Source organism: Pipistrellus hanaki (genome assembly GCF_964339955.1).
Source record: "Pipistrellus hanaki genome assembly, chromosome: 11".
Classification (NCBI taxonomy): Eukaryota; Metazoa; Chordata; class Mammalia; order Chiroptera; family Vespertilionidae; genus Pipistrellus; species Pipistrellus hanaki.
Window position 1 is genome coordinate 18,482,788 of NC_140513.1, and position 134,696 is coordinate 18,617,483.

General features: G+C 41.9%; 2 protein-coding genes and 2 pseudogenes across 6 annotated transcripts; 1 reads left to right on the forward strand and 3 right to left on the reverse strand.

Annotated features, from left to right (window-relative positions):
• Nucleotides 1–11,925: 11,925 nt before the first annotated feature.
• On the reverse strand, nt 11,926–44,765 carry RAD23B (RAD23 homolog B, nucleotide excision repair protein). Its single transcript, XM_084899736.1, has 10 exons — nt 44,306–44,765; nt 31,938–32,019; nt 30,432–30,511; nt 28,343–28,698; nt 24,533–24,585; nt 20,242–20,369; nt 19,766–19,898; nt 17,805–17,932; nt 16,939–17,124; nt 11,926–13,732 (listed from the first exon to the last, which is right to left on the reverse strand). Exons 1-10 carry the CDS (start codon nt 44,369–44,371, stop codon nt 13,619–13,621), a joined length of 1,326 nt encoding a protein of 441 aa, XP_084755862.1. The 5' UTR covers nt 44,372–44,765; the 3' UTR covers nt 11,926–13,618.
• A 171-nt stretch (nt 44,766–44,936) lies between these two features.
• LOC311630570 (U3 small nucleolar RNA-associated protein 14 homolog A-like) lies at nt 44,937–120,090 on the forward strand. 3 transcript variants are annotated; one of them, XM_084899734.1, is made up of 4 exons: nt 44,937–45,120; nt 55,565–55,677; nt 62,507–62,630; nt 115,035–120,090. In XM_084899734.1, the coding sequence occupies exon 4, from the start codon at nt 115,130–115,132 to the stop codon at nt 117,470–117,472; it is 2,343 nt and encodes a 780-aa protein (XP_084755860.1). In that variant the 5' UTR covers nt 44,937–45,120; nt 55,565–55,677; nt 62,507–62,630; nt 115,035–115,129; the 3' UTR covers nt 117,473–120,090. The 3 variants fall into 3 exon arrangements, with proteins under 3 accessions (XP_084755860.1, XP_084755859.1, XP_084755861.1); XM_084899733.1 differs by lacking the exon at nt 62,507–62,630; XM_084899735.1 differs by lacking the exons at nt 44,937–45,120; nt 62,507–62,630 and adding an exon at nt 45,857–45,899.
• On the reverse strand, nt 79,117–84,168 carry LOC311630274 (ras-related protein R-Ras2-like; annotated as a pseudogene). The gene is made up of 2 exons: nt 84,151–84,168; nt 79,117–79,719 (listed from the first exon to the last, which is right to left on the reverse strand). The product of its transcript is annotated as a ras-related protein R-Ras2-like (transcript).
• Nucleotides 88,091–94,040, reverse strand: LOC311630276 (ferritin light chain-like; annotated as a pseudogene). Its single transcript has 2 exons — nt 93,358–94,040; nt 88,091–88,258 (listed from the first exon to the last, which is right to left on the reverse strand). The product of its transcript is annotated as a ferritin light chain-like (transcript).
• Nucleotides 120,091–134,696: the final 14,606 nt, after the last annotated feature.

Below are 134,696 nucleotides of genomic sequence, written 5' to 3' on the forward strand. Positions count from 1 at the left end.
TTATGAGGAAATGTCCATCTTTTACCAAGGGAAGGGGGAATGAACTCAGAACAAGCCCAAGAGGTAATAGTCCAAAGTGACTATGCTTCAAAGTCCCTGAGGCCACGGTAAAGTCCCTGGGACCCTGACCAATGGGGTAGGGCCAACTGGGCAGATGCCTCGGAATGTTCAATACCCCGGACTCCTCTGCACCTTTGAGCAGTGGCACCGCCCAGCCCACCCCTCCCCAACAACAATTCAGAGTCCTCTTTCTGAAAGGGGCCTACCTACCTCTACCTCCTCTTCTGTATTTGGGATGTTCTTTAAGAAATCCTTTGCCTTTAGCCACAGCGTCCAGAACAGAAGAAGAAATAAAAGGCATCCAAATAGAAAAGGAAGAAGTAAAACTGTCATTATTTGGAGATGACATGATAGTGTATATAGAGAACCCTAAAGATTCCACTAAAAACTACCAGAACCGATCAATAAAATCAGTAAAGTAACAGAATACAAAGTTAATATCCAGAAATCAGTTGCATTTTTTTTACACCATAATGAACTATCACAAAGGAAAACTAAGAAAATATCCAATTTACAATTTTGCATTAAAAAAAACACACAAACCACCACCGCCCCAGCCAGTTTGGCTCAGTGGATAAAACATCGGCCTACAGACTGAAAGGTCCCAGGTTCGATTCTGGTCAAGGGCAACCAATCAATGATTCTCTCTCATCATTGATGTCTCTTCTCCTCTCCTCTCCTCTCCTCTCCTCTCCTCTCCTCTCCTCTCCTCTCCTCTCCTCTCCTCTCCTCTCCTCTCCTCTCCTCTCCTCTCCTCTCCTCTCCTCTCCTCTCCTCTCCTCTCCTCTCCTCTCCTCTCTCTCTCTCTCTCTCTCTCTCTCTCTCTCTCTCTCTCCCTCCCTTCCTCTCTGAAATCAATTTTTTAAAAAAACCACACACACACACAGTAACACCTACCGCCCTAGCTGGTTTGGCTCAGTAGATAGAGCAGTGGCCTGAAGGATCCTGATTTCGGTCAAGGGCACCTACTTTGGTTGCAGGCTTCTCCCTGGTCTGATCCCTTACAGAGCTTGTGCAGGAGGCAACCAATCGATGTTTCTCTCACATTGATGTTTCTCTCTGTCTTTCCCTTTCTCTTCCACTCTCCCTAAAAAAATTAGTGGAAAAATATCCTCAGGGGAGGATTATAAACAAACAAACAAGTAAACAAACAAACAAACCAACTAACAAAAAAAACACCTAGGGCCTAACCGGTTTGGCTCAGTGGAGAGCTCAAGGATCCCAGATTTGATTCAGGTCAAGGGCATGTACCTTGGTTGTAGGCACATCCCCAGTAGGGCGTGTGCAGGAGGCAGCTGATTGGTGTTTCTCTCTCATCAATGTTTCTAATGCTCTATCCCCCTCCCTCCCTCTCTGTAAAAATCAATTATTGTATATATATATATATATATATATATATATATATATATATACACACCACCTAGGAATAAAATTAGTCAAGGATATGCAAGACATGTACTCGAAAAATTATAAGACACTGAGGAAAGAAATTGAAGAAGATACAAATAAGTGGAAGCATATACCATGTTCATGGATAGGATGAATTAACATCATTAAAATGTCCATATTACCCAAAGCAATCTATAGATTCAGCAAAATTCCTATCAAGATACCAATAGCATATTTCACAGAATTAGAACAAATATTCCAAAAATTCATATGGAAACACAAAAGATCCCAAATAGCCACAGCCCAGGAAAGGGACTCATGAACCACCCCTGGAGCACAGACTGGGGGAAGGTGGAGTTGTTTTGTCTGGCCAGAAACCTGCAGAGCTTGATGGACAGCCTTCAGCCAATGTTCTGACTATTGGGCTCCTTGTGCTGAACCTTTCAGTCCTTGTGGCAGATGTGACTCCCATGATGGTGCCTCCTACTCAACCAGGTCTGTAAAGTCCTTTCACTAGTTTTTATAGTGCTACCTTCCACATTTAGGTCTTTAATTAACCAAACATACCTGAAGACATACACACACACTGACTTCATTTTTGTCCAATAGAAGCCAGTTTCCCCAACATTGTTTGCTAAATAGTCCATCCTTTATCCACAGGTCTTTTTTTTTTTTTTTTAAATATGTTTTTATTGATTTCAGAGAGGAAGGGAGGAGAAAGAGATGGAAACATCAATGATGAGAGAGAATCATTGATTGGCTGCCTTCTGCATGCCACACACTGGGGATGGAGCCTGCAGCCTGGGTATGAGTCCTTGACTTGAATTGAACTCAGGACCCTTCGGTCTGCATGCCAACGTTCTGTCCATTGAGCCAGACAGGCTAGGGCTGTCCACTGATTCTTGATGCCACTCCTCTCAGCTATTCCTATATCTGTTTCAGGATCTTCCCTTTTCTTCCATGTGCCGGCTTCATGCTGTGTGTCTTCTTTGGCTCTGGTTCTGTCATATCTTAACTGGAAAGTCAGGTAGGTGTAAATAATAATAATCTTCATTACAGATAAGGACGCTCAGGCCAGGAAAATATGAGTTGTCCAAAATCACATGGTTAATAAGTGGCCAAATCAGGCCAAACCATATTTGCATTATTTAAAAAACGGGGCTGTTTCTACTCCACCAGGCTGTCCTCTATGTTGTCTCTCTCCCAGGAAGGAATGGGGTTGGGATGATATTCTGATTGCTCTGGCTTCATGCTCTCAGCCTCAAAGGAGGTCTACTTCCTTCCAGAAGGAACAGACATTTCCTTTTGGCTCCTGGAGCCAGAGGGAGAAGCCTGGTTGTCTGCCACTCTCTTCTCCTGGGAGCATCCAGCGGGCTCAGAGAACCAGTCCTGAGCTCAGAGCCCAGAGAGCTCCCTTTAGCGGGCTTCCTGCTTCCTCTACTGTGACTGCAACAAAGTGCCAAGAAGCCACATAATTATCTTTATCTTTGGGAAAACAGATCTGACCACATCAGTCTCCCTTGTTGAAAACAAAACAAACAATGACACTACCAGCACCCCCCCACCACCACCCACCAAGAAAAACAAAATGTGCAGTGACTCCCGATGAAGCAATAGGCTGCAGATTTGTTTTTGTTGCTTTTTAGCCAATAACCCCTTTTCTTCCTATAACAGAATCATATGCAGAAGCCTGAAATAGAAAACATGAACATGTAGCTTTAAAGGCAGGTGGCCTGTTCAGCCCCCTCCTTGCGCCTGGCAAACAGTAGGTACTCACTAAACATTTATAGACGTGATGAAGCAGGCCTTGCAAGCTGTCCATGGGAGCCATTTGGCTGTCCACTGAGCTTGAGCTTAAGTGTGAGGCTTCAAAATGACATTCAAGCGCCTTATAAATTTGGCTTTCTCCTAACTGAACCTCCCACTTCTTAAAACCAATGCCTGAAGCCACACTAACAATTTCACCATTCCCAAATAATTTGCCTTTTTCCCTTGGATCTGTGGTATTGCAAAAGCTGTTCCTTCATCCCAGAACACCCTCCTCCCATTTTCCCTGCTGTGTACACTCCTACCAAACCTTCACTGCCTAGCTTCAGGAAGCCTTCCTGATTTTCTGCCAACTACTCTGTAGCCCCATCTTTGTGGTGATCATGCATCTGCTATCGTGTTTGTTATGGCAGAGCTGTCACGGAGCTCCTCAGGGCAGGGATTGGGCCCTTAGTCCACAACAAATGCTACATGAATGAATGAATGAACTCAATAGCACAATCTCAGCACATGAATATGAAGATACGAGTCAATCCATTGGAAGCCCGTCATTGGAGGAGTCAGTCCAGGACAGACCTCCCAAACAGAACAGTGATGGCAGACAACTGGCAATGTGGTCAACCCCCAAGAACACGCTGTCTCTGCAAGTCTGGGAAGGGTAGCTATCATCTCCAGCTAGCAGGTAGCAGCCAATCAAGTCAGCTTTTCCCACCACTGAACAGCCCTGGGAAAATCCCCTCTCACATTCTAATTCCTGCATTTCCTCTGGAATTTTGTAGCTGGCTGTTCCATAAGCAGATATCCACAGCCCCTTTGTCCCTGAGAACCTGCCCAGGTCCCCTTCCTAAATGGTGATCCTTTTGGAGGTCTGGGGCCCTGCCGCATTTATCATTTTCTCTGTTGGCCCAAGGGGGTGCCTAGTGCTGGGCTTTGCCTTCAGGCTCAATGAATATCCTTTCCCCTGCACAGCTCGGGCAATAGAGGACCAGGATGAGCTGGGTATATTTAGAGCAGCACCTTCCCTCCCTCCCCCTGGCCTGAGTCCCTATAGGTTGCTTCATCTGTTTCATATGCCAGGTGCTAGCTCTTCCTCACCTGCTTGGCTCTTCCCTACTTCATGCTCCCACCTGCAGCATGGCTCTCCCTCACCACAAGGGGGCGTGTCAAAGCATGGTGGAGAGCATTTTCCCTGCATCTTTCCAGTCTGTTAGCTAGGCAGCATGTCAAAGCAATTCCGTCCATAGCTGGTTAGCTGAGCTCCTACTGCTGCTGACTGATGTGGCAAGTTTTGCTTTTGGCTTTGACACATCCATGATACAAATGTGCAAATACATAATTATGGTCAGATATGCAGTTTATGCAGCATGAGTTCAGAGAGTAGCACAAGGGAGTCGTCTTCTGCTGGCTTGGGTGGGAAAACCTTCACGGAAGTGGGTTTTAAAGGTTGAAAAGGAGTTCAGATTAGGAGAGAGGGACATGGGAGAATTTCTTGGCAGATTGACCAGCCTTCCTACAGCTCCACACATTTACAGGAGGCAACCCCTCAGCACCCTAGTCACCTTCCCAGGCAGGGCTTTCTGGACCACTTCCCAAGTCTAAAGTTGAAAACCCATCATTAATGCAGCAGCTCCCAAATTTCTGTCTTAGGGCCTCCCCCCCCCCCCCCCTTAAAAACTGATAAACCAGTTTTTGTTCATGTGGTTTATATCCATCAATATTCACTTGATTAGAAACTAAAATGGAGAAATTTAAAGAATACCCTATTAATTCATTTAACCTGTAGTATTCCAGGACTACAGGTTAATTTTCATTTAATCTTTATGGTGGGGGGGAGGGGACCAGTGAAAGAATGGTGTTTGATTTTTGCACATCTCTTCGTTGTCTGGCTTACTAGAAGCCAGTGAATTTTCTCACACCTGCTCTTTCATTTAATCTGCTGTGATAGCAGGTCATGTAGCCGCTGGGAAACTCCACTCTACCTAACAGTCTTAGTGTTATGAAGATAGTGCTGACCTTATAGAACTGTCCCCCTCCACAAGTAGTCCCTAAGCCACATTTTAAGAACTGCAGGTCTAGTAATAGCCAGGCAGATCTGTCAAAACAGAAGGATTTAAAAAAAAAAAAAAAAAAAAAAAAAAAAACAGGAAGGAAAATACTTAACGCAGAGGTAGTGATGAGGCAGGGATGAGAGCGATGTAACTTCGGCCTGGTTGACCCCAGTTAATCCATAAGATGGCATAATGCTAGCATTTCACAGGGTGGGACACGTGGACTTGTAAAGGTTAGCTCCCTTCTCTTGCACCATTAGAGGATTTTGTAAAAACAGCATTACTCACAGCTGGGAGGTACATGTGAGTCTGGGTAGGCTGCTTTTGCTTCTGTACACTGATCAGATGTGAACTCCAAATGCACGGACACATAAAAACTCTGGTATATTAGCTCAGCTGCCCAATCCATAGCCACAGGGTAATGTGGCTGTCAAACCAGCAAGCTCAAATTTAGGCTGCATCAATAGAGGTATCAGGCACAGAACAGGGAAAGTGAGAGGTCCTATAGTTCATACTACTCAGACCCTCCCTTAAGTACCGTGTTTCCGTGTTCATCAGGATGGGGAAGGGACTTGACATAACTCATTCCAAGTAAGAGATTTCTTTTTAGTATTGCGAAGACTTGGCTGGGGGGGAAAGGGGAGATGGTCAGGGAGATATACAATCACTCTTCTTGAAGACCCAAAAGGTTGACAATTGGCTTAGACTGATCCCACAAAGGTCTGAAGATGGCCTATGGAGAGGCAGACAGGAGAACTTGACCATCACTGGAAATGGAAATATAAGTCTGAGCGGGCAGCAGTGAGTACATGTCACTAGAAGTGTTCAAAAGGGGCTAGAGATTGGGCATGAGAGGCGCTGTGCTCTGTCACTGAAAGGCACTCACAGCCCCTCCACAGCCGTGTTCCTGTGCCAGATGAGAAGGACTGTCAGCAGAAAGCAAAAGCAGACATCGGGAGTCCTGTGGGGTTGGGTGAAAGAAATAGTGGGCATGTTGTGCAGCAGGGCTGCTGGTTTCTGACAGGAGAAAATGCAACATTGCTCAGAAACCATTCACGGAAATGAAAACGGGTTACCTAAAATGCTGTGTTTGAGCTGTGCTGTCCAGCTGAGTGGGAGGCCCACCCATCTCTTGGGAACGCTGAGGTGGTGAGGCAGGGAGGACAAAGGCACTCAGAGATCAAGCAGGCAAACCCTGCCACCCCCAGTCCTCTAGCGGCAACCTTCTCATCCGTGGAGGGCAGAGCACTTCTGCGACGGACTTCCGGGCAGCAGTCAGCAGCTACAACCAAGCTGGCCTGGGCAGAGATGTTCTCCATGCCACACACCCAATTCCCATCAGCAGCCGAAGTTAAAGGCGGGCTCCACCTTACAGGGAGAAAACCAGATTGCTCACTACGTGCTGGATGTATGAACCAGGGAAGCAGCATGTGGATGGTTCCCTTCCAGTCTGCTCCTGCAAAACTCACCCAGCATTTTGACTCCATGTGCTGAGACTCTAAGGCATCTAGAGACCGATCTGGCGGCTCAGCAAGAGGGACAATAAGTAAGGCGTCACTCTCTCGTGTACAGAGGAGCTGTTCCTGGAGTACTAAATTCAGGTGAAATCTCCCCACATTTTCACCTACGTTTGAATCCATGAAAATAACATTTAAAACATCAACGCTCCAGCCGTGTGAAAAAAGTACGAGGATGGCAACTCTGCACTCAAACAGGATAGGCAGCCAAGTGCCCAAGATCAGTGACACATGGGGGAGGGGACAAGTAAGGAAACAGCACAATGGGAGCCAAGTTTCTCGCTACCCGGGAGAGGGGCTGGGAGCATGGTAAGGGGCAGCAAGCAGGCATGCTGGTGTTGGATCAAAATTAAAAGTGCCCGTGTGAACTTGTTTTCAACTATAGATACATAAATACAGATGTAAATGTGTGTGCATTAGATTCTATGAGCCTAGACAGATGGCTTGGGAGCAGTGAGACACCAGCAGCATGAGCACAAGTAGCACAAAGTTTGGTTTCCAAACACAATCTCCATGAAAGGGAACCAAGAGCCCCTTGAAGAAATGGTGACTTCCAGAGATGGGGCACAGAAAGTACAAGAGCCTATATATTATTGTGCCAGAAAGTAAGGAAGTACTCAGGGAGGGTGGAAACTGGCAGAACACGCCAAACACAGAACTGGCTTTAAGAATGCACACGTTGGCAAAACCTGGAACAATTGGAGCATCAAAATAATGGTCCTATCGGATTATGCAAGATTGAATAAAAGAGGAATCTGAAACCATAGAGAAGCAAATTGTAATTGGGCAAGGGGATGTCAGAATGCAGAACATGTGCTAATAAATGTAGAAGTGGAAATTACCGTATTTTTCGGACCATAAGACGCACTTTTTCCCCCCCAGAAGTGGGGGGGAAAGTCCCTGCGTCTTATGGTCCAAATATAGCCTACACATATACTGTAAAAAAAGCTTTTTTACTTGCCCGGCTCTGTGTGGTCTCTGTGTGCTTGCCCGGCTCTAAAATGGTTCTAAATTCTGCTGTTTACTTTACAGGGTTGATTACATGTGTTTATGACTGTGATGTTGGGTTTTATGCACATAAAATATTTTAGGACACTATTTGTTTCAGAATCTTTTTTTCTTCATTTCCCTTCTCTAAAAACTGGTGCGTCTTATGGTCCGAAAAATACGGTATGTAATCTGAAAATTACTGCTTGGCAACCATCTTCACCAGAACTCAGGCAAGAAATATTAGTGGATAGTAAAACTGATGGGAGCCATTTCGATGAGAAGATTTACAGTGTAAAAACATCTCTGCCGAGACCGGTTTGGCTCAATGGATAGAGCATCAGCTTGGGGACTGAAGGGTCCTGGGTTCGATTCCGGTCAAGGGCATGTACCTTGGTTGCCGGCATATCCCCAGTAAGGGGTGTGCAAGAGGCAGCTGATCGATGACTCTCATCAATGTTTCTAACTCTCTATCTCCCTCTCTGTACAAAATCAATAAAATATATTTTTTTAAAAAATCTCCCATAAAGTAGTATTACATACAAAGGGACAGAGTGACTGTTGAGTGAAGCTCAGCAGACACTGCCCCCTTCAACAATCGAAGTGAGCGTTGTCCCCCCGTCGGGATGCAGTGGAAGCACAGCAGCACTTTACGGCTAACTTGTCACGAGGAAACGCCCAGCAAACTGAGGGGCATCCCATAAAACAACTGTCCTGTAATCTTAGAAAAGCATTATTGTCGTCGCATGGAGGGACAGAGGAAGAGTATGGGTTGAAGGAGACTAATTAAATGCAGCATGATATTGGGTCCTTCTGCTATTAAGGGCATTACTGGGTCAACTGCAAAATTTAATTGGGCTTGGGGCAGGGGTGATGGTCAATGGGAGCTCTTTGTGCCGTTCCTGCTGTTTCTGTCAGCTTGACATTAAGAATGAAAAAGTTGTTAAATGCTCTTTGCAAAAATGTTTTAAAAATTATAACACCAAAGTTAAAGATATAAATATTTTACAATTAAAGCAGTAATGAATTTAAAATATTTAACTTTCCTTTAGATAATTTGCTGAGAACTGGAGATATAAGGATTAGTCAAAATGCTATCAACAAGCAGGAACAGGCCTAACTGACCAAAAAGAAATGTGAAAACAACCCAAAACAACAAAAAATCAAGTAGACTAAAATTCAAGGAAGTTGCAAAAACCACTCCAGGGTTCACAAAATCATTCAAAAGCAAGAACCCTAACCCCAAGCTGTTCTAAGGCATTGTGTCATCAGCCCCACACATTCTCATCCAATTTTTAACCTATTAATTTTGAATTAACATACTAGTGTTCTTCTAATCTGCTATTGCAGACAAATAAAACCCAGACTGGCTCCTATAATTTATAGCCAAATTTTAAGTAAATTTTGAAATCATTGTGGACTTTGTAATACGGAAATTGTCAAAAACCCAAACCCAGGATCCATACCAAACATCCTTTGTGCCTTAAAGTGGCTATTTTAGATGCATGCACCAATAGGCAGGAGGCCTATCTAGAGAGTTAGTATATGTGTAGCTTCTCAACATTCTAATCACAGCCAACATAGTACTTGTACAAAACACTGGGGGGGGTGGGGGGGAGAGAATATAATGCTGGTTGAGGCTAGGTTCCTCAGGTGCCCTGAAGACCATCTCATGAACTGGAGAGGACTGTTATCCCATTCATCCCGAGTCAGATGGAAAAAGTAGATGACAAGGACATAAGTTAACAAGAAGAGAAAACTGTGAGACATGAGGCTGGAGTCTAGGAGACTATTTTTCTAATTTGTACCAGTAAAAGACAAGTTACAGTTTCTCTTAAAGGATCCATTAGTATTCAATGGTATTTTCAAGCTCCCTAGCAGAGACCATGTTCCCATTCATTTTGGAATCTGCAGCAGGACACATAAGCAAGTTCATCATCACTTATTTCTTTGGTGCCCCAGTGTCCTCTGCCACAGTGAAAGCCCCACTCGAGGACCACAATTTCCCAAATCTAACCTCGTGACAGGGAGGGCCGTTCACAACCTATTATCACCATTGCTGTCCCCGTGGTTCCCAAATCATTATTGAGTGCTGGATCTTTTTCCTAGCAAGTCCAAGCCTTCCCTCTTGCCTACTCACCACTGCCCTTCCCAATACCTACACACAGTTCTGGCAAATAGGCTACCACCCAAACAGGTCCAACTGCTACACTTATCCCTCTAGTGCTCCACCCACTCTTTTTCCAGCGGTTCAACTGCCCCAACTCTGATCCAAGGCCCAAAGACTCATCTGGCTTTGATGTGTGTTCTGACTGGTTCATCACTCTGCCAGGTGCTTTCGACAGTCTGAATTTCATTATCTTCAGGCAAGAGCAAGAAACAGTGTGGTAACAGCAAATAATTTCAAGACACCACATACATGCTAGGCCAGTACACCAGGCACACAATGTTCCTTCCTTTGCCAGTGCAGATGTGGGGGTGGTACCACTCCTCTGGAAAGAACCTATGATAGTAACTATTGTATTATAACAAATCAAACTGAAGCTAAGACCGGAAGTCAAGAGGCCAAGAATGCCAAAAAGGATTAAAAAGCATGGCATAATTTAACATATGATGGGCTAGTTGCAGTTTAGAACAGGGATGGCAAGCTTTTCCTCTAAGGAACTGGGCAATAATTATTTAGGCTCTGTAGGCCTTAGCCTCTGTTGCCAATCATTCAACATCATACCTCTGTAGCACAAAAGTAGCTATTCAGGGGTCCTCAAACTTTTTAAAGTGGGGGCCAGATCACGGTTCCTCAGAGAGCTGGAGGGCCGGACTATATGAACTACTAATTCCTACTGTAACACCTCGGCTGCGCTCACTGTCCAAAAAACCTGGCGGGCCGGATCAGACTCCTCTGCGGGCTGCATGTGGCCCGCGGGCCGTAGTTTGAAGACCCCTGCGATAGATAATATATACAAATGAGCACGGTTGTGTTTCAACCCAACTATTTATGGACACGAAATATGAGTAATTTTTATACCAAAAAAACCTTTAAGCCAATTGAAAATGTAAGGACAGACCATTCTTAGCTTACAGAACATGCAACAGGCAGCGAGCCAGCCCCTGGCTTAGAACTAAGTGAAACAAAATGGACAGGGGAGGTCAACTGAAGAGACAATTGATCCTGGTGGTGGGGAACTCACCAAAGTACCGACTTGGTCAGGAAGCCCTTACTCCCTGTTGAAACTGCTGGCATTTGGTTGAATATTTGGTAGCAGTCTTGGGCTGGCTGCTCTACAGCATGAAGAATGGGGATACCGAAATCTCTCAAAGTCCTCATGAAACTTGACTGACACTCCATTTCTATAATATATTGATTTAGTTGAAAAAACAAATAGGAGACCCAATAAAACCGAGCTAGTGCCTGGCCTTCTACATGCTGCCTTCACCATTCACTGAAGAAAACAGGATCGGTGAGAGAGGCATTGGCAACTTTCAGTCTTAGATTTTATGGCAAAATCACTTAAAAAATGAGAAATGCAATATTGGATGTATTAAAAATATTTTATAATTGTCTAGAATCCTAGCCTTCTCGTACAGGAAAAAAAATTATTTGATGGAACACTTCAGTATTTTTTAAACAATGTAAAGACATGTTTGACTTGGGGATGGCAGTAAGATTTTAACAAATATAAACTTAAGCTTCCTCACATTTTCCACAGAGCAACTAAACAATAAAACATTTCAAGGAAGATGACATACCTCAAATGCAAAATTCCAAAGTCAAATAAGTCACTTACATTAAGAGAATTACCAAAACTGTTTGCAAATTAAAAGACAACAAAAGGTCTCAAAAAGCCTATTTCTTTCATAAAGTCTTGTCTGGTTCTTTAAGCAGATAAACAAGGAATGGTCAAAACTTGGCCTGAACTGTCCTCCGGTAATCATTAATCCCACTTATGTAGTTTTGCTGTCCAAGGACAAAAGCTCCATGCCACCAACTTCTGCTGTCACTTCCCAGAGTAAGGAAGAGGCTGCTGTTTTGTTTTGTTTTTTATCCTTTTTCTGTGAGCAATCAGGTAGCAGAAAAAATGTCATAAAATAAAATATTCCATGATCTAACCAGAAATACCATCCCTCTTCCCAACTCCTGTCTTGAAAGAGGGAACATATTTACAAATTCTCATTTTATTCTCCTGAGATATTTTGCATGATTCGTTATAAAACATACATGTAATACAAAGTCCAAAGGCCTGTTGAGTTTACTGAATAAACACATGAAGATTAAGTCACATGATTAACATTGTGGGGAGAAACCATGATTTCATTTATTTTCAAATGAGACAGGTTATGAGTGCATGATGTAAAAGCTTAAAAGTCATCACCAAACGATGCTAAGGATTATTGCAAGAGATTACGCAGGGAGAAATCTGTGCAAATTCATCTTCTTAATTCAGTATCAGATGGCGGGGGAAAAAAATTTCTTTAAAATCTTGTTTATAGTCAGGAAAAGATTTGGAAAACTGAAAACAAGTAGACATCTGCCCCCTCTTTATGATCAAATAACAATGCCAATAAAGAAGATTAAAAAAAAAAAAAAAAAAAAAAAAAAAAAAACCTGAGATGAAAAAATTCAGATAAAAGCCAACACTGCTATTAAGAGTTTTCTTTTAATATGCTATGAGATGTCTTGATTGTATATTTTCCGAAGTACTTTCCCAGCCTCATCTCCCAACCCATCCAAAAAATTTCCTTAGTCTTTCAAATAAAAGATGCTGGATTATAGTTCTGTCCACCTTCTCTTTTTGAAAGCAATTTAATGGCCATACATTCTTATCCAATAAGAGAAAACACTTACAAATATCAGAAACCCAGATTTGAAATTAATTTGCATTAATTTTGAACTGAATCAGCCTTGTTGGGCTTAAGAAAGGCAGCAGTTTGAATTCACAAGTTGGTGACAAGCACGGTTCTGCTGAGGCAAGGGACGAGGGAGCGTGAGCACTGCATTTCTCCATTGGGCCCGAAGTGCTAATTCCATAAAGGGATACATCAAAAGCAAACATGCAATGGTGGTTTTAAAACTTTTACTGCAATATAACAAGGAAGTAAACAGTAATTAGACACCTACCAATTTTCCCCCAAACAAACCAAAAAAAATGTAAACAGGAAAGTAAATCTGCCTATACTTGTACAGCTTCTCAAATCATATCAGAAGGGTCTCACATTCAACAATCAAGAGATTTTAAAATAGCAGTATTTTCACTTTAAGAAAAAGTTGACCTTCTTTTCCACCCAACCCAAGTATTTAACATGAAAGAATAGGCTTTCTTGACATTAATTTTATACTTATTTGAAGCAGCAACAATAACCATCAATTATTTGGCATTTCTTTGCAGTTGTTCCAAATTTGTTTCAATTTCATAAAGCCATTATCCAGTGTTGCCATGAAATAGAGACTGTAGATTCTAGGTAGCAAATATTCTTTCTGAAACCAATGTTAAGTCAAAGAAATATAAAGCAGGGCATTACACTAAATTTCTGGGTCTAGTACACTAAAAGAGTGAAACCTAGGAAGTTACCTACTGTTTTATACAAGATAGAGACCTGCAAAAGCTGCTTTTTTGGTTGTCTATTTTACACACTGTGTGGATCTGCAGCATCTGCTAATTGAAGCAGACATGCACTGTATTTATCCTAGATCCCTCCCTCCCACCCCCAATAATCTACTACCTTATACAGGTATTGTGGATATGAGCCCAAGTCATCCCAGACAATCCAGTGAACAAAGTTAGTGTAATGCACTGGTGTGAAGTGTGAGATTTAAAAAAAAAAAAAAAAAAAAAAAAAAAAAAAAAGTCCCTTTCAATCTTCATCAAAGTTTTGCTGTAGAAGAAAATTGGCAGCCAAGTTCTCATTCTTCTCACAAGCAAAGTATGCTTGTATCACAAGTCCTTCAGGAAATCCTAATGCCTTTAACTGTAAGAAAAGAAAGAAAATATATCAATTTTGAAAATTCCAAAATTCATGAAACAAAAACTGACAGAATTGAAGGGAGAAAGACAATTCAACAATAGTTGGAGACTTCAATATCCCTACGTTCAATAATGGATGCATCAACTAGAAAGAGGATTGAAAAGCTAATAAAGGACTTACCAACACAATAAACCAACAAGACTTAATGGACATTTACAAAACATTTAACACATCCTTTTTAAGTACACATGAATATTCTCCATAAAGACCATGTTAGGTCATAAAAGAAACCTCAATGAATTTAAAAGGATTAAAATCATACAAAATGTGCTCTCTGACCACAATGGAATAAACTTAAAAATCAATAATAGAAGGAAATTTGAAAAATTCATAAACATGTAGAAATTAAAATAAGTCCAAAATAACCAACGGATTAAAGAAGAAATCACAAAGGAAACTGGAAAATATGTTTAACTCTCCTTCCTCTCTCTGAAATGAATAAAAAAATTTATAAAAAGGGAAACATTAATTTCAAAGCAAGCAGAGGACAGAAAAAATAAAATCACTGAGAAAATAAATAAAATGGAAACTTACAACAAGAGACTTAGCAAATAAATCCAAAAGTTAGTGTGTTTTTTCTTTAGATCAATAATACCGACAAAAAGAAGAAGGGGGGAAGGGGGAGCTGAGGATTAAAATTACTAAAATCATAATGTGAAAACATTTATATTTTTATAGAAATAAAAACTATTAAGGAAATATTATGAACAAATTAGATAAAAGATTAAATAGACAATTTCTAGAATGACAGACACAAAAAAAACCCCAAAAAACAAAAACAACAACAAAAACATAACCACCAAAATTGGCTCAAGAAGAATCAGGAAATCTGAACAGAGAAGCTGGGCCCAGATTACTTTACTAGTGAATTCTAGCAACCATTTAGAGAAAAATTAACATGGATTTTTCACAAATTCTTCTACAGAGATGATAAGGGAACATTTCCCAAACTCATTCTATATGACTAGTATTATTACACTTATACCAAAACCAGACATACACACCACAAGAAAACAACAGACCTATATTTTGTATGTGGATCCAGAAATCCTCAACCAAGTACTACTAGCAGACCAAATCCAGTAACTTTTATAAAAAAAGATTGTACACCATAACTGAGTACTGGAGTTTATCCCAGAAATACAAGGTTGTTCCAACACACAAAAATCAACCAACATAATAAAGGATATTAATAGGAAAAAGAACAAAATTACATGATGATCTTAATAAACACACAAAAAGCCTTTGACAGAATCCAACACCATTTTGTGATAAAAATACACAACTAGAAGTAGAAGGAAACTTCCTCAACCCAATAAAAGGAATTTAATAAAACCTATAGCTAACAACCTAAATAATGAAAGACTGAAATATTTTCTTTGAAAATGCAGATTAAGACAAGCAATGTTAGCTCTTGTCACTTCTCTTCAACAATACAGAGGAGGCTGTAGATATAGCAATTAGTCACACAAAACAAACAAATAAATAATGCATCCATATTAGAAAAGAAGTAAAACCATGCCTACTTGCAAATGGTATCTTTCGCATAGATACCCAAGGAACACATCCAAATGATCAAAATCAATACATGAGGTTCAGGAAGGTTGGAAGATATAAAATCAAATAAATTATATTTTTATATAACTAGAACTGAACAATTTAAAAATGAAATTAAGAAAATAATTTCACTTATAATAGCATCACAAACAATAAAAATACTTAGGAATAAATTTAACACAAAAAATACAAACTGAAGACTATAGAGTATTTCTGAAAGATATTATAGAAAATCCTATATAATGAAGAGGCAATATGCAAATTGACCCTCATGCCCTCACAAGATGGCTGTCTACGACCAGGCTGGAAAAGGGGTTAGTGAGGGACAACTAAACAACTGAACAAGCAGGCCCTCTTGGGCAACCAGGCTGGCAGAGGGGTTGGTGAGGGATGACCAAACAACTAAACAGCAGACTGTGTGAGATGACCAGGCTGGTAGGGGAGGTGGGCAGTGAGGGACAATGAGGCTGGCAGAAGGGTGTATGTGTGAGGGGTGATCAGGCCGGCAGGGGTGGGGGAGGGCAGTTAGGGGCAACCAGGCCAGCAGTTAGGGGTGATCAGGAAGGCAGGCAGGTGAGCAATTAGAAGCCAGCGGCCCAGGATTGAGAGAGGGATGTCTGACTTCTGGTTTAGGACAGGACATCTCCCAAGGGGTCTCTGATTGGAGGGTGCAGGTTGGGCTGAGGCGATCCCCTCCACCCCGTGCACGAATTTCATGCACCAGGCTCTCTAGTATGAATTAAAAGCAAGCAATAAGAGAAAACTTCTCCAACACAGAAATCAAGAACTGATAACCCTAACTAACCTAAAACAAAAGGTTGCTATAGAACAATTGAAGAAAGTGTCATTTACTCAGAGGGGAATCTATTAAGAAATACCTAATTATAAACCTTAAACACTTGCTTTGATATGTTTATATCATAAACAAGGAAAATTATTGTCCAGATGATTTTCTAAGTTAAACTGCACTATACTGAATTTTCATTTCAGAACACTTTGTGAAACAGGCAAGTACTATGATTCCTTATTTATAAATGTTAACAATGGGTCCAGAGAATAAATGATTAGTCATAGTATCACAAAAACCAGGTTATTACAGTGCTATGACCTACACTGTCACCCTGGTAAGATGAGAAGAGATTCAGGATAGCAGGGTCTGATATTTACTGTATGTTATACACACTTTTGATTTTAGTGACAGTAGTAAAATTTAAAAATCTGAAATATAAATCTGAAAATGGATCATCTTAAATTGGGCACATTCCTAAAGATCATTTTCTGCCTGAATTTTAGAACATCAATGACATTTTTAGTTTTGTAATATATTTACAACTATTTCATGCTAGAATGGTATTCATTGCTGGTCCCTGGGCTTCACAAAGAACAAGATGGGAGAGCAGGCCTGAGAAGTCTGTCTTTCCAGCAATCCCCAGGGGCAACAACGCTCTATTCCGCCTAAAAGCACTCCACCTGTGATGGAAATGGATCAGTGCTATTCAATGCAGTGGCCACTAGCCCCCTGTGAACACTGAGCATTGGAAAGGTGACTGTTGTGTCTGAAGAACTGAAATGTTAGTTTTACTTAAACTCACCCTTTCTATAGCTTCTTTTTCCTGAGGCGTTACTTGAATGTAGTTCATGTGACCACTTCCAGCTTCTGCAATTCCTCCACTGCCTCCTCCACTCCCTCCTCCTCCTCCTCCTCCTCCTTGACCACCAGTTTCTTGAACTGGTTCATTTAACATTTGAATAAAATGCTCCTGGTGTTGGCTAATTTGCTGTGATTTGAAGGACAGAAAAAAATACATTGATATAAAGTATCTTCAGGAAAAAAGAATTCTAAATACAAATAAGAGAGAAACTATAACTTTTGCAAATATAATATTTTAGATTGATTCCAGATTATTAAGTTTTTATGGGGATAATTCTTTGCACATTATTAAAGAAGCTCGGTACTTTTGAGTGAGATAAACACTGAAGAATTAAGAGAATTCAAATTCTTTTTCATAAATGTACACTGTCAAAAAATAAAAGCAATACTAAAATACCACTTGATGACTGTAAGAGGAAAGAGAACTTACATATGTCTTCCACACTAGCAGGCAGTACAATGATGTACCAAACTCAAAATACTTTGTCACATAAGCATTAATTAAGCCCACAAGTATGTTTCCTAAGGGGCGAAGCTCTACTAATAAGCTTGGGAAAAAAGACAAGTTAAAAGTTTCTTTGCTGAAGAGTTTCTCAGATTCTTTAATAAGATGATTCCCAAATTTATGATATGAGCAACTAAAATTAATCCAACCTCCATCCCCAACTCTTTTACTAGTACATCTATCTATGAAGCATATTTTGGAAAGTAGCTTAGAATGGTTTAGAGTTGGTGGAGGGGAAAGGGGTCTTAAAATATGATGCACTCTAAACTCACTTCTGAAATTAACTATGGTTAAATAGTCACCTGCAGTAATTGAGGATTTTCTCGACCTATCTGTTGTAGCAATGCTGGAAGCAGGGAAGGATTCTGTTGAATAATCTGTCTCATCTGTTGAAACTGAGGCTGATTCCGTAAAAATTCAAGGGGATGTCCTAAAATATACATAAAACATTGTTAAAGAAAAGTATTAATTACATATACAAAGAATTGGTTCAATCATAATTTAGACAGAGACACTGAAAGTAACAAATACCGAGGTCTTGTGCTTTGCATGTTCCCTATCAAAAATAAAAAGCACTAAAAGTTGTTCCTGCTGCTCAAAAGTTATTAATAAAAATATATAGCAGGACTAAGAAAAAACAAACAAAAACCCAAAAACAATCTGAACTTGAATTCCTGGAAAATTTGTAACAGGGGTGAACAAAAGTAGGTTTATAGTTGTTTGTATGGAAAAATACAAATTAACAATAAAAGAATAAACTGTGGCCTAGATGGTTTGGCCCAGTATATAGAGAATCAGCCTGAAGGCTGAAGGATCCGATCCAAGGTTCGATTCCGGTCATGGGCACAAGCTCAGGTTGTTGGCTCAATCCCCAGTGGAGGGTATGCAGGAGGCAGCCGATTAATGATCATCTATCATCACTGATGTTTCTACCTCTTTCCCCCTCTTCCTTCCTCTCTGAAGTCAATAAAAATATATTTTTAAAAAGAATAAACTATATTTCACATACTCACACTGTAAACCTATTTTTGCCAACCCCTGTATTTAATAATTACAAGTTAAGAAAGAGTTTAGGTATACAAATCAAATGGAGTTTTTAACACAACTGAATTACTGTTGGAAAATTATTTTATTGCCATCAAATTTTAAATATTTATAATCTATAAAATCTTGAGATAAGCCACAAGACAATCTAGTAATAATATTTAGAACTCCTTCATCCAAGAACCCTTTATAATAATATTAATAATAATAATGCCAAATAAGGTATAAGATCTAGAACTTGTGACTTGTGTGTGTGTGTTTGGGGGGGGGGGGGGGGGGCGCGGCGGCGGTTGTATTTGGTTACGTTATACAAAATTAAAAAATTACATACAAAAGAATTGTTTGGAGGTTACTAATGAATAATGAGAATATTTTATATGTTTTTTCTTAAATTTTATTCTAAGACAATCATTGACATTAAAGTGGTCACATGACACAGATATTTATTCTTCCTCATGTAAGACCAGTTTTATAGGTAAAGAAAATGAGACTCAGAAACTAAGTTATTTAATAAGTGCTAGTGAATGGGGCAGCATCCTCAATCTGAATCAAAGCCGTGCCTCCTCTTTCCATTCCCATGCTAATTCTCCAGAAATGACAAGTCTCTCCTGTCCTCTGGGAGACTGTACACAAAGTGCTTAGAAATTTTTATCAATCAGAACTGACTGCTGTAATTAGAGCAAGAATATGCATTAATGAATGACCTCTTCAAAATTAACTGTTTGAATCCTTTCTCAATACACAGAAGAAAGAATGCAGGAGAATATTAATTCCTGGGCCTACCACAGGCTCCAGACTTTGCTTTGTAGTCAAACTTTTGGCAATGGAAATGTGGGTATTGGCCAGTAGACACTTGAATTCAAGTTTGCTTTCACCTCTAGACACAGATTTTAAACCTTTTGAGGTTTTAATTCCTTGGTTGTATAATAACCACTAAGATACTACTGGTTTTGGAATTATACATACTCAATGACATTTATAATGAGAGAAAGAGACAAGGTGAGTAAACCATTCAAAGTGGCTTCAGAATGTAACAAGGAAAACTGGGAAGTATCTCTTCCTTAGAATATGCTCTCTATCAAAACAACAGCAATGATGTGGTACACAAGCAAGAATATTTTAGGATTTATCCAAATGCTGTGGGAATAAACCTCACCTCAAAATACTTCAGATTAAATTATTTTACAGTACAAATTCAGGACAAAAGCTTACACTTTACCTCCAGAACTTGTTGTTGTAGTTGTTGCTGTTGTAGTTGCTGCAGCTGCAGCCACTGAAGACTGAGGAGGCCCAGTAGTAGCTACTGGAGGGGGATCAACCACAGCTTGAGTTTCTCTGTCTCCAGGAATTCCCTATAATACAATTCCCAAGCTTTAAAATATCCCATCATTAAAAATATTATACAGAGTAAAAGACTTACTAACATATTTAATATCCTTGTCTAATTTCCAAAAGCTTCAATTAAAAGTAAAGGCTCAAGCCCTAGCTAGGTTAGGTTAGACTAGCTAGTTGGTTAGACTGCAGTGGTCGCCAACCCGTGGTCCATTGGTCATCTGAGAGGTCCAAAAGGTTGGCGATCACTGGGTTAGAGCATCTGATATCCCAAGGTTGCAGGTTCAATCCCCAGTCAGGGCACATATAAGGAGCAATCAATGAATACATATATGAATGGAATGACAAATCAATGTCTCTTACCATTAAAAGATACTCCACCGCTCGATCAGGGTTGTTGAAACTGGCTCTCAGGGCTGCAATTACTTGCTCTCGTTCATAGCCCATTGACATGATCTCAGTTACCATATTCTCGTAAGACTGACCTGTCACTACAAAAAGTTGAGAGCAAGGAGGGAGGAGGAAAAGAAAGAGAACATTTAATGCCAAACACTCTCCATACTTCATGAATATATACAATGTTTTAGGCACTGAAGTGCTGGGAATACAAAGATGAATAACAGTAGGAACTACAATGTGCTAGGTGAATAATGCCTCTCCACCCATGCCAATGCCTGTAACCTATAAATATGTTGGATGACCTGGCAAATGGGAAGTAAGGTTGCTCATCAGGTAAATAGGGAAATTATCCTGGATTATGTGAGTGGGCCCAATACAAGGGTCCTTAAAAATAGGAGGGAAGCAGATAAGAGGATCAGAGAAACAGGTGTAAAGAAAAGGAGAGAAAAGCAGAGTTAAGAAATGCTATGCTGCCTCTAGAAGGTGAAAGGACATAGAATAAATTCCCCCCTAGAATCCCCAGAAAATAATGAATGCAGCCCTGATTTTAGCCCAGTAATTTAGTCCTATGATTTTTAGTCCATGTCAGACTTCTAACCAATAGAACTATAAATCTGTATTGTTTTATACCACTAAGTTTGTGGTAACTTATTGCAAGTAATAAGTAGCAATAGAAAACTAATATAGTATGTTTAATAAGTACAATAAAAATATAGGGTATAAATGTAACACAAATATAGGATAGAATTAGCAGATTGCCCAGGACAGCAACATGACTTTGAAAAAGGAGGACCATTTCAAGCAATCAGCTCTGCCATAAAAGTTGTTTTCTTTTGATACCTTTTATTATCGAAGTAGAAGAGGGGAAGGAGGTTAAAAGCTAGAAAGTTAGAATTTCAAGTACCACAGAAAGCTGGTACAATGAATCAAGCACTATCATTCAGTATGTCACTTTTACCTCACTTAAGCCACTTTTTTCCCTACTCCTGTTCTGGGCACCACTATTCCTTTTTTTGTCTCCTCAAAGAACTGGGTCTTTTGGTTATTTTCCTTGTCTATCTTCCACCTTTTCCTTTCCACTTTAATATCCTGATCAGAAGTTAACTATGTCCTTGAATGTCACTCTAAAAACAAAGACAGGCCTCCCTTCATCATATCCCAATTATTCTTTCAAGAACTGGTCCATTTGTTTACTCTCTCCCATTCATAGCGATAGCTTCTGCACATACTGTGTCCAGTTCCTCACATTCCACTCATTCCTAAACCAATACCAATACATGACTTTGGATCTCTAAAGATTTCCCCCTCAATATGTCCCATTATTATCTTCGATCTCCACTTCAATAAATAGCACCGCTATCCATCCAAATACTTGAATTAAAAACCTCAATGGTTTCAATTCCCTTTCCCGTTTTCACATCTAATCTATTAACACATCTGGTAGGTCCTATTGTGGCAGGATAGTAAGAAGCTAGGAAAATCCCAGGGCAACTGCAATGGGGAAACTGAGATAATAAAATTAAACAAGGCCAAACAGTTTGGGCAGCTTGCAGCCACCTTGTGAATTGCAAGACCTTATCTTACCTAACCAACGACACTAAAGAGCAAATGGTTTATATATTCCTTCCTAATTAGAAAATACATAGTTTAAATCATCCTGGCCTGGGAAAAAAAGAGAACAAAGACGCAATTAATGCCATTCTGGACAGCTGATAAGTCATGGTGCAGAGACACAAATACAGGCTGTCAGACTAGAGAGCCCCTACACCTAAGCATGCTGCGTCTCTTAAAATTATGCTTCCTAATTAATCAAGTTGCATTTTGATACTTTTTAGATATTAAAAATACAAAGGCTGCCCTAGCTGGTTTGGCTCAGTGGATAGAGCATTGGCCTGTAGATTGAAGGGTTCTGGGTTTGATTGTGGTCAAGGGCACATGCCTGTTTGCAGACCTGATCCCTGGTAGGGGCATGTAGGAGGCAGCTGATCAATGATTCTCTGTCATCATTAATTTTCTATTTCTCTCCCACTCCCTTCCTCTCTGAAATCAATGAAAGAAAAAAGGTACAAAGGCTAATGACTCAACAAAATTAGGGACAATGGATAACACAAGACAAAAGCTAAAATAGTAGTGATGGCCCAGTCAGAGTAGCTCAGCGGTTGGGCACATGCCCAGGGCCAGGTTGTGGGCTCGATTCCCAGTAGGGAATGTGCAGGAGGCAGCCAATCAACGATTCTCTCTCATTATTGATGTTTCTCTCTCTCTAAAATCAATACAAATATATTTAATTAAAAATAAAAAGAAGTAATGATGAAGAACCTTTGGACTTATCTTCTAGGCCACTATGAGCTGTGAAATGAACTAACAATGACATTACTAGATTTACCTTTTAGAAAGTTCACTATGACAGAGAATAGGCCAGTTATTAGCAGATAATTCAAGAATATCAGTGAGGAAAGGGCATAAACTACGGCAAATAAATGGCAGCAGAAACTTTGGGACAAAGACTCCTGGTCTCATTAGGCCAAAAGGCAGAGGGCCAAGGATGATGCCAAAGTTTTGGTAGAGGGTGGATGGTAATACAAGCAAAGAAGGGAACAAAGAGGAATCAGATGACAGAATAAAAGATGAGTCAACCGGAAACTAAGGAGTTGGTGGAGATTATAATTTTTCTAGGTGGCAGTTTAAAGAATGGAAAAATGACGGGAAAATAAAACTGATTTTGCTAGAATAGGTATGGAGACAAAATGGAAAGACATTATTCAGTATGTAAAATTGGAAGTTGGAATAAACTCCAAGTACAATATAAGCAACAAGGTATAAATGGGAACCTACAAGGTTATAAGCTGAAATAAAGGCTAGAGGTGAATAAAGATGAATTATAAGACAGATTTTAGTAACAGTTTATACCCATTTCAAAAACATTTTATAACACACAGGTCAAGCTTTGTTAAAATAACATTTAAAGTTCATTTGGAAAATAAAAATTATGTGCTTTAAGGAAAAAAGTACACTTGACTCTAACAGTACAATTTAAAGGATTCAATGTATTCTTCTGACAATATGAATGGATCTAGAATGTATGGTGATGAGTGAAATAGGTTGAACAGAAAAAGACAAATTCCATATGATTTCATTTAGATATGAAATCTGAAAAACAAAATAAAAGAACAAGCAAGACAAACAAGCTCCTAGATTGAGAGAATAAACAGATGGTTGCCAGATGGGATGGGAATTGAAGAGTTGGGTCAAAAGGTGAAGGGATTAAGTAGTATAATTCACAGTTACAAAATAGTTATGGGGATGTGAGTACAGCTTAGGGACATCCTATATAATTAAAGTGTAATATACTAAGTGTCTGACGGTTTCACCAGTTGCTATGACGTCCACTGACACCAGGGAGCAGGCCAAAACCAGCAGTCACAGACATCCCCAGAGGAATGTAGTAGTGTGTGAAGCGGGAGGTGGCCAGGAGGAGCCTGAGCTGAGCCTGGATGGCCACGCTGCTCCTGCTCACTGCCCCCCCCAACCCCCCACCAGCCCCGCTGTGTCTGGCACACATTGGTCAGCTGAACTGCGCACCTGTTGTGTGAGAGCACAGACCACACCAGGATGAAGCTCCTGTATTCAGCATCTGCCCCTGGTGGTCAGTCTGTGTCAATGCAAATTGTTAAAGGTCGACTGATCAGGAGACTGGTCGCTTAGGGTGAGAACAAGACTTATTGGGGGGATCACTTTGTAAGTTATATAAATGTCTAATGACCATGTGTGTACCTGAAACTAACATAATATTGAATGTCAAATCTAACTGAAAAATTTAAAACAAGCCATCTTGAAGAAAAAAAAAGGAATCACGTCGAAACCGGTTTGGCTCAGCGGTAGAGCGTCGGTCTGGGGACTGAAAGGTCCCCGGTTCGATTCCGGTCAAGGGCATGTACGTTGGTTGCGGGCACATCCCCAGTGGGGGGTGTGCAGGAGGCAGCTAGTCGATGTTTCTCTCTCATCGACATTTCTAACTCTCTATCTCTCTCCCTTCCTCTCTGTAAAAAAATCAATTAAAAAAAAAAGGGGGGGGGGAATCAATGTATGAAACATTAATTTACAAAGCTATTATTAATTAAATTATCAATTAAATTATCTAAATCAGCTTGGTTGATTATGAGCAACCATAACATACACATTATCATAATTCAGATAATTAAACTTAAACCTCTTCCCTATCTCTTATAAGGTTACTTACAATGTAGATACTTACCAAGTGCACTTGTTGCATCTTCAAAAAGATTTGACCGAGAAGAATCTGATGTACTGTAAAAGGTTTTAGAAAATATATCAGAAAGAATGTAAAATTTATATTAAAGTTTAGGAACTATCTAATTTGTAGAGATTCTTTGATTTTTTAAATTAAACTCAAGTCTGGCTAACCCCCAAAGCTTTTTTTATCTATAACTTCGGAGAACTTTCACCTTAATACTCATTCCATTCTGCAAATCCATCATTTTAAATGTCCAAAGATTTAAAAATAGCATCCTCATAGATTGCTTAGTATTTAAGGACTTTAATAAAGATAATGAACAACTATTCCCTGAAGTAATTTACATAAGAAGTTAAATAGTCTATAAGTCAAATCACAGTAGAAATACTAAAAGCAGTACATGATACCTAGTGCATATAGAAACTACATTAAGCTAGAAAGACCTGGAAAGTCTTTACAGAGTGGAATTTAGTTAGATCTTATAGGTAAGTTTTGAACACAAAAACTGGAAGAAGGAGGCATCTAAGTAAAGGAACACAACATAACCAAAAAGTGCAAAAGAGAGTTAAATCCAAGTTGTAACGGAAAGTAAACCAATTTAAAGGGACTAAGTTTCTGTTGGGCAATTGCTGATGAGGAGTCTGAAAAACAAAGTAGACAAAAACAAGATCATAAGAGACCACGAAGAGTAGGCCAAAGAAAAATAAACCTAAGTTTACAAAAGTGGTAAAGGTAGCAGTTAGCAGTTTAGATTAAAACATACACAATAAGACAGCACACACTTACACCTCTGTCCCAGTTTTAAAAACAAGCACAATATACTTCAGCTCTGTATGTAGCATAGCAAAAGGGAACTACTACTAAAGTTTGAAGTCAACTTTTAAGCCTTGGTTTATCAATACAATGAGGCCAACAATAGTATCTATATATCCCAAAATGTTGTGTGTAGGGCTATTGCTAGTAAAGTGTTTAGCAGAATGTCTGGTATGGTAATACCCAATAAGATTATTATAATTCTTTGGTATAATTTCTAAAGCACCTCCATTAACTAGACAGGGAAACTAACGTATAGAAGGCAAAACTTCCCAAAGAAATATGTACCCAGAAACTAATTCTTCTGCACAAGACCGCTGCCCAGAGACAACCACCACTACCAGTTTCTATATAACAATCACTTGTGTCCTCTTTTGTGTGTGTTTTCATTTAACTTAACAGTTATTCCATGTCAACACAACCATAACTATGGCAGGTTTTTCCAACAGATGCAGTATTCCATTTAACTGACCAAATCAAGCTTTTATTAAGGAATTTTTAGTTTGATTGCCAACATTTAAATTCTTTCTGTAGTCACATATATCAATCGCTCCCCTTTATGACTTTTTGATTAAGATTATTTTAGTTTTTCTATGTTCTCTTCTAGTTTATGATTTCACCTTTATATTCAATCTTTACTCATCTAGAATTTATTTTTTGTGAATGTAAGGCCTGTAATCCATCCTCTAGAAGACTAGGCATTTTTTCCAACAGTTGTCTGAAATTACATCTTTATGGTATATTAAGTCCCTATGTATTTTAGTCTGTTTCTAGACTACTGTCTACTTCATGAGCAATTTTTTAAAAGAGCCATTCTAAATTGTAATCGTTACTGTGCATAATACATTTTACTATCTAGTAGGGTTAGCCTCCTTCATTATTGTTCTTTTACAGAATAATGTGTGCTGCCCTGGCTGGTTGGCTCAATGGCTAGAGCGTTGGCGGCCAGTGGGTCCTGGGTTCAATTCTGATCAAGGGCACGTACCTAGGTTGCAGACGCCTCCCTGGCCTGGTTGAAGCTTGTGCAGGAGGCAACCAATTGATGTGTTTCTCTCTGTCTTCCCTCTCTCTAAAACTCAATAGAAAAATATCCTTGGGTGAAGATTTAAATAATCAATTTTTTAAAAAAGGAATAATGTGTGCTATTTTTTTGCACATTGTTCTATTTAAAAAAAAATGTTTATTGATTTCAGAGAAGGGAGAGATACAACTATCGATGAGAGAAAATCACTGATTGGCTGCCTCCCACAAGTCCACCTACCACTGGGGATCAAGCTGCTACCAGATCTTTAGTGCTGACCAGGAATCAAACTGTGACCTCCTGGTTCATAGGTCAACATCATTGAGCAACAACAGTTAGGCTGCACATTGTTTTAAAATTTATTTTTAAACATTACAGCTAAGATTGAGGTATCATTAACTACCATTCTTCATTCTTGATTTTGCCTCACCACTTCTTTCCTCCCTATCTGCAAGAGGAAACCATTTATCAGTCAGTCAACGTATTATTCCTTTGGTACTGTTTTTTTCTACACATTAATATGCATACTCATAGAAATACACAAAGTCGTTTGTGGCTTATGTTTGCTTTATGGCTACGATCTGTATTATTTTGTGATCTGCTTTTTATATTTAAAGCCATATTAATTTAATGCAAATATATACTGCATATTTTCACTGACCTGTGGTACTGGATTTCAGTTTCCCAAACTTTAGTAAGCCTAAGTTTTCACCAGGTTTGGTAAAATGCCAACTTCTGGGACCAATCCCCAGATAATTTTGATTTAGAGATCTGAGGTGAAGCTTAATTAACTTAAACTCCCAGGGATGCTGATGCTAACTCCTCATCACTGCATTTTGAGTAGTGCTGTGTTCTTTAATATGAACAGGTCACAAATCAAGTCATCTCCTTACTAATGAACATTTAGTGTGATCAAATTTGTCCTCAATTAAAGACAATACGGTTTTTAAAAAAATATATATTTTATTGATTTTTCTACAGAGAGGAAGGGAGAGGGATAGCGAGCCAGAGACATCGATGAGAGAAACATTGATTAGCTGCCTCCTGCACACCTCCCACTGGAGATGTGCCCGCAACCAAGGCACATGCCCTTGATCTGAATCGAACCCGGGACCTCTCAGTCCGCAGGCCAACACTCCACTGAGCCAAACCGGCTAGGGCAACAATACAGTTCTTGTGCACAAGTGCAGTTTCTCTAAGTCAGCTATCAAAAATTAGGAGTGGAATTTGCATTATAATAGTTTTTGAAGAACAAAACTGACCTAAGAAACAAATTCCTATTAATAAAATGTTAGGCCAGTGGTGATGAAACAAATTTCTTATGCCCTTCAAATTCATACCAGAATACCTCCAGAGAAGCATCTCACTAAGTTTTGTGCTTTACAGGCCCACTACATGTTTAAGGCACAAATGTAGGGATTAAAGCACAGCTAAGCAGCTTGTTTTCTGAGCTCCTCTCACCTTTCCCCTTCTTGTATTATCCTTCTCTGAGATGCGTAATTTGGGGAAATAAGAGTAAACTGCTGCAGTTTTCCATTGTGATTGGTCCTGATTCCAAGGACTCTTAACTACTGCCATTGGGGTCCTGAGTTGCACTAAAGCCACAAAATAGAAACAGCTCCAAAGACCACACTGGACATAATACTACTCATGCAAATTATTTATAATATGTCATGCTATAATATAGTATTATTTTATAGTTCTTCTTTTTGGTCATTTGTATTTCCAGACTTTTCTACACAAATTAATGACTTTGATCCTCTTTCCTTTTCCCTCTGGAAAAATAACGCAGAGCATACAAAAATCTGGATTATGGAAAGTTAAACAGACAGAATTGATACCGTTTTTTTGTGTTTATTTATTTATTTTTTTATCAAAGTTCAAAGTTAATTTGAACAGAATAAAAATAAACACATGCATGAAGACCGTGTTATGAACATATTTTAAGATACAATTTTCTAGCATCCAGTTCTTACCTATCAATTGATGTTGGGCTAGTAATAACCACTGGTGTTTCTGCTGGCTGTTCTGCAGGGTTCTCTTGTTTTGTGACACTAACAGGTGCAGGTTCAGAAGATGCTGTCGTTGACGCTGGAGTGACAGATGTAGGCGTGGGAGTAGGAGCGGGAGTAGAAGTAGGAGTAGGAGTAGGAGTAGGAGTAGGAATAGGAGTGGGAGTGGGAGTGGGAGTAGGAGTGGGAGTGGGAGCCAAGGCAGGGGTGGGGGTTGGAACCTGAGCCACAGCTGGTGCTGTGGAAGAACTAACTGTGGTAGTGGTGGTAGGAGTTGACTGCTGCGTCGTTGTTGGTGCTGGTGTTGTTACGGCTTTGGGCTAAACATATTAAAAAGCAAAAAAATGAAAGATGATAAAATACAACATTATTACCTGATCTCTAATTAGATTTTATTGTTACAAGATGCTACAAACCCAATACTATTAATAACAACATTAAGACTCTGAATCACTGTTACTCTTTCAAAGCTGATGGCAGCATATACATTATCTTAACTATCAATCTCAATTAGCTTAGCCAAACAATTTCAGCCTTCATATTAAGGTAATATGAAAAAAAAAAAAAAAAAGCCAGCATTAAAACAGATGCTGGCCGCCATCTTGGTTGTGTTAATTTGCATACTCACTCCTGATTGGCTGGTGATCATGGCTTGTGGGTATAACAGAGTGATGGTTAATTTGCATGTTTCTCTTTTATTAGTGTAGATAGTCAAGGTTACTAAATACTAACAGTAATAAGACCAATAACAAATACATATACAAATGTGTTGCCACCACATTTTCCATATGAACTATGTATGATAAAACTAGGTGAGATAATGAAATATTATTCAGCCCTAAAAAGGACAATAAAGCTATAACATAGACTGAAATAAGTCAGTCACAAAAAAACAAATACTGTATGATTCCACTTACGTATGTAGAGGTGTGGATGGAAGGTTACTGTTTAATGGGTACAGTTTCAGCTTGAGAAGATGAAAAAAGTTCTAGAAACTGATGGTGGTGATGGTTGCACAATATGAAAGTACTTAATGATACTGGATTGTACACTTAAAAATAGTTAAAGTGGAAAATTTTGGGCTATGTATATTTTATCATATTTTTTTAAACACTAAATGAGACAAAGTTTCCTCATTGATTTCTTTCTTTGTATTTAAAGTTTAACATTTAATGAATAAGTACTTGAACAATGTAAAATCAATATGGTTCTTAATGGATTAAAAAATTTTCAAGTCCAATCCAAATAAACTGTTACTTAGTACAAAGTATTTAGTTGTCAAATTTTATTTGAACTCTATTTCCTACTATATATCAATTATTTTGTGACTTAAAAACCCATATTTAGGCTTGGCTGGATGACTTAGTTGATTGGAATGTTATCTCATACACCAAAAAGATTGTGGGTTCAATCCCCAGCAGTGGCATGTCCAGGAGGCAACTGATCAATGTTCCTCTCTCATGATGATGTTTTTCCCCAACCCCCAATCTCCCTTCACTCTCTAAATTAGGAGAAAATATTCTTAGGTGAGAAATAAAAAATAATCCTATATAATCCAGAGGCAATCTGCAAATGGACCTTAACACCCTTGTACAAGATGGCTGCTCCCATGTAGTCAAAGATGGCTGGCAGGGGAGGTTAATTGGGGGGGAGGGGGGAAAGGGGAAGAGGACAAAGCCTGCAGGGGAGGGAAGTTGGGGGCAATTGGGCCAGCAGGGGAGCCATTTGGCATTGATCAGGCTGGCAGGGGAGTGGTTAAGGGATGATCAGGCTGGCAGGCAGGTGAGCTATTAGAAACCAGCAGTCCTGGACTGTGAGAGGGATGTCCGAAGGGTCCCAGATTGGAGAAGGTACAGGCTGGGCTGAGGGACCCCTCCCCTCCAGTGCATAAATTTCATGCACCGAGCCTCTAGTAAAGTTAAAAAAAATAGTTAAGTGCACACTGCTATGAATATGCATAACTGTATTCATTCAAAGGTGTAATGAGTGGACTTGGCATCATTATTTAAAAACTCACATACATGAAGATAAAAAGAACAAGGCTTAAACTTACTTTTGTCACCATAACAACCACAAAGTTTTTCTCATCAATTTTATATTCTTTTAGAGCAGTATCATCATTGAGAATTTTACCTAGTAAAATGAAGAAAAAAATTTTATTTAAGGCACAGTAACCTTTGTTATCAATATAACCGAAGTCAAAACAATCATCAGCATCAATTCTATCAATTAAAATACTTTCCCAAAAGAAAAACACTTACCAATCAGTCAAGATGAGGATAAATAAAATGGAAACACAATTTAACACAGTTAAGAAGGCATAAACATTTGACTAAGATCAAACAGTATATAGATATTCCAAGCAATTCTTAAAAATTACGTACTTATAATAAAAATAGTTGCTGGTTAAGGAAATATTAGCAAGGCCCTAAGAAAAAAAAAGTATAAAGACAAGTAAAATTTAATATTGAGAGTGCATAAGGATCCCTCCTGGGAAACAACTTATAATCCTTCTTCAAGGGGGAAGGAGAAAAAAAACAAACTTCTGCTCTCACAAATACCAGATACCTGGTAAGACAGAAATGTTCCAATGCTATAAAAATGATACTCAATAAAAAGTACTTCTGCTTTAGCTCGTTTGGCTCAGTGGACAGTGTTGGCCTGCGAATAGAAGGGTTCCAGGTTCGATTCCAGTCAAGGGTACATGCCTGGGTTGCAGGCTGGATCTGCAGTGGGGGACGTGTAGGAGGTAGCCAATCAATGATTCTCTCTCATCATTGATGTTTCTATCCCTCTCCCTTCCTCTATGAAATCAATAAAACTATATATATACACAAACACACACATATATATACACATATATATGTATATATTTTAAAATTTTAAAAGTACTTCAGAAAATAATTTAGTATATAGTAATGACAAGATGATATAGAGCTGCTGGGTAAGACACAAAGAAGTACATAAGACTTCGGTGGGCAGTTGAGAGCGTGAGTCAATCAGGGAAAAAGGAGACATAATATTTTAAGCAATAAAAAACATGACGAGTAATGCTAAAGGTCAAATGTGAGATAGGGATTCCTGCAGGTTTCCTTTTCCTTGAACTTATTTTCTATTTTAAGGAAGTTATTGAATAAAAGCTAAAGATATTAAAACAAAAAGAATAGTCTCTCCACTCTATGGAACTGAGAAAACAGTTCAAGATTAGGAACCAGAAATTATAGTTTTATATCTGCCACCAACAACCTGCCTCTTTAAGCTGCTGATTCCTAACTTTGGGGTGTTTTCTTTAAATTATCTAAGTTAAGAAAATACTATGAAATCCCTATCTAGGAAGAGATTAAGAATCCATGGGCATCCAACATCTACAATGATGATGTGTTGCTAATTTTAAAGAACAAGGAAAAGCATTTTCTCCACAAAAGTCAAATATCAAGTCTACTTTTAATTAACATTTTCCTGGTTACTATAAGGCTAGTAGTGCAATTTCTTTTCTAAAACTAAAAGAATATCACAGGAGAAAGAAAATGGCACATTAATTTCAATGTTCAATCCATACCTGCATAAATTAACTTCTGACCAGCTACAGGAAAGGCATCCTTTCCCTTTTCAGATTCAATCTTCTCTTTCAGTGCTTTCACCTGTAGGAAAAATAAAGATTTTTATTTTGGAAACCAGCCTGGCTTGTGCCCTCTCATAAGCTGGGATTTTTCAGGGATGTCGGAGAGCTGGTTTCGACCCAATCCCGTAAGCCAGGCTAAGGAACTCCACTGGTGCACAAATTTGTGCACTCAGCCTCTAGTCAATATATATAAAAAACTAATATGCTAGGTGTCCCTCCTACCATCTGACTGGTTGCTATGACACACACTGATCACCAAGGGACAGACACTCAATGCAGGTGCTGCCATGACGCGCACTGACCAGCACGATGGATCTGGCACCAACAAACCAACACTCGGCTTCCCCCAAGTGGGACACAGGTGCCGCCACCACTCTGGAGCAACGCCCCACCAAACTGCAGCCAACACTGCCAAGACCCAATGGCACAAAATGTGGCCCACAGCGCAGCCTGAAAATGGGTGTTGTGGGCTCCAGGTAATGACGTCATATCACGTAGCAATGCCCAGCTTTTTCTCCCTAGCAACTAGCCTCCACAGAAATGCAGGTGGAAACATTTTACACTTTAACAAAATATCTGTGAAGCATTTTCCCGTGCCTCATCTCATTTGATCCTTACAGAAGTCCTGGAATAGGTAGATAGGAGATTCAATGGAATCCCATTTTCTTTTCATTAGCTGGAAAATGGAGATTTAGAAAGCTTAGAAACTTGACCCAACTGAAAAGAAATGGTGGACCTTGAAAACAACTTCAGGTTTTTTCACTATGCAGAATAGAGTCAAACACTGCTGCAGTTAAATATTTTATCCTTTGTTCTTCCTGTGTAATCTATAAAAATCTGCTTCGTGTTGATATTTACTCCTGTGTTGCTGATAATTATCTGAAAGAGAAGTTGGGTCCTTCACTGGGCTGGAAAAAGTTTAGCTACATCAGAAAGCGGGTCTAATTAAGCAAATTTATTCTTTATCTATGAAAGGCTAAGTTGACTCACACATGTGTGATACATATAAAGCTCTCACCAGCACCAATCACATGCATGTGTTTCCATCTGTCATCATCTATCGTGAATTTGATTGACACTTCCATTATAGAGAAAGGGCGAATAGTAATATTAAGATATTTCTTCTTATTAATTTCCTTTCAACATGCATGAATTTGTGCACCAGACCACTAGTCCACAAAAAAAAGGAGACTAGCAGATAGGTAGCTCTGGTGGGCCCTTGTAAAAGATGTCTCAATTTTTCTATATTCTCAATCCTACCTAATAAAAGAGTAATATGCAAATTAATCATCACTCTGCTACAATTAGAGTATGAAAATAAACCCCACCAAGATGGCTACCAGAAGGGAGGCTTGGGTTTCCATGGCAACAGAGGAAGCCAAGCTTTCCACACACACTGGCGGGCCCAAGTCTCCACTCAAGGATATAGTTTCAATTATAGAAGGTAAACAGATCCAAACAGAAATGGTGGCAGCCACAGAGCAAGCAGGAGGCTTGGCTACGCTCCAGGCTACAAAGTTGCAATTGTAGAAGATAAATAAATTCCAGATACCAGGACCTCCTCTTGGGTTGCCAGGGGGCATTGCTGGCCTGCAAGCAATCACAGGCCCCTCAGGGAACCCCACCCTGATCTGGGACAGCCTTCAGGGCAAACCAGCTGGCCCCCATCCATGCACCAGGCCTCTATCCTATCTAATAAAAGAGTAATATGCAGACTGACCATCACTCCAACAGACAAGATCAAGATAGCTGCCCCTATGTGGTCAAAGATCCTGCCCCCATGTAGACACAAGATGGCCACCACAAGATGGCCAGCAGGGGAAGGCAGTTGGGAGGGACCAGGCCTGCAAGGGAGGGCAGTTGGGGGTGATCAACCCTGCAGGGGAGGGCAGTTAGGGGTGATCAGGACGGCAGAGGAGGAAAGTTAGGGACAAACAGGCTGGCAGAGGAGCAGTTAGATATCAATCAGGCTGGCATGGGAGTGGTTAGGGTGATCAGGATGGCAGGCAGAAGCGGTTAGGGGCAATCAGGAAGGCAGGCAGACTAGCAGTGGGAGCCAGCAGTCCTGGATTGTGAGAGGGATGTCCAACTGCTTGTTTAGACCATCCCTCGAGGGGTCTCAGATTGAAGAGGGTGCAAGCTGGGCTGAGGGACACACACCCCCTCTCCCATCCGCGTAGGGTTATCAGCTGAAAATAAGGATAGAAACATGAAATCTGCCTAGGGCAGTGGAAGTGAATGTAATGAGGAAACGTATGCCTATCAGACAATACATAGGGCCTAGTTAAGGCTGATGTTTATGAATTTATTTTTTATCATTTTATCATTGAGAAGTAGTATCTTTAATGAAGAAAATCTGGAGAGCATAGAAAAGTAAAAAGAAGAAAATAAAATTATCCCAATTTCCACCATCCAGAGATAGCTTTTGGCTGTGAAAATGGCACCAGGTGTTAGAGCGGTGGAGTCAAACTGGACATCTGTTCAACAACATTGGTACTTGAGTTTTGGCTAAGAAAGAATTTAGAATCAAGACTGGGCTATAAGAGAAAGTTTATTTAGAAAGTCACAGAGGTAGAAATGACCCAGCTGAGCTGCATGGGCTTAGGGAGCAAGTTACAAAGGCCAATATTCATGAATTAAGTGAGACAAGTCAATGTGGCTATGTGTTTATCTTCCAGTTGCACAGATGCAAGCACAGACATAGGGATGAATTTAATCACATCTGGAATTTTATAAGCAAGAACAATGGAGTGGGACCATATTGCCAAGTATTGTCACAGTTCTAAGCACTTTCTGTATATTATCTCAAACTCATACAACCTTCCAAACAACCCTATGAAATTAGTACTTCCAGTGGCAGTGCTCTCATTTTAGATATGAAAACAGGCACATAACTGAGTAACTTGCCCAAGGTCACATAGCAAATGCTACAATAGGACCAAAACTCTGGCAGCCTGGCTCAAGAGAGATGCTATGCTGACCCTTCATGTAGGTGACTTTAATCACCAGCCCTACTTGTAGCGGGGCATGGATGGAAGCAGTAATATGATGGAAGGAGTGAAAAGAAATATGGAAAGATGGATTATAGGTCTTACTAGAACTGGAATCTGAGAGAAGGTAAAGTGAGATACCAAAACCAGATAGTGGGGATGAGGAAAGCGTTATAGCTAACAATAATGGTGTTAGTTGCTAATCAACGGGATCGAAGTAGAGTAGAAGGAAAGATCACTGGATGAAAATTTAAGGAATAGAATAGGCCAGAGGATGGGCAGGATCATCTATCATGGGTATTGAAACTACATGCCAAGGTTATTGACTATGTGACCCCAGGCAAGTTACTAATCATGCTGGGCGTGATTACTTCTTTTTAAAGCATACACTATATATTTTTAATTATTCTCCTGTGGATTTCTTTTTAAAACAATGCCTACCATCAGCTGTGAAGCTCAGAATATTGTAATCAATTTCATGTTTTTAACCCACTGATGAAAACAGCTATACCAGGAAAAGGGGGGATGTCAAGGATAATTACCAATATATGTCCACATGTACTATATCCACTTCCTCATCTCTCAAACATTCCTCAATCCACTCAAATCTAACTCTGGCCCCACCATTCCATGGAGACTACTCATCAGGGTCAATGATGATCCTCAAGTTGCCAAAATCAAAGGTCATGTCGTTTTAAATCTTACTTTTGATTTCTCAATTATTAGACACATTTGACCTTTTCATTTATATATATATATATATATATATATATATATATATATATATATATATATATGTTTTTTAATTGATTTTTTTACAGAGAGGGAGAGGGACAGAGAGTCAGAAACACTGATCAGCCACATCCTGCACACCTACTGGGGGTGTGCCTGCAACCAAGGTCTACTATGCCCTTGACCAAAATCAAACTGGGACCTTTCAGTCCACAGGCTGACTCTCTATCCACTGAGCCAAACCAGTAAGGGCATTTCTCCTTCTTGAAACATTTTTATTCTCTTGGATTCTTCCTACCTTAAAGATTTGCTCTTTGACCTCATCACTATTCAATCTTCACATGTTAGATCATCCCAGAATTTAACTATAGGCCATCTTACCCAGCAATACTCTCATCAAGGTTCCTCAATTCTAATACCCTGTTTCCCCGAAAATAAGACAGTGTCTTATATTAACTTTTGCTCCCAAAGATGTGCTAGGTCTTATTTTCAGGGGATGTCTTATTTTTCCATGAAGAAGAATATGGTACACATTTATTGTTAAATGAAAATAAAGGAAATTTATTACCTGTATATGGCACGGAAGTACGGTAGTTGTCAACACAAACCAGACAAACTGTGAATCCTATAGTATCAAGAATTTACTCATTTATTCAATGACAATCATGTCATCATCTTCTGGAACATCATCATAACAATCCAATTCCTGAATTTCCCGGTGAATTTCTTGTGACTCCATTTCTTTCAGAATCAGTGAACCAAATCTCTCATGTTTAGCGATAGCATTCTGAGACAGGGTGTGGCGGGGGGGGGGGGGGGGGGCGGGGGGGGGGCGGGGGCTTATTTTTGGGGATGCCTTATATTTCACTCAGAAGGAAACCTGTAAGTAGGTCTTATTTTCGGAGGATGTCTTATTTTCGGGGAAACACGGTAGCATAGATGTTAAATTCATTAGATGAATACTTTAGGCATTAGGGCTCAAAAAAAGACTAGGCATTAAAAAATACTGGGTGATTCCTCATCTAGTCCCATTAACTGAAGTCAACCACCTATGCTGCCTGCCTATTGTCACTATCTATCTCCAGCCCAAACTCTTTGGAGTTGAGATTCATACCAAATCTCCTTATCATCCCCACTTAAATGTTTAATAGGCATCTTAAACTTAAGTCTTGAGGCCCCATACCAACTCCCAAACCAGCACTTCACATCTCAGGAAAAGAATTTAAGTATTCACATAATTTATACATCCAAAAATCTAGGTTTAATCTTTGATTTCTTATCTCCCCCCCCCCCCCCCCGCCCCAGGCCAGCCCATCAAAAAAGTCTCAACTCTACAATCCCAAGCTATTTCAATCCACCCCCCCATTTCTACTTCCTTGGTCAAAAAATTCACTGTTTAAGACAACTGTGCAAGCCTCTTAATTGGTCTCTCTGCTTTCACTCCTCCTTATTCTACTATCTATTCTCCATAGAGCAGTTCAAGTAACTCTTAAAAACCATACAAGAAATCATTTTCCACCTGTTTAAAATTCCCCAAAGGTTTCCTATTCTATCTCGAGAACCCCCAGTTGATTACAGAGTCCTACAGATTCTGGCCCCAAACTAACCCTCCATCCAATCTCTAATTTACCTGCCCTGCTCCCCACACCCCACCTACCAGATCAGCAATACAGACTTTTAATTTTTAATGCCTTTTTTAATTTTCTTTTTTTTGTTTTTGTTCATCCTCACTTGTGGATCTTTTCCCATTGATTGGAAGGAAGGAGGAAGAGGAGGTGGAGAAAGAAAACATGGAATGACTATCTTCTGAACACCCCCTATTGGGGATAGAGCAGGAAACCCAGGCATGTGTCCTGACAGAATTGAACCAGTGACCTCTTGGTCCACGGGACTACTCTCAACCCACTGAGCCACAATGGCTGGGCCATTGGTTGCTTCTAGTTTGTGCCCTGACTGTGGATCAAACCCACAACCTTGGCATATAGGGATGATGCTCTTTTTTAAAAAAAATAAATATATTTTATTGATTTTTGTACAGAGAGGAAGGGAAAGAGATAAGAGAGTTAGAAACATCAATGATAGAGAGTCATCGATCAGCTGCCTCTTGCACACCCCCTACTGGGGATATGCCCACAACCAAGGTACATGCCCTTGATCGGAATCGAACCCGGGGCCCTTCAGTCCCCAAGCCGACGCTCTATCCATTGAGCCAAACCGGTCCAGGCGGGATGATGCTCTTAACAATTAAACTCCCTCCAGGGCTTAAGGATCTTTACCTATAGAAAATACTCTCCCACCCTAACAGCTTTGGCTCAGTGGAAAGAGCGTCAACCTGTGGACTCAAGGGTCCCAGGTTCGATTCCAGTCAAGGGCATGTACCTTGGTTGTGGACACATCTCTAGAATGGGGTGTGCAGGAAGCAGCTGATCGATGTTTCTCTCTCATCAATGTTTCTAACTCTCTCTTCTTCCCCCTCCCCCTCTGGAATATATCAATAAAAAATATATATTTTTTAAAAGAAAATACTCTCCCTATGTAAGTGCTTATTATTGCTCAGATCTCAGTTTAAATGTCACCTTATTAAAAAAGGCTTTTTGTGATCAGTCAATTTAAAAGTAGCCACCCTGACATGCACTAACACATTACCTCACCCTATTTCAATTCTCTACATAACCATTATCTGGTTTTAAAATTTTGATTTTGGATTGATTTATTCCACTATAATGTATGTACCATATCAGCAGGTCATGACATTTAATAAGTACTCAACAGCCGAGACCGGTTTGGCTCAATGGATAGAGCGTCGGCTTGGGGACTGAAGGGGCCCAGGTTCGATTCCGGTCAAGGGCATGTGCCTTGGCTGCGGGCATATCCCCAGTAGGGGGTGTGCAAGAGGCAACTGATCGATGACTCTCTCTCATCGATGTTTCTAGCTCTCTATCTCTCTCCCTTCCTCTCTGTACAAAATCAATAAAATATATTTAAAAAAAAAATAATAAGTACTCAACAAATAGTAAATGAATGAATCGACATGCAAACATGAGGGTTCACTGATTTGACAAGTTCACCAAAGAATGCATCGAATTCATTCAAAAGATCTTTATAAAATGCTTACTGTGTGCCAGGTATAGAATGAGCAGAAGTCTGGCAGAAACCATACCAGATTTCCCAGGTACCCTCCATATTTTGTTTTACCAATATGCCAACAAGCCTTAGTTTCATTTCTGCTATTTAGATTTTAATGTATTTACTACTTGATGTTTTAATCATCTAAGAAATATCTACAATAAGGCACTATCTCCATGACAACTGTATTAAAATACAATAAACCACAATAGTAAAATTCATTAATAAAAAATGGCTGGCAAACACCACATACAAGTACTAGAGCAAGAGCATAATCAACATTATGGGGATGAAAGGGGCCACATGCTAACAAATAGTAAATGACAAGCTCAGGAAAGGCCTGCATGGCAGTCTTGCAAACTTAAGACCTAAAGGAACCACAAAGATGGTCTGAAATTAAAACATTAACTAAAAGCAGTTATGGTGGGTAGTCATGCCCTAGGCCAATCTTTACCTTAACTGAGCCTATTGTCTTTTTGTATCTATGCTAGCATATCTTTGAAATGTCAAGGTAACTTGTAACTTCCCTTTTTCTGGACTCCTCAGGACACAACCAAAGGCCCAGGCAGAAGACAGATACCACAAATTCCTTCATTATTGTTATGTTAATTGCTGACTTAAATATCCTGTATACACCTAAGTAAAAGAATTATGTGCCTATCATTTTACTTTTTATTCAATCCCAGAGGTTTCCCCTGCTTTGATTTCTTCTGCCTAATTTATCTCCAATAGATTTCATGTAACCAACCCACTTCTGCCTCCTCCTTTGATTGTAATGTATAAAAATAGGTGAAAAACCACCATTCTTTGTAGCATTATCCTAATTTGTTGAGATTCTGCTTTTAGCAATTGTTGAGTTTGGCTCAAGTAAACTCACAAAAATTCTTTACAGGTTTGAATGTTTCAACAACTAGAGGCCCAGTGCATGAAATTCGTACACTGGTAGGGTCCCTAGTGGCTGCCAGCCAGATACTCCCTCCCTTCCCCTGGCTGCCTACGGTCGAATTCCCAGACAACTCCTGGTCAAGGGGACCATTTGCATACTATGCTTTTATTATATAGGACTAGAGGTCCAGTGCAAGAAATTCGTGCACTTGGGGTGAGGGGGTGCAGGGTCCCTCAGCTCGGCCTGTTCCCTCTCACAGTGTGGGAGCCCTTGGGAGATATTTGACTGTTTCAGAGGAGGGAGAGGCTCCTGCCACTGCTCGTGAGCCTGTGGGGAGCGGGTCTAAGCTGCAGTCTGGCCTCCCTCTGCAGGAGGCCACTGGCGGCCGTGAGACCCGAGTCCTGGGCCTCGAAGCTGCTTTGGCTTTGTCCGGATGGATGTCTGGAAATTGCCCACCCTAATTAGCATGTTACCCTTTTATTAGTATAGATTATTACATTTCAGCTAGTGCATTTAAAGTCTCATCTCAGCTGGGTTGTTATTTTTTGTCAAGTTATTGAAAGCACACAATGGCAGGGGTTAGCAGATTGAAGGATTAAATCTATATGCTACATATTCTTTCTTGTCATTTTCATTGATGCAATAAGATCTGCACTGCATTAGAATATCAACTTTTCTTCTTTAATCCACCTGTTCCCCCTTAATGGGTTTAAATAATGGCAAACCAAAAAAATTAAGTGACTATGGATCCGAGCTTAAAAAAACTTTGTGTGCTCCATTTCCCTCTAAATATCATCACACCACCAACCTTTAGAATTTTGTATGAGTATCAGTCTATTAGATATTTCAGAATGCTTTATTATATAGCTTAAATTTTTTTTTACAGTGTCATCTATTTAAAATAGAGAACTCCACACAATGAAGACTGCTTTCTTCATTTTCTTTCTACATTGTTTGAATATTTTATAAGACAAAATGTATTACTTTTGTAATAAAAAAAGACGTTTGCAATGGTTCAAAATGGCTAATAAGTGTTTTGTCAGCCTGACCAGCATGGCTCAGTGGTTGAGCTGATCAGCCTGTGAACTGGGAAGTCATGATTTCCATTCCTGGTCAGGGCATAAGCCTGGGTTGTGGACTCAACCCCCAGTGGGGTGCATGTAGGAGACAGAACCAAATTCTCCTGCCTTTCCCTTTATAGCCCTAAGCCAGGACTAGGTCAATTAGGTTTCCAGAAGACCCAAACTAGGTCCTAAAAGTCCCTATACCGCTCCAGTCAAAGCTCACTCAACATTTGTTCCACAAATGAATCGCTCTCATAATTATTCTTCTCTCTCAATTCTTTCTTTCACTGGTTTTTGTTCCTGCTCGTCCCCCATAAGTTTATCTACTGGCAACTTCAAATTACTTATTTCCCTCAGTTCATTCTAATAAAAAAATTAAACAAGGACAAACCTTTGAGCTGCCAAAATAGGTCTCAAAGACCAAAATATGCTTATTTAATGTGGGTCTCCCTACAATTCTCACTATAATTAATTTTCATTATTATTTTAGACTAGAAGCTCAGTGCACGAATTCATGCACGAGTGAGATCCAGCTGGCCGTGGGGAGGGGCTGCAGACGGGGGCCAGTAGGGTGGGGGAGAGGCCATGCATGGTTGGCCAGCTGGCCCTGCCCCTCATTGGATTAGGGGGCTGATGGGGGTGGAGCTGGCTGGGGGAAGAGAAGGACTGCAGGACTCCCCATCCTCAATCAGGATGGGAGTGGATGACCAGGGGCAGGGCTGCTGGGAGTTGGGGCCGAGGACACATCTCTGGATCGGGCCAGTTCAGTGGCAGTCATAGCAATCGGTCATTCCAGGGATTACAGCATTCTGGTTGATGGAGATACACACACACACACACTAGAGGCCCGGTGCACAAAATCCCTCAGCCCAGCCTGCACCTTCTCCAATCTGGGATCCCTCTCCTGATCAAGGAGTGCTGGCTCCCAACTGCTCACCTGCCTGCCTTCCCGATTGCCTCTAACCACTTCTGCCTGCCAGCCTGATTGATGTCTAACTGCTCCCCTACCAGCCTGTTTGTCCCCAACTTCCCTCCTCTGCCGGCCTGGTCACCCCTAACTGCCCTCCCCTGCAGGGTTGATCATCCCAACTGTCCTCCCTTGCAGGCCTGGTCCCTCCCAAATGCCCTCCTCTGCTGGCCATATTGTGGTGGCCATCTTGTGTCCACATAGGGGCAGGATCTTTGACCACATGGGGGCAGCCATCTTGTGTGTTGGAGTGATGGTCAATCTGCATATTACTCTTTCATTAGATAGGGAAAAAAATATGCATACATAGATCTATCTCTAATATCCTTGATTACCTACTTTTCTCAACAGATTAGAAACAGGATACTTATTAGTCTCTCTATACCAGAGGTGGGGACAGTATAAGGCCAGATCAATAATTTGGTTATGGCCCTTACAAGGCATTAGGGGTGAGTTAATTAAATGTTTAAACAAATATAGCAAGCTCATTTTTAAGTTGATAATTTTGTATTGCCTTGGCAGAAAAAATATCAAAATGGCCCTTGGCAGAAAAAAGGTTCCCCATCCTTGATCTATACTCACATGGTCTTCACTACTTTTCTTATTTTTATTCTACATTCAAATTGTTTTGAAAATATTAACTAAAAACCACTCTAAAGATAAAATAGTTCTATTTTTTAAAATATTTAAAGTCATTAAATGAAAATCTACAATTCACTTTAATTAAAATGTCCCATATAGCAGGTTAAATGTTTTCATTTCTTGCCCCAGAGTGTTAGTTTTTACATTTCTACAAGTAGAACAAAAAAAGGTAGAGAAGCCACTTTGTAACAATGAGCTTTCCGAAAACATAATATTCTAGTTTATAATTCATATAAATACACTGCCTTGAACCAAAATCAGACATTTAATAAAGTTTTATCTGAAAACATTAAAAAGAGAGCTGCATTTTAACTTTCACCCTGTAACTTATTAGACACTAAGCAGTTATATTCAATATTCAAGAATCTGATTTCTATGAGTAGTATCAAATCCCAGGGTATTGTCAATTACTTCTGAGGACACTGAAGTTTCTCATCTATAACTGATTATCTTTTGCACCTTTGAAAGTTTAATCACAGCACATATCTTGAAATAAAATCATTTTGTAAAACAATTCCAAAAAGGTCGGAAACTATGCCTCTTAAATAATATTTCTTAAATAATTAAAGATGTAGAAAACTTTACATTAAACGAGACAGATAAACATACACTACTCTAATCTCACTCAAAGGTAGCCACCGATTAAAAATCAATTCCATTTAGTGACGACCAACTTAAATACCATTCAATTTTCACATCTCTGCAAAGCAGGTACGTAACATTTACTATTTTTAAAATATAGATGGACAGAAAGTTGCTGGTTTAAATTTAGCATTATGACAACCTCAACTGGTGCAGATAATGGCAAATCCAAAACATAAGCAGCAAATATAAGATTATGGCATTATTAGATTCTTGGTGTAAAGTTGTTCTGCAGTCACACACACAAGTCCGCATGATAATTTGCCATGTGGACCTCTGAAGTGTTCAAAGGTTTAACTGCAGAAGAGAGTCAAAGTTGTTTTGTTTTGTTTTTTTTTTCTCTCCCATAAAGTGCTATGATTGGGGTTGAGGGGGAGGCAGGGTTCTACCATTCCGAGGACCCGTTCGTTAACCTGGACTTGAGTTTGAGCCTGGATTTGAAGGGGGCCCTAAAGCAAAAATCTTCATCACCAGAGGGTCTCAAAGTGCACCTATGGGTGTGGATTCGGTGGCGGGGGAACTTGCAGCCAAAGGACTCAAGATGTATAGGCAAAAAAAAAAATAATAATAAAAAAAATAATAAAAAGTTACCAATTCTGGGGGGGCGGGGAGAGAAGGCACGGAATTCACTTTCTCCACCCCTCACCCTCACCCTGAGACAGACGGAACATGACACCCCTTTTTTAAAAAGCTCATTATCTCCGGTTACCATCTCCCTAGAGCTTAAGCGCCTAACCAGGGCCAAGCAGTGGTGGTAGTGGCGACGCCGGCATCTCCCTCCCCCACCTCAGCACCCACACCAGAGGGCCCGCCAAGGAAGCGCTGGCCCCACCCACCCACCCACCCCATCTCCACTGAGGACTCTCAGGCCAAGGCCTGCAGCACCCCGCGCGCGTGCTCCACGCCATTAGCCACCAAGGCCTCCGGCGCCCGGCCACTGACTGCTTCCTCTTACTCCTGCCACAAAGCCCTCCGAGGCCAAGGCCGAAGGGTCGGGTCCGCCGCACGCCACCAAGGCCGGGGCGCTGGGACCCCCGGGCCCGGCCAGCGCCCGGAGGAGCCCTCGGGCTTCATCCCAGCGCTCGGGGCCCGGGGCCCACGCACCCCGAGCTTCCCTGGTGCACCAGGGGCTGTCCCCGCTCGGGCGCGCCGCCCAGCCCCGCGCACTGCCGCGCCGGCACCGGCCCCGGCTCGGCCGACCCCCTCCTGCTCCCCGCGGCCCCAGCCCCAGCCCCCGCGCTCCCCTGCGCTCGCACCGTCTCCTCGGGGTCGATGTCGATCTTGAAGGTCTGCTGCTGGAGGGTCTTCAGGGTGACCTGCATGGTGCCGCCGCGCAGCTCTGCCGCCGCGCCTGCTCCTCCAGGTGCTGGCCGCTGGGCGGGGTCTGTGGCCTGGCGTGGCCCCGGGGTCGCCCGCGCTCCTCCTCGTGCGCTCGGAAGGAAGACGGTGGGGGTGGGGATTTGTCACATTCGCCCAGCGGGGCCGGCCTCTCTCCGCCGCCGTGGCCTCGGGCCGCGCGGCTGCCTGCGCCTGCGGCCTCTCCCGCGAGATCGGGCCCGCCTCGCTTCCTCAAAAGCACCAGCCCCCTGAGTGGTGCAGGAAGCTCGAGAAGCTCTTCCGAGACAAGCAAGAAAGTCCGCTAGCTCACCACGGGCTGGTGGCCGCCATCATCGTGACTCGCCGAGAGGTGCCCCTTCCCCCACCCGAAAAACCTGTGTGTGTGTGTGTGTGGGGGGATGGGGCCGGGCGGCGCAGCGCGCAGGCGCAGGTTGCGGCGAGGCTGTGCGCCGGCGCGGCCAGGAACTCCGCCCCGGAATTGGGGCGGGGCGAGCGCGGCTGCGGCACGCCCGCGGCGTGCGCAGGCGCAGCTAGTGCCCGGGTCTCGTGGGTTTCAGGGATGCCTCGTCGCGTCCGCCACCTGGGCGGTTCTGCCGCTCGCCGCCGCTCCGCCCACGCCCAGGCTCCGCCCCCGGCGGCCCGAGTTGCGCAACCCGTTGGCGTAACCGGGAGCGCGACGTGGAGACCCGACTCGGTGGATTCCCATGCTCTGCAGCTGGGGAACTAGAGGGCGGTAGGTCGGGGCCCTAGTTAAGTGAAAGGATCACGATTACCACCGACATGAGCCCGGCGCTTACCAGATGCTTGCAGTGTAGCTGAGCCTGTTTGGGGGTGACTGGTGCTCTAATTTTGAGAGCACGGACTAGTGGCCGACCCCCTGCGTTTACCTTGAGCCTAAAAAAAAGGGCCCATAATAAATAACGTGACCAGACGTCCTGCTTTGGGCCCCGATTTTTAAAATCGGGACTTTTTTTAAAACGCCGCGGGACGCGGGACAAATTGTTCAAAATCAGGACGCCTGGTCTCCTTACCATAACAGTCAAGCTCTTTCACCCCTTTGGGCAGAACTGTCCAGTGGTGTTCCTCATCTCACCCAGAGTGAAAAAGTTGTCAAAACTCGGCCCTTACTTAGCTCCTGCCTCTCGCCATGTCCCTCTCCCCGCTAGCTCTGGGTGGTGGGGATAGTGGGTGATAGCATCCGGCTGCCTTTGCACCAGCTGTTCCCGACCCGAGTCCCCTCTTCCCCAGACACCTGGGTGGCCCAGTCTCTCTCCTCCTTTGAATCTTTACTCATATGTCACCTTCTCAGGGAGATCTACCTTAGATACCCGACTGAAAGCCGCAATTTCCCTAGCTCCAGGAACCTGCTTTTATTTTATTTTCTATCTATAGCATTTATCATCTTACGTTTTTCACCTCCCTTCTCTAAACCCCAGACTGAAAGCGCACAAAGGCAAGGATCTTGTTTTGTTAACCGATACAGAAACATGCCTGGCACACAGACACACAAAGGTTTGTGGAATGGGTGAATGGGCTTCCGGTTCCTCGTCAATCAGATGAGGATGCTTGACGAGCATTCAACTCTATTGATTATTGGGGCGGAGGGAGGGTGTTGGATAATGTATGTAAAAATCGTAGTAACAAGGAACATAATAAGCAGTCCATAGTAGTTAGCTATGAATAGGATGCCCATTTACAGATAGGAAAACTGGGGTATAGAGACGTTGAGTAATGTTTCTGGAGACACCCTCCTAGTAAATGGTTAATCCAGAATTTGAACCCAATCGGAATGGCCCCAGAGCCTTTGCTCTTAGCTGCCTGGTTATTCTGTGTCTTAATAGGGGACATGAAGGTACTCCTTGTGGCACATTTGACTTTAAGTGGTTCAAGTAAAAAGCTGACATGATTAGATTACTAGTTATGAGACCCACAACGTATTTCTGTGGGACAGCAGCCCTCCCTGATACACTGTCACTGCTTGGTGTTCCATGGACACTAGGAGTTCAGATAGGACTTTGTGGAATTTCCCCTCACCTACCTCCCTCTTCACTAACTTAGTATTTCCCCTTCACAGCAAGTATTTACCCATTTTGTAATTAAATATCTAACCCTCTGCCTTCTGTTTTCCTGTATCTACTATTCGTTACCAGGTGGTCTCATCTTGTCCCTTGTTTTGAAACTTAGCAGAGCCCAATATTGATTTCCCTCCCTCAGAGCCTCTCTTCTTACCCAATTGGTCAGACCAAAAATCTAGTCATCTCTTAGAGGTCTTCTTCCTCCATTTCAACCACTACATCTAATCCATCATCCAGTCCTATCAACTTTATTCTCCAAACCGTATTTCAAGATTCAACCATTTCTCACCATTTCTCCTTTTATCGCCTAGGCCAGTGGTCGGCAAACTCATTAGTCAACAGAGCCAAATATCAACAGGACAACGATTGAAGTTTCTTTTGAGAGCCAAATTTTTAAAACTTCTTCTAACGCCACTTCTTCAAAATAGACTCAAGCAGGCCATGGTATTTTGTGGAAGAACCACACTCAAGGGGCCAAAGAGCCACAGGTGCCTCGAGAACTGCAGTTTGCTGACCACTAACCTAGGCTAATTCATCATCCTTCATCCACCTCCCACTGGTCTCTCCATTTCCATTCTTTTCCCCCAACAGCCTGCCCAGGAGTCAGTGATCTTTTTTCAACAATAAATCAAATCTTGTCACATATATTAATAACTAATTACACGTTAGGATAAGATTCAACCTCTTTACCTATCCTTGGACAACTTCCATGGTCTGACTCTTGCCGTATTATCTCTGGCCTCATCTTTTTCTCATTCACTGTCATCCTTCTGCACCACATTTCTTTCACCCCCCAGACAAGCTAAGCTGGTTCTGGCCTCAAGTCTTTGCAGTTGAGATTATTTAATTTTGAAACTGAATTCCTGTATCTTTAAATAGCTAACTCCTTTTTATCATTCAGGTTCCAAGTTAAATTTTACTTCCTTAGATAGGACTTCTCCAACAACTTTCATAACATACAATAAACATAACTAGGTGTACCGGTTAATAATTTGGATGTTGTGATCAAAGAAAACAGGATATTTCAAGAGAAACAGTAAAAGTGCTTTATTCAAAATAATATCCGTCGCTAGCTACACATTTCCCCCATCTTTTAGGTAGTTGTGGATATCTTCCCAATAGAACTTTTCTTGTTTTGAGGCAAACCATTCAGAGACCCAATTTTCCACTTCTTCATACGTTTTGAAGTGCTGCTCAGAAAGTGCATGTGCCATCGATTGGAACAAGTAGTAATCTGAAGAAGTAAGGTCTGGTGAATATGGTGGGTGGGTTAATACTTCCCAAGCAAGATCTTTTAATATGTCTTTAACTGGTTTTGAAGTATGTGGTGTTTAATTATCATGAAGCAAAATTACTTTGCCGTGTCTTCTAGCCCATTCTGGTCATTTTATGATGAAAGCGTGGTTCAAATTGACCTGGGCGTTCTTTATCTTTCACATTGAAATCATCGCTTTTAAAGCATTTAAATCAGTGTTCACAAGAATCTTGAGATGGATCATGTTCATCTTAAGCTTCCCGAAGTAAACCATAACTTTCAGCAGCACTTTTCTTCAAAATAAAGTAATGAATTAAAACTTCCTGCAAATGCTCTTTTTTTTTGGCATGGAATTCAACATTTTTAAGTGTAAAAATATCTATGATGTTAACACTTCAGAAAATTTGACATATGAAGTTTTGAAGCTTGTTGTCAATACAACAAAATAGCATACATATCAAATCGCATATATATCAAGATGTGCAACTCCATCTATTGAAAAAAAAATCCGCATTATTAACCAGTACACCTAGTATATTGCCCTTTACTCTAGGCAAAATTCTAGGCACTTTACAGGGAAACCTCATTTGAGCCTCACAAAATTCCATAAGATAGATGCAACACAACACTGATTTAAATTTTTTCATGACTCTACCTGAAGTTATTATTTTTAAACTTATTTATTATCTGTCTCACATGATTACCCCACTTCCCGTGTCTCTTCTTGGGAAGAGGAACTCACTGCCTTATTCACAGCTCTTTCCCCAGCTTATAGATGGGATCCTGGAATACAGCAGGTGCTAGTTGCAAATGTCGATTGCCTCTCAGCTGTAAACTTATCACCCCATACCAATTTTTTTAAAATATATTTTTATTGATTTTGTACAGAGAGGAAGGGAGAGAGAGATAGTTAGAAACATCAGTGAGAGAGAGTCATCGATCAGCTGCCTCTTGCACACCCCCTACTGGGGATATGCCCGCAACCAAGGTACATGCCCTTGACCGGAATCAAACCCGGGACCCTCAGTCCCCAAGCCGACGCTCTATCCACTGAGCCAAACCGGTCTCGGCCCCATACCTATTTTTTTGTAACATAGGCAAAAAATACATTTTTTTGGTGTGCTGCAGAATTGTAGTAATGAGTTTATGTGTGCCATGACATGACAAAGGTTGAAAAAATTGCCCTTTTAGTGGGATAATAAACACATAATCTAAAATTAAAGGTATTTACAATATATCTGTGATAATAAGTATTATTCTTTTAAAAGCACATGAAGAGGCCCAGCTGGTGTGGCTCAGTGTTTTAGCATTGACCTATGAACTAGGACGTTATAGGTCGATTCCTGGTCAGAGCACATGCCCGGGTTTCAGGGTCAATCCCCAGGGATGGGTGTGCAGGAGGTAGCTGATCAATGATTCTTTCTCATCAATGATGTTTTTATCTTTCTCCCTCTGCCTTCCTCTCTGAAATCAATTAAAAAATATTTTTAAAAGCACATGAAATGGGGGGAAAAGCACATTAAGAGGATCAATAGTGCTCAGAAAAAAAAATAGAGTTGCTACAGAGAATGTGCCAGATATCTTTCATTCTTCTTCCATCATTCTGTCTTTCCTCTTCTTCACCCAGCAATTGGCTCCAAGAAGGCTGACCTATATGGGTTACCAGAGTTGGTTTCCTGGGGAGTCCTAGCAGTAGATGGGAGGGAGGAGAGTGAAATTAGGCAATTTATTTCTCTTTATGGTTGGCTCTTGATACAAGGTCATTGCTTCTATAGGGCGGCCCTCCAGGTGACTTTCGTCTTGCAGGTAATTGTCCTTCCAGGTTCTAATAACTGCTCTCTATGTTGTTCTTTCAGGCCTAGAGAACCCTTATTTTTTACTCCAGGGTACTGCACTCTCCCTGTGGTTTCCCTGTCCTTTACTCTTCGCCTGCATCATTGTAGATTCCCCTTATTGAATCTTCCTGGTTTCCTAGGGCTGCCATCACCAAGTACCACAAACTGGGTGGCTTAAAATCATAAAAATGTATTGTCTTTCAGTTCTGGAGGCTAGAAGTCCAAAATTAAGGCATTGGCAGGGCTCCGCTCCCTTCGAAACCTGTCAAGGCGAATCCTTCCTTGCCTTTTTCTATTGTAGCTTCTGTTGGTTTGCTGGCAGTCATTGGCTTTCCTTGGCTTGCAGCTGCAGCACCTCAATCTCTGCTTCCATCATCATATGATGTTCTCCCTTTGTATGTCTGTCCCTCTGTGCCTCTTCCTATAAGGCTACCAATGGAATAAAGATCCTCTATTGTATCTCCTATTATACTCTCTACTCAGTTATTACTCTGAATACTTCCAGTCACCAAATGTGTGGGATTTCCTGCCCCCTCCTTTCCCCCCACACACACTGAGCATTCTTCCATTATCTACAGACCTCAACTAGGTGTCCTACAGTTGAACTAAATTATGACACTATCTACCTTTGAGATAGCATCAGACCCCACAGGCTAAGGGCTCAGTCCCACAAGACTGTCCCCACTTCAGATGCCAGTTACAAATGCCAGCTTGTGACTGGTACTTCAGCTGACTGGCTATAAACTAGAGTTCCTACAACCCCCTTCTTGAGTTTGATGATTTGCTAGAACTTGGGGAAACACATTTACGAGTTTATCCTCCTATATAATAAAAGGCTAATATGAAAATTGTCCCCTTGGCCGGGAATTCAACTGAGAGTTTGACTAGGGGGTGGGGCCAGCCAGCCACCTGCGGCCCCTCCCCCCATCTGACCTGCCCCCTATCAGCCCCTCCACCCCAGTTGGAGGCAGGATAGTTGGACACTACCTGTGTATGAATTCATGCTCTGGGCCTCTAGGTATATAATAAAGGATATGATACAATATACAGCTGAATAGCCAGATGAAATACATAGGGCAAGGTTTGGAATTGTCCTGAGTGCAGGAACTTCTGTCCCCAGGGAACAAGAAAGAACAACATAGAGAGCAGTTATTAGTATGGGAATGATGTTCTCATAGTTTGCTGGTGAGTTTACAATTTTTTTACAATCTTTTAAAAAGTCATTTACCATATTTTCCGGCGTATAAGACGACTTTTGAAACGAAAAAAAGCCTGCTCAGATTGGCCAGAGTCAGAGAGGCGGTCTATTAAAAAAAGAACTGGTGTTGCCTCGGAAGTTGGGGGTAGTCTTATACAGCAAATATAGGCCTAAACCTATGTTTTAACTGTAAAATTAGGGGGGTCATCTTATACGCCGGAAAATACGTAAACATACAGATGGTTTTTAATCTCTAGAATTTCAACTGTCGTACATACCACAGATACCCCTAAAAGTATTTTTTCTACTTAGCTATTACGATTTGAAAAGCTGGTTTTATGGTGCAGTCAGCCAGCCAGTGGGGCAAAGGCCTGACATTCACATGTTTTATGTTAAAACAGTATCATTTACACAACCCAACATTTCTTTTTCTCATTTGACCTGATTTTCTCATTAGTTTTGCAAGAGTAGAAAAATTGTTAGCAATATAAATTGGGAAATATATCTTTTGCTAAAGTTCAATGTGTTTAAATAGTTTTGTGATTGTTTTTCTTGTTTTGTTTTCTTTTTCCCCCAATTCATTCTTTTTCTCATTCAACAGGTTTTTCATTTCTGGCTAAAGCTGATTTTAATGCATTTATTTCAAGCAAGCGCCTTTTGGACTAAAAGTCATAGCTGACTTTTTGTTGATAGTCACGTTTATTTGTTAACTGGTTTATTATAATTTGTTCTCCATATTTATTGGGAAGTGACTATATTACTGTTCCTACCTATGTCAATGAGTCTCCAAATATTTGCCCTTAGTAGGTTACCAGGATGCAGAGAAATTGCAACCCTTGTGCAGTGCTGGTAGGAATGTAAATGGTATAGCCACCATGACTATTATTCAAAAAATATTAAGCATGAAAATAGCATTTGATCCAGGAATTTCACTATGGTTATATACCCAAAAAGATTCAAAGCAAATATTTGTACACCCATGTTCACACAGCGTAACTCATGTTAGTCAAAAGGTGAAACAACCCAAATATCTATAGGCAGATAAATGGGTAAACACAATATGGCATATACATACAATAGGATATTATCTAGCCTTAAAAATGAAGGAATTTTTAAAAATATATTTTTATTGATTTTAGAGAGGAAGGTAGATGGAGAGAGATAGAAACATCAATGATGAGAGAGAAACATGGATCAGCCACCTCCTGCACACCCCCTACTGGGGATGTGCCCGCAACCAAGGTACATGCCCTTGACCAGAATTGAACCTGGAACCCTTCAGTCTGCAGGCCGACACTCTGTCCACTGAGCCAAACCAGTCAGGGTGGCCTCCATCTCTTCGAATGTTCATCTTATACCCTTGCTTAAAGTGCCATGTGCCATCATGCTAACTTCTTTAAGAATCTTCTCACCTCTCTTCTTTTCATTGGAATTGCCCATAGTCATGTTTCTAAGCACCTTTCTGATACTGTCTCCTTTTGGAAACTTGTGGAATTAGGCTTATATTTTCTTAAAATATTTTGAAATCTAGCTTCCTAAAATCCTCTGTATACATTTTATCCAGCTCAACCTTTCCTTCCCTTGAAAGGTGCTCATCCCTTTCACTCCAACAAATTACTTTTTCCCATGGGTTGGAATCAGTCAGAGTACAGTTATTTTTATTTCTTCCTCTACCTTATAGGACATGAAATTGTTAGGAAGGCAAGTAAAAGAATCTACTTTTATCTGAATGAAGTTCCCAGAATGGTATCTCCATTGTGTGCGGTCTGCCAATTGTGTGGCTTTCCTCCAAGTGGCTCAGCTCTGCTTCCCTCACAACATTACTTCTGCTCCTCTCTCCTTTCATCTTCATCCAAGTGTTCAGGAATTCCTCTGACTCTATTGTTATCACAGCCTACAGGGCTGCTCCATCTCCTCCCAACAGGTCTTTTGCGCACAGCACACCCTTCTATCAGTATGTTCCCATGGATCCATTCCATCACGCCAACCCCCGGGGGTATCTCTGAGGTCCTGTTTGTCACCCTGTGCTATAATCTCAAGGTTACTATGTTGCTCATGTTCTGTGCATGATATCTGGATATCTGCTGTGTGTGTTTGTTTCCTGATGTCCTTTCCAATTGTTTTCTCACTAAATTACCCAGCATCTCCCTCCTGTTGAAATTCTTCCCAGCCCTCTTGAATGTCATCCATGGAAACCCATTTCCATTTTGTCTAGGTGTTTTTTTCTCCTTCCCATCTGTTTTCCATTTACAGCCCTTTTGGCCAGAGGAGTTGGTCTCTGACTAAACATTCTTTTCAGTCTTTGAAAAATGCTCTCCATTCTTAGTCAAATATCTGTCATTCCTACATTTGAAGCTATGGCCCTGAAATAAAAAATTACACCAATGTGTATCGAATAGTTCATATTTCATTTCATATTTTATTCTCAACATTTGTGCCCCTACGTCTTTTATTTTATTTTTTTGTTTTCTAAGTCTTTTATTTTATACCCCAGATTTCACAGTATCTCAGGATACTTCCGTACTGTTTTCTATTTTGATTGGTTTTCACTTCCCTGTAATTGGCAGTTAATAGCTTTGACCTTCCTCGGAAGTCTCTGCCATAGGCTAGATTCATACTCCATGAAAATAACACCCCTTTCTTGCATGCATTGATTGTGTCAATTCTCAGACATTACCGTTTCCCTCACAAGGGGAGTCCGCATGTCCCAGCATGTTATTTTTCCTCCATAGCTTTACCATTTCATGTGCCTTCCTTCTCTGTGGGAAAAGAATATTATGGGTGTAATATACTAGGAAGGAGGCTTGCTCTGCTGTTTATTACTAGGTAGGTAGAGAGGACAATAACTAAGTGAATTTGCCAAGCCTCAGCATCTTTATCCTTTATGTGGGGATGTCATACTGACCTTACAGGGTTATTATGATGATTTAGTAAGATACTATATATGAAACCACTTTGTATGCTAAAAGTTAACACAAACTTAGACTTTATTATTACTTTTTCAATCCTGACCCAAGGATGTATTTTTACTGATTTGAGAGAGAGAGAGAGAGAGAGAGAGAGAGAGAGAGAGAGAGGGAGAGAGAGAGAGAGAGAGATCAATGTGAAAAAAAAAACGATCAGTTTTCTCTCATCTAGGCCTGGACTTAGGTATGTGCCCTGACTAGGAACTGAACCCGAAACATTTTGGTGTACAGGATGACGCTCCAACCAACTGAGCCACCGAGCCACCCAGCCAGGGCCAAACTTAGATTTTTAAAGTAATCATTGGATTATTTTTCTTCCAACTAGCAGAGCACATGCCGCTTCATGAGAAGTTGCTTCTACCCCATATTAACTCATTTACTGAGTGCCTTCTAGAAGCCAGATCCTCTATAAGGAGAAGCAGAGGCGTGTGCAGGAAACTTGCTGGTGGACTTCTCAGGTGGGAGGAAAGTGAATTTGGGAGCATGTCCTTCCCCAGAGGATTAAAGTGGACATTGTGGTAGCCTGTGCACTGCCCACGCACATCTATGCTTTGCATGTTTTTTGGATTTTAATATGCCATGCACAAGTGTTCCTGGGCATCCCAGAGGTCATCCCAGCCATGTGTAAGAATCAGCTTATTTTTTAGAACTGTGGGGAGTTCTGACTCCTACAGGATCCACCATAAGCTAACTTCATCTGGGAACATGCCGCAGTACACCCTTCTCTACCCTAACCAGGATGGCATGGCATGGTTCTCTCTTTGGTTTGTAGGGCAGTAATATCAACTAACCATTTGAAATAGCAACTACAAATGTTATTGGGTATTGAATCCCTATTACGTGTCACATACTCCACTAAGCTCTTTCAGTCATTTAAAAAAATTACTGCTCCCCTAAGAAACCTTTTGAGACATGTTTTTCTTAATATTCCCTGCATGGAATTTTAACACCACACACATACCGTGTATTTGTTTAGGTACTATATGTACGTAGGTACTACCTGTGCTTTATATGTAAAAAGAGTGATATTTTTTTCACCCTCAGCCCCAAGAACCAATTTTCACATCTTTGGGGGCAATATTACCCCATTGAGAATTCATTACATATGATATAGAAATATATTATTATAGATATTAATCATATATAAGTGTGAGAACCCCTTTCACGTCCTGCGTGGTTCAGGGTTCGTTTGGATCCCGGAGAAGGCCGCACACAAATGAAGAGACTAGAAAAAATTAATTTGGCGATATGGGGGGCCAGGAGGTAGTCCAACTCTAGTGGGGGAACTGCTGCTAGCCTCTGGCCTTGCTGTTCCTTTTATTGAGATTATGGGATACACCCATTACCCTTAAGCAGGTTTGGGATGCACCCATAGCCCTTAGGCAGGTAATAAGCAGATTATCATATCAGTAAGGATTTACATGATTATTTGATGGGGAGTTGCCTCAGTTACCATTGTCTCAATTAGATAAGGAGTGGTTGGCTCTGACCTTTCAGCCTTTTACATCTTTCTATTAGTGAGATAATGATCCGTTTCCGGCATATAAGTATATTAAATATGTAATATATAAACAATATATAAACAATATATTAATTATATATATTTTATTCCCTCCTCAATCATTCCCCAAGTTATCTCTAAACTGTTTGCTCAATTCCTGAATATATTACACAACTATTGACACCAGCAAAGAAACCTTGATCCAGAGGTAACGGCAAACACTCCATTTGGGGAAAGGCTGCATTTTGCACGTAGAGCCCCAGGTCAAACCTAGACAGACTTCAGCTTGATGAAGTCCTGTGGCCTCCCTTGATGCATACTAGTTTCTTTGTGACCTCTTCCCCCAGGACCTTGAATGGATGCTGAACATTCCTTATGAGAAATCTGAGGTGCATACTATTCAGGAGCCACAATTTTCCTACTGCCTGCTGCCAAGTTTCTTGAGAGCCCAACTGTTGGGGTAAGATATACATATGTACTGTGATCTCTCAGGTCACAAATACTGTTTTCATTTTCTGATGTGTCAAAACCTAGAAAATGTGGAAATGAAGAAGGTCATGGCAGGACTGGTAAGAGGAGAGAAAGGAGAGAAGGGAAGACTGGACGGATGGGGTGGGAGGAAAGAGAAAGAAAAGGGGAAGGAGATAAAATGTAACAGAAAAAGCAAGGGCCTTGGAATCAGACAACTGGCTTGGTCACTTTGTGACCTTGGGAAAATTACTAAAACACTCTGGGTCAATAATGCTTGTTTTTCAAGGTCTGTGTTTGTATAATGTCTGGCACATGAGAGAAGCTAAATTGTGTAAGCATTATTATTATCAACACATGTTGGTAATAAGAAGAATTCTAAGCAAATAAATTTGCCATTAAAGTTTTCTTAACTTAGAAAAGGCTTGTGCATACCAATACATATAGGCATAGCCACAAGGCATTCTGGGACCCCAAGAACAAAGGCTGATGACAGAGGATCCTTTTGTAGTTTCTAGGGGGCCTAATAAATAGCACCCCTTTTCTCCATTCAGATTTGAACTAACTGAGAAATAAGACAAAGGAGTCAGCAGATGTAAGCCAATATATGGCCCTTATGTTAATAATGCTACTTCATAGAGTGTAGCTTTTATGTTGGAACAAGTGGAGTTCTTAATATGAACTCCAAAATTTGACCAACTTACATAGTAACCTCAGGCAACACCAGAACAGGGCAGGCTTCCCCATGTGGAGAAATATGCTCCCTGTGGGTAGCTCCTAAGAAAAGGAACAGAGGCAGGATTTAGGCCCGGCATGATTTTTCTCCTAAATACACCAACCAGGTAAGTCAGTTCACCTTCCTGGGGGAGGAATGTCTGAGGGAGCAGAAGAAGCCAGGTGTGTTATGCTAGTGGGTGTCCTTCCACCTGGGCAAGATAAATCAAGAGGGGGTTGGGTATGAGCTTCCAACTTCCAACAGGTCCAAAGTCAATAATGGGAGGTGACCAGAATCAGGAGAGTTTAATGAGATCATAGAACTGGGGCTGGAGTGAAAAGAAGGGATACTGTAGTCCAGTCAGCATGACTCAGTGGTTGAGCACTGACTTATGAACCAGGAGGTCAGGGTTTGGGCCACATGCCCGTGTTGTAGGCTAGAATGCCAGGGTGGGGCCTGCAGGAGGCAGCCAACCAATGATTCTTTCTCATCATTTGATATTTCTATCTCTCCCTCTCCCTTCCACTCTGAAATCAATAAAAATATATTTTTTTAAAAAAGGAAAGAAAGGATACTGTAGTGTGCTGCAAAGTTGTTTAACAATTAGCTCTCTGGGAAAAAAATGATATAAATTTATACACTTTACTGATACACACAATATATAAATGATAATAAAATATATGATACTTTTTCTTTTAAATTTCATATAGCCTGATTCTGACTGATTGCTTTCACCGAGTTTTGCTGAATTCATATCTATAGCCAACATAAGGGTTACAATTCAACCATGATTGACAAGTGGAGTAATTTCCACTATCCAGATAGCAATAGATGAAAATAACTCATGGGCCGAAACCAGTTTGGCTCAGTGGATAGAGTGTCAGCCTGTGGACTGAAGGGTCCCAGGTTCGATTCTGGTCAAGGGCATGTACCTTGGTTGCGGGCACATCCTCAGTGGGGGGTGTGCAAGAGGCAGCTGATTGATGTTTCTCTCTCATCGATGTTTCTAACTTTCTATCCCTCTCCCTTTATCTCTGTAAAAGAAAAAAAAATATATATATATATACACACACACACACACACACAAATATATATATATATATATATATATATATATATATATATATATATATATATATAAAAGAAAATAACTCATGGGCATAGACAGTAGTAAAATGTAGCAAGATTATTAAGAAGTGACAAATTTTGTGTACTTATGATCTTTGCTTTTAATATAAATAAACTATAAGTTATGTCATTTAAATTGGAATAATGACTGTGTTTAACATCCAACTTGTAAAAAGCCTGAACATATATTAGTCGGCACACTGCTGAGGGGTATTCCACAGTCCTAGTTATGTTTTTCACAGGAGTGGCAAATTACAGTTCAATCTCCACCTACAGAGAGATTTTGGTGGCACTTGTGAAGTGAGGGGTGGGCAGGCTGCAAGGATCTCCTGGCAGGAAGAATAGCCTCCACCAGGGGTCAGTGTGGTCCCAGATGTAGGGCCAGGCCTGTGGTTACTAGATGATTATGAATAAGGGCCACATCTGGGGGCAGAGGGCTGAGACTCAGGGCTTCTTTCTGGGTGTTGAGCAATCTGGAAACCAAAACAGAACTCCCGAGGTACTATTGGAGAAGTGGTTAGGGGAGAGGCCTCCTGCTCCCCATACCCATCTGGCTATGGACAGCGCAGCAAGATCCATTCTAAACACCCCTTCTGGTGGGGCGAGAACTCATTCTAGACAGAGGATGAACTTGGGCTCAGGAGCAAGGGTGGGACAGAAGTTTACTGGAAATGGGGCTCAGGCCTGTAGTTGAAAGGGCAAGGGAGGGGAGATTAACACTAGAAGCAAAGCAGGATTTTTTGCTCAGTTAAATAATTTGGAGCTTGAAGGACATAAGCAGAATCACAGAAATCCAATTTCCAAACACTTCTTTCCTGCACATAGGAATTATGGATGAGTTTTTAAACAGGAGTAGATTATATAGCACAACACACCCACTGTCAACACAGGTTCCCATATTTTAAATGCTCTAATTTATCCTAATTTCTTCTTTTTTCTTTTTTTTAATTAAATTATTATCTGTGTACATATTTTAACATTGCCCCCCCCCCATACATACCCTCCCTCCCCAGAGTTTTATGTCCATTGGTTGTACTTATATGCATGTATACAAGTCCTTCAGTTGATCTATTATCTCCCCCAGATCTCCCTACCCTACCTGCTGTGATTTGACAGTCTGCTTATTGCTTTACTGTCTCTGTTTCATTTTATATGCTTAAAGTCATTTTCTGGAAGGCCCACTTAAAACTAAAATGCCTCTTAAGGAGTTTGATAATATAATGTCTTGGTGACTTACTTTTTCCCTATCTAAGGTAAATCCATCTACCTTAACAGAGTAAAAGCATAAATGCTAGAAAAGTTGCATTTTCTTACTAATTTAATTAAAATTGCCCTAGCCCTAGCTGGTTTGGCTCAGTGGATAGAGCGTCAGCCTGCACAGTGAAGGGTCCCGGATTCGATTCCAGTCAAGGGCACATGCCAGCGTTTTGGGCTTAATCCCCAGGGGTGGGCGTGCAGGAGGCAGCCAATCAATGATTCTTTCTCATCATTGATATTTCTATCTCTTCTTCTCCCTTTCTGAGATCAATAAAAATATATTTAAAAAATAAAATAGAATTGTCCCTAAAGTTGTATAAACTATCCAAATCATATATATAAAGTAGACTTTTATTTGTTACTCTACACTTACCTAATAGGAGATTTAGTTTGTTTTCTCGTTTATGAAGATCCAGCTTTGTACTGAAACTGGAAAGCCCAAGATTTTCAGAGATTTGTGCTTATCTCTCTTTGCTTGCTTCAGGCATGAATTACTCCCTTGCCATAAGGATAAAAGTCACTTTATAACTGATATATAGGTCTTAGATTAATAGAACAACAAATTTAGTTTCAGACTATGTGTGACTTAATTTTACATTCTTATTTTTAACAGTTTATGAAATGCTATTCAGTGGTATGTTAGAAATAATGGGAAAAGAACAAATTTGGGTTGATTGATGTCTAGCATAAATTAATTAAAGTTATTAAATTATTTATTACAAAAAGTATATTATGTCTATTAACCTAAGAAACATTCAAATCTGTAAATAATTTTTTGTGAGTTTATTTGAGCCAAACTGTCAACAATTGCCAAGAAGTAAAATTTCAAAGTATTGAGATAATGCTCTGGAGAATGGCATTATTTCACCTTGTTTTATACATTACCATCAAAAGAGGAGACGTAGGTGGGTTGCATGAACTTCATTGGTCATAGATTAGGGAGCCGTGAGAAAGCTAAAAGTGGGGAAACTTCTAGGATTGGATAAAATGTAAAATGGTAGACATATACTTCTTTTTTCTTAGGTGGGTGCAGGATAGTTGACAGTCAACAGTTAACAGATATAAATATATAAATAAACAAATAAACAAACAAATAAATAAAATTCTCAAGTAACAATAACAATGAGGGAATGTGTTCTCTGCCCTAGCGCCATTAGTTGTGCCCTGAGGGGTCCAGAAAAAGGGAAGTTACAAGTTACCCTGACCTTCCACAGGTATATTATCTTAGATGCAAAAAGACAATGGGCTCAGTAAAGATCAAAGTTTTAGTCAGGTTAGCCCCTTTTGGTCCACAGGCATGAATTGTCTAAGTTAAAAAACAACTGTGTTTCATACAGAAGAATAAGAAAAAAGATATCTAAAATAAACTAATAAATAGGATCAGCATATACATAGTTTTATAACTTTAAAAGATTTTTACAGTCCATAATTTAAGCATGAAGAAGTAGAAAGTAAAATATAATGAATCCTCAAACTTTGTTAATCTTGTTATAGTCTTACAATTCTGACAGCATTGTGTTTCATCTCTCAATATAGAAGTTAAAAATAATATATCATCACATTTAAAAAATAATTTTAAAAATGTATGGTATCATTCATTGTTTAAATTTCCTCAATTTTTTTTGGGTGTGGGTGTGTGTCTCAGACAGTAAAATACATTACAATTAGTTAATATGTCTCTTAAATTTCAAACTATAGGTTTTCCTGCCAATTTTTTTTACAATTTATTACAGATAAATTAATAAATTCATTTTACTTAATTTAATAAAGATAAATTCGTTTTACTTAATATATCACAAATATTTCTTCATCATTTTCAAGACTTCATAATATTCCATTGAGAGGATGCTCCCTAGTTCTTTTGCACAATTCTCTATTGTTAATTCTCTATAATTGTTTCCAATATTTTCCTGATATTCAATCTATTGCAATAAGTACTCACATATATTTCTGGAGACTTACTTGTTATTTATTTTTAAAAAATTAATAGCTGCAGAGTAGCTGGTTGAAAGACTCGCTCTCTTTCCCCCAATGCTTTTTCCAGTGGTATTTCTAAAGAAAGGTATGAACTTGCTGAAACTGGTTTGGCTCAGTGGTAGAGCGTCGGTCTGTGGACTGAAAGGTCCCAGGTTCGATTCTGCTCAAGGGCATGTACATTGGTTGCGGGCACATCCCCGGTAGGGGGTGTGCAAGAGGCAGCTGGTTGATGATTCTCTCTCATTGACGTTTCTAGCTCTCTATCCCTCTCTCCTCCTCTCTGTAAAAAATCAATAAAATATATTAAAAAAAAAAAGAAAGGTATGAACTTGCTTTTGAATGTGATTTAAATTTAAGTTCTCCAAAAACTGAGCATTCCTGCAAAAATATTGAAATCATTTCTTACTATACCAGCAGGGTTCAGGATTTAGCACACAGTTTCTCTCATTACAGAGGATCAAAGAGAGGTGTATGGCAAGATGTGGTAGCTGTTAACAGTTAAGGAGCAGGTTAAACTGGAAGGTGTTATATGTCCTCAACTAGAGGCCTGGTGTATGACATTCATGCATTAGGGGGTGGGGAGTTCTTCAGCCAGGCCTGCACCCTCTTGGGCCTTAGCTGGCAATCGGATATCCCTCAAAGGGTCCTTAGCGCTGCTGAGGAGGTGGGAGAGGCTCCAGCCACAGCTGCTGTGCTCTCCAGCTGTTAGCTTGGCTTCTGGCTGAGCGGTGGCGCTCCCCCTGTGGGAGCATACTGACCAACAAGGGGAAGCTCCTACATTGAGTTCTGCCCCTAGTGGTCAGTGTTCATCATAGCAACTGTTCGTTCTTCAGTCTATTTGCATATTAGGGTTTTATTGTATAGGATGATTCACCCCTCTGGCTGGAGGTGTCACTTTAGTTTGAACTGAAAATGCTACCTTCTTTTATATGACTGATGAAAAACCCTCAGTATGTAGATAGAATGCTTTGGCAAATGTGTTTATTCCTTCTTTGATGGCTGTGCTCAGACTATAAAGTTACAAGAAAGTCGAATCTCTATGAGAGAATATGAGTAATTGTTATCACCACAGGGTAAGATTCCATGACTTCCTTTGAAAGCTCTCAAGAATTCAATGTGGGAATGAATGAGTAATTATTGAAGCTAGGTGGCGGATACATGGTAATTTATTTTATTATTCTCCCTAATTTTGGGTAGGTGTGAAAATTCATGTCTGTAATAAAAATGTAGAATGTCTTTTAGAGCAATATGGTTAATTCATGGCCATGTGGCCCCTGGGTAGCTCTTTGGGGCTCCAACTTGAGCCCTTGATGCAAGCATGAATGAATAAAGATTTCACAATAAATTATTGTAATGGGGTGTTTTTAAAGTAAGAACAAGTCCTTAGAGAGATTCCAAACTATATTCCACCCAAGTGTGTGCCACCATTCACTTTTATTTTGTGCAGTAAATGAATCATATAGGAATATTTTACAAAGGATATTAGATTAGCCCTTTGTCAATGACGCTAGAGGATTCAGCCTTATACCCTTCATCAAGGAGACAACTCTTTTAAGACATTGCAGTCTTAAAAAAATTAGCAATTAAGAAATTCTACCTTCTATATAATCTAGTTTATAAAAGGTATTGAAAACACCTATGTTGTATTCAATTGGGATTTACAAGATAACACTGATCTTTTTTTTCTTTTATTATATATTTATTTTTAATCCTCACCTAAGGATATTTTTCCATTGATTTTTAGAGGGAGTGGAAGAAAGAGGGAAAGACAGAGCGAAATATTGATATGGGAGAAACACCATTGTTTGCCTCCAGCACCAGCCCTGACCAGGACTAGGGCCCACACTGGGGAGCAGGCTGCAACCAAGGTACATGTCATTCACTTGAATCGAACCTGGGACCTTTTGGTCTGAAGGCTGAAGGCTGATGCTGTATCTACTGAGCCACATTGCTTAGGGCTAGGGTTAGGGTGAGGAATTTCAACCCTCTTAAGTCTCAGTTTACTTATCTGTAAAATATAAATGATAATATTATTTATGACATAGGATCTTTGTGTGGATTCAATGTAGGTTAACATTTACTGAACAATTCTCCCAATGCTAGGCTCTATCCTTAGCACTTCTCATGTTTTATCTCATTTAATCTTTAAATTAACCCTTTTTTATTTAAATTTCTTTTTTGATTAAGGTATCACATATTTGTCTTCACCCCCCCACCCCCATTCCCATCCCAAACCTATCCCCACGCATGCCCCCACCCCCACGCATGTCCACTCGTTAGGCTCATATGGATGCACAGGAGTCCTTTGGTTGATCTCACCCTTTATCAGCACCCTCCCCTACCCTCCCTCTGAGGTCTGACTTAAATTAACTTTTTCACAAATACAAAGAGATTAGAAAAGTATCTGGTACGTAGCACGCACTGAATAATTGTTAGTATTCTATTATTATCATCACCTTTTTGGGTTGTAAAGATTAAATGAGATGATATAAGTATTTCACACAACATCTAATACATAGCTTATGCTTAACAACTATTAATTATTTGCATATAAAAATGTTTATCTAATGAGTAAACATTATTCATATGAGTCATTTTGGGAAGTAGGATCTAATCTAAAAAGATAACTGACAAAGAATGTCCCAATGGAAAAAAAGACCATATAGAAAAAAATTTATAGATCACATTTCAACATTCTTTTTCTTATTTGTCATACATTGAGGAAGCCAAGAGAGCTCTTTGAACTAATTGGGAGGGCCAAGGAGGTAATTAAATAGTCTCTAATTAAGCTGGTAATAGCTGCCCTCTATTGGAGGGATCAAAAGCCAGAGAAACACTGCCTGTGAGGACTTTTGAAGATAGGCGGCTCTCAGTGATGACAGCCTTGAAGTTTTTGACCCTACAAAGTAGCACAGAGAGAGAGTTGGCTCTGTCTTTCAGGGTCCAAGAGAAAGAAAGGAAAGGTCTAGGTGGATAGATAACAGTTAAGGGTTTGTCAGGAAAATGTTCACTTATATTTGGCCATTTGTATTTGTTTTAGTTTTTTTATTTTGAGAATACTTTATTAAAGCTGGGGACAGTGAACAAAGGAAGGGCTTAGGGTAGAAGGAGCAACAGGAGAGACCATATAGGTCAGAGGTAGGGAACGTTTTTTCTGCCAAGAGCCATTTGGATATTTATCACATCATTCGCAGGCCATACAAAATTATCAACTTAAAAATCAGCCTGCTATATTTGGTCAAACATTTCATTAATTCACCCCTAATGCCTTGGCATGGCCAGACCAAATGATTTCAAGGGCCTAATATGGCCCAAGGGCTGGATGTTTCCCCCCCTGGCCTAGGCGGTGCTTTGCTTTGATACTCTAGAAACGTTATACCAAAGAAGTGAGCCAAGGTGAGGCTGCTGTTAGCTTCCTAAAAAGTCAGAGAAAAGAGGGCCTTGGAAACACGTACAGGGGATTATCCCTGGACAAGCTGCCACTGCCTGCTGCTTGCCTGGTTCTAAGTCTCATGGGGACCTTAGAAAAGGTAACAGTACATACGTGGGAAAGAAAGCTCTGGGTGTGCTCCAGAGAGAGCCCAGTTTTAGAATCTTACTCTGAATTGTGTCTTCTAAAATAAAAAGTCAGTTCTAACTGCTTTGCTCTTTTATATAAAGGATTCCTGTCTATTGGAAAAGGACTGTTGCATGGGCAGGTGTACTCTACCTTGTCTGCTATGAAGGGGAAACCAAGCAGTTGAAGCCTTTCCTATTCACACTATTTTGCTTAGCTAAATTGACCACTCCCTGTGTGTGTACCCAAAATGCAATTGGCTTCTCAATTATCACGGTACCTGCTACACTTGGGAAGCACTTGTCTTTTTCTTGGTCTAGACCTGTACTGTTCAACAGTATGAGCTACATTTTTGACGTTAAGTTGTTTTCTACTTTCTAAAAGTAAAAAGGAACTGGTGGACTATCACTTTTCAAAAAAAAAAAATCCTTATTCAGTAATACTTTTCCATTGATTTTTAGGGAGAGTAGAAGAGAAAGAGAAAGACAGAGAGAAACATTGATATGAGAGAAACACATCCGTTGGTTGCCTCCTGCACGAGCCCTAACCAGGGCTCAGGCCAGGGAGGAGCCTGCAACCCAGGTACATACCCTTGACCAGAATCCAACCTGGGACCCTTTGGTCTGCAGGCCAATGCTCTGTCCACTGAGCAAAACTGGCTAAGGCTGGAATATCACTTTGATATGCAATTCATATAGAAATAGGGTCTAGTAATAATTAATGTCGTTTTTAAACATTCGTTTAAAATCTTGCTTGGCGTTGACTTGTATTGACATAACCTTCAAACACGTGGTATCTACAGAACGTGTGAAGTGCAATTAACAAGTTTTGCTTGAAAAAGTTTGTGTTTGGTTTGGTTTTTGTTGCAAAACTAGGGCTAAGAAGATGGCGGATGAAGAGCATATTCGGCACTGCATGCTTTACGAGTTCCATTTAGGAAGAAAAGTGAGGCTGCAAAAAACATCTACTATAGTGCTCTTGGTCAAGATGCAGTTAGCGCCAGAAAATGCCAGCGTTGGTTTGAGAAATTTCGCGAGGGAAATTTTTCGTTAAATGACAAGAGTGGTCGAGGCCGTGTGTCCAATTTTGATCAAGAAGCTCTTCAAGCTCTTTTGGTGCAAAATCCTCAAATTACCCAAAAAGAGCTTGCGACAACTTTAAATTGTTCACAAAAAAACAATTTCCAATCAATTGCGTGCACTTGGCAAAGTCCGAAAGTTTGGAAAATGGGTTCCTCATGAGTTGACTGACAACAACCGTAATCAAAGAGTCACAATTTGCAGTTCGCTCCTCTCTCGTCAAAACCGTTTGCCGTTTTTAGAGCAAATTGTTACTGGAGATGAAGAATGGGTGCTGTATGTTAATTTGAAAAGGCGGCCTCAATGGTTGGACAAAAATGAGGCTCCGCAGCCCACGCCAAAACCTGACTTGCATGCGAAAAAAGTGATGTTGTGTGTTTGGTGGAATTTTAAAGGAATTCTTCATTGTGAACTTTTACCATCTAACCAAACCATTACAAGTGCAGTGTATAGTGCCCAATTGGAAAGGTTAGCCCAAGCTATAAGAGAAAAAGAACCCGCCCTGATTAATCGGAAGGGCGTAATTCTTCACCACGATAACGCACGACCGCATACTGCAAGAATCACTGCTGAAAAACTGCGCCAGTTGGAATGGGAAGTTCTCCCTCAACCTGCATATTCTCCTGATATTGCCCCTTCCGATTACCATTTGTTTCGTTCTTTGCAAAACTTTCTTCTTGGAAAAAAATTTAATAATGAAGAATGCCTCAAAAATGCATTGACCGAATTTTTTGCATCAAAATCACAAGAATTTTACAACAGAGGGATTAAAATGCTTCCTGAGCGTTGGGCACAAGTAGTAGAAAACAACAGCAACTATATTGTTGATTAAATTTTGTTGTATTGTTTAAATAAATTCGATTTAAAAAAGGTATTAGAAAACGACATTAATTATTACTAGACCTAAATATTAATGAGATGTTTTGTAGTTTTTTGGGGAGGAGTACTAATTTCTTGAAGTCCAGTGTGCATTTTACACTTATACCACATCACAACTTGGATTAGCCACATTTTGAGTGTTCAATAGCCATACATGGCTAGGGCTCCTATATTGAACAGTGTGAAGTGAGGGGATGAGCATCTCTAAGGCATCTAATCTATCTTCGTGCCCACTGTACTTTGTGCAGTGCCTGAAACACAACTGCTGTTCTGTTAAGTAAATGTGATACACAGATTTGTAAGATCATGTCCAATGATCTTTGCTTTTGTACAACCCCTTTCCCTTTGAGGGTGGGTGGATCATGTGAATACGAAGAGAGATCAGCTACTGATTATGATACATTATGGCCAAAGGGAGAGTACCATGGATGGGCCTGCTCTAATCAGGTGAGTCCTGTAAAAGCAGACTTTTCTCCGACTGGTAACAAAGAAAGGAATCAGAGAGAATTGTCCCTGCTGGTCTGGAAGGAAGCCCAAGGATGTGCAGTTCAGGGCGAAGATTAAATTGTGCTCTCTTTGCATCTTAGGAGTCCAGCTTGCTCAATGAGATCATTTAATTAGTATCACTGACATAATTTCAGTCTACAACTAGATTTCAACCTTCAAGCCATGGCAATATAGCATTTTTCTGGTAGACAGTCTCCTATTCCTGCAGACTTATCTTAAGTCTTTCTACCTTCCTGATTCTTGAACTTCCCAGTGTTCTTTTCCTCTCAGATGATCCTGCCTCAGACTTGGCAGAAAAAGTAGAATAAATCAGATGAGAGGAAACTTTTTTTCATTTCATCTGCATCACCAAATGGACCTTAGAACTATACTTAGCATGTTGTTAAATAACACATACACTAATAACTCCTCCCAACCCACTGCGGCCCCTCCCCCTGGCTGGCCAACTGCCCGCAGCCCCTCCTCACGGCCAGCCCCTCTCCCTGACCAGCCCCGCCCCAATCAGGTGTAGACGGGCTGGGCTCCCCCGTGCACAAATTAGTGTCAAAGAGTCAAAGATCTTTGCAGGGTGTATTCATGTTTGCTGTAGGCTTTTGGATGAATTGAAGCTTCAAAAGTGCTTTAGTGTCAGGGATACTTACAGCTTCTATTTCTAAGCCCCTCCCTAGACAGGTAATATTGTTTAGTTTCCTGTTGACAAACCCTCTAAAGGGAGGATATGGTTTGATGTGGCTGGCCTCTTTAGTAGGGTAGCAGTGGAGAGAGAACACAGGAAGATGGTGGTTGTGCTGAGCACCTCTCCTGGACACATGACTAACTCTCCAGACCGTAAACAGTTTTCCTCCTGATCATTCGTCATTCAGGTTCCTGGTCTATGAAGGCTGGAGTGCATTTAGGTCACACTTCAGTGATTCGCGTGAGGGAGTCCAATCAGGGGCAGGGCCGACAGGGGACTGGGGCTGTGGGTGGTTGGCTGGCCAGTCCCACGCCTGATCAGGTCGATTGGCCGCCACAATGCCTGTCATAGCCTCCAGTCATTCTGATCATTTTGGTTATTCTACCATCGGTTGCTTGGCTTATATATATATAGATTGTAAGTATGTAGAGGATGGTTCCACTATTTGACAATGGTATATGCTTGTAGGCAGGTGGACTGGTTTTTTCACAATCTTATTTTCAATCTTGGTTTGCTTATTTCACTTTTATATAATATAAAAATAAACTTTTAACTCATTTTCCAATTTGGAAACTTTTTGTTTATATTAAAATCAATGAGATGCTCTAAAATCAAGTTTTAATTTATATGTATTGCATTCTGCAAAATATGTTGACAAGATTATCATTTGTATGATAAGTATTTCACAATATTTGAAATGGAGCATTTTATGCCTCTGCCATTACCCTCAGAGAGCTCTTCTAGTCTCATTTCTCTTGTTTTGTCTAATTACAATTTCATTTTAAAAGCAGTTGGGAGCATATATACCCTGAACATTTAAAAATGTTACATTTAATGTATATAATGAGTTTTAATTCCAGTATAACTAACAAAAATAATTGAAAAACTGAGTTGCTAATGAAGAATGCTTTTCTATACAAGTAATTTACATTCTCTAAAAGAAGTCTGAGTTCATTATAGAAAATTTGGATATCACAGGAAAATATAAAGACTAAAATAAAAACAGCCTTAATCACATCACTTCTTCAACACTCAATCTTGAGATCTTCCAGTCTTTTCTATTTTTCAAACATGTTGTAAAAATGCAGACACATTTTAAAATCCTGCTGTTTTCTCACTGAACATTGTGTTGAGGCCATCGTTTTCCTGAGCTATTTAATACTCAAACAATGTAGTTTTGAAGACCAAATTGTATTCCATCATATTATAATGTTATAGTTTATTATATTATAATTCACATTGTATATAATATCCTAATGTATAATCTGGTCCTATTATAATTTATTTAACAATTCCTAACATGCTTATTTTTAGAAATAGAAAAACTGGTATACTCTTGGCTTGAGGCAAGTATGCATGTAGTATTTAGTTTTGGTATTTCCATCCCACACCTTAACTTAAATTTTTAAGTAACCTTAACTTAAATTTTTGCCAAATTGCAGACTTCATAGTCTGTAAACAATTGCAGACCTGTTTTAAATTCAGCAAAAATTAAAAGGCCACCAAACTGTTAGGTTTCAGAAATTGCAGTCTTTCCTCAGGCTTTCTTTTTTACTTCTTAATCCTTTGCTCTTTACCTTTACTTCTTAATTGCTTGTTATTCACCCTTCCCCCCTATTGAATTATTTTTCACTTCTTCCTTTGCCTCTTTTCAACATGGAGTTAATTTTTATTGGAGCTTTTTTTTTTTTCTTTCTTTTTTTATGTGCCTCAGGCATGAAACAGCTCTGGCCACCACAGTATCAAGCTAGGATGAACTAAGGACTGTACATCTGCTTTGCCTCTGATTGATATAAGAGCAACACCACCAATCAGGTGTCTTCTTGCCCATTGCCAGGGGGTGGAACTTTTCTAAATGCTCATATTAGGAAAATATCAGATATTACACATAAAGCTTGTAGGCCTTATGCTTGCCTACACAGCATACATTTACCTGCATATCAAGGGTGGAACCATCTAGTGCAGAGGTTCCCAAACTTGTTTGTGCCGTAGACCCCTGGCCATGTTTTTCGGTTTTGGGTAGACCCCCTACTTACCTGATATTGATTTTTTTGTAAATTTCTAACTGTAGTGAAGTTTAGTGTTAAAAACTTGAAATAAAAACACATGTTAAGTTTTATACATTTATTTATTGAATTTAAATTAAAACTACTCAAAATAAAATTTTGTATCTGTTATATAAAATATACGTAACATAAAATAAACTAAGCAATAAGTAAATGTTTTTAGTGGGAAGGATGAACCTGATGCTTTAATACTAAATTATCAACATTTGGTGTCAATTTTGTAAGGTTTAATCTTAAATCTCCTCGGCTAATGATGTCCAGTCTGTTTCTTTTTTTCGTTAGGAGATTGGTAACAGCGCTAAACCCCCTTTCCACAAGGTATGACGATGGAAAGGAAATAAAAAATTTCCTCGCTATATTCCATAATACGGGATAAGTAACGGGTATGTTTTTTTGCAGCCAGAATTGCTGATATCCGTTTTTAAACTGAACCTTAAGTTCTTCGTTTGTACTTATTTCAGTCAGTTCCTCTTGCATTATGACATTCGTTTCTTCTATTTCACCATATGGGTTAATTATCCACGGTGGTATTACCATAGTCAAAACATCATCAAATCTAGTTTCAAAATAATGTACCTACTTTTCTCCGGCATTCTCAAACAAAATAACACTGATTCACTATAATTTGTATGATAAACTACCAGTTTATATTTTTAAAAATATTTTCTCAGCACTTTCCTATTCAAGATTCAGGAAACGAATGAACGTATTTTTCTCACATTCATATTTATAGAGTGATGAATTGAACAAGTTGGTGCAAGTTCGTGAAGCTTTGAGACAAAAATTGGCAAGAATGTTTACTGCGCGTATGCTTGTAACAAGATGATACTGGTATATCATTATGTGCAGGTTTTTATCCTACAACTTACACAATTTTATAAACATATATAATAAATTTTTTACTTCATAGGTACTTTTATAAATAATGTATATGTTTTTATATTATAAGATAATATGATGTAAGTAAATAGGTACTATCAGTGTATGTTGAGATCCACTATCGTGGACCCCCATTTTCATTTCATGGACCCCCAAATTTTTTTTTCGCTGACGTAGACCCCTTGTAGGTTGTCATAGACCCCTGGGGGTCGATATAGACCACTTTGGGAATCACTGATCTAGTGAGAGATTGCTGTATACCGAATTCACCACACTGATGGCCAGAATACCAGTTTTTAAATTTACCCAGTGAGCCATGGAGTCGTCATGTGGTCTGAAATGCTTCACTGTGACTAACACATTCTCTGACTTAAAATAGACCTTTAAGGAAAGCCAAGTCAGAAGCAGAAGTTTGCTTAATAAGAATGAAATCAGAGCAGGAATGTCGTTGAGTGGTAACAGGCTAAGGCAGCCTTATGTACGCATTCTTATAATTAAGGCTAGATGTGGGATTCAGGTTAGGCTGAGGGACAGAAGTTGAGACTCTGAGAAATTCATCAAGCAAATGAGTGGCATGGGTAAGTGCCTGTGGTATGATAGCCAGCTTGCCATCTTGTTAAATATCTTTGCCTTACTGTGCACAGTGCACCATTCTATTAGAAACTTCTGCATGAATAGCTTGCTTCTTTTTTCACTCTCCTTCCTTCAGGTCATCCATCGATGGCTCCTGCTGTCCTCTCCTACTCCTATGTCTAATTGTTATTTCTCTGTCTTCTTTCCATCCTGACTCAGTTCTTGCATCTGTGGTGTAACATGTTTATACAAATTCTGTTCTTGGCGTGTCACTAATGTGGCTCCTTCTGGCCACACTCCTCTCTTTCCAGATGCATGGTTGGATGACATGTCCTGCTTTCCTTGTGCTTGGGGTTGGTAGGGCTAAATGGTGAGTTCTGGCCTTTGGATTATGAACAGGAACAACACCTGTCACTTCTGGGCTAGTGCACTTAATTGCTGGTATGAGACCCTTCTTTTCTCCGCTACAGAGACCAGCAATGCTCCAGGTGGGTGGTTGCTCTGTAGTCAAAGTGCCAGAGTGAGATGACACTGAACAGAATTCCCACACAACTCTGGACATTAATTGGATGAGAAAGAAACCTTAGATATATTAAGTCCCTGTGGTTTGTGGGTGGTTTGTTCTGCAACATAACCTACCTCTATCCTGACTGAAACAGCCTTCTATTTTTTTTCAAACTCTTCACCTTGTCTCCTAATGAGTTTATCCAAGGTTATGGCTTTAAGTTTATCCTCTAATCCAGTGATTTTCAAACTTTTTTTTTTTCTCTTTACTTCATGGCACATATAAATTAACCACAAATTCTGCAGAATGCCAAAAAATATATTTTTTGCTGGTCTGATAAAAAATAAAAAGGTATAATTTTGATTTATTCACTCTGGAGGGCTACTGTTGTTCCTCTGACTATTGTGTGTTTTAAAAATTCTTGCAATATACCAGTTCACAATCACTGTTCTAATTAAAGGAATTCCAAATCTATTGAAGTGAGCTTAATTGATCCCTTGAGCTCAGTTTTCTAGTTTCCTTGTGACACTTTCAGTGCTCACAAGAACCTCAGCTTGAATATCCTGCAGGTATTTCAAATTCACCATGCCCTCTAACTTACCATCTTCTTTTCCTTAGTTGCTGATTGCTCCTCTCCTCTATTGCAGATTTCAGTTAATAACATTATCTTTCCAGATTCACACTGCATTTGAACCTTGGAAATGTGCCAATTCCCTCATGTGTTAAGGGGCCAGCCTTACCAGTGGAATGCTCAATGGCAGAGACTAAGTTCAAACACAAAACCCAGTAATCAGAGGCACAATAGAGTTGTGTCCATTCAAGTTTCTACAGATTGTTTATCTTAAATTCTTCCAAGAATAAAAATGAGGTTTTCAATTTTGTTTTTAGACCATGGGGATTGACTTTCTCCTCCATTGGTTTGCCAAGAGCAAAAGTGATCATTTTCACCATCAGCTGCCTAAAAAGATGAGATTATTCTTTTCCTTCTTTTTACATTGAAAGAATACTTGGGAAGGTCGGGGAGGGTGGGAAGAGATCAACCAAAGAACTTGTATGCATATATACATAACCCATGGACACAGACAATAGGGTGGGAAAGGCCTGGGGTGAGGGACATGTTTAATACTTTAAACAACAAAGATTTTTTTATTTATTTAAAAAGAACACTTTTAACAACAGGATTACAGTATGTCAAGCATACTGGCTGCTGCAGGCTCCATAGACACTGGTGGATTTTCTGAGCATCACCTTCTCGCCTCCATTACATAGTCTATGAGGAGTTGGCATTTGGCCCCTGAATGCAGCCAAGAAAGGGAAATGAAGGCCGATGTTTGGGTATTGAGGTAACATCAAATCTATGGTCCTTGAACCCGTGGTCTCCACCCCAGGTTCAGTATCTGTGTCTGCAGTTTTATGGCGATTGCGGATCTGGAAGGCTGCCACTCCAGATGCCACCAGGCCACTTATTTATTCATCAAAACAACCCATGATCCAATTGTTCCTTCCATCATCAGCAAAAAAGGAAAATGTGATGAAATCAATCTTTGGCTGCATTGCAGGAGTTAGAAATATATTTGGGATTGGCTGCTGCAGTTGCATTTTAGATTATAATCACAAGAGGAGAACAGGGGATTGAGACTACTATGCAAAGAACAGAGGGTCCAGGGAACAATCCACGCTGACCCTCATAAGGCAGTTCCTCAGTAACTCTGTAGGTTGAGAACCCAGGGCTGGGTGGATACACCATACCAAGCACTTACAGAGGCAAACACCAATATTTTGTGGGAGCCTAAGTATGAAGTCAAAGCTGTAGAACCTAGCATGTAGAGAGCAAATCAAGGTCAAGCTGCTAGTGCTGCTACAGAGAAGCTGATGCCATTCTTTTCCCTCATTCTTTGTGACCAGTTTTCTCTCTCCTGTCTGCAGTTTTAAGCTTGAATGGCAATATTTCTGAGAACTAACATAAAGAAGGGAATGGGGTTGGGTCAGACTTGCTGTTTATAATGTGATTCCCCCCCCCCCCCCCCCCCACTCAATCTTCCCATTTAATTGTGGTGACTCATTCCATTGTGGCTGTGTCTGGTGTTCCAGAGTCCAGAACACATCTGCTCAGCGGGAGCACAGGGGACCCCCTGATGTTCCACTGGGGTAGGGATTGTGGCAGCCTGGCCACAAAGAGCTGGTGAAGGGACCCGGGAGATTGCTCACTTCTTACAAAACTTGCAATCAGTTGTCCTATTTTCAAACCTGTTTCTGCCTTCAGAGGCACCTGGCATTAATTCCTGAGACTTTCTGGGGATTGAGGCATGAACTGGTTTCTTCTGGTTGATCCTCCTCCTGTACCCCCTTTCCTTCCTCTCCTTGGGTTTCCATTTCCAAAATATTGTGGCTGTTGTCTCCTGTTCTTTTTTCTTTGTTTCTGTAGATTCAAGTTTTATTTTATTTTTTATTTTTTGGAGAGTTTGGGAAGGGGAGGGCACATTTGTGTATAGTCTTTCATGCTTACTGGAAGCCTACTTATTCTTTCTTTCAGTTTTTATTATGTTTCTCAGATGTGTCTTGAACCCAGAAAAGGTACTCAATACAAAAGCATAGCAGTTATTTCATGATAAAGTGGCTTCCCTGACCCAAGTTACCCTGCATAAAGATTTCCATAAACAGCAGACAATGCAATATTTATCCAAATTCCCTGTCCTGCATTCATTCAAAATTGAGTGAGCACCACCCTCAGGCTGGCACGGGATAAAATGGTTAGGAATCTTAGAGCCTCTCCTGGTGGGTTTGCATTTCTTCACAGGACTCATGGCAGTTCAATCACTGGTGTAAGTTGACCTTTTGCCATAGGCTGGAGTGACAGAGAGGAGTGACTATCTTTTATAGTGAGAAAACAGCTGTGCCATCATTGCCTTTGCCAGGAGAGAGAGGAAAAATTGTCAGAGGGTTCTGTTTGTCATTGGCAGGAACACTCAGATGCCGGGGTAACACAAACTATTCCAGAGGTACGATTCCTCTGTTGGTTTCCAAGAGCTGGCTTAGCTTCAGCCACGAAGACCCTGATAGAGGGTCTGAAATTCCTTTTTTGCCCAGCCAAAGCACAGGCTCTACCCAGAATATTTCATGATGCCAACGGATGGTTTCCAGAGAGGAATTGGGAATCAAGTTGCGCTCTGGTTGCGGATGGCTCTTTTTCATGCCTAGCTACCCAGGCACAGGCAGCGAGCCCGGAGCCAGGTCTGTACCAGCACACCACGGTGGAGCTATGCATGGGAATGTGCAGGGCTGTGCCCGACTGAACTGCTCCCACCACACAAGGGGCGGTATCTCTAGCCTCCCGTCTTGTATTCTGGCAGCTCTTCTCTTCCTCAGCCCTGCCATCCCCAACCCCAAGTCCTCAAGTCCATTTGTATTATAGTTTGGAAGGAGCCCGACCCACCCAGATTGGCAGAGCTGTAATTGGTGTTTTACCTGCCTTTGCCTCTTTTCTCTCTGCGTTTGATCATTCTGATAATGACAGCTTTCTTCTCTCTTTTCCACCAGAAAACAAAAAGAAACTTTTAAAAAGAGTTGTGCAGTTATATTTAATTTTCTGGTGTCCTGCTAGGGAAATAAAATTCACATTTTAAAATGTTTTCCCACTTCCATTCCCCTCTTCCTCCCTTCTCATCCAAACAGTCCACACTGAGGGGAAACATTCATGTTGAGACTTGTTTTTCCCCTCAGAAGGTTGTTGTGACTACAGTGGCAACATCCTTGAGAGCCGAGGTGTCAAACCGTTGACGTTCTTATTTAAGATCTTCATCATTGTCATCATACTCGGTGCCTGCATTTGTTAGACTGTTTATGTATGTGCATGCTTAAGTGATATTTCTCAGGATAATATTCACAAGGGCCTGGGGTTCCCGGAATGAAAAGTGTTATGTAAACTGAAATGCTTACCCCCTGGCAAAAGGTACCCTCCACTGTGCACACCACCTGGTTCTAACAGCACACATTTGCACAGTGTTTGTAGTTCAGAAGGAATTTTCATGTACATTGTTTCATGTAATCCCCCTGATAACACGGTGGAAAACACACCAGGGACGCTGTGGCTCCAGGAATCATCCCGCCCTGCAGCCACCAGGCGTGTGTGCCTCTGTACCTGGTGCACTGCTAGCTTTTCACAGCTGTTACCGTGCAGCTCTATAGCATCTGGTCCCAGGTGGTTCTGTCTCAGAGAAGAGTCAGATTAATAGAGGCACAAACAAGCACAAAATAATTAGAGGAATTCTTTTATTTTCTTGTGTCTCCTAGAGAGGGAAGCTGGGCAGGTAATTAATTACAGGATATCTTTGGCAGGCTCATGGGGAGGGGGAATGTGTGGATACTGCAAAAGTAGCAAAATGGATCCTGTCACAACTATGTAAACATTTTAGTTAAGGATACATACAATTAGGGCAGGAACTATAAGATGGATTGGGTGTATCATACGTTATACCATAGATGAGGATATGATTTTTTTGTGAGCAGGAGGAATGCATTGTTGAGCCATTGGCGAAGAATAAGAAAGATGTTTGTTTGCTGGGTCATACACAGCCTTTGAACTGAGATTTGATAAGAGAGTATTTCAAGGCAGTAAATAGTTTCTGTAGAAGAGCATCCTTGTAGAAAAGAAGACCAAACCATACTGTAAAAATTGTGGGGGTGATTTGATTTCTTCAGAGGTCTTGCCTAGAAGTCTAGTTCTTAAAGGAATGCCTTAAATGCAAACCTGTTAGTAAACCCAGCTGTAGATGGCCACATCACGTGTGGGGTAAAACATGGGCTTTTGAGAAGAGCACAGGCCTTGGACAAGCCAGACCTGAGCTTGACTCCTAGATCCCACAAGTACCAGTTTATGACCTTGGACAAACCTTGACCGTTGTGAGTCTCCATTTTTCTGTGTGAATATCCACGAATTACAAATGCCTCCTTTACAAAACAGTCGTGAGAATAAAGTGGGATAAAACGTGCAGCTCCACAGGCGGTGGCATTTGTACTGTGGCTTGTGGTCTTTCCCCTTCTCCGTGGAATCCAGGTTAGAGACTCGGCTCAGATCCTTTGTCTGTTCCCCGAAGCCCCAAGTTATAAAGGCTCTCAGAAAGGCTTCAATTTGCTGCAGCTAGTGTTTATTCATTACAACCTTGCTTCCAACTCACATCTAGGTTGATAAATTTGCTGTACTGGATGAGTATTACAAAGAACATTTAAAAAGCACTGTTTTGTCCGGTCAAATGACAGCGGATAACGTGGCCCAGAATCGGGCTTATGTGAAGGATGGTAAATACGAATCAACTTTTGATTTCTCATGCAACAAAGGAAAAAGGATTGTGGTTTTATCTATTGCACATTGTAAATCACTTAGATGTCTCTCTCCTAAGAGTTCTGGGGTCATATTTATGGACCGTGGGGGCCGTGATTGCACTTCCCAGAATCTGAAGTGAGAATCACACTCGCCCTGCATTTCTTTTTATTTCTATTACACTCACCATGGGTTCCCTGGTGCAAAGGGACTGATTTCTAGAGGAGTTCAACTGGCCACCCTCCTGCCCACAAGGCATCTCACATAAATAGACTCACAAAAGGAATTACAACAAATATGAGTGTGAGCTGGTGTGTTGGTGAAAATTTCTTGTTAGAAAACAGAACTCTGAACACATCAGCTCAGGCAAAATAGACATTATTGGTTCACATGACTTGGAAGTTCAGGGATGCCACTGGATGTCAACCCCAAGGGAAAAGAGGTATTCTGATTACTCTGGCAGAAAAGTCCCAGGGAAGATTCTACTTACATGTGCATTGATGGACTGGCAAAGGAGAATTGCACGATTGCATGTCATATTCTATTATTTTCTACTAAAATTACTTGGTAACTAATATTTTATATTGTTTTCTGCTTTTCCTATTCTCTTTTGGGATCTGGGTGTTTATCCTTAAATATTCTTAAATATAATATCTTTTCTATTACTTTTTCACTAATCATGGCTCTGCTCCTATCACATGCATGTCTTTGAGCCTTTCACCATGACCTGAGTGATGAGAATATTGATTGGTCAGCCTGGGCCACATGACCACTTTCGCACTGGGAGGAGAGAAGCATCATTTTTCACGGATCCATCAGGACCACAGGAACTGGGGAGATGCAGAGGCAGACAATATATGTCTACTCACCCATCCCTGTGTTGTACCTTTATCTGTTGAGAAATGTAATTGTGATTCCCTCTGGTTTCGATTCAATCCTTTTCCTCTCCACCAGCTGGTCAGAATCCTTTCATGATTCTTCCCCAATAAAAGGCAACAGCGAAACAGTTAAAGATTCCTGAGAAGTTACATTATTTCATAGCCTTTACAAATTTAACAATGAGAAAAACAATCCCCATTTCCATTAAGTTTTCCCAGGTGGAATTTCTAAGTCTTTTGCCATCTTTATAAATCGGATAGACAGTATTTTCTTTGATGTTTCTGCCTTTTTATACTTCAGCATTCCAAATGAAACTGATGTGAAAGATATGGTATAGGAAGGATATTGGTAAGTGTATGAATTTCAGGGTCAACTGACTTGTGTTCAAATCCCACTTCAACCACTTGCTTAGGGAAATGAAAATAAAATTTCTTTTTTTTTTTTTCATTTATCATATAGACAAACATTTTAAATATTAGCATGATATATATCTGGGTGTTGTTTTTTCCCTGCCTTGCATCAATTTCTTCAGCTCCTTTGCAATAATATTATGTACATTTTGCGTCAAATCCTACCTGAATCCACGTATACTCTTAAACTGCTCAGTTACATGATCCAATGGATTCCCTTTTAAAAAAATCCTCACCCAAGGATATGTTTTTTTGTTTGTTTATTTGTTTTTTATTTTAGAGAGAGAGGGAGAGAGATACATTGATAGCTTGCCTCCCATAAATAAATTATTTTTACTCTCAACATGGTTGTGAAAAGAGTTAAATTAGAAAACCAAGAATATTGAAATGCCTAAGTCCAGAATGAGTTCAAATATTTGGCCACATAGAATATAATCATCTTTAAGAGTAGGAGTAATAAGGCTTTTAAACGAGTCTTTAATTTATAAATACAATAGGCATTATTTTGGCTACTGGAAAACAAAGGCTGTAGCATCAGTAAAGGTCTGCAATGTCTCACTTTTGAGGATTCAGTTTAGTGTATTGGAGGTAACTGAAGGTGACAGCAAGAGTTATGGAGATAGGCAAAAATTCACATTTAAGAAACTTCCTATGTCTTTATTAAAATAACAGTGGTCAATATGATTCCAGAAGTTAAAATTATTTCAGAATTTATGACTTCAGCTTGGCAAACAGCTCAGACTCCAATTCTTATTCTTCCCTATTAAAATGTGAGTCCTTGAAAAAGGCTGTTTCTGTATATATAGATAAATGTATTAAAATAATCAGGTGATCTTTGGAGTTGTCTTAGTGTTCCCTTTATGTCTGTCTTGAAATGACCATGGGGAATTAGTTCATGGAAAGGATTAGTCAGCTTCTTGGTCTAAGGCTACCACAGGGACTGTTTGTCTAAGGCCAGAAAGGTACCAACGTGACATAAACCATACGGAGAGAAGGAGAAGATGAGGGCTTTTCCTGGCAGTTGGTAGCTAAAAATCAAGAGATTCTGAGAAAATGACACAATGCAGCCTTTCTTGTCTTTTTCTTTTCGCATTGGTTCTGGTGAAAGAGGACTTTCCTGCTTTTGAAATTTCTTTCTTTGCTGGGCAAGTTGATGCAGAGCTTGATCTGCATTCATCCTAACCTTTGCTGATGCCTCCATGTAAGTCACCTTCAGATGTGTTCTCACTGCTGTCCTTCCTGTGTCACCTGTCTTTGATCATCCAGATCTGCGTGGTTACCAATTAAAATCATTGGAAACTCATCACAATCCTTTTCTCTGACAATCTGTCTTTGAAAGTTACAGAATTCTTCAATACTGCCTCTGTGACTGAAAGGACCTATAGGAAACCTTCTCATATGCTGTTTCTCAGAGCTCCAACTCCTCTTGTCCTGCTCTGTCTGGAATATCTAGCCTGGCTGCTCTGTCATCTATCACACACTGCTGTGTGTAGGGATCCTGATGGTTGAATCATAATCCATTACAAAATAGGACGGTGTGGACTGGATGGTGGGCAACGACTTGCCCACACTGCCCCACCAACCACCACAATCTGGTACTTCTGACCGAGCTGTACCACCAGCTGGCATGGCTATGGGATGCCACCGAGCTCACCTCTGCCACACCTAGTAACCACCCACCCTAGGCCTGGCTCTGGGGATGTGTGCAGCTGGTGGGCTGGGTAAGCAGCCAGACAGGGGTCCCCAGGGCCTGGAGCTGCCTGGAAGGCCAGTGCATGAGGTGTGGCACTCTGGCTGGCTAAGTCCCACCCGAGGTGGAAAAGTAGGGTGACCACGGGCCAGGGGCAGCACCAGCCTCGGGGCAGTGTCTCATAGGCTCTGTTTTAAAAGGATAATCCAGAATCACCACGATTCTAATGTGATTCCCAGATTCCCAAATTTAGTCCAAGTTTTATTAACTCTTGCTCCATAAATAGGCACAGTGGAGCTCAGTGCGGGTAATGACCAAAAGTTTTTGGCTTTTGCCCCAAACTGTATGAGTTGGCAAACACTGATCTCAAATCCTGTCTCTCTGGCTGACACAGTCAGTGCTCACTGACTGAAAAGTGCCTCAGTGGTCATGCCTCAGGACCGTCCCTGATGCCAGGGCCTGGGATGGCAGCACTGTGCTCTCCATTTCAAAAGGTTGGTATTATTTACTCTTTAAATACCCCTTAGATATCAGTAGTCAAGCCTTTTCCACCAGCTCCCATCCAAATAGCCCCATAATTCACAAAGCCCCTTCCTTATGGTTATTCAGTTATGGCCTGTCCCTTTGTCTGACTCATCAGGAAGGTCTGAAATTCATCAGTGGATGTATCTTAGACTTACATGGAGTCCTACCATTTTCCCTGCCACATTATTATCCTGAGACAGTGAACTTCATAACTAAAACACCAACCTTTAAATAGAATGGAACGTCAACAAAATCCTTCTTGTTATATACTGTGATTCCAAATGTGTCTTATGGTTTTCAGGATTCAGTAGCCTCTGCTTACCAAATAAGGTCATATTCCCTTTTATGATCAAAAGTAAAATGGCCCCAAGTCCCCATCCTTTGAAGATTCGTCCTCTGCTGAGCTTTCCTCACCAATGAGTTCTGAGAGTTGAGAGGACACTCACTTGCTCTACATATCTGTTCTGTTGGCCGCGTTTGTCAGCTATTCCCACAAAGTAACCTGATTCTCTGCATCCCTTGATATCCACATAGATTTGCAAGTGTAGAAGAGGCCTGAACTGAATTTAATCCATTTGGTAATCACAGCCCTTAGAGTTGTTTTTTTTCTTCTTTTTTTTTAATAACACTAGTCACCCCAAGGATGTTTGAGGTGGGTGATAGTTGGACACTTCCATGTAACCTCCCTACCCTGTTATAATGAAAGCCAGTCTCAGACCAGATTTTGCCATGTGGCAAACATGTACTGAACACACATTCACTAGCAAGCAGGCACAAAATAGCTCACGCTATCTATTCTGGAAGTTTGCTGAAGTTACAGCCTCTGGCCTTTCAGATGGTTCACTGGAGACAAAAGCCAAGTCTACAGAGGCAGGATCCTGTCACCCTCTCTGTCGCTATCAGACAAGGATAGTTCACTTCAGTGGTCATATGCTGTGGGTGCATGTGGAGCCTTTTAGCACAATCATGTTTCCCTGGGGCTGTTGGCTGCCCAGTTCTGTGGATTCTGACACCCTAATTGTACAAGGGTAGAGATACCTTAGCCAGTTCACATATTAAAAATTCCCTTTTAAGTAGTCTTAGAAACATCTTCATTACGAATGTTCTTTTTATATTTGACAAAGAATACTTTTAATTTCACTAATAGGAGCCTATTTCTGACATTTTTTTTTTTGCTGATCAACAGGACAGCACTTTCCACCATAAAAACTCATTTTTGACATTCTGAGTGCAAATTGGCAGAGCTTAGACAATTGGCTGAGATATAGACGGCAGAAGCAGCGGAGGATGAACTGCAGATGAGAGTGACCCCCAACCACCCCAGGTGCCCCCAGAGTTAAAGCTGGAATTAGCTAGCAGGCCTATTTGGAAACTTTTAAAGTCAACTGCTAACATTATTATAGGTCCCTGAACTTCAAAGCCGAAGGCCACAGATTGACTCTGGGACCCAGATAAAGCAATCACAATAGTTGGATGTTTTTCAGACTGCAAATGATGACGCATTAACAGGTCCTAATATGAATTCAGTAGGACACGACCAAAGTTAAAACAATGATATGGTGTGTGTGTGTGTTTGTGTGTGTGTGTGTATATATATTTATATATATATATATATATATATCAGCATTATATGTAATAAGGATAAATATTCCTTCATGAAACTTTTGTATTAGATTTTTTTGGTATGTGTTTACTAGAATATTATGTAAAATATGAAATATTCTCTAAATTGTCTTTTTTTAAAAAAAAAAAAATGTGTGCCAGGAAAGTTGTGAACAAACTCAAGTAGTTGATAATACATTTCAAAAGGTTGGTATTATTTACTCTTTAAATACCCCTTAGATAACAGTGGTCCTACTCTAGATTCCCATGTACGCATGAGCTTCTGGGCATGGTTCTGGCTGAACATGGCCCACCTACATCAGTGGGCAGGACACTTGGCATCTTAATCTGCAGCATCATTCAGGTTTATGGTGACTTCATTGTAGTCGCCAAGGACAATGGGTAGGCACTTGCTTTACACAGGGTGAGGCAAAAGTAGGTTTATAGTTGTGAATACATGAGAGTTTATTCTTGCATGATTATTTATTAATATATTATTTTCCATATGAATAACTGTAAACCTACTCTTGCCCCACCCTGTATTTGAATAACTACAGGACCAATTCTAATAATTTTGTACAAACCAAAGGAATCTATCTGTTCCAAAGATTCCAAGAGCTCTCTCAACCTCCCAAAACTAAAAACTGCCAGAAACCTCCCAATGGCAGTTCCAGAAAAAAGAAAGAAAAGAACAAAGAAATTCTGTCTTTATTAGGTACTGGCATCATGTCTGTCTCACAAGTATTCTGTATTCTGAAAATTCCCCCCATAAACCAGATGTTTTCTTATATATCAAATACATTGAAAAGAGTGGCTGAAGCTTTTCTGATGATTGCATTGCCTCCATCTCTGCTTGCAGACAGTGACTTGATAGAGGGGAAAATCTGTCATAGGTAACCGAGTTCTGTCAGGTGTTTTAAAGAATTCTTTTGTTGGAAGGTAGCACTGCCCGGGAGCGATTATTAACTTCAGAAGGCATTTTTATTAGCCAAGTCATTGGTGTGCCAAGATCCTGCATAAGAATTGACAATGGAATTTGCAGGGATGAATAGTCTGTCTACATGATTTTTTGAATTTAAATTCAGTTTTTGCTTAGTAATGTGATAAAAAAATTTTTACAGTATTGGCTGCTAATATTAAAATATAAGTATATATTATATAAGCATTAAAAACAGTTAAAGAATATTATATGTAAAAAGGGGTGAATGAAAAGCCAGTTGGTTTACCCGAGAGGAAAATGTGCTTAATAATGAGTGGAAATGGCTCAAAGCGGGAGCTCACCAAGGATGGCGGGTAGCTCATTCCCAGAAACTGGAGGAAGGGAATTTGTGATGCCTGTGGCAGAAGTCTCAGGGTGGAATGATCTGGAGGCCTATGTCAGGGGTACACAAAGGCACTCTTCTGAGAGAAGCAGAAATAGTGGAGTTTGTGATGAAGGAGCTGGTGAACCAGCGACATAGGAAGTGACTCAGGCTAGTGGGGATGAGTCATAATAAGTTGTGGTTCAGGAACCAAGGCAAGAGCTTGAAAACACCAGGGAGGCCCATCATGCATAGGGCAGCCAGCGGGTAATGGGCGTTCTCATTGAGTGTGGCTGGCTGTACAGCGTGAGATACAACCTGTTGAAAAGCCCCATCTCCTGTGCCAGCAAACACAATAGCCCAATTTTTCCAAAAGACCGCACAACTGACACTTTAATTTTTAAAAATCAGAAAAAGGTGAGAAATGTCTGCCTTTTATAATTTGCATTTCAAAAATATGTTTTATTGATTTCGGAGAGGAAGGAAGAGGGAGAGAGAGAGAACCATTGATTAGCTGCCTCCTGCATGCCCACCCCACTGGGGATCAAGCCACCCGGAGTGCCCTGACCAGGAGTTGAACCATGACCTCATGATTCATAGGTCGATGCTCAACCATTGAGCCATGCCAGCCAGGTTATAATTTGCATTTTTTGATGTGTGCCCTCATAAAAAGTGAAAGGGAAGTTCCAGAATTAATCACATTTCAATTTCTTCAACATGCACTGCATAGTGAATAATGGAACATATTACTAAGCTGTTAAGAAGGTCCGGGGACACTGCGGTCCATCCTGTTGTGTTGGAGGCTGAGGGAGGGTGAGTGGGGCAGAGGGCAGGGAAACAGCCTTGGAGAACTGCAGGTGTACAAGAGGCATGATGATACAGAGGTCAGGGCAGCCTTGGGCATCAGACCATCTGCCTTCATGTCCCAGCTCTGCATGTTTTACCTGGACCTTCCTCTCCATCTGTTCGAAATACAGAGCAAGCTCACCTGGAATTTACTTACATTGGTTGACCTGTGCAGGCCCCAAATCCCTGTATGATTCCTCAGATCTCTGCTAGTTCTATCTAAGAAGCATGGAGGTTAAAAATACAAGTTCAGGGCCTCAGCTCAAATAATGAACCTGCCACTTACAACCATGAGACCTTGGGGCAGTTAAGCAACCTCTCTGTGCCTCAGTTTCCTCAATGTGAAATGAGGATAAAATCAGTATCTACATCATTAGGATTCTGTGAGTATAGAATTACTCATAAGAACATGCTAAGTCCTCATCAGCTATCATTATTATACTTAAGAGAGGCAAGATAGCACAATGGTTCAAGTAAGGAGTCAGCCACGCTGCTTGGATCTAAATCTTGGTTGTGCAACGTTAGGCAAGTCCCATACCTTCTCTATTGGCTTAGTTTGCTCATTTGTAAAACAGGAATAATAAGAGTACTTATTTCATAGGAACTGAGCAGGAATTAATATGTTTAAGGTTTCTAGAATAGTGCCTGGCAGGTAATACATGTTTTCTGCTGTTATGATTATGCTTATTTTGCATGTTTTTTGTTTGTTTGTTTTATGCCAAGCACTGCCTCACCCAGGCCTTGCCCATCTTAGGTACTCATTAAGAGGCTGTCGAACACATGAAGGAATGACTACATACTGTCTAATTCAGTGGCTTTCAGTGTAGGTATTGGCTGTCCCTATTATTCCAGATTTCCAAATACACTTGGACTTGGCTGCATCGTACAGGACTTCAGATAAAGCGTAGACATTGTCCTCAGTTCGCCCTCCCTGTCTGCCCTCTGGTGCTTGGTGCCGAAAGGGAGAGCCTCTGTGCCATGGGGCCATGACTTCCTGGGGAAGCGCCTCTCCACTTCTCCATGGGTTCTAGAGAGTCATCATAGCATTCCCAAAGTTTGAAAATCCAAGGAGGATGCATAAATTATAAACACAAATCCAATTATCCTCCGTTCTTTTCTGTGTGAATTTTTCTGGTGGAGAGCAGCCACCACTGTCATTTGAACGTTGTTCGTGTGGCACTGCTGGGGAAGTGAGCAGGCCCCCCAGAGCTGGCAAGCTCCCCCGCTCACCCAGAGGCTGTCCCTCTGCTGCCTGGGTGGCAGCAGTAGTTTGCCCCTTCATAAACATCAAGACACAAAAATAATGGCATGTTTAGTCTGAGTAATACATTAAGGAAATCAATTAGGCCCACATGCAACTTTCTAAGATTTTAATTACAGTACTTAGGGTACCACACTAGAGCAGTTTGTCAGGAACATAATTCGTTAATGAATAACAACTGACACAGTGTATTAGTTGGGATTGTAATTAGCTCTTGCTAGCCATCTATTGGAACCCTGATCAGAAGCCAGTCAGCGAAAGCAAACGAAATGAGCATAAATGATAACCCCGACAGCTCTCTCTGGGGCGCCTCCTGGATTCCAGTGTACCCGGAGGGGCCTGGCCAAGGCCTTGTGCACATTTCACTCAAGTGTGGTCTGGGGAGCAGCAACCACCTCACCCAGGAGCTTGTTAGAAATGCAGACTCTCGGGCCCCACCCCAAACCTATTATATCAGAATCTGCATTTTAAGACTGATAAGCATATTAAAATTTTAGAAGCACTGTAGGAATAGAAAGAGCACAGTTCACAGCCAGATTTGACTATAACTCCTGACATACTCATCACTAGAGACGTGGCCTTGGGCAATTGCTAAATCAGTGTCCTTATCTATAAGCTAGATCTGCTAACACCTGTATTAGAGGGTCAGAGTAATGACTAGCAATAACATGTGTGAGCGCCTGGCACCGAGCATTTGGACAACGAGACCCTCAGCAAGGCTTCCTGAGGACTGAGCCTACTACAGTGCCTCTGACCTGGGTCATCTATGTGATGCCTTTTCTGAAAATCTGAGTACCTCCCATCTACCATTCTACAATGAGGTGGGACTAGGAGGAAAAAGATAAAACATTATAAATAAGTTAAAAGAGTTAGTAGAGAATGTATTTTAAAAGATATGCTAAAATTAGATTAACTTGTTTTTGTTTTTTTAAAGTGGCCAAATGCCCAGATTAGAAAATGTGGTTTGGTCATATTAACACCTGGCAGAGTGCAGGGCCCCCAGATTGCTCTGTGTCTTCCCGCTGGAGGGCAGAGCCTGAGGCTTGAAGTATCCACACACAGTCCTCCCAAGATGGAATTCTTGCCAGAATCTTGAGAGTGAGATCCATAATTGAGGATCAGATATTTTAGGAAACATCCTTGACACAATATGCAAGTGGATATGTTCTTGATAAAGTATGCAAACTTAAAAATATGCACATTAATGCGATTTCCTCCAAGAAAAATTTCCCTAAGCTTTCTTACCCAGCTCAAGATAGTGCTGGAAGGAGCCCTTACCTAAGCTGATTGTTATACCATATGCTCAGATGCAGGGGATTACCGCTGTGTCATGGCTCATACAGAAAATGAGAATGTTCTTACAGCACATTATAGGTACCTGAAGGAGTTCTGGGGCATCTATGAAAAAAGAGATAGAGTGGAGAAAAAAAATCATTTTTCTTATCATGTAAATACAAGGGAAATTAAAATTTGAGAAATATATTAGGATTGCATACTAGTAAAACATCCAAACATAGTATTTTAAATGAAAAAATAAGTGTGCTTCTGAAAATGTAACTTATTAAAAAAAATAAATCAAGCTGAAACTGGTTTGGCTCAGTGGGTAGAGAGTCAGCCTGCGGACTGAGAGGTCCCAGTTCGATTCCGGTCAAGGGCATGTACCTTGGTTGCAGGCACATCCCCAGTAGGGGGTGTGCAGGAGGTAGCTGATCGATGTTTCTCTCTCATCAATGTTTCTTTTCTTTTTCTTTCTTTTTTTATTTTTTTAATATATTTTATTGATTTTTTACAGAAAGGAAAGGAGAGGGATAGAGAGTTAGAAACATCAGTGAGAGAGAATCATCGATCAGCTGCCTCTTGCACACCTCCTACCGGGGATGTGCGCACAACCCAGGTACATGCCCTTGACCAGAATCGAACCTGGGACCCTTCAGTCCACAGGCTGACGCTCTATCCACTGAGCCAAACCGGTTTTGGCTCTCGTCAATGTTTCTAACTTTCTATCCCTCTCTGTAAAAAAAATCAATAAAATATATATTTTTAAAAAAATCAAGTTGATGCTTGAAATGGCTATATTCAGTCCTTATCAAAAGCTGTCAATTATGATCTCTTCAAATTTTGGAATTCGCCACCAGTGAGTAACTTTACATTAAATCATATTTAAACATTGTTTTACAACTGTTCCAAAATTCATACTAGTTGCAGTTATATTTGAAGACTATAGCAGCTCATCCTTTTCTTATTTAAAAAAATATATATTTTATTGATTTTTTTTTACAGAGAGGAAAGGAGAGGGATAGAGAGCTAGAAACATTGATGAGAGAGAAACATGGACCAGCTGCCTCCTGCACACACCCCCACCAGGGATGTGCCCACAACCAAGGTACATGCCCTTGACTGGAATCCAACCTGGGACCCTTCAGTCCACAGACTGATGCTCTATCCACTGAGCCAAACCGGTTTCAGCCTATCCTTTTCTCTTATTGATAAATTTACAGTTGAAATTTCTTGTGATAATGCAAATGTTTTTAAAATCTAATTGAACTTTTTTATATCTATCATTTAAAACATTAAGGTGACTAATATGCAAACTGTCGCATATCATTAGAGCAGGCACCATTGAAAGGACACATCCATTATTAACAGGCAGAAATCTCCAATGAGAAGGCCATCACAGGAGCTTAGCCTTCCTGCTGCCCCTCCTCTAACAAAGCCAGGTGGCACCTTAGGCTGTGTCTGCACTGTGCTCCTCCGGAGGACCCGTGGGCCACTTGTCTTCACTGGGCAGTCTGGGCTTCATGTCCAGCTGTCAGTGTGGCTGGCTGTTCAGGCGGAAGGGCTTCTCCAGCATGTGGAGCCGAATCAGTATTCAGTGGTGCTTGTGATACTCCTGCTTGCAGGGACTGTGGGATGTCCCGACAGATTTCAGTCATCTTGGCCACCCTCTGCAGAGCTCAAAGAAAGGCTGCTTAGGCCAGAGGTGACCAGTTTGGGATCTCCAGCAGCCCCAAAGGCTTGGGGGTTTGAGCCCATTCTTGCACACCTGTAGCCCATTTTTGGCACGGAACTTGGCCAATTGGGAAGCTTTGAATTACTCAGTGGCAGGAACCAAGCCATCCTCTTTCTCTTTCACTTCTTGAATCTATGCCTGGTGGGTCCTCTTACCTGTTCCTCTTCCACTTCCTGGTCCAAAGAATGGTTGAAAGGTCAGATGACAACCTGACCTTGTCTACTGTCCTCATCCCACAGGAAGATGCCTGGATACGCAGCACCAGATTTGGGATCAATAAGGTCTTTTAGTGGTTTGATTTGCTCCACTTCCTCTGGTCATTGTGGGGTGCTGTTTCACCTTGGTCTTTCTTGCACTGTGATGATGAACATCCACCTCTGCATTTGGGGAGCAGAGGAGGAAGAGATTCAGCGGTTAGGAAGCAAGGTGCTTCAGGCCTGCTCTGAATTCTTTATTCTCTTACAGGGGCTGTACATTGGAGCATCAAGCACTTACATAGCTATTAATAAATTCCGTCATCTCTTTCCTACCTGGTCACTGAAAATTAAACAGAGTCTTATATGGGAAGTTTCTATTAATGCAACAACATACATTCTAAAGGAGATTCTAGGCCATATGCAGAAGTTACAGAGAAGATAAGTTGAAAGGCACAGCTCACCAGACCCCAAACCAGATCAAGGTTATAGTAAGGTGGAGAGGATGGAGAGTTAGGGAATTTCTTTCAAGAGAGTGTGGCTGTGCTGGGTGTCCTTCCCTATCTAAGGAGGAAGATTGAGGGGAGCTACTCCTTCACCTTGTCAATGAAGGAGTTTAGGGGAACACACAGACCTGTTGTTGTCTGACACCACACTACTGTCCCAACCAGCATATCAGAGGGTGAAACCTGGGCTGTCTAGTTGATGGGGCAGCAAAACAAAGGAGAATGGTTTCTGCTTGGGGATTGGCCTTCACTCTGAGTAGAATTATTAAGGTGGAAGAAGTGGCCTCAATAAAAGATAAGCCAAAATTGTATTTCTGGATTCCCAAGGGCAGAGGAGAGAGTAATACTAGATCAGCAGGCTTTTGTCTGGGTCAAGGTCATGGCCTGTGAGAGCTATCTGTGAACTGCCCCAGAAAACAATGTTAACTGCCTTCCCCCCAAAAAAACAAACAAAATACCTTCCCAACCTGATAGATTAAATGTTTCTGCTATTTTTGCCTTCCCTATCCACCTGATCATGCCTTTCCCTGCCCTGAGGGCATCGAAGACTGACCTTGACAAGCTACCACACTCCTTCCCCCTTCCTCCAGCCCCTGCCCTCCTGGGGAAGAAAGGGAAAGTCTTGTTTTCAAAGGAGTTAGCAGCTTTGGTTACTGTTACAGGAGACTGGACTTTTTAATCACTGGATTGATACTATTTAGTTAGCAGCTTAACATATTCATCAGACTTTTGATCAGAGAGTAGTCAGAAAATCACGAGATTGCCTGAGTTTTATCTCACTGAATGCAGTTTGAAGGAAAAGTGTGAGACACAAATAAAATTGCAATCTGATTGCATTCCTCAAGTCCTGGGTTGTTGTTTTTTATGGTGCTGCCTGCTGTTTCTTAATATATACTCCCTGGGCTGGGCGCTCTGTAGGGATAGAGAGAGCGAGAGCATTGGAGCAAGCCTTACACGTTTCTTCAATGGAGAGTCACAGCATGTCAGGCTGGACAGGAAGCTTTAAGTTATCCATTCCACATGACAGCCATTTTGAGCCGCTTTGTCACACCCCTGAGTTTGAATATCTACATAAATAAGAGGATGCACATCTTCTCAAGATAATTTCCCCCATTTTAGAACAGCACTTTTGAGTTTGGTTTCCTTTTTAGTTTGATGTAGTCCCACTTGTTTGTTTTTGCTTTTTTGTTGCCTTTGGTCCTGGAATCAAATCTAAAAAAAAAAATTGCCAAAATCAATATCAAGGAACTCTTTTTTTTTTAAAATATATTTTATTGATTTTTTACAGAGAGGAAGAGATAGTTAGAAACATCAATGAGAGAGAAACATCGATCAGCTGCCTCTTGCACACCCCCTACCAGGGATGTACCCACAACCAAATTACATGCCCTTGCCCGGAATCGAATCTGGGACCTTTCAGTCTGCAGGCCGACGCTCTATCCACTGAGCCAGACCGGTTTAGGCAATATCAAGGAACTGTTACCGTATGCTTCTTTGAGGAGTTTTATGGTATCAGATCTTAGATTAAGTCTTTAATCCACTTCAAATTAACTTTTGTGAGTGGTGTAAAATAGAGTCCCAATTTCATTTTTCTTCAAATGATTAGTTTTCCCAACACCATTTATTGAAGAGACTATCCTTTCCCCATTGAATATTCTTGGCTCCATTTTCAAATATTAGATGATCATGTGTATGAAGGTTTATTTCTGGCTCTGAACCTGTTTCATTGGTCTGTGTGCCTATTTGTATGCCAGTACCATACTGTTTTGGTTACTATATCTTTGTAATATAGTTTGAAATCAGGAAGCATGATGTGGAAGCTTGAAAGATACTGATTTCTGAGTCCTGATATATTCTTCCTTGGATGATGCCTATTTACTCAAGCCTCTGGGAATCTTCTCTGGCTCCCCAAACTTCTGCCATTCATATTGTTGCTCCCATCACGCTATATGGGATTTTTTTTCTATATGTCCTTGAGCACCCTGAAGGCAGGGATTGACTTATCTTATTCATTGTTAAATCCATAACACCAGGTTCAGTGTTTGAAGAGTAACAGGTGCCAATACATTAATTCCCTTCCCATCACTGCATAATTCGTAATCCTCACGGGGTGGGCTTCTGCTATTCCCCTTCAGTCTTATCAGGAGAACACTGGTTCTTTTAACAGATCGATTACTCTTCTTTGCTACAAGCCTCCTTCCTAGGTTTTGCTTTCCCGTTCTAAAAACACTTCGATTTTTAAAATTGTACTGAAAAGAGAAAGAAAATGACTTTTCAAGGTCAGGTAGTTGGGCTGATGGGTCAACTGGGAAAGAAATAGATGAATTCTAATCCATTGTCTGAAACTCTGCCCATAAAAATCAAACCGTTCTATTTCTGATGTTTTCACCTCATTCAGTGGCATTGTTTTCTTTGGAGGAAGAGGACATTTATTATTCAGACTCTGGGCAGAGGAATGAAATGGCCTGGATCTAGAGATAAAGGGCAATGTACAACTGGCCAGCCGCTGTCCCTGCCTCCTGACAAGCATTGGTTTAAATGAAAGCACCATAGGCCCATTGCTGCCTCTGCTCCAAAAAAATAACTATTTATTTTGAGCCATAGGTTTGACTATCTTTAATGCTGTTTTTGAAAAATGTTGTGCACTTTCATCTCTGTGCTTCTCCCCTCCTTCTCATCCAGCCTCTGCCTGAGGAGCCCTGTGACCACTCATTAAGTCATTTTAATAGCCTCCCTCCTGGTTCCCTTGACTTGGGGTTCTCCCTCCACCCTTTTCAGTTCAACCCTCACACCACAGCCTTTCTAAAGGTCAGGCCAGGGTCCATGTCAAAAAACCTCAGGGCTCACTGAACAAGCATGAGCCTGTGAGGGTGGCCTTACAGGCTCTCTGCCTATTGTTCTTTCCTGCTGCATTCTTTCTGCTCCAGCCAGTTTCACCAACATTTCCTCCCTTTCTCTAGAGTAGGGGTGTCGAACTCAATCAGAGAAGGGGCCAAAATCTAAAAATCCAGCCTAAATCGCGGGCCGAATGGTTTACTGAACAGTCATAAACTGACAATGTCATAAACTGACAGCGGAGTGCAGTGATGACAGCGCGGTGCGGGCCACATTGCAAGGCCTGGCGGGCTGGATTTGGCCCGCGGGCCTTGTGTTTGACACATGTGCTCTAGAGCATACTGTTTCCTCCCTTGGAATGTGCCTTCACTCACTTTCTGCATGCTCTCCTCTCCTCATCATCTCCCCTCTCTTTAATTCTCCCCAGTAGCCTTCTTTCTATATCTTTTTTCCCCCTCCCCTGAAAACCTTGGCACTTGCAGTTCTCTCTTGAATGTTAGATCTCTGCATGGCCGATTCCTCCTTCAGGGCCCAAGTGAAGGTCAAATGTCACCCTCCTCCATTTGTTATAAGATTTGATGTATGTGAGACCTCTTATTTATTTACTCAAAGTTTCGATGAGTCTTATTATTGTGAACTTGGCACTCTGCTGGGTATGAAGGCTACCCAAATGTATAGGACCAAGCTGTTCTCATGGGCCTCAGCTGAGTAAGAGCAGGAAAAGTAATTTCAAAGACCTCAGGATATTTATGGTACAATGCTGGAAAGAGCTGTAATGGAAGTCTTATGGGAGCACAGGGAAGGACATAACTATTAATAACTATGCCTGGGGGAATCAAGGAAGGTTTTAGAGAGCAACTGACTTTACCTGGATAATTACAGTGGAGAATCCTTATTTTAGAGTGAATGAAATTGAACTAAATTATACTGTTCTATTTCAGACCTAGGATTTATCTGTGTTTGGTAAATATTTAAACATGAGGGAGTCTCGATTTTCATACACAGTTTTAATGGGCATTAAATATAATCAGAGTAGATTTCCCTACTTTTTTATTTATAAGGATTTTAGCATTTCTTGTGTAGCTGACTTTACAACAGAGATTGATGGGGCAAGTTAGTGGGGCTCTAGTTTTTCTTTCCTTCCTCCCCCCCCCCCCCCCCCCCCCCGCCCCAAGCATAAAGCTTTATTGTTTCATTTGATTTAATGCATAGAAGAGAGCTTCAGAGTGGTTAAAAAATGGCTAGTAGTAGTTTCGGGGAGAGGCTCAGGTAACAGCCAGATACCAGGGGATGTAGAGGCACCTCTCAAAGGCCTCTGGTCTCCAAAGGCTCCTAGCCTTTTGCCCAGGCCAGTGGGCATGGCTCAGTGGTTGAGCATCGACCTATAAATCAGGAGGTCAACAGTTCGATTCCCAGTCAGGGTACATACTTGGTTGTGGGCTCAATCCCCAGTGTGGGGTGTGCAGGAGGCAGCCAATCAATGATTCTCTCATCATTGCTGTATCTGTCTCTCTCTCCCTCTCCTTCCTCTCTGAAATCAATAAAAGTATTTTTAAAAGAGAGAGATACTTGCCTAGCCCAGCCTGGGGGCAGGCCAGCCTGCGGATATTAGTCAGGTGGTCGCCCATTTTTTTGATGAGTTTCACCTCCTCACCCAGGAAGTGGTTCTCTGGGAAGTCACAGACATGAGGGTCTGTGCAGGTAGAACCCAGGGCCTGCAGGTCCAGAAGAGCTTGGTTCAGGCTCCTCTCCAAGGCCAGGGTGGCCTCCATGGCAACCTGAGTTTTGCCCACTCATCTGGGGAGGCTTCAGCATGTCCTGGAAGAGAATGTGGCCACCGTGCTGGTTTTGCACCTTTAAGAAATGCCCAGTGCCCTCGCGCTTCTTCTCTGCCTACTCGGAGAAGCAGCAGCCCACACCCTCGAGAGCCACCTCTCCTGGTTGAAATAGAAGCCCAGAGAGAGGCAGGTGTGTGAGGCCCGCAGGTGCGGGTTGGCCAGGCGGTTGACCTCAGCCTCCACCTCAGTGAATAATTGTGACGGGTTTGGGAGCTCACTGCTGTTCGGCAATAAGGAGCTAAGGTAGACAAAAACCCGGGGTGTTGGCTGGTCCCGGAGGTGGTTGTGAAGGGGGTGACTGGATAAGATGCAGGAGAGTGGCCGGAGGCTGGAGGGAGGGGCATCCCTGGGTTTGTTCCGTCCAAACACTGTTGAAGCAGGAGACAGGTCTGGGACCACCGAGGGCACTGCCAGGGGCTCTACTTTTTCTAGTTGAAATGAGGCGAGTGGAAGCTCATAGTCATGCAGCTGACCTGTTGTTTTTTTTATTTACTTATTTATTTTTTTTATTCCTGAAATAAACTTGATTAAGTAGATTCCTTATCCCTCAGATAGGTGGACACATTCCTAATTGTTATTTGCATATCTCAGGAAGGTAGGTGCTTCTTCTCTCCCCCCCCTTCAATAATAAATTGAGATATAACTGACAAATAATGTTGGGTAAGTTTAAGGTATATTGTGTGATGCTTTGATACACATATGTATTGCAAAATGATTACCACAGTAAGGTCACTTAACATATCCATCACTCACATAATTACATTTTTTGTGTGAGTGGTGAGACATGTAAGATCTCTCTTAGCAACTTTGAAGCATATAATGCAGTATTGTTAACTGTCATCACCATACTATAAAATAGATTCCCAGAATTTACTCATCATATAACTAGAAGATTGTGCCCTTTGACTAACATTTCCCATTTCAACCATTCCCCAGCCCTTGGCAACCATCATTTTGCTCTCTGATTCTCTAAATATGGCTTTTTTTTTTTAATTCCACATATAAGTATATCATGCAGTATTTGTCTTTCTCTGCGTGACTTATTTCACTTAGTACAAGGTCCATCCATGTTTTGCAAATGACAGAATTTTTTTTCTTTTCTTTTTCTTTTTTTAAGGCTCACCCACCTATTTTTTATTTTATTTTATTTTTTTTTGTTAGTCTTCATTGGAGGATATTTTTTCCATTGATTTTTAGAGAGAGTGGAAGGTAGGAATAGAGGAAGGTAGAGAGAAAGAAGCACTGATGTGCGAGAAACACATCAATTGGTTGCCTCCTGCATGTGTGAATCAAACCTGCAACTGAGCACCTTGACTGGGAATCAAACTGTCAACCCTTTGGTGCACAGGCTGTCACTCTAACCACTGAGCACACCAGGCATGTCAGGAATTTTTTAAAAAAATATATTTTATTGATTTTTTTACAGAGAGGAAGAGAGAGGGATAGAGAGTTAGAAACATCGATGAGAGAGAATCATCAATCAGCTGCCTCCTGCACACCCCCCACTGGGGATGTGCCCGCAACCACGTTACATGCCCTTGACCGGAATCGAACCTGGGACCCTTCAGTCCGCAGGCTGACGCTCTATCCATTGAGCCAAATCGGTCTCGGCAGGATTTTATTTTTTATAGCTGAATAACATTTGTATCACATTTCCGTTATCCATTCACCTGTTGATGGACACTCAGATTATTTCCATGTCTTGGCTATGATGAATAATGCTGCAGTGAACATGGGAGTGCAGATATGTCTTCAAAACAATGACTTAATTTCCTTTTTAGAGGTAGAAGGAAAGAGAAAATGTCTGAACTCATGATTTCCATTCTTTAATTATCATAACCACATGGTTTTATTTTTCTCTTCTACTTTCCCTTCCTATTAATCATCAGAATTTGCAATTATGTATTAATTTGGGGTTATTTGTTGACTATCCATGTCTCTGCTTTACTGAAAAAGCCACAAAGAGGAAATTTATGAGGTCTACTGTTGTCTTTCCATATTGAGCACCTGGCATATAATTGGTACTCAAAATATATTTATTCAACAAACAAATGATTGAATAATCCTCATAATTTGAGTAAAAACTTTAAAAAATAATAGGAAGAACCCTAGCTGATTTGGCTCGGTGGATAGAGTGTTGGCCTGTAGACTGAAGGATCCGAGGTTTGATTATGGTCAAGGACACATGCCTGGGTTGTGGGCTTGATCCCCAGTAGGGGGAGAGCAGGAGGCAGCCGATCAATGAATCTCATTGATGTTTCAATCTCTCCCTCTCTCTTCCTCTCTGAAATCAATAAAAAAATAATGGGAAGATTCATAAAAATTAAAGGATAATGCAGTTGTAAAGACACCTCCTCAGGGTACATATCAACCTGTTGTAGTTCATAGAAATATTTCAGTTGGGTGTGAATTCCAGGTTCCTACCTGTTCTGATAATTTCTTCTGAAGGGATAATTTAAATTGGACTCCTGAGGCAGGAGGTGCTCAAAAGTATAGATAATGGAAATATCATTCATTTGCTCACTTAGCAAGTATTCTTTGCTTCTCATAAAAAGGGGAAAATGTTAGTAATTTCTCTATAGAACAGAATATATTAAATTTGTTGAATATATTTAAGCAGAATATTCTTTAGGATAAATTTTAATAAGTGGGTAAAGTTGGTATAATTTGGGAATAGGTCATTGAACAAGTAGTTCAAATTTGGTGAACAGATCATTGAGCAAATGGGCTTCTTTTTACTCTTCTGGGTATCAAGCACCACCTGTCTTGGTTGGAGAGGCTTACGAATGTCTGTTACTGAAAAAGGGGACTGACTCACCCAGATGGTTAGGATGGCGCTCAGAAGTTGTTCGGCAGGTCTTCCCCTTTGGTTTCCTGTCCTAGTGTTATTGTATGAACTGACTTGACATAGTCTAATTACGCACAAATCTCAGGCTCATTGTGGTAGAAAATGATAGCTGAACAGTATTGGTACCTGGTTCCTTGGTGTGGTAGGCAGATGCCTCCCAAGATTCCTGCCCCCTTGTGGACATATCCCATGTCATCTACCCCCAATCTAAGTGGGATCAACGAATAGGTTGGAATATTACTCCTATGATTAGGTTAGTAAGGTCAAGTCTTTGTCCTTTTAAAATCTCCCCAAGTAATTCTAATGTGCAGTCAAGGTTGAGAATCAAAGCAGTGGTTCTCAAAGTGTATTTCCAGGCCCAGGAGCATCTGGGAACCTGTTAACAATGCAAATTCTCAGGCTCCACCTCAGCCCTCCTGAATCAGAAACCCTGGCAATGGGGCCCAGTGATCTGCATTTTAAGGACCCTCCAAAGGATTCTGATGTCCTATGGAGTTTGAGATCCTGTGCTGTGGGCATCTGCCCTCTACCACACAAGCTTCTCTATGGTAGTAGGAGGGAGGAGGGAGAGGGAGGAAAAGAAGAGGCCTCTCTTTGTGTGTGTGTGGGGGGGGGGGGAGGGGGAGTCTCTTCCCCACCGGCAATGGCACTGCTTCTGAGTTTCAGCCTGTCTCTTCAAGGATCGAATGTGCATGTACACGCTGTCACACTTGTCAGGCATGTTTTTCAGCAAACAGTAGCATCAGACAATTTTGTTTACACATTGTTTTAAATAAAACAGGGGAATTTGCTAGCTTCATTTTCACTGCATTTCTTTTTTATTTATTTAATAGCACTGAAAGGGATATTAACATGATAATGCTAATTTAAAAGATACCCAAAGTTTTGGCCTGACCCAGGTGATTTGCCTGTTCAGAAGGATCAGCTTCTTTTTGTTGAATATTCATGATTTCCAATGATTAAAGATGGGTGAGGGCAACTAGTCTCCTTTCTTAAAACCTCACTCCCGAGTGATGTGTTACAATGCAAGCAAGTCCTGAACCAAATTCAGCCGCATTAACAACAAAATAACAAACAAGAAAAACAAGCAAAGCCCAACACAATAACAGAAAACAGACACAAAGACTGCGCATCTGTTTTGAAGTGCAGACCTTTTGCTCTTGGGGTTCTCCAACCCAGAAGGCTCACTTGGAGGCAAAAATGCCACAGGGTCCTGATCATTGGCTAAACTTCTCTGCCATCCTGGCATTTTGGGTGCTGGGCTTTCCAAGGCATCGTAGGGTATTTATCAACTCTGGACCTTGGTGCTGAAATCTGCTACCATCCTCCCTCAACCGCTATCCCCATTTTCAAACCTCTGATAAATGTAGGGCTGATAGGATTAAATGAAATTCTTCACCTCAAGTATTAATCCAAAGGTGTTAGGTTGCTGGTTTTGATACCAGCTTTTAAAAAATATTCCGTTAATTCAAGTCAGAGTGGTTCCGGAATAGCTCACATTTCACCAGTGAATCATTATTGCTAATACCCTTTGTGCTAATTAACAAGATCAATCTGCAGCTTCAGGTAGTGGTTATTTAAGGCAAGCACTTGTCACGGTGCTTGTGCAGGCACTGCGTAGAGTGGGGGCTCCTGATTAGGGTCTTTCAAATGCTAACCAGCCACCTCTGGAATGTGTATTCCTGATTAGGGCACTTCACATATTAATGAACCATTTCTAGGGAATATTTTAATTCACTATGTATGCTGAAGCAAGTTCATGTAAATTACAGATGAGGTACTGTACCTGGAAGGGAAACTCCTGGTGGGTGTGGAAATAGCACATGTCCGGTGGGTGATCAGCAGTGTGTGCAAGAAGGCCTTGGGCAGTGCATTACCTCTGACCAGGGATGTTGTGACCAGCTGCCCTGGTTTGCCAGAACAGAGGGGTTTTCTGGGATGTGGGTCTTTCTAATCTGTATTAAGGTAATGATCCAGGAAAGGTTACTTCTAATACTTTTAATAGGTGTTACTTGTGAAAGTGCAAATTTGGATGCAATTTGAAAAGTTAGCAATAGAGAATGTGTTGAGTAAATGTTCGTATATCCATCAGATGGAATAGTAAAAAAAAAAAAAAAAAAAAAAAAAAAAATCACCTCACACTCTCTATATTAGCTCAGGCTGCCGTGACAGAACACCACGAGTTGGGTGCTTAAACAATAGAAATTTAATTTGTGGCAGCTCTGGAGGCTAGAAGCCCCAGATGAAGATCTGGCAGGGTCGATTTCGACTTCTGGTTAGGTTTTTCTTGCTGTGTCCTCAGGAGGCGGAGTGAGCAGCAAGCCAACCCTCTGGTATCTCTTCTTATAAGGGCACTAATCCCATTGGATTAACACCCCACTTTATGACCTCTTTTAACCTTAATTACTTCCTTCCCCCACATACAGTTACACTCGGGGTTAGGGCCTCAACATATGAATGTTGTGGGGACAGAATTCAGTCCATAGCATTTTTTAGTCTAAGTGTCCTATATAATAAAACGCTAATATGCAAATTGTCTCCTTGGGAGTTTGACAGACTGGGAGTTCCACTACTTGCTATGCTATGATGTGTGCTGACCACCAGGGGGTGGCGCAAAACTAAGGAAGGCTCCGGCCAGCAGCTGGGGGAAGGAAGGCCCGAATCAATCCTGATTGCCAGCTAGGCCTACAGACCCTACCTGTGCACAAATTTTGTATACTGGGCCTCTAGTGTTCAAATATTGCCTAGGACTTACTTACACTAAATAATTATTCATTATCTCAAATTTAAATATAACTTGTATTCTTGTTCTGTTTTCTATCTGGCAATTCTAATTATTAGAGATAAATAGAACATCATTGAAAAGAAATCAGCTGGTTGAGCCTCATCTGGTCCAGTTCAATTCCTGGTCCAAGCACATACCCAGGTTGCAGGTTTGATCACTGGTTGGGGTGTATGTGGAAAGAAGTTGATCAATGTTTCTCCCTCATATCAGTGTTTCTCTCTCTCCCTTTTCCTTTCTCTCTCTAAAATCAATTAAAGCATATCATAAACAATCAAAAAAGAAATCCAATGACGAAGCTCTCTTAATCAGATCCATCTAAGCCAAGCCCACCCCTGAAAACCTCCTGCTGCTGGCATTGCCTTTATAGTGAGGAATGTGTGAAATAGCCCCTGTTGTGGGTCTTAGCTTGGCAAGTGGCACATAGTACATGCACAATAAATCAGGCAGGAGAGCCTGCCCTTTACTTGATTTGGGGGAAATTGCATAATTGCTTTAAGCTTCAGCGTCCTCAAATGCAAAATGGGGCCAATAATAAGACCTGTTTCATTGTGAGAATTAAGGAAAATGAGAGAATTCCTAGCCAGTGGGAAGCAAGGTTTCTGGGGTGGATGTGAGGGTGGATTTCAGAGGACGAGCAGGGAGGAACAGATGAACAGAGAGGGTCATCTAATGGCTGCCACAGTCTGACCTCATGATGTTTCTTGCCTGGAGAATGGTCTCCACTTCACTTCCCCACTCAACTCTGGCATGAGCATATTAATTGGTGGAACTTAACTTGGATGGAAGCCCTAGCTGCAAGTGAGCTTCGGATTATAATGTCTGTTTCCAGCCACTCTGAGTGGGAATGGGTGTTGAGTGAGTTTGATGCTGCTCAGTCCCACAAAATGTTATGAAGGTGAAGGTTGCTGCATCGAGAGGGAGTTATCCAATTCCCCGTCTCTAGGATGTAGCATTTGCCTCGGTGCTGCTTGGGTACTCTGTGTTTGAGACCCAGCCCTGATTATTTTCTTCCTCTGCCTTCTCTCCTTTTTCTCTCCCTGGGGACCAGTCTCAATCTGACCCCCATTCTAGGTTCTGAGATTTGGGTATGTGTTGTCAGACTTCTCAGGATTTCGAGTTTAAATTTCTAAGCCTCGCCTCTTCTGGTGTTACCTACAGATTGCACTTTTTCTTGTCCCCTAGCGCTCATCTGCTCTGGGCTCTCCGTCTCTGACATCCCGGTGAGCCTTGCTCAATTTGGCATGCCCATGGTTTTTCCCATCTTGCTATGGTTAAGGATTATGAAAGAGAAAAAGTCCTCATGGACCAAACCAAGGCCACAGAAATTTAAAGCCACAAGCATGAGCTCTGGCCAGCATGCTCCTAGGGATGGGAGTGAGATGAGCATCTCAGCTCCGGAGGCCCACTATCAGCCTCCAGAGCTGAGATGCATATTAAACTGATCCTCAATTCTTTTTTTTTTTTTTTTTTTTAATTATCTAAAGTTTTACATACCGTATGTCTCCTTTTCCCTGGCTGACCGCCCCCCCCCAGCCATCCCTATTCTGGGCAAGCCCCACTGCCCCAGTGTCTGTGTCCATTGGTTTTTCTAATATGCATGCATACAAGTCCTTTGGTTGCTCTCTAACTCCCCCACCCCCCTGCCATTTGTCTCTGGATTATTCTTGTTCATCAAATTATGTTGATCTGCTCCTGAACTCTTAAGGACCAGCAGCCACAGCATTTGTTAAAATCACAATGCATCCCTTCTGCCAAAGATAGAGTTGTAATTTCCTCCTCTTCTCAAAATAAGTATTTCACATAGTTCTGAAAAATTTTAACTATTAGTTACACCATCACTTCTCATTAGCCACTGGCAAACACAAGAGATAATAAAGCTTTCTGAGGGAAGACATGAATAAGCACCAGATTCTAAATCTCCTGGGGCAGTGACCCTGATGAGTCACTGAGTAGTCACCATAATGTCATCTTGCAGTTTGTTGTACACATGCCACAGAGAACATAGTAAGTGGGTCTGGGCTGTAAGAGAGTCTTAATGATTAATTTTCCACATGCTTCTGAAAATATCATTTTTTGACAAACAATACACATGGACGGACTCTTTTTCTTATTAGCAAAACCATCAAGAAAACCCACTCTTCTTTCCATCTCATTAATGACTCCCTCTAACTTTATGGATATCCAGGGATTGGTCTTTTTTAAAAATTACATCTAAATTCCCAGGGAAGTTAGAACACAGTTATTTGCTCTCCTTATGTATTTGATTTCAGTTGTTAGCAATTGCTTTTTAATCATTTTATTCCATTGTGTCATCATGGGGGAGATAATTGTTATTTCTTTTATTTACAGAGTAAGTGCTGCTGCAGGGTTAAATAGCATGCCCCAGACCTCTGCAAGGGGGAGTCTAGATTGGAACTCAGCCTTTAGATTCTCAGCATGTCTTTAATAGAAAGGCAGGAGTCAGAAAACCATGACTCTGACTGGCAAAAACTGATCAGGAGAATGGACCCCTGCCTCTGAGCAACACCACCGCCTCTCTAAGACTTAGTTTCCTGATCTGTAAAATGGGCTTGTCATGGGACATTGATGTGAGGATCCAATAAAAGAGTGGGTATAGAAAGGTTTGGAGGTTGCAGAAAGGAGAGGCCCCTTCTCCCTGTCCCATTGTCCTGTAGAATGGGTGTCTGGCTGCTCTCTGAGCAGGTTCAGTAGAGGGGTTTGGTCTTACTCTTTTTCCAGATGGGTCATTGCCTGTGGGTATCTGCTGCTGGGCACACAGTTGGCCACAATGAGGATGCTGCTGCTCTTCTCCACCTGGCTCAGATGCTACAGCACTCAGCTTTTTTCAAAACAAAGGCATACGGTGCCCAGGGAACATTCAAGCAGGTGTTTACTGCAGGAGCCTCTGGTTACCACTTCAAAATCTTACAGGCCATGGAGTAGAGGTAGATGGGTTTGGGAAGCAGGTCTCAGCTTAGGTACATCCCCTCTCAGCCCCTATCACAGAAGGGCTGATGCCTCACTGCTTGGAAGGCAGTGGGTAAGGATAGAGGGTTTGCTGGCATGGAGGCTGTCCCCAGATCACTGCTCCCTCCCTCTGCTTCCAGCAGCTCCCTCCTCTGACTCCCTCCTATTGCTGTGCTCCCCTCGTTTCCCTCTTCATGCCACTGCTTCCCAAATAAACCACTGGTCCCTCCTCAGCCTCTACTGATGTCCGGCAGGTTTTGCATGGTCCTGGAAAATTTTAGTAACTAGTTTATACCATCACCCCTAATTGGCCACTGCAACACAGTTGGGGTAATGAATGTCAGTGGCCAGGTTCCCCCAGAGCATATATGGCACCTTTGTTCAAATCAGAAAATGGAGCCCTCTTCTGAGCAAGCGCCCTACTTGGGACTGGGAAGTCCCTTTCTCTCAGAGGTGCAGTGCTGACAGGACATGTGGTTTGGCCTGCAGAGAGCAGGCTGTATCTCAGTATCTTCTCCAATTACCCCTCAGCCAGGGCTTTGTGCAGTGTGTGAGCTGGACAACCACACACGAGGGCCTGTCGGTGGCTTTATGCTCATGTGCAGCTGGGACTGGGGAGGAGGGTGTCTTTGTCAGCTCCGGGGCCTCTCCTTGCCCCTTGTATCACACAAGAGGGGATGAGCTCAGATTATATTAATGAAGGAGTAGTGGGTGAATTGTGACTCCCCTTCCCCAAAAAGATAATGTCCAGTTCCTAATCCCTGGAACCCAGTGAATGTGACCTCATTTGGAAAAAGGGTCTTCAAGATGCAATTATTAACGTAAGGAACTGGAGATGGGATCATCCCGGATTACCTGGGTGAGCCCTAAGTGCAACCACAGCTGTCCTTATATGAAAAAGCATGGGAAGATTACCAAGAAGAAGAAGACATGTGGAGAAACATAAGGAAGAAGGCCATGTGAGGATGGAGGCAGAGATCGGGGTCATGCAGTGTCAGTCAAGGAGCACCCAATGACACCCACAGTGCAGTTCTGCCGACAGCTTCATTTCCAACTTTTCGTCTCCAGAACCGGGAGAAAACAAATTCTATTGTGTTAAGCCACTTAGACTGTGGTCACTTGTTACAACAGCCTGAGGGACTAACACAGGGGCTGGCCAGGGGTTCCCTCTCCCAGTTACAGCTGGTCCTCAGCGCCTTCTAAAACCAAGCATATTTTATCCTGCAGGCGGTCCTTAGCTTTATAAGAAAAATTATTTCCCCTCTTAACACAATTATTTTGAAAACTGACACAAACTAAGCATAACTTCTTGTCCCTCTCAATTTTATACAAGAGGCAGTATTTCTCCTATCAACAGACTCTCCTATGAACTCACACCACAGCTTTGTTTTGCTAAGAGTGTTTTTCAGTCCCAGTTTATATCCAGACTACCTCCCTTTAACTTGCCCTTGGCAGTAAGAGAAAGGAGATGGAAACTCAACCTCCCTTTGACAGTTTTAAGCACCCCTCCAGGCATTATTAATCTCTGTACCATCCAACTCAGGAAGTGGCATGTGGCAGATGGTCAGGAAATGTTTGTTAACCAGAATGACCAACCATCCCACTTTTCCCGGGACAGCAAGATTTTTTAACACAGGCTTTCAGTGTTAAAACCGGAACTGTCCTGGGCAACCTAGAAGGGACAGTTGGTCACCCTTGTCAACTGAACGAATAAACCACCCAGACCCCATTGTTCTTGGAGCAAGTCGCCCAATATAAAGTCATTTAGTCTTAGTCTCCACTCCATCTCATTCAAGGGTTTTCAAGCCTTCCTGGGTCCTTTTCCCCAGGAATCCTTCTCCTCAGTCTAGAACCCCTACCTGGGCATCAGCTCCAACCGGGTCCTGGCAATGTCTGCTTAAGGCTCCCATGTGTAGTTCCAGCACCCCTGTCTTGACTAATTTTGTTCTCTGAATTCTTTCCTAGCTGGTTTTTCTCCTCATGCTCCTGAAATATTGACCCACGCCAGCATTCTGTCCTTGGTCCATTCCCAAATAGGTCATGGATGACCTCAAGAAATGGAATTAAAACAAAAAGACATACCACCTTGAATGCTATTACCGAGTCCGTTTTGCATCCAACATCCCATCTGTCAACAAACTCTGCTGATTCCCTCTTCTGAATAAATATTAAATCAGTTCCCTTCTCTCCATCCCCATGGTGGCTGCCATATGCCAGAACCTTATCATTCCTTGTCTGTCACTTAGATTTCCCATTTCCAATCTTAACCTTTCCAGTGTATCCTTTTATAGCTTCACAGTAATTGCTCTAACATGCAAATATTGCTACATCTCTTCCTTGCTGAAAATCTGACAAAGGCTCCCTGAGCTCTCCAGGATTAAGTTACAACTTTCTTAAACTGGCACATGACCTGCCCTTGTCCAACAGTTTGGCTTCATCCGTCCCCTTTAGCCTCTCTCAGACCCTACAGCCCTGTCTCCACCTATGACCAGACCCTTGGACCTATGAACTTGTGACTCCAAACGGGTCCTGTATTTGTTAGACTGATCACCAGAGGATTGTTGCTCCTAGCCTGACTACAAGGTCACCTGCATCCTGGTGCTAAACTGTCACCTCCACCCTGAGCGAAGCTCCCGAGCAGGGCTCTGCTGGACACCCACAGACCATGGTTCTGGATGTTGCCGGACTCGCAGCGCAGGCCACAGGCCTATTTGTGCCTCTGCTTGCTAATGAGTGAGAGTCTGTGTGCAGAGTTCTGACACTTGCTTTCATTGTAACACACGGAGACCATGGCTCAAGACCTTGTGCATGTACACAGTGAATGACAAAACTGATTGGGGTCTGCCGGAACCTGCCGGCAACGAACAGTACCTGATTGAGGGGGTGAGGATGAGAAAAAAGAAAGACAGGAAAAGATGGGGTCGGGAGGACTGAGACTGAAGTCTGCAGTCCCGAGTTTATTTCTTAGCTCGTTTTTATACAGCAAAAGCAGGGAGGTACAAGATACAGGTCAGCAGATAAATATCTGCTGACCTTTAGGCTAAGTATTTACCCAGCACCACATCTTTGTTTCTGCACGTAAGCAGAGAATTGTTTCCTAATCTATACGCAAACAGCAGGTTAAACAGTATATGTTATTCTTTACAAAGGTCAGTAGTATTTTTACATTAACAAGATGCAAAACAAGCTGAACAGCACGTTCTCATGAGAGCTATGACTTTTGTCCTACCAGAGCTGTGTCCACCAAGAGACCCCTGCTTTCAGGGCAGCTCCAAGGAAAAAGCCCCCTGTTTTCAGGGCAGCTCCCAACAGGGGTCAGTTCTAACCAAGCAGGTCATAGAAAGAACTCGTTTTGGAACAAGACAAATTTGGACTAAAACCCAAGCTCCTCCGTTGATGGCCTGAATCCCTTATGATGTTGCTTTAGAGAGCCCATCACTGGGTTATCGCTGTAATTAGAGATCACTGCATGTGAAAGGCTCCGGGTGTCACAGACGCACCCTGTTAGCTAGTAACTTGCCTGCAGTCAGACGGCTAAGGGGTGAGGTGCTGTCCGGGGTCTCAGTCCGAGGACAAAGCTCTTTCCCCTGAAACAGAGACCGTGGCCTCTAACGAGGGCCGTAAGCATTAATTAGGCTTCTGGAATGTAACATCTTATGCACTTTCAGGTATATCTTCTCCATTTATCCTCACAAAAGGTTTTTATTTTTAGAATTCTTATCATTAAAAAACATTGGGAATGATGCTCAAAGAGGGAGAACAGCTCCCCACAGCTCTGAGAGCAATGCTTCTCAACCTTGGCACCAGGTGAGACATCTGAGAGCTTCGAAACATTCCCACGCCCAGGCCGCCTCCCAGACCAGTGAAACCAGTGTCTGATACAGGGCCCAGGCACCAGAACTTTAAGAAACTTCTTTGGTGGCTCCCAGCGCAGCCAGGTTTGAAGATCTGAGCTCTAGCGTTTACAGGTCACTGTCCCCCAAGTGAAGTGATTTGAACTTTTACTCTCCCGGGAGGACAGCAGAGCAGATGCCATTGCCCCCATTCTGAAGATGGGCAAACCAAGGCTCCAGAGGAAATTCTAGAAGGGCTGTGAGTGGGATTGAGAGTTCCTGGTTCAGCTCCAGTGCTCTGTCCCTGGAGTAGGGGGAGGTGTGCAGGCTCCCTTTCCCCTGGGCCCGAGCCAGCTGCCTTGGGTCCATAGAGCTGTGTACCTCTGACTAACCAGGGGGAGATTCCGAGGGTCCCACCTGGTGCCCACCGCCTGGTCTCCCCTCTCCTTCACTGTGGTTCCTGGATTCCCTGCAGCACAGAGCAGAGGTGGAATGGTTTTCCACCGGGCCCTTCAGGTCTGTTTCATTTCTGCTTCAGTTTTTCCATCTGCCTGTCATAGGGTGTGTGGTAAGGGTTTGTCTCTGCCAAAGGCCTTAGTGGCTTTGGAATGGAGAGAGCAGCAGGAGCCCAGAGGTCATTCTATAGGGAGAGCTGGGCTTTTCCATGCATCACTCTCTGGACCCACCCCCGGATTCTCATTACCCCCCAACCCCCAATTCTCAGGGGCCACCAGCAGTGAAGACAGTTCTGGAAAGCAGAAGACTCTGATGGCCCCACAAATCAGCCTCCATATCCCCACCCCCAGACTGTCCCAAGACAATGCTATCGAGTCATCACGAGCAAAGGAACCAGAACACCCTAACGTAGTGAAAGAGAACAGAGGCCTCTCTTTCTCGCTGCTGCTGCAATTTCAATAGAGAGCCCTTCTCGAGCAGGAAGAAATAGTTCTGGTGTGTCCCTGACAAAAGCTGACCTCTTCCTTTGGTGGTGTTTGGTAGGCCCAGAATCAAGCTGGGGTTATTTCCCCACCATCGCCATAGTCATAGCAACAGCTTTGATTAATGCAGTGGCCCATTAGAGGGATAATGTCAGCCCTAATCAGAAACGCCTCAAGTATCTCTCTTTGCATTTTGGTAAATGGCGTAATCACATTATGGCTCGATGTGTCTGGGAGCTGATTGCTGTCGTGAAAAGTCTGCCTGATTTTCCAGGTTAAGGGGTTTCAGGGGGCCCGAGATGCAGCTAATCACCATGCATTGTTGGGAGGGTTTGGAGAGAAGGCAGAGGGCACGGAGGCTGCCTGGTATTGCTGCCCTGCCCTTCCGTCTGGGCTGACAGTAGCACTCTGGGCTGGTAGTCTGTTTGCAGGGCTGTTTTCCTGAAGGAGATGGGCTGGGAGTCAGAGGGAGGTTAAGCATAAAGAAAGCGGAGACATGGCTGGTATGGGCAGGCAGGCCGCTGAGCTGGGTTTGGCTGTTTCTGCCCCTTGTCCATCAAAAGTGTGATGGATAGACAGCCTCGGGTCATGCCACTGGGCTGGAAAACAGGCAGGAGAGCCCCACTCGGCCTGGAGATAGGAAACAGCGGTGGGGGTGACATGCACTGCAGAGGCACATAATGAGTGTGGACTTGACTTTCATAATAGCTCTTGGCTGCTGCAGGCCCTGCTTTGCCAAAGAATCCGTGGAAGCTTCCCAATCAAGGTAGATTGCTGTGCACCTTGGGGATGGGAGCTTCCCTCCCCCTCCCTGCTTTTCCTAGTAGGGAAACCAAGGCAAAGAGCAGTGGCATCTCTCACCCCCTTGTTTATAGAGAGAATCGATGCTAGGCTCCACCTCCCAAGGGACCCTGCTTTTGTCTCTGCAAGTCCATGGGCGACAGTAACAGTAAATTGTTCCCACCAGTGTTGAAGGATTAAGAGGAGGACCTGAGGAAATATGCACTGAGCCCCCTGAGGCTATTTCTAGATGCTCCAAGTAGGTGTTTAAGGAGGACTCATGCAGTTAACTATTTATGACTTTTCGGATGCGGTACAGAAATAGAAGGTGGCACTAGCTTCTTCGGCGCTCGGGAAATAAAATCCTCGCCAAGGCCTGAAACCACTCTGGGGCCATTAAATTTACTGTCTCTTGGACGACATGTAATATCTAGCATAATGTTTTCATCCTTGGCCATGACACTAGTTTTTATTCCCAGTATTGAAAATTATCTCAGGAGCAGCTAAGGAAACTGAGTCAGTGAGTGAGAGTTAGCCCAGAGTCGCAGGGCTAGTCTGTGGCCAAGCTCTGGTAGAAGCAGTTCTCTTGCCACTTGGACCAGAGTTCACTTCAGAGGGTCCAGCTCAGTGTCCCAGGGCAGGTGTGGGTGTGGGGAATTCCTCAGGGGGACCCAGTCCAATGGACAGACAAGACACTGTGACACCATGAGTCAAACAGTCTGTCTTCCATCTTGCTTTGCTCCAAGCCAACTTCCCACCTGGAGGAGTCAGTGTTCTTCCCAAGGAGATGTTGGATTAGACATGTTCAAGGACAGAGGCTCGCTGCCTGCCCTCAAACTTCACAGACTGGTGTTGCATTAGAAGTGGGAGAGAATGAATTTCCCAGGCTAGGGTGTGCCTCAGCTCTGGAAGGAACTAGCAGCGTCTCCCCAGCTCTATAAAGTATTATCGTGTCTTTCTAGTAGCCAGGTCCTTGATCATCTCTTCCTTTAAACTCAGCTGACCAAAGAATTGGAAATTAAAGCAAATCAAGGATGTGGGGCCTTCGCCCCACACAGCCAATAGCTTTAAGCTAAACCCACAAGAGACCAACATTTGTCTGAACAAAAAACCACAGAGGAATGAATTAACATTACGGTGAGAGTTTCCATCTGGCCCCTGCTGGCACCCTCACCACAGAAGCCGCCTGAGCTGGCACCCCCTCCCTTGTTGGCTCAGCCTGATGCCAGTCCCTGAGCCAATCCAGACAGAGGCAAGATGTGTATTAATATTCTCCTTCCCTTAGCCCAGTCGACAGCTTCCCAGACCTGGGACTCAGGGGTCCAACCTCGGTTACTGCCTCCTTCTGCCCTTCCTTGTGTTTCCGCTCACAACCACATCCAGCTCTTAGCATTCCAAAGGTGAGCTCTTCACAGCCAAGTAAGAGTAATGGACCATATGGATCATCTTCTCTTTTTCATCCTCTCCCGAGAACAGGTTAGAGAGAGAGAGAAAGAGAGAGAGAGCGCAACATCAATGTGAGATGTGCCCTGACCAGGGATTAAACCTATAACCCAGGCATGTGTTCTGACAGGGAATTGAACCAGCAACCTTAAGGTGCACAGGATAATGCTCCAGCCAACTGAGCCACTCCGGCTGGGCTGGATCTTCTTAATACCCACTTTCACATGACTCCAATTTTGGCAGGATTGCCTTTTAGCAATTCCTATTGGCTATTCTGGCTCCCACCATGTCTGGAATCTGGCCCCCTCAGACACTGCTGACTTTCCAGAACCAGGGGCTGTAGCTGGTTCGTCGACAGCTGCCTCCTCCAGCTCTAGTTCCCTGACCACATGTGCATCATCCTCCTCACCACCTGGCACAGCACTTGCATGTTAGCTTGTTGGTCTTCCTCCACCAGACTGTGAGCTCCATGAGAGCAGAAATCTCATTTGTTTTCTCCTCATGGTATCCCCAGCACCTAGCACAACATAGCAATGTTTAATGCATATTTAATGAACGAAAGCATAAATAAAAAAGTGGCATGCCCTTCCTGTAGAGGGAATTGATAACTCGCTTGATTTTGCTAATGCACATCCATCTCTGTTTATTTAAACTGAAAGAGCAAGTTCAGGATTCAACCCTGGCAAGGTTTTGTCACGTATGAAAAGACAGTCTCTTTGCAAAGACCTGTGCTCATCACAAGAGTTATCATCATGAAATTGGCACTTTGTTTGGTTTATAATTGTATTCAATTGCTAACAATTCTACCAGTTAATCAAGTCTTTAGTGGCTTTCAAATAAAAAAAAAAGTTATATTTTAGAGTTGGGTTGGAGGGGCAATGACACTTGATTGGAGATGACAATATAGCTCTGGTCACTTAGTGCCTATAAATTTTTGAGTGAGTCACAAAGTATCTCGAAGCCTTAGTTTTTTCATCTGGAAATTGGGGTAGTTGACTAAGTTCTTTTCCAGGTTTAGTGCCTCTATTGACATAATTCTGTTTCACTGATGCAAGTCCAAAGCATGCCCTTTCTGTCTTGTATTTTGGCTAAATCAGAACTTTAGGGTGAAAGCCTTTTGCACATCTTTCAACATCTTGCCACCAGGTGGCAGGCGCGTGCCACAGTCCTTTTGTCCCAAGCACAAAGCGTGAGCATTTTACCAGAGATTGAATTAAGATAGTAGCTTTCTAAACTGGAGGCCAGAGTCTTTGAGTTTTTGAAATAGCAAACACTTAGTCTTGTGCAAAACAACAGTTTCAGGGTTAGCAGGGACCATATCTAGGAATGAATGTTCAGGCACCCCGATTTATGTAGTTCAGAATTTTGAGGGCGCCAGAGCTCAGCTCCTGGTGGTCTTCCCCTCTCTCTTTATCTGGGGATGAATCAGTACTGCAGGTGCTGCTGGGCCGCCCATCTCCCCAGCAGCACCTGCAGTACTCAGTGTCCCATGAAGAGAATCATGTGCTGAGCCAGAGTTGATGGATTTTACCCTGTTCTTTCCTCTCTCCTTCCAGGAAGGAGATAAGGGCTGCATTCAGGCAAAGTTGGGACAACTTCCTAAATTATGTTTTAAACTATTTGCCTAATTACAATAAAATTTTCCTTAAACACACACTCAGAAATAGACATTCCATCTCCCCTGGTACCCATCCGCGATTAATTTTATGTATCAACCAGACTGGGCCATGGAGCACGTAGAAATTTTTGGTCAAACATTACTCTGGGTGTTTCTGTGAAATTGTTTTTGGGTGAGATTAACATTTAAATCTGAGTAGAGCAAATTGCCCTCCCTAATGTGGCGGGCCTCGTCCAATCCGTTGAAGCCTTGAATAGAACAAAAAGGCTTATCCTCTCCTGAATAAGAGAGAATGCTTTTTGCCTAACTGCCTTTAACTGGGACGTTGGCTTTCTTCCTGCCTTTGGACTTGAACTGAAATGTTGGCTCTTCCTGGGTCTCTAGCCTGCCAGACTTTAGACTGGATGTGCACCAGACTCTCCTGCGCCTGCTGCTTGGAAACTCATCCCGCAGACCTTGGGACTTGTCAGCCTTCATCCTCATGTCAGCCAAGTCCTTATACTAAATCTCTTTGCATACAGGGCATCCCCAAAAATGTAGTATATATACTTTCACAGCTGATAGCTCAATTTTGAAAATGAAATTTATGTTAATAAACATGCCATTATAATTACTCAAAATGTATATATACTTTTTTGGGGCACCTTATATAAATATAAACACATAAATACAATGAGTGGCCAGATTATTATGATCTCTGAATGCATAATAATCTGGCTACTCAGTGTGTTTATGTGTGTGTGTGTCTATGTATGTATATGTATATATATATATATATATATATGTATATATGTGTATATATATGTATATGTGTATGTATATGTATATTAGAGGCCCAGTCCATGAATTCATGCATGGGTGGGGTCGGGCCAGCCTGGCCGGGGGAAGTGACATGGGCGGTTGGCCGGCCTGCCTGCTGGTTGAACTCCTGGTTGAGGGGACAATTTGAATATTAGTCTTTTATTATATAGGATATACACTGAGTGGCCAGATTATTATGCGTTCAGAAATTATAATAATCTGGCCACTTAGTGTATGCATGTGTGTATCTATATATATATCTCCTGTTGGTTCTGTTCTGACAAATGCACCTCCTAACTGGATATTCATCACTTGGTTGTGGACATACATACACTGAGCAGCTACTTTGTGCCAGGCCCTGTACTAGGCTTTGGGAATAGGGAAATGAAAAATTGGATGTTTCCTATCTCAGGGAGCTTCCAATCTATTGAGGGGGATAAACAAATCAAATACAAAGTATAAAAACAAAGCTACAACAAGTGCCATTGAGGCTGGAGTGGCTGTTGGAGTCTAGGAGGAGTAGGGAGGAGATACTGGAGTTGCACTATAGCCAGGAGCCACAAATTTAAATTTAAATTAATTGAAAATTAAATACAAATGTTAAACTTCAGTCCAGTGGCTAGCTGTATTTCACCTGCACAGTTTCCTCATGTGGTTAATCCCCCCCCCTCCCCCCCCAGTTTCCTCTACAGTGGGGGAACTCTTAATAATTCTTTTGACTTTATTGACAGCTGGAACTGGCCTGTGTGAATTTTAGGTCAGCATCCTGAGGTGGGAATATAATTGGCTTAACACGTCTTCTTTGAGCAAGGCCACACCAAGGCATGGGCTCCTAGTCTGTAGGAGAGGCCCCATTGGAGGTTGGGGGCCACCCTTATGTGTGCCACTTGGTACAGAGCCTGACTATGCCTGTTCAACAGGGACCTGCGGTAGAAGGTGTGAGTGAGCCAGGTATCCTGGTACACAACTTGTCCAACATCTACTACTTTGACTTTGTTCCTAATTTTTCCTCACCCCCAACCCCATCATCAGTAGCACTGGAATTGATTCAGCCTCCTTTATTTTCTTATCTGTAATTAACTCTTTACTTCATCACCTAGTACAGTGCCTAGCACATAGCACATATTCAACAAATATTTGTTTCAATGTCCACCAGCCAAAGACCTCCAGGAACATACCTACAGTTAAACAAATGTAGGTTTATTTAGCTTGCTCCAATGAGAGATAATCATGGTGTCTTGTTAAGAGAGTGTCGGAGGGGGTTATTAAAGGATTTGGGCTTTGACGGGGTGATTGTAAGGAAGGGCTTGAGAAACAGGAACTAGTTTTGTATTAGATACACTTAGGGAGTAGGAGTAATTCAGCAGCTTGCTATCTCAGAAATCCTGTTCAGAATTAGAACAAAATGAGGCTGAGGATGTCTTTGGCATGAAAGCAACAATCACTCAGAATTTTTTTTTTTTTTTTTTTTTTTGGTGGGGGGTATAGTATGGCTTTCCCCTTGTTTGGATACAAACTATCACAATCTAACTGACAACGGGATTTATTTCCAATTTTTCAGTTAAATTTGAAAAAAAAAATCGCTGAATAAATATTTAATGTTAATTCTACATTCAAATGTAGAAGCAATTGCAATGGTTTTTAAACCTGCCAAAGTGACCTTTTATCTGTCTTTTGGGCAATTGCTTTTTACTGACTTTGAACAAATTTGGCCCTTAGTTTAATTATATTACATAGATTCATCTGAGGCTCGATCTACCATTCTGGAAATAGTGATATCTGTTTTTTAGAATTGGTATTTTAATTTTGATTGCTCATTCAAGGATACTCTGGGGTTGGTCAGTATTCCTCTTCAAATGTGGTCCTGATTTCATCTACATGGAACTAAGAACAATGAGTCAATTACTTCCTGAGCTTGCATCACCACTTTCCTGTGACTCATCTTTTCCTCCAGGAGTCCCTTACCCCATTGTTCACATGAACTGTTGTTAAGCAAGTGTACCCCTGGCCTGGCATGCATGCAATTGATTTTTAGAATCTGAATAAAAATCTCATTTATCCTTCCAACATCTTACTCATTTTTACTCAACATTCTAGAAGGTTGGAAACAAATACCTATCATATTTGCCATTGCTCTGACTTTTTGTCACTTGCAACTTGGTTAGTGTCTCTTCTCTGCACTTCACTCATAACAATGACCAAAAATTGAACAGGATACCTGGAAGGACAGAATTTTTCCAGCCTCAGCTAGTTATCAGCAACACTCTTTTGATATGGTTGTTGGTCTCTTTTCAGAATACTTAACCAGCCCACATTTCACCCCGTATGTGCATGAGTAGAAGGAGAGCTTTTTTTTTTTTTTTTTTTTTAAATATATTTTATTGATTTTTTACAGAGAGGAAGGGAGAGAGATAGAGAGTTAGAAACATCAATGAGAGAGAGTCATCGATCAGCTGCCTCTTGCACACCCCCTACTGGGGATATGCCCACAACCAAGGTGCATGCCCTTGACCGGAATCGAACCCAGGACCCTTCAGTCCCCAAGCAGACGCTCTATCCATTGAGCCAAACCGATTTCGGCTAGAAGGAGAGCTTTTGGCAACTGTGCATTTGGGAAAGTTACTGCAGCACAGGGAGGCTCTCAGAGGGTGGGGTGTTGGGAGGAGAGGAGTGGGAGCAGGGAGACCAATGAGGCTAGAAAGAAGTAATCCAAACTTGAGGTCATCAGTTCTTAAACTAGGGTGGGGTGCCTTTGGAAATGGACAGGGAGGTGTTGTTGCTACAAACATTATGAAAGGAAAAGTCAGCAGGTCTCTATAACAAATGAGTAGGGAAGAAATGGAGAAAAGAGGAATTTAGAGCCTGAGTGCTTAGATGGTGTTGTCATAACTGGAAAGATAGAAGCATTGGAGGGAAGCTGAGGCGACAGTTAGGTGGTGGAAGGAATTCTTCCTGCAATGTAAAGGGATTTTATGGTTCAGTGGATTGAAAGGTAGATTAAAAATATTTTTAAATGCCAGAGACTTAATTGAATTAACTGTTGACTATAGAGAGGGAGAGGTAGAAGATGGAGAAGAACTTGGGTGTGGCAGATGAATAAGGTCCACAATTGAACACAGGCATGGGGATCAGAATTCAAATGCACAGAAGGGAGGCAGGAAGGGAGGGCTGTGGATGAGAGCACATTTTAGAACTTCATCTCTAAGGGCCTTTGCAATTGCTGTCCCCTCTGCTCAAATACTTTCCCCACATAGTCTCATGGTTTTTCCTGTAGATCACAACATGATGGTCTTTTTTTTTTTTTTTTTTTCCTTTTAAATTTCAGGCCTCAGCTCGAAGGTCTCCTGCTCACAGAATCTTTCCCTGACCATTCACCTTTCACCCAGACCTGTTCCAATCTGGGTCTAGCCCTGTCCCAGAATGGCCCAGGACCTCCAGGCTCTTGACTCTCATAGGAAAGAATTCAAGAACCAGTCATGGTGGGAGATAAGGGCTGCGAAGAGCCTTCTGGCTCTAAGAGAACAAGAAGAACCAGAAGATTTGCCAAATGACTACCCCTCAAGCACCAGTGAAGATGAGGGGGAAGGTGGTGGAGAGCGAAAGCATCAAAAGCTTCTGGAAGCAATCAGTTCCCTTGATGGAAAGAATAGGCGGAAATTGGCTGAGAGATCTGAGGCTTCTCTGAAGGTGTCAGAGTTCACGGTTAGTTCTAAAGGATCGGGAGAAAGGCTGGTCCTTTCAGATCTGCTTGAATCCGTTAAAACTTCATCCTCATTGGCCACTGTGAAAAAGCAACTGCATAGAGTCAAATCAAAGAAGACTGTGGAGCTACCCCTTAACAAAGAGGAGGTTGAGCGGGTCCACAGAGAAATGGCATTCAATAAAACCTCACAGACGCTCTCCAAATGGGATCCCATCGTTCAGAAGAACCAACAAGCAGAGCAGCTGGTTTTCCCCCTGGTAAAGGAGCTGTCAGCCTTTGCTCCCATTGAGCATGTGCTCAACGGCTGGAAGGCAAAAACACCCCTGGAACAGGAGATTTTTAATCTCCTCTGTAAGAACAAGCAGCCAGTGACAGACCCTTTATTGACTCCTGTGGGAAAGGCCTCTCTCAAAGCCATGAGCCTAGAAATGGCTAAGATGCGCCGAGCAGAGCTTCAGAGGGCCAGGGCCCTGCAGTCTTACTATGAGGCCAGGGCTCGAAGAGAGAAGAAAATCAAAAGCAAAAAGTATCACAGAGTTCTGAAGAAAGGAAAGGCCAAGAAAGCCCTAAAAGAGTTTGAGAAGCTGTGGAAGACCAGTCCCGCTGTTGCACTGGAAGAACTGGAAGAACTCGAAAAGGCCAGAATGATGGAGCGAATGAGCCTTAAGCACCAGAACAGTGGAAAATGGGCAAAGTCAAAGGCAATTATGGCCAAATATGATCTGGAGGCTCGCCAGGCTATGCAGGATCAGTTGGCCAGAAACAAAGAACTGACGCAGAAAGTCCAGGTAGCTTCCAAGAGTGAGGAAGAGCAGGGAGGTGAGGAAGAAGAGGGTAATCTCCTTGACTCTGATGCAGTGAATGAGGCACACATGACTGCAGATGGACCGAATCCCTGGATGGTCAGGAATCACTCTGACACAAAAGAGGCTGAAATCCAGAAGGACTCTGAACAACTTCCAGAGCCCATGGCCAACGAGGCTTCTGAAAGTGAGGAAGAAGGAAGACCAGTGGCAGAGGAAGAAATTTTGTTGAAAGAATTTAAGGAAAGACGATTGCTTAGGAAAAAGTCGGGGTTCAATCAGGACACCAAGCCAGTGGGCAGACAAGAAACAAAAGATTCTAGCACCCAGGAGGTGCTGTCCGAACTGAGGGCACTGTCTCAGAAACTCAAGAAAGACAACCATCAGTGCAGGAAGCAAAACATGGGTTCAGCGAGGACTGTCCAGAGAGAGGGACCTGCTGGGGGAGAAGAGGAGTCCCTGTTGCTACAGAGGCCAGAGGGAGCACAGACTCTGGAGGAGCTAAAGGAACTGAGCAAAGGATGCTTTCAAAATGAGGAGCTTCCTAGACCTGCGTTAGAAGGGCAGCAGTTGGAGAGGAATAATCAGCCTAGTGCTCCCAAGAAGAAAACAGAGGAACAAATGATTGACCTACAGAACATCCTAATCACAAAATCTCCTTCCGCGAAGTCTTTGGCTGTCCCCTCGATAGAGGAGTTGGAAGATGAACAAGAGAGAGAGCAAAAGCAAATGATAAAGGAAGCTTTTGCTGGTGATGATGTCATCAGAGATTTCTTGAAAGAGAAGAGAGAAACTGTGGAGGCGAGTAAGCCAAAGGACATGGACCTGACTCTACCTGGCTGGGGTGAGTGGGGCGGTGGGGGCCTGAAGCCCAGTGCCAAGAAGAGACGCCGGTTTCTCATTAAAGCACCTGAAGGTCCCCCAAGAAAAGACAAGAATTTACCAAATGTGATTATTAGTGAGAAGCGAAACATCCATGCAGCAGCTCACCAGGTGCGGGTGCTTCCATATCCATTTACCCACCATCGACAATTTGAGAGGACCATCCAGACCCCTATAGGAGCTACATGGAACACCCAGAGAGCTTCCCAAAAGCTGACTATACCCAAGGTTGTCACCAAGCCAGGACATATCATTAAGCCTATAAAAGCAGAGGATGTGGGCTACCGGTCTTCCTCAAGGTCGGACCTCTCTGTCATGCAGAGGAATCCAAAACGACTCTCCATTCATCACAAAAAACAGCTGAAGAAAACCTAAAGATTGAGTTGCTGGAGGAGTGACATCTTAGTGCCCAGAAGCAGGACCACAGTGTGTTCCTCCATTGGCCGGGTTTTACTACAAGCTACAGGATCAATTTCAAAATTTGTTAGCACACATTTTAGGATAAAGGAATTTTTATCTATTAAAAAAAAAAAGAATGAGTCATGGTGAGAGTGAAAGCCAATTTTATTCAGGTAGAGAAAAAGAGTTAGGATGGGGTTCCTGGAGACAGGATCAGGGGTTGAGCTACCTGCTGCCCCTTTGGTTGCAAGTCTCTCAGGGTATTGTTGTGAAAGAAGTAAAAGTACATGTCCAGGTGGAATGGGTGAACTCGAGAGTGAGTTGTGTGTTGGGTCAGTCAGTTCTTGGGATTTTATGTGTTTCCAAGGGGGAGTTGTTTCTGAACTTTGTGGCACTGAATTCTGACTCAGCCTTCTGTTTGGATGTGTGTGTGTCTTGTTCCTAATATGGTCTGTCCTAAAAGTATCATGGTGTTCTTCCTCCTCTGTCCCCCCTACTACCGTGTTTCCCCAAAAATAAGACATTCTCCAAAAATAAGACCTAACGCATGGAAAGATAAGACATCCCCTGAAAATAAGACCTAGCACATCTTTGGGAGAAAAAATTAATATAAGATACTGTCTTATTTTCGGGGAAACAGGGTACTTGTGGTGTCAGTTTTCATTATAATGATGGTATAATGAACTGTGAGGTCAGTCTCTTACAAATTTTTTCTCCATCTTGGATGGATCTGGGTTTAGCTAGTCCTTGTTGCTGTTGACTTCATGACCCTGCAGGGGATTCCTGCCTGACTGTTTCCCTATGATCATACGTGGAAGTGAGTATCCTGGTGAATGGACCTAGTGACTTATCATCCTATGATGTTGGCTCCTACTTCCTCATTCCACTTTTCAGGAGTTTCTTCTTTCCATCCTGCCACACACTTTAAAATAGTCCTCAACCCTCATCTGAAATTACTTTATTTGCTTATCTGTGGGTTTTTTGTTTGTTTGTTTCTTTTGCTGGGACCTATATGAAAGCTGGGACCTTTGCATGTTTGTTCATGGTTGTATTTCCATTACCTGGTATATGTTTGTTGAATGAATGAACAGCATGCAGGAAGCCTGGTAGAGAATAAGCACTCAATGTTGAATGCAAAAACAAGCAATCATTGCACTCCCACGTATATACCCAAGAGAACTGTGCAGAAATGTCTATAACAGCAATACTCATAGTAGACAAGAGGTGCAAATGACCTAAATGTCAAAATGTGGTATATGCATATAATGGGATATTATTCAGGCATGAGGGCAATGAAGTACTGATACCGATCACAACATGGCTTAGTCTTGAAAATGTTATAAGTTAAAGAATCCAGACACAAAAACCACATGTCCTATGATATCATTTATATGAAATTTCCAGGATATATAAATTCATAGAGACAGAAAGCAAGGGCTAAAGGAAGGGACATAGGGAATAATTGCTTAGTGAATACAAATTTCTTTTTAGGATGATGAAATGTTCTGGAATTATCCCTAGCTGGGTGGCTCCATTAGTCGGAACATCTTCCTGTATACCAGAAGATTGCAGGTTCAATTCCTAATCAGGGCACATATTTAGGTTGCAAGTTCCATCCCTGGTCAGGGTGTGTATTGGAGGCATCCAGTCGATATTTCTCTCTCTCTCTCTCTCTCTCTCTCTCTCTCTCTCTCTCTCTCTCTCTCTCTCCAATCACTAAAACATATCCTTTAGGATTAAAAAAAAAAAAGGAACAAAAATGTTCTGGAATTAGTGGTGAGAGTTGTGTCACACTTTAAAGTGGGTAAAATGGTGAATTTCATGTTATATACATTTTACCTCTTTAAAAGGAGATAGACTGGATTAGCATATGAAGTATAGCTGGACTCTAAAGCACACAGGGCTAATACTTCAAACTCATCTGCAGACAAATCAAAGAACCATGTAAATCAACCCTGAGGCATGAATTTACCAAATAGATTTATTGTTCAGAGTTATCAATTCTACTCAGGATTCTTGAAGGATTCCTTCAGATTGTGAGCACTTGTCTCTTTTGCATAAAAACTACTTGATTCCTACATAGACCTCTGGAGAAATACTTTTACATGAAAGAAGACCTGCTGTGGGTAATTGCAAATGCTACTACTTAATGTAAAAAAGCTCATTTAATGACCAGAAACCACCTCCTCATCTCTCTCTACCCTTAACCCACAGCTCAGAACAGCCTGCACTTCCAAGGAATTGTTCTCCCATGGTTTTGGGGAAAGGGGGTCCCTGAAGGGATGAAAAGGCCACTGGTAGCTGTGATGTGAGCTCAGTATACTCTTGGGGCAGACCCTGGGCCAGGTGCCTCCCAGATCCCTGAGCTGCAGGAGTGATTTCCAGCTGTGAATAGACCTCTAGTGGCAGCTACTGAAATCAACCTGCTCTCTCCAGAGGCAAGAGAGTGCCCGCTGTGTGAATGAGCATGACTCATTCCTTTCAAGGCACTACAGGTTGCAGCTGTTCCAACAAAACGGCACATCCCCAGCAACATTGAACCTCCTACAGGTCTGGTTTGGTCAAATATGCTCGTTAAAAATCTCTAAGCAAATTTTCTTTATGGGTCATCTTCTATGTGGGCTGAACCATGGACACTGGTTGCCCTGTGCTGACAGCTATAAGCCTCCATTTCCACTGGACACTGGGAAGAAGCCCTAAAGGCAGGATCCGGTTTATGTGAAAGGAGTTTGGATGTGAGGCTCCTTTGACTCTTGCCAAAGGAAAGACTGCCTGTGAATGGTGATACTTGAATTGGAATTAAGGTCAAGCTTCAAAGGGCATTATTTCTCCCTTGCTATTGGAAAATGATTCTCAAACTTTTGCCCAAACAACTCAGTGTCATATCATTTTGTCCAAGGAGGCTGCTCCTACTGCTGATCACCTCTTATCCAGACATATAATCACGTCCTGCACTGGGATCACACTTCTATTTTGGCACTTCTTGTGGTGAGGTCATTCATTCAGCAAGTATTTATTGACCTGCTTTGAGTTATGCACAGTTGTAGGTGCCAGGGATAAGGTAGTGAGTATAAAAGGCAAAGTGTTGGGTGCTTACAGGAGACAACAAATAAATATATATGATAAATAAATATAAAATGTTTATAAAGGAAAAGTTGGGTAAAGGACATAGGCAGTACAGTAGGTAGATGGAGACGCCATTGGGTAGATGGAGACCTGAGAACTGACAGTGGAGTTTTGCAATGTGGAGGTCATTCTTCTTCCAGCAGAAGGGTGGGACTTGAAACCTGATTAGAGTGACTTGAGGAGAGATTAGGGAAGGGCTCTGATTAGATGGCGTTTGAACAGATGGAGCAAACCATGCAGATTTATTGGACTAAGGAAATAAATTATTTTCACAGGACCACTCTGGCTGTTGGGTTTAGAACAGAATGATGGGGGTAGAACAGAATGATGGGGGTAGAACAGAATGAAAAGGAGCATGGAAGAGCAGACCAGTTAGGACCTATAGCTGGAATCCAAGTGGAGATAATAGTGGCTCTGACTAGGTTGGATGGTCAGATACAGAAAACAATTTGAAGGTGGAACTCACAAGATTGGCTGAAGGGCTGTATGTGGGAGAAAGAGGAGCCAAGGATGATTCCAAGTTTGGATGCCTGGGGAAAAAAATGGAGTTATCTCTTTTCTGAAATGGGCAAAAATGTGGAATGGGAGTTTCAAAGAGGGAAGCCAGGAGTTTCAAGGGACTGGCCTGCATGCTGCAGGAAGTTGAGTGTCTCTGGCCTCTTTCTACTAAAGGCAAGCAGCTATCTCCAGTTATTATGTCAACCCACAGCCACCCTCACACATTTTCAAATACTCCTTGTAGTGGTGGTGCTGCCCATGGTTGAGACCAACTGTAACCAATGTGTCGGCCTCTAGATTTGACTGTGGTTGGCTGATGCCAGAAGCAGCAGAAATCTAGCATCAAGAGCAGAATGAGAACTGACAAATTCTGTAGAGATGTGGACCCCTTCCTCTCTAGGGAGTGAGGTTTAAGTCTAGGAGGTTATGTTATAGAGGTTCCAGGCGCCAATCTAGAGAGACAAAGCAGGGTCAAATCAGAAATAGTCACCTAATGAAAGATATCATGCTATACATATTAGAATGTTTTGAGACCTCTTCCTTTCCTATACCTTCTTCCTTAGGAAATCTCACTTGCCGCTCTTGTGAGAAGCATCCCTCCAAGCATGATAGCCCTCACCCACACCTGATTAAACCCAATATAAACACCTGAAATAAGACAATTCATTGGCTGATTGGTGACCTTTCAGATTTTTTTCTGTTGAGCACATGAATAATAGGCTAGCAACTGGTGGTGGGTATTGAGCTGAAAGGATCTATAGACCTGAGATGAAGAGTGCAACATGACAAAGGGAAAGCCACAGCACATGAAAGTCCACGTTTTGGGAGAGCAGAGAAACCAGGATCCAGGAAAGAAAGCCAGCTGTGAAATGGGAGCACGGCTCAGCCCAGCAGAAAGGGGTGGTGCAAGAGCATGTGGCTCCAGGGAGACGGGGAGGGACAGAGAGACAATAGTTTACCACTTTTGGGTTCCATGAAACTGCCTGTTGACTTTCAATTGGTCTTTTTCTTATTTTGTGTAGTTTGAGTGGTTTCTGACCCATGCAACCAATGATATACATTGCTTTTAGCTATATGTTAGAGCTGCTATCGGAGGATGGCCTAATGTCAGTCACTAAGGCCAGGAATCAAGAACCAGAGTCAGGGAAGAGAAGGAGGTCAGTCATTGCGAAGCCGCTTTACCAGTGCTGGAGCAGAGCCAGCCTCTCGTTGAAGCTGGGGAGCATGCATGATGGTGGGAGACAGCTGGGGGACGAGACTTCCCCACTCTCAGAGCAGTGTGGAGGCAGCCACTGCCGGGAGCTTCCTTCAGCCTCACACAGGGCATCTGATTCATTTGCCTTGCTCGACTTGGCTGGTAATTTCATCTTTCAGCCAGAAGCGGAAGAGACTTGGGGAACTTCTGTTCTGGACTTAATTCTGACCAACTAGGAAAAATTGCTTGGCAAAGTGGATGTGACAGGAACTTGGGAGAAAGCAACAACGTCATCCTGGAGTGTGTGAAAGCTGAAAAGGTTAGAGGCTGGGCTGTTAGAATTCCGAGCCAGTAACCATTCGTACACATTAAGCTTATGGAGCACAGGCTGTGTGCCAGGCAGCATTCTTGGTGCTAGAACTACAACATGTAATAAGGCAACATCCTTACCCTTGGGAGGCTTCTATTTTATAGTAAGCGAACAAATGAGCAAAATCACTTCAGATAGTTTTTATATGCCACACAAACAGGTAACTGAAAAGTGATGGGATGGGGTGAGTCTAGATCAAGTGGTCAAGGAAGCTCTCCCTGGTGAGTGGAGATATTTGAGCTGAAATCCAAGTGATAAGGAAGAACCAACCATACAAAGAGCACGTCATGAGAAGAATTAGTAAGCATAAAGGTCTGCAGGGTAGCTCTGTGGTCAAAGACACAGAAGTAGCACATGCTTTTCCTTGGAGTAATGGTGGCTCTGTGAAATTCCAGAGGAGTTTTTCCATTACAGTTTAACTTGGGCACTTAACTTGGTGATCTTAGGGGAAATTCTACAACAGATTATTCAATAATAGTTCTTTTTAAAAAAATATATTTTATTGATTTCCTTTTTTCCCTTTTAAAAAAAATATATATTTTATTGATTTTTTTACAGAGAGGAAGAGAGGGATAGAGAGTTAGAAACATCGATGAGAGAGAAACATCGATCAGCTGCCTCTTACACATCCCCTATTGGGGATGTGCCCGCAACCAGGGTACATGCCCTTGACCGGAATCGAACCCGGGACCCTTCAGTCCGCAGGCTGACACTCTATCCATTGAGCCAAACCGGTTTCGGCATTTTTATTGATTTCTTAGAGGAAGGGAGAGAGATAGTTAGAAACATCGATGAGAGAAGCATCGATCAGCTGCCTCCTGCACACCCCCTACTGGGTATGTGCCCACAACCAAGGTACATGCCCTTGACTGGAATCGAACCCGGGACCTCTTAGTCCGCAGGCCGACCCTCTATCCATTGAGCCAAACCTGTTTCGGCCAATAATAGTTCTTGAGCAACTGTACAGAATTTGATGGTCATTAGTGTCTAGTTTGTGACCCATAACATAAGTAGAACCTCTCCACATTTGGGGAAGGAGCAGGTTTAATAGAATAATAGGGCAGAGAGGTAGACACAGTATACTTTGATTTAACAAGTATTTTTGTGGACAAATTAGAAAAATGAAGATGGTATTCTTGTTTAGCCAGCAGAATCCAAAAAGTGGTCCAAGAAAGAAGGACCAAATCTGATCAGTGTTTCCAGAAGCCAAACTGGAACCAACGGTTGGAAATTATGGGAACACAGATTTTAAATCATTGTAAGTCAGACCTTTTTAAGAGTAAGACGTGTCCTAAATCTGCTTTGGAATGAGGACACAGATGAGCGAAATGGATGCAGCAGATGGTGAATGTTTGGGGTCTAGTTTCATCCACCATGATAATCTAGGATTATATGATTCAGGAGAAGTAACTGATTATTATGCACCATTTTCTCCCTGTGATTTAGTAATGATCTCTATAATAAAGGCTATGTCAATCATTCAGGTGAGAACCTCAAAATCTTCATTTACTCCCTCTCCCCTCTTCTTATCTCATTCTATTCATTCTTACAGGCCTTCTCATTCCTATCCCTTCTGCCATTGCCCTAGAACAGCTTCCATTATCTATTGCCTGAACTTTTATGTTGGCCTCTTCATTGTTCTTCCCACTTCTACTTTCTTCCCCCATGACTTCATTCTTGGTGTGCGGCCAGATGGCACTTTAACAGACAGAAATGACACCGAATCCCTCTACTAAAATCTCCATTGACCCTTCTTTCCCCAAAGAGAAGCCCCACAGATTTAAATTGTTCTTAAGGCTCCAACCTCAGTTCATATGTATCTATCCGGCTCCACACATGCCATGAAGGCTCTGGTCTCTTTTCAATGCCATATCTGAGAAACCTCCTTGTTTCCACAAGCAACAGTAATTATGTTTGGTCCAGCTGGCATGGCTCAGTGGTTGAGCATTGACCTATGAACCAGGAGGACACGGTTCGATTCTAGTCAGGGCATATGCCGGGGTTGCGGGCTCAATCCTTAGTGTGTGGCATGCAGGAGGCAGCCAATCAATGATTCTCTCTCATCGCTGATGTTTGTTTCTCTCTTCCTCTCTGAAATCAATAAAAATATTTTTAAAAAGAGTAATTATTTTTACACTTTTATTTCCACACAATAATTTGTCTCATTATTATTTCATTTATTCTTGAATTTTTTTATTCATCATATATTTATTAGTGGTACCTATTGTGGGCTAACTCTATGCTAGGTGGTAGGGAAAGTGAGCAGAGTAAAATGTACTACTAATTTATTATGTGGCAGGTATTGTGATATGTGTTTATGTCCATTATCTCAATCTTCATCAGTTACTATTATTATGAAATAATAGAGATATTATCCCAAATGCAATGTCCCTATGAGAATAGTTATTAGTATCCTTATTTTAAAGATGAGGAAACTGAGGTTTAGAGAATTTAATTAACAGCTCATCCAGTCAAGAGTCTGGGGTAGGATTTATACTCAGGTTGTATGATTCCAGAGTTTAGATTTCTAGTTACCATATTAGGACTTCTTTTCACTATAAGTAAAGGGACACAGGCAAAATCTTGCCCTCAAAGAATTCAGACATTGGTGTTTCTAGCTGCTGAATGTTTCCTTAGCATTCATGTATTTCTGCTTGAGACTATATTTAGCCACTCCCACATCTACCCCTCCATTTGATTATAAGCTCTTTAAGGGCAAACAAGGCCCTATACCATCACATTCCTCCCCATCTTCCAGGCTGAGTTACTCTAGTTATGTTTGCAGATTGAGTTAACAAATCATTGTATGTGTCAGACCAACTATGCTGCAAGTTTTCCTGGGCAAGAGGATTTTTAATTCTATCCAGCTCTGGGCCCTGCACAATGGGGACATTGACAAGCTGGTGCACATTCACCCAGAAAGTGGAAGGGGCTGTTTTGAATGCTATTTATAAACACTGCCTTCCTTGGCATGTATTTGGAAAGTATTAAAATAAACTGTGAATGTGTTAGAAGATCTTTCTGTTCCCTGTTTTATAAATTATTATTTCAGTCTTGAACAAAGCTGTTTTTTTTCTTTTGTGTGTACCATAGTTTTATAGCCTGACAATCCTATAATATTAATAATGATAAAGCACATTGCAACTGTAAAAATGACATTAAGAAATAAAAGTTTCAAGTCGAGGGGACAGCAGGTACAGTGAAGTGGGGACACATGCTGCTGTGCCCAGGACTTGCTCACGGCTGACCTTTATGGAGAGCTCGCTCTGTGCCTGCCCTGTTTTGAATGCTTTACATGTATAAACTTATCTGTGCTGTTACCACTTTTTATAGTTGAGGGACACAGAGGCACAGAGTCAGTCCTTTCACAACAGGTCTCTATTCAGCATTTACCACATTCTATTATTGGTATGCCTGGCTTCCCCCTTTAAAGGCAAAGACAGTGTCTGGTGCAGCTTTGTACCTTGGAGCCTGGCCGGTTCCTGGCCTAACAGAAAGCCTCATGCTGTGTCAGAGAACACTGCTCAGGCAACAGGGCTCCTCCCCTAGCTGCTCACCTGGGAAAAGCTCAGTGAACACATGGTTTTGCTCTCCAAGTAAGGCCAACACATTCTCTCGGGGCAGAGCTGTTCCCCAGGAGAACAAGCCACACTAAAGATTGGCTGTTGAACACGCAACCAAGGCATAGAAGTAGATGGTTGGATTCTTGAACGGCCTCATCCTAAGATTATCAGAGTAGGTGCAGTCTTGTCCATGGAACCATAATTTTCTAAGTCTGAATTCACTAGGAGAGGCACTTCCTTGTCATGCTTCCATTTCCCATAAGCCCCCGTTAGTGACACAATTTTATTCTTTGGAGATGTTAATACTTTTAGTCAAACTCTTGTGGGTGGTCTTTCTGTCTCTTTAATGTGACCTTGCCTATCTCTGCTTTGATTGGTAACATGCTGATTTTACAGTTTCAATCCTTAGAGAGCTCCATCATTCCCCTTATTTTAAATCATCTTCTTCCTCCAAGTACAAACTATATTATTATCCCCATTTTACAGATGAGGAGGAACAAGCATAGCATGTCCTCCTTATTATCAACACCACTACAACAGTTCAAAGTGCTTTTACTCGGGCTATTTGATTGTGGTTTGCACATGTGAATATCTTTAGACAGTGGCATGGCCACCAATGGAGTCTTGGTGCAGACTGTGAACTGCTAGGTGCCCAGTCAATACGGCTGCCGGGGTTTTTGCTAACATGCTGGGGCAGAGCAGCCTCGGAGCTGGCCTTCTCTCCTGTGCCATCGCAGTGGTTTCCAAGCAGATGCTAGCTTTCCATCTTCTGCTCTTTCCCTGCTTGGCTCTGGGGTCCTTTAATTTGGCCACGTTTCTCTCTGTACACACAGAAGCCTCCTGTACACTGCCCCCAACAGTATTTATAATCACCTCTCCTGAGGCCAACACCGTAATCTCATCTCTAATTCACTGCCTTTTTTTCCTTTTCTTTTTTTCTTTTCATTCCTCTGCCTCCTTTTACTCTTGCTCTGAGCCTCTCAACGCAGGCCATACTCCAGATCTGCCAGAATCCCCTTCCCACCTATATAACTGGAACCTCCTCCTTCTCCGCCTGTTATTTACCTCTTTATCTGAAAGCACATCCCCCATATTATTAAATTTCTTTTACTACAGACCTCAGGCCCCTGAGTGTGATTTCCCGGCTTTCAGCTGGTTGGCTACCTCTTTTCTGCCCCCAATTTGCAAGCTGCGGTTAGTAATCAACACAGAGCGTGTCTGATAATCAAATTAGACAAGTGGGACTCTGCCTTTATTTTCTGCGTAATCACTGGGCGTGATAGTAATAATGTCAGCTCGAATAATCTAGTGGCGTGAACCTCTCTCCATGTTATTTGTTTTTTTCCAGCCCTACTTCAGGTTCACCCCACAGCCAGAGAATGCAAACTATGTCCTCACCCAGACTGGGTTTAGAATCTTGATTGTGGACCTTGTCAACCACGTCAAGCCTGGGTGAAGTTCGTAATTGAATGGTAGTATATCATACAGGAGATTTTTTTTTTTTTTATTCCTTAACCCTACCGGGTAATGAGTTTGTGCCCTGCAGCAAGAGCCTTGATAGCCCTTGACATTTCCTCTGCCTTCAGGAGGGAGGCTGCAGCTGCTGCTCTGCTCTTTGCTCCTGGGTGGAGCAGCCTGGGCCGAAGAGAAAGGAGAATCACTGCAGCTGCCTCCAGTTCCTCAGGCAACGTGGCCAAGTCACTTTTCTTGGTTGTAAACTAAGGGTCCTGGTCTCCAACCATCCCCACTGGGATAGTAGAAGGACAGAGAGAATGTTTCTGGAGCTCTTGAAGCCACTTAGCATAAGGATGCTCTGCAGACAGTGAAGTGTCTGTAGAAATGCTTCTAAGTGAAATGAACAAGTGTGAACCCTTGGAGATGTGGTTGAGCTTCCTATAGCTGGCACACAGCTGAGGCTTTCTGATACAAAGATAGAACCAAGGTCCCAGGGGGGAACTGGGATCCTGAAAGGTCACATCTCTTCTGAAATGGCTGGAAAAGGGGTACCAGAAGCCACAATAGGATCTGTGTATGATCAAAATTGGACTTAATGCTGCCATGGTAGAGAGGAGATTATAGTAGATTTGAGACAAAAAAGTTTGGATGTGTCTGACTTATTGACTTTGGGTAAGTCTAGGAAAATGTTGGGTGGCATTTGCCAGTTTCTATGGTATAAATACATCATTTCAGGCTACCAAAAGTTTAACCACTCAATATCCCTGAATAGTTACTAATTGGCTCTTGTGAGCCTGCTGCCTCTAGCACCATAGGTACCATTCATTAAGGGCTTTGTATGTATCAGGTTTCACACATGGTCATTTCATCTTCACAGCTACTTCCCATATAGTTATAATTAACTCCAGTTTCTAAATGAAGAACATGAGGCGCTGAGATCTGAAGTGGTTTGTATAGGGTCTCATGGTAAATGGCAGGAGAAAAATTGATCTAATTTTGGAATCTATGTTCCTTCCTCAAACCCAAGTTGTGTAAGCAGAGCTATACCCAGGCAAGTGCAGTATAATCTAAAAGATATTACAAACCTGAAATAAATTACTCCCTTATCTGAGATGTGATAGCATAGATTCTACCTCTTGGGTCTTTTAGGGTTCGCCCTGGGCCTTTCAGACTCAAAAGGAATGTGGACCCGCCCAGTTTCTTTCTCCTGGCCAACAAACAGTCTGATGGAAGGAAGGCATCTGTTTCTACTTCTCTGCTGGGAACCTTCACACATTTCTGTCCAAGAAGTGTAGTATGAAATCTTTCTGGGAGGCCATTAAAATTAATCCTGGGAGATGAGGCAAGCCAGGATTTGGCCAAATTCCAGTATAACGTGCTATCCCACAAAGAGGAAAAGAACAATCCTTCTGAGATGGTGCTCATCTTTGAATGTTTGTGCCTGGCCCAACTAAGGTAGAACAGAACTCAATGGAGAACTGCTGTTTACTCTCCCTAATGGATTTTTCTTTTTGCCAGCCCAGCCCTCATCCTCTGATTTTGGATCCAGCCAGCTACCTACATGCCTCAGTCCTATGGTACTCACTAACTGGATTATAATTGTTTATTTGCTAGGCTGAGCTGCTCCCAGAGCGTGAGAAACCAACTGTTACCACTGCCAGCCCCACATTTCTCCCAGCCAGAGGCCATCCCCCAACAAGGAGCCATGCTTTCTCACAAGGACTTTGCCCACAAGAAGAGCAATCAGCTCATGTTGATTGCCAACGTCATTTTTACTGTCTGTCCAGGTGACACCCACACCCTGGTACACTTTTCTCTTCTAAAGAGCCTAACCCTCTTAACTTGGGAAGCTGACAAGAGGCCGAATGACTTGCCAAGTCTCCAACTCCTGGACTGAGATTCAACTGCTCAGTTCTCAGCAGTTGCCAACAGCAGAGTTTCCAGTGTGTAGGTGGCAACCAGATCCTGGGCAGTGGCGAGGTGTGGCCACCAGCCAGGGAAGCAGGTGCATGTAGCAGAGGGTGATACAAGGCAGAGGGGAATGCCCAGCTTGGTTTTTGCAGCTCACAGTGCTGGTCTATGAGCTCACAGTAGGCTGTACAAAATCTGAAAGATATTACAGGCAGGGGCTGGATTTGGCCCATGCACTGTAATTTACTGGCCTCTGCTCTAGACAATCAACAAAATAATAAATCAGGCCCTGGTTTCTAGTGTTTGCCAATTTCTGTGGTGCAAATTCTCCCACCATGGCCAATTCCAAGTTACCAATATGATATCACTGAATGTTGTGGATTTTGGGATGGGAAGAGATGGTGTACCGTGTTTCCTCAAAAATAAGACATCCTCCGAAAATAAGACCTACTTACAGGTTTCCTTCTGAGTGAAATATAAGGCATCCCCCCGAAAATAAGCCCCCCCACAGGCTAAACATGAGAGATGACGACATGATTGTCATTGAATAAATGAGTAAATTCTTGATACTGTAGGATTCACAGTTTGTCTGGTTTGTGTTGATAACTACCGTACTACAGTACCGTATACAGGTAATAAATTTCCTTTATTTTCATTTAACAATAAATGTGTACTGTATTATTCTTCATGGAAAAATAAGAGATCCCCTGAAAATAAGACCTAGTGCATCTTTGGGAGCAAAAATTAATATAAGACACTGTCTTATTTTCGGGGAAACAGGGTAGTAGTACACCATTAGATAGCTTTTTAAAAAATATTTTAAAATATATTTTATTGATTTTTTACAGAGAGGAAGAGAGAGTGATAGGTAGAAACATCGATGAGAGAGAATCATCAACCAGCTGCCTCTTGCACACCCCCCACTGGGGATGTGCCCGCGACCAAGGTACATGCCCTTGACCGGAATCGAACCCAGGACCCTTCAGTCCGAAGGCCTACACTCTATCTACTGAGTCAAACCGGTCTCGGCTAGATAGCATTTTTACCATAAAGATATAATAGATGTAAATAACCTCAAGTAAACTACTGTAAAATAATTAGGAACTGATGATTTTTGAGTAATTTCTTTTGTTTTTAATTTGTTTGATTTATTTACTTGTAAGTTCATATAATTTAATATTAAATAATAGCTGTTTGACACCAGCTTGCAGAATTTCTGAAAATTTATCACTTGGCTTGGCTCTAGCACACCACTACCCCTGGTCCATCTGACTGTGCCAGCCATGTGGAAGGAAGGAGAGAAAAGCCACTCACAATGTGAGATCTAAGAAGTAGCTCTTGACATAGAAGCATTAACCTCTTCCATTCCTGCCTTTGAAAACTTCATCCCTTAGTTTGATGTCCTACTGTGTTCTCAGTATCACAGGTTAGCTTCTTCTTCTGGGGATGGAGTAAAGGAGGGGTCTTGAGCACTCCCTAGTGTGATCAACAGGAAATTCACATCCTTTGTTCATTTATGCTCCACTCCTATGTGATGCTATTGGTTATGTGCCTACTGTGTGCCAGGTACTCTATTAGGAACATTCCATACCTTATCTTGCCTAATCTTCACAACAACTTTGCAAATGAGCATTACTGTCAAATTTCACAGATGATGAAACCGAGGCTCAGAAAGGTTAAGCAACGAACAGCCCACGGTTACATACCTAGGACATCAGAGTTAGCATTTAAATCCCAAATCTAGCTTTCTCCCAACCATTGTGCTGGCAGTTCCACAGCATCTCTCTGACCCTTCTTCCATAGTTACATCTCCATCTCTGACCCAGCTGGGAAGGAATATCTATCTACTTATAAGCACTCATGTTATCAGATTGGGCAAACCCAGATGATCTCTAGATTATTCTCCCCACTTCAAGGTTCATATCCGTAACCACAGCTACAAAATCTTTGTTGCTGTGTAAGGATTTGGGCTTAGGATATGGACATCTTTGGGAGTCTATGTTCAATGGACCTGCCATTTGCTGGCTAAGGGACCTCACACAGGGCACTGACTTCTGTGAGCCACTGTATGTTCTGCTTCATAGAACCTTTAGTGTGAATCGAAATGACGTGATAGAGGAAGGTACCATCAGGTGTGAGTCACTATTTTTTTGCCTACATTTTTTGTTTGTTTGTTTTTTGTTTAAAAGGGACTCTCCAGGCCTTTCTCCTATCCTTCATGGGGTAATTGTTCTCCTTCCACTGGAACAGAGAATTCCTTGTCCCTGAAAACCACCAGGGCCTGGTCACGGGGTAGAACCTGCAGCCAAAGATGGCTTTTCTGCCAGCCCTAGCCAGGCTCTTGCCCAGATAACCCTGGTCCTCCCCTTCCTGGGCCCCAGCAGCTTCCCACACAGCTGTGGCCTCATTATCCAGGTGACTGTGAGCAGCTGAAAGGAGCTTAGCCAGGGGTAAGCTTTCAAGTGTTCATAATAAAGCTTCAAAGTTCACACCTTCATTAAGATGTGAAGAGTCAGGTCCTCCCCGAACCTCTCCCAGGGCTATTGTTCCCTTCCTATCAGGCTGCAGATTCAAAAGACAAGCAGGATTGGTTTTCTTTGTCCAGACGGCTCTCCTAACCAGAAAGGCTAGACCTGTTTGTTAAGAGAAGGCTTCTCTCCTGCAGCCCACTTCAGACCTGCTGTGAAGGGTTCACAGACGCTGTGGAATTGGGGCATTTCTCAGGGCTGCCTCCAGGAAGCAAGACTGGACTTGTTCTGTGAGGTCTCGAGGGCAAGAATTAGTGGGTGGAAGCAGAGGGAAGGTAGGTTTCCGAATACCGGAAGGGAGAGCTCTCTAACACACAGAGATGTGCAGAGCCGGGCCCTGGTGCTGGGGCAGGGACACGCCCCAGGTAGGTAAGCAGTGCAGAGCGGGGCCTGACTCTTGGCAGGGAAGCTGCAAAGACCTGCGGGCTTGGCTGTGAAGTTGGACTGGCAGACCTTTCAGGCTGCTTCTAGCAATGCCATGCTGGGTCCTTCGCACTCCATGGCCTCTGCTGCTGTATATTTGGCCACTTCTGAGCTTTTTCCTTTAAACGCCCTTTGTCCCCCACACACGCAGCTGTGGATGTCTTCATGGGTGCATGTTTGCCCCCTTGCCTTTTCTGTTTTTCTTTTAGCCACTTGAGAGCAAAGCTATCAAGACATCTTGGGGTCTCCTTTGTTACCAAGAACAGGTTTGCTTCCTCTGGCTGTGCACACAGGTTCTGAAGGATCCCTTTCCCCTTCTCTGCCCCTCCAGGACAGAGCAGAGCTCAGAGAAGCCCAGGCAGCCCCCCAACCTGGGACAGTTGTGAATGGCTTCTCTAGGTGGCAGACAGCCTCACAAAAGGCCCTCCCTCTCCCTCCTGGGAAATGATGTGGAGGGGATTTTCCTTGAGGGCACACATCCTCCACATGGTCCTCTTGGTTTCATGATGAAGAATAAAGCAGGAGGCTGGTTGTAGGTGAGACAACAGTCGATTAGGAATGAGTAAAAGAGCAGAGCAAGGTATGGGGCTGGGGTAATGGGAGGGGGCTCTTTGAAATAGAATAGTCTGGGAGGCATCTCTGGGGAGAAGCTGTTTGAACAAAGACCCGACTCAGATAAGGGAGTAAGTCTTATATGAGAGCAGAAACCCTGGAGTGAGAACAAGCATGGTGTGATCTGGGAGCAGCCAGGATCTCGGATAGTGGGAGGCAGGTCATGGGGCATGAAGGGACCTAGGGTGGGGGAGTTTATACACAGAATGAGGAGCCATCAGTGGGTTTGAGGGGAGGATGACATGATCTGGCGGCATTTTGGAAAAGGCCATTCTGGCTGCTTTGAGAGAAGAGAGACTGTAGGAAGGCAGGACTGGCAGGCCCAGACCAAGTGCATGGCTCTTGCAAATTCCCAAGAGAGCAAGGATGCCATTTTGCACCACGGTGACAGTGGTGAAGGTGGTGAGGAATGGTCAGATTCAGAGTATAACTAGAAGGTAGAACTGATAGGACTTTCGATACTTTGAATGTGGATTGTGAGAAGAGAATTGGAGATGACATAGCAGAAAAACACTTTGAATAGGCCATAAACTTAGTATAAGGTGCGTCTGGGTCCATATTGGTTTCCTATATGAATAGATCAGTTTTGAATTCTATAAGGAAATGTTCTTCTAAAAATCAATTATTTATAGGTATTTTAAAAGTCAGACTGTGGCATCTATTCATAAAATTTTCATTAGTACAAATTGTGGCAAAAATCTGGTAGAGGTTACTGGGTAATAAACACAGCTCTAGACAAATGTGCATTCTCATAATCAGAAAACTGTTAACAATGAACCCTCATGGAAAGCTTTACACTGAAGCTTAGCATCTGTTTTCTGACTTGATCCTCACATCTACACCTTAGAGTAAGAATCGTTGTCATTGTACAGATGAAGAAACTGAAGCTCAGGCAGGTCTTGCCAAAGGTCACGGAGCTACTCTAGAGGAATCATGGTTTGATTCCCTTAAATCTTGTGCTCAGTGTATATCCTGTCGATGGTCAGCACTGGGTATGGCTTCTTTGTTAGCAAGATGTGGGGCATGGTCTCCAGGAGCTCCTGATGGAAGGTATTTGGGAAGCAGGTAAGTGAAAGAGGAAGCTTTGAAGCAGATGGGATTTCAGCATCTGGTTTTTGGTTCCTTTCAAACGGTCGTGGGAAAAGGCTCATGCTACAGCAGCCTGGCTGGGCCACCAGAAACAGGTGGTGGCTGCTGAAATCTCTACCAGGTGAGGCCAAGAGCCACTCCCCCACCAACAGTGGCTAGGGACAATGGGCTACTTTATAGGGAACTGGCTCCACCTCAAAGTCATTCTTCTCAAAACCATAGGCTCCTCCCACTGCCTCCTTTCCCTTACTTCCTCTTCATTCCTGAACCTGCTGCAAGCTGGTCCCCACCCCTGGCTGTTCCACTGAGAAAACGCTCTCTGACTCTGCAGGCCAAACCCAGTGACCTCTTTCTTCTCTTTCACTGGCCCTTCTAAACTCCTTGCCCCATCTGATGCTGGCGACCCTTCCCTCCTTCTTGCCTCTTTCTC

Bases quoted from the DNA above. Each gene is read 5' to 3' on its own strand.
- RAD23B (XM_084899736.1), bottom strand. From the start codon at position 44,371: ATGCAGGTCACCCTGAAGACCCTCCAGCAGCAGACCTTCAAGATCGAC. The intron at 20,370-24,532 runs GTAAGTATCTAC...AACTTTTTGTAG, and splicing joins AGATGCAACAAGTGCACTTG to TGACAGGTCAGTCTTACGAG. The intron at 13,733-16,938 runs GTGAGTTTAAGT...CTTTTCTTACAG, and splicing joins AAAAAGAAGCTATAGAAAGG to TTAAAGGCATTAGGATTTCC.
- LOC311630570 (XM_084899734.1), top strand. From the start codon at position 115,130: ATGGCCCAGGACCTCCAGGCTCTTGACTCTCATAGGAAAGAATTCAAG.